This window comes from Siphateles boraxobius, unplaced genomic scaffold, assembly GCF_051911475.1.
Source record: "Siphateles boraxobius isolate OS27281-9 unplaced genomic scaffold, OSU_SipBor_1 39, whole genome shotgun sequence".
Classification (NCBI taxonomy): Eukaryota; Metazoa; Chordata; class Actinopteri; order Cypriniformes; family Leuciscidae; genus Siphateles; species Siphateles boraxobius.
The window spans coordinates 3,936,049-4,075,000 of NW_027509019.1; the positions used below are offsets into that span (position 1 = coordinate 3,936,049).

The following is a 138,952-nucleotide window of genomic DNA, read 5'->3' on the forward strand; positions in this document are numbered from 1 at the left end:
TAACTAAGTGTTACTAAAATATCTGTCAACTCTCATTTACTGAAGCCAATGATGTTTACTTCCTAATACAATCTTATTGGAACTATTTTAAGATTTTAAAATAGTTTTACCATACCAAAATGTAGTCGAATAGTCTTCTCTGATTATTAGTGTTGATTATTATTCTGTATAGATTATAATGAGGTATATTCTTATCTTTGCACTATATTTGAATGTTAAAGTGTAAATTGCAGGTTAACCACCACAACCAATTAATGTGTAAATTAAAGTGCTCAATATATATATATATATATATATATATATATATATATATATATATATATATATATATTAAAAATTTCTGTCTTAAAATGACATTAATTGGGCTTTCTTCAAAGGAAGGATGTTTTTTACAGTAACTGGGTGATGACAGTCGTTCAACAGTCTGTGGTCATCGTTGCCTGATTCTCCTTTTCATGATGGGTCATACATAAGATCATATCTGGACTGCAGTGATTATCACAATACTTGACCTATAAAAATAAATCTTAATGTTTCTCGATTCTTGTTTGGTTGTCATGGTGCTGACGAAATGCCCGCGCAGCGTATTTTGCAGTCAGATTGCGAACAGCCCGTCCCCCCTTCACAACGACGAGCACATTTCACAGAGGGACACTCAAGTTTAGCTAAGTTATGTTAAACTAAAATGAAACAGAGCAACGTACTAAAGTTCGTGTCAAAAAGACCACGACCGCCCCAGGAGGAAGATAATGCAGATGTTCAGGAGCCTCAGCCATCAGTCTCGAGTAGTAAGGAGCTGAACAGCTCTGCTAGTGATTATGTTAATTCTGCCATTTCTCCGTTCTCTAACGTCTACCTCACCTACACGCCAGTGTACAGGTACATACAGTCATGTCTTAGGCTAATTAATAGGCATATATACACAAGTGTGCAATAATGAACACGAATTAATCATGATTTACTATCGCAGCGTTATGTGCGTTTGTTTCAGACTCGACTAAGTCTAAGGCGTTTTCACACCTGAAAGTCCGCACCAAGGTCCGAACCAAAGTTCACGTTTTTATACATTTTTATACTTTCAGAAAGTTTTGGTTTGGTTTCACACTGCAGTTATGCGAGCGCACTAAAGAACTTTACGTGAAATACTTGCGTCCTGTCGTCATCATCTATGTGGGCTGCATCTCGACATTGATTGGTTTGTAAATGGACCTGCGTCTGACGTCGGCGTGTTGTCAATTCGGCGGGTAACTTTGACAACATGAATGAACAGACGCATATCGTTGCAACTGTATTGTTATTTTTATGGCATAATTACCTGCAGCTCCAACTATACACAAGGCTAACGTTAGTTCAAATTCCCCAACTGAACGTCCTCGTCGTGCGCACATTTTTATCGTCGCCGGCAGGAAAGGAGGAGGAATGGACACTCTCCGTCTCTGTAGCGGATGTAACCCGATCTTTCCGTCGGGTGAACATCCGTAAAGCCGCGGGTCCAGACGGTATTCCGGGCCGCGTCTTCAGAAAGTGCGCGAACCAACTAGCTGGTGTTTTTACGGACATTTTCAATTGGTCCCTCTCCTTGTCTGTAGTCCCCACATGCTTCAAAACGTCCATCATCGTACCTGTACCGAAGCAAACCAACATCACCTGCTTAAATGACTGTCGCCCTGTTGCTCTGACCCCCATCATCAGTAAATGCTTTGAGAGACTAGTCAGAGATTACATCTGCTCTGTTCTACCTTCCTCACTGGACCCACTGCAGTTTGCATACCGCAATAACCGCTCCACTGATGATGCTATTGCATCTACAATACACACTGCTCTCTCCCACCTGGAAAAGAGGAACACATATGTGAGAATGCTATTTGTAGACTACAGCTCAGCATTCAATACCATAGTGCCCTCCTTGCTTGATGTGAAACTCCGGGCTCTGGGCTTAAACAGCTTGCTGTGCAGCTGGATCCTGGACTTCCTGTCAAACAGACGCCAGGTGGTTAGAATAGGCAGCAACATCTCCTCATCACTGACCCTCAACACTGGAGCCCCTCAGGGCTGTGTTCTCAGCCCACTCTTGTACTCCTTGTACACATATGACTGCGTGGCAACTCACAGCTCTAATTCCATCATCAAGTTTGCTGATGATACTACGGTCGTAGGTCTGATCACCGACAACGATGAAACGGCCTACAGAGAGGAGGTGCTCACTCTGACGCACTGGTGTCAGAGGAACAACCTCTCCCTCAACATCAGCAAAACCAAGGAGCTAGTGGTCGACTTCAGGAAGAACGACAGAGAACACAGCCCCATCACCATCAATGGAGCACCGGTGGAGAGAGTCAGCAGCTTCAAGTTCCTCGGTGTCCACATCACAGAGGAACTCACATGGTCCGTCCACACTGAGGCCGTCGTGAAGAAGGCTCATCAGCGCCTCTTCTTCCTGAGACGGCTGAGGAAGTTTGGAATGAACCGCCACATCCTCACACAGTTCTACACCAGCACCGTCGAGAGCATCCTGACTGGCTGCATCACTGCCTGGTATGGCAATACTACCAGCCGTAACCGCAAAGCCTTGCGAAGGGTGGTGCGCACTGCCAGCCGTATCATCGGAGGTGAGCTTCCCTCCCTCCAGGATATTTATGCCAGGCGGTGTGTGAAGAAAGCTCGGAGGATCATCAGAGACTCTAGCCACCCGAGCCATGGGCTGCTCTCACTGCTACCCTCAGGCCGGCGGTACCGCAGCATCAGGACACACACCAGCCGACTCCATGACAGCTTCTTCCCACAAGCAATTAGATTTCTAAACTCTTGATCCCTCATGATCAATAACCATAAACATTCTAACTGTCAACACAGCACAACATAACCTACTGCATTTACATAATATATATATATATATATATATATATATTTGCACCTTACGAGTATCTACTCTATGTATAATTACCTCTTTTTGTATTTTTGTATACTGTTGTATATGTAAATTGTTGTATATTGTATATTGTTGTATATTGTAAACTGTTGTATATTGTACATTGTATATTATTATTGTTCTGTTAGTGTATATGGTACTGTAAATCTGATGTTTGCTGTAATTGTTTTCGTCACATCGTGTCATACTGCTATGTTGCTCGGAACTGCACCTAAGAATTTCACCCACTGTTGCACTTGTGTATATGGTTGTGTGACAATAAAAGGATTTGATTTGATTTGATTGATTTGAATGGTCATCAGACCATGATACTTTAATTAAAAACCTCGTCTCCTCCTCTCCCCATGTGCGTACGGCTCATTTTTCCTGCCACCTTCTGTTTTTTCGGCTATGCGGGAACCACCGGAACTTCCTGTAAAAGGTCTGAAAGTCCGAACCATACAGAAATGCTTTCACACTAGAAACGAAACAAACCTTTTTTTCAGTTTGATCCGGACTGAGACTACCTCTTTTCGTCGGACCAAATTTCCTCTGTTTGGTCCGGACTGTGATCCGGGGTAGGTTTCACACCTGTAATTTTGATTCGGAACAAACTGAAAAGTCCGAAAGTCCGGACTAAACAAGGTAGGTGTGAAAGGGCCCTAAGGCCAGCACTCAGGACGTAACAGCCCCATCCGACTTATCCACCATTGATGACCCTGTTACCCAGCCCAAACTCAGTTCATTTCCAGTCACCACTATAGCAGGCAAAGAAAGAAGTTTTAATGTCCGGTGGTACGAAAAGTTCCCATGGCTAGAGTACAGTATTTCGAGAGACGCTGTGTTTTGTAAGCCATGTCGCCATTTCCCTGAAGCAGCCACTGAGAGCCGATTTATAAAAACTGGCTTTAGAGACTGGAAGCATCTCTCCCAGTGTTGTGTTTAAACACGAGGCTAGCAGGGACACATGCTACAGCGCTGGGCAGGTCTGAAGGATACCGACAAAGCCATAAACCAGGACGGGGAAATATAATTAACCAGCTGCACAAAGATGCTGTCAACAGTTCGTTTCTGGAAAGGAATAGAGAACACTTTAAAGTTGTAATAGACCTCGTTTTTTTTTGTGCAAAACAAGACATTCCCTTGTGTGGGTATCGTGAAACTGAAGAGGCACTGAACAAAGGTAACTTCTTAGAATTATTTCTACTGATCTCCAATTATCATCCAGAAATAAAAAGACGACTGGACGAATTGCCTAGAAACGCGAAACTCACTAGCCCTGATATTCAAAATGAAATCCTGGAAATAGCCGCATCAATAATTATCCGCAAAATAAAGGCGGATTTGCACGATGAGACAGACACGCATTATGCAATTTTAGCAGACGAATGTAAAGACTTATGAAAAAAAGAGCTTGTGGCAGTCTGTATCCGATACATACATAAAGGCCTGCTGAAGGAAAGGGCTGTGGGGTTTGTAGAGACAGGGAACATGAGCGCAAGTGCTATATCAGCAAAACTCCTGCAAGTATTGGCGCCATTACAGCTGGATCCAGGTTTGTGCGTTGGATTTGGGTTCGATGGGGCATCGGGTATGTCCGGCAATAAAGGAGGAGTGCATGTAATTTTAAAGAAAACCTTTCCTCATGCAGTACATGTGCATTGTAATTCCCACCGCCTTAACCTCGTCCTGTGCACAGCATCAAAGGTGTCCCCTAGCATATCAACATTTTTTGACATCATTAACAACCAGTATAGTTTAATGACGGGGTCACATAGGCATGCTAGATTTATGGAAATGCAGCAACAGCTGCGGCCAGGGAAAACGAATTTGGAGCTAGAGAGGTCCTGTGACGTCAGACGGAGCTCGCGGTCAAGTGCAGTGAGTAAAGTGCTGACACTTTTGGGTCCTATATTGGAGACTCTTGCTGAATTTTCTGAAAGCTCAGGCAAGACAGAACTTGAGGCAGACTCAATACTGCAACAAATGCAAACTAAAAAAATTCTGTTTCTACTTGTAACGTTCAACAAGTTGTTTGAAACGAGTGACTTTGCCACTAAGGGCTTGCAGTCTGCCACTATATCAGTAGCAGATTGCATTGATCTAATCGAAAGGCTTAAGGAGAGCTACACTACATTCAGAAATGAAGAAAATGACATTGATAAAGTTATAGCACTGATGGATGATTTGATGAAAATGCATGAGATTGTGAATTTGGACGTCACTGGGGCGCGAAAGAGGAAGTTGCCAGCTAAGTTGGGCGATATGTTGATCGAGTCTACCGTGGGCAAAGCATCACGATCAAGGACAACTCTGACCTGAAACAATTGTGGAATGATATACTAGACAGGCAGATCATGGAACTGAACACCCGTTTTAAGGCTGACACGTACGGGTTACTGAGAGCAGCCGCTGCTTGCTTGCCTCAGGTCAAACACCTTCGGCAACAAGACTTTGTTACAGCCTGCCCGTGCACACTTTAACATCAGTGTTGATGATTCTGAACATGAGGTGTTTGTTCAGCAGCTAGAAAGAAAAGTATCAAATGGCAGGGCATTTCCATCACTTGTGGAGGTGCTCGATGCATGCCCATGCGATATCTTTCCAAGAATGAACCGTCTCCTACGAGTCCTCATCACACTACCAATAACAAGCTGTACTGTCGAACGATTCTTTTCCACTGTAAATGGGATAAAAACTAGTATCAGAGCAACAATGTTGACACATAGACTGAACTGTTTGTCCCTGCTCTCATTTGAAAGAGAATTGACTGAATTGTTGGACTATAACGAAATCATTGCAGTGTTCAACTGTAAGCCCCGTCGTCTCCTGCTATAAGCTATCCAACAAAAGTAAGCCAATCTACGTTTACTATGTAGTTGCCTAGTCAATGTTGTTTATTTAACGTGGTATATGTGGCCGCTGAGCCAGACTATGACCAAGCATTGTTTTTACACACTGTCCACTACTGTCCTGCTGATTTGCATCTGTCAGATGCGCGTGTGTGTGTGTAGTGTGGCCGTGCGCAGTGGAAATGCTGTTCTTATCGTTATGTTCTTAACACTGCTTATGATGACATACATGCTTGTGCTCTGATTAAACTGTGGTGTATTCAAGCAGGTGTAAGTTGCGTCGGCCTATTTTGATCACAGATGCATTTTAGGCTGTGCCCACCTGATTTTGTCTGGGCCCACCTACATTGTGATTCCTGGCTACGCTAGTGACTACTAGTATATCCCATTATCCTAAAACTGGGTTATTTTAGTGATAAATGTTAAGTGGTACGTGTTCTTTTACTGAATCATGTTTGCTGTAACCTGTAATGGTAAATGGAAAGTTAGAACCATGACGTCATTAGGACAGATAAGCGAATGCCTGTGTGATTTAGCTGAAGTTCTTAAAGTTACATCCACATAACGTTACATTTCCAGAACCCTGGCAAAGTAGGTATGTTTGTAGCCAGGTGGCTAGTGAGCTAGCATACAAACAGTTGTTCCTATACTACAGGATACGTATGTTTTGTAGTTAACGTTAGGGGGATAGCGTTAGTGAGATAAGTTACCCTGTACTGTCTGAACGATATATATTTGCACATACACACATTCAACAAATATGTGCAAACAAATGCGAGATATTGCATTACTTTCAATGTAGATATATAATTTATTCATTTAGCTGACACTTTTATCCAAAGCAACTTACAATTGCTGTATATGTCAGAGGTCGCACGCCTCTGCAGCAACTAGGGGTTAAGTGTCTTGCTCAGGGACACATTGGTGTCTCACAGTGGATTCGAACCCGGGTCTCTCACACCAAAGGCATGTGTCTTATCCACTGCGCCATCACCACCCCATATAAGCTTAATCTGCATCTATATCTTAAGAACTACAGATCATGAAACTGTCGACCAATTAAGTTTGTGTTGCCAGAATCACAAACGTTTATTTTTAATGCACAACATGGTGTTATTATTATTTTTTGTACAGTAAGAAACTATATTTCCGTGTAGCCAATTGCCTTATATCACCAAACAATTTTACATGTGCTTGCAGGTACCAGCCACATCAGTTAGCCTATCAAGGAACAGCAGGTTAGTCTTTCCATGTAGCACCAACTTGAGCCATAGCCATGATTGCATATGACTCATGAGTGTGTATTACTACATTTATTTATGTATTGTACATGCAGTTTAATGTAGCAGCTTTAATGTAGTTAGGCTTGATGTTTCTGCTTTCCAAGCAACTAGCCTACTTTCTATGGAGAGTTTCTATGGTTTATATAGCAATATGGTTACAGTTCCCTTGCTAAAATATGCTGTGTTGATTTGGTTTAAGATTGTAAACTGCATTTTCTTATAAATGTATTGTTTTTATAAATTAATTATAAACTTTCTTTTAACAGATTTGAAGAACCTCTGTAATCTCTCTGCCTTTTGCAGTATAACGCAGACAAGTGAGTTAATTAAACTTCGGACCTTAAACACTCGCATCACCAACGAATCACTGGCACCCAATTACCCAGCATTGAAAACATTTATCTGAGCACTGCCTTCTTGGGTAGGAAAAGAAACCTTATCAGTGATGTTTCCCACCTTAACCATGGACGTTAAACCTTTCAGGAAGTTGTATGCAAACCACTACCCAAATATTTTAATTTGTTTTTATGTGTACTTTGCTTTGTATCGCCCTCAGGTGTAAAAAATTAAATGACTGAGAAAGTCATCTGATCGGCCTACTGCACACCATTGAAAAATATGGAGGAGGAATTACACCGTGATCTTGAAGAAATCTTAGTCAAAATCAAAATCTTTAGGTGTACAGAAAGCATAAATCAAATATTATTTTCCGTTTACTTTACTCTAGACCGATCTGGAAGACCAGTGGCCTCAACCATTGCCTTTGCAAGTAACTCAAGAAGTTGAGCTCCGTAAGCAATTGTTTTTTGTTGATTTCATGTACACTGAGTGTGTTCAACAAAATACTGTATTTCTATTACATATCTTTGACTTATTAGTCTCTTTGACTATACTAACAGACAGGTAATTTTGTAAAAAACATTTTCAGATGAGCTCCTGAACAGTTGAAAAGAGTTCCCCTCCATTCCTTACAAGTAATCCCATTTCATGTTGATTTGCATCTGTTCTGTTGTCTGAATGCAATTGTCTAATTCTAGGAACTGCAAGCACACCTGAAGTCTCAACTACCAAACAACAGTTTGGAGTTATAGATGCACAATGGATTATTGGTAAGTTTACCTCAAATGTTTTTACCCACCGGAACTGTATCACTGACTGTCTTCATAAAGTCCCTCTGAATTAATAAAAGTGCATTTTTAAAAAGAAAACTTTTTGTGTTAAATGTACAAATTTCCGAGAGATTACTTTTTTTCATGTCTTTTTAAACAATATAAACTTTGTGTGCAACATGAAGAGTTTGTGCTCTTGGTTTACACGCTTCTAACATGTAAGAATTGTAATGTAATTACATTTTTTTATTGCAAGATTTACAACTACAGCTACTCCAAAATGCAATGGACTGTGATGAACCCAGATCAGCAGCATCTCATGATTGGGCATTGAGGCGAACGCTGGCAGGAAGCAAGGCCAAAACTCCTTAACAGTTTGCTTGCCTCAGACTGTGTGCATTATGGTCCTTGTGATCACTGCAGCTCGAAAGAAGCAGTCAAGGACTGTTTCCCGAAACCCCGTTACTGTGGGCAGTGTGACGTTTCTATGCATCAACATCTAGTTTTGCACAACAGAGAGACTCAAATAGATGGGTTTTATAAACCTCTCCCACCATCAACTGCTGTGCAAGACCTTAGTGGCCAAAATGTCATATATGAGCGAGGTAAAAAGTACTTGAAAGCTTCAAAATGTTGTTATTTATTTCCTTTTTTATAGTTAATATGTGTTTCCTTTCATCTAGTGTGTTTGCTGCCCATTACACAACCTGACAAAATTTGTGATTGTGACCATCAAAACCTGTCTGTTGTAGCTGGACGATCAGGTGTACTTATCTGTATTTAAATGGTTGACTGCAATGTTTTGTATTGTATTTGTCTATTGGTCTGAAGAGTATCAATGTGTGTTTACTATTTATATATATTCTTTTTAAATCTTTGCAGGTCGCTATGACCTCTTCCTGCCAGTTATTAATTGCAGAACATGTCTTGCATCATGGACACCTGAGGTGGTGGACCTGTTGTTTAGTGGTTACTGGCCAGGCACTGTCGGGTTTCAAACCATATTGAGAGTGAGGAGTCACGTGCCGATTTGGGCGGGGTCTGAGCCTGTCGGCCATGATGGTAGGAGATGCTATCGGTTGCCAGGGGCAACGCCTTCAGAACTTCACAGAGGCGCTACTAAACGTTCCAGAGCTCTTTAATTTTTGCGCATTTATTATTTTCACGCATTTATTATTTTGGCGGGACAGAGACGGATCTACGAATATGAGGGGAAAAAAGGAAGGAAGTAAAGCAATGCAAAAAGATAAGGCGAAAGAAAAGGGACCTTACAGGAACAAGCTCACACCAAGCGCAAAACAGCGGTATTTGGAGAAGTAGCATCAAGATATTTGTTCTTTTGCACTAATAACAGTAGGCCTATTATTATTATTACTTATGTTGTCCAAAAAATATATATTCAGTTCTCAATAAATATTGTTAAGCCATATCAAGTTGTTTCAAGCGTTTATTTCAAAGAAATAAAAAAGTAATGAACAAGGCACTCAAACAACACTTTTGCACATGTTCGTTAAGCCACAGCAGACAATCTTATCAAAGGCATCAGCCAACCAAGCAATCCAGCGTCTCGTCAGGTCAGAGACTTGCTTTCCCTGATGCTGTGTCCATTTCGGTAACCTAAAAAACTGTATTCCATTGTTCCTATGTTTTCCGTATGTATCGTGTGAGGTACTGGAGCAGTTTTTAACGCAGCAGTGACGTCCAGGCATGGTAAAAGAGTGCGGAATTGCGAGAATCTCCTCTACTACCGAGTTAACAACACACAGAAACAATCATGTTTTCATTGTTTTGCCGCGGTAATCCTGCCAACATGGCGGAGAGGGGAGCGGCTCTGTACAATGACGACAACTCCTCACTCTCAATACCAGGTAGACCTTTACACATCTTTTGAGGAGCTGAAGATCACTGCACCTGGGCTTTCAAGACAAGCATTTGTGAATATGTTACAACAGCGCTCACAACAATTTGGAAGGGTAAGACTTGGAAATCCATTCGTTTTTTGCATTTACGCAAGTCTTACTGGCATGTCACTGTATTCAAATTTTCATAATTCCAGAGTGGTAACATTTGTGGCAACGTCTTCCAAAAAGCTTTCCTTGAATGGACATATTGTCATCATGAAAGAGAAAAACTCTGCGGCATTGATCACTTCTCTTGCCCAGCTTGCACCCCAGATACAGTTGCTGTTTCTGCAGATGGAAACAGAAAATTATATCGATTCAACAAAACAAAGAGGTATATTATTACATCTATATTAATCATTTAGCAGACGCCTTTATCCAAAGCGACTTACAAATGAGGAGAACAATGGAAGCAATCAGACCAACAATAGGGCATTATTATACAAGTGCTGTAACAAGTCTCAGTTAGTCTAGCACAGTACACATAGCAAGGTATTATTTTATTTATTTTAATCAGGAAAAAAATATATAATAATGTAGAATAGATAAAAGGTAAGTGCTAGTATTAATTGGTCTGGTGTTGACATAAAAGATGTCTAGATTTTTTTTTAATCAATATATTATTAATAACATTACTCTGTCAACATTTCTTGTGAATATTTTTAGTCATTAACATATTTTCTTTATGTAGGGCAGAGGGACAACGATTTTTAGATGGAGTTTTTCTGGCCAATGACAAAGATGTAGCAACATTTGTTAATTGTGAGTTTGCAGACACTGCATATTGCTTAGAGGTCTGAACATGTTTGGAGGGGAGATATTTGCATACCCTCTGTTTCTTGAACTTGATATTTTTATTTTGGACATCTGGTGTGTATGCTGTAGGTGCAGTGGGGTGGCAAAAACCAAACAGGGGCAGGCTCAACGATTGGTGAAGAAGTTGAACAAGTAAACAGCTTTTTGTCCCGTGTGGCCCTAACTACAAAATACATGAGTAAGGCTGGTAAGTGGTCATTTTTTACAGTTCTCACGTGTTGTGCTTTGGTAGCGTTATGATTGTTAAAACAGCTTGCTTTTTGATTGTTTTCTTTCATTCATCTTACTTGGTGACTAACCACTAGTTGAAGAATCAGGATTTAGTTTGTATATATTTGATATGGCACTGTGTTACAGGTACATGGAAAAGGCATCTGTGGAACATCAACATGGGCTCTAAAAAGACGAACACCAAATGTGATGAAGAGGGCCTAGAGCTGGCAGTTTGCAGACACTGCATATTGCTTAGAGGTCTGAACATGTTTGGAGGGGAGATATTTGCATACCCTCTGTTTCTGCAAAATGAACTGGCCACAAAAACAAACTGCAAGTTCTTCTGCACTGACATAATGTGTCGATATTGGCCCTATCTGCAAAAGGTGGCTCTAGCATTCCCAGAAATGCAAAACTTAACTCAGATGTTTCTTTCATTCATCTTACTTGGTGACTAACCACTAGTTGAAAAGCACATTTAATCATTTCATCATTACAGCACGAGTAGATATGACCACATTGCATGCCAGAGGATGGAATGAGCGAAAAAAAAGAAACCTGCACAAGTATTTGTCTACACGGTACTTGAAGGTAAGTAAAAATAAAGATTTCATCAATCGAGGTTAAATTTCATCTCACTTAAGTCCACTGATAAGTTGTAAATACTTAGTACCTAATACTTTCAGTATTGCAGAAGGTTTGTGTGACTTTCCGTTAATTATATTTTTGAGACTATCCAAAAGACAAAGGACGTCAAAGAGGACATTGAGGCTATAAAGAAGTGCACTCAAAGGTCTGATGAGGAACTGCAACAGTGGGTCACTGATGTGAGACAGTGGGCAGTTGACAGTAAGTATTTACTTGTTGCTTGAAATAAAATCTGGTAAGTGAACGGTTTGTTTTCTACAAACTTGAAAAACATTAACGTTAATTGTAAGACAATTATATGCTATGACTGAGGGCGGCTATTTTGCCGTGGACTGGGTTTCATGTTCAACGCACAACTCTTTCAGATTGTTTCTTTCATGCTGAGTAATTAGGATAAAAAAGCGCGATTTTGTTAGTTTGCTTAAAAACTATTAACGTTTCCTGTCGTTTCAACAGCAAGGCAGATTTCTGATTATCACGGGATCAGCCATTTTGACGAACTTCACAAGTGAGAGCGCCCGTCAATTCCGCAGTGAGCTAACTTAACGTTAACGTTAGTGGAGTTTTTGCATGACATGTAAAATTGCGATCTCTTGCACTGGTAAGTGACAAAACAGTTTGTTTTATTCAAAAAACAGTAACTGTACAAGTATATGTTTTGACTGGGGTTATTTTGTCAATAATGATGCTAAAGAATTGGGAGTTAATCAGGGTTTCAGTTTCTTTCCTGCTCAGCAAGTAACGTTAGGATTTTTTTTTTAAATCGATTTTAAAAAAAAGATATTTTTGATGAAGTCTGAGAGCTCTCTGACCCCTCCATAGACAGCAATTTAATGAACACTTTCAAGGCCCAGAAAGGTAGTCAAAAACATCGTTAAAATCGTCTGTGTGACTCCAGTAGTTCATCCCTTAATTTTATGAAGCGACAAGAATACTTTTTGTGCGCAAAAACTAGCCTGTGTCAGACTCTTACGCTGTTGACGTAACATAAACCGTGCAACGCTTCCAGAATGCCGGCTTACCGCTGGCCGACGCTATTCGGGTGACCACCACGATGCATGCGCGCGATTCGTTCCTTATCTGGTTGTTAAGTCGTGACGTAACCACTAATACTGTTTCCGGGTCCAAAGGCCGGGTCCTCTCTACCTACCTTCGGCTTTCGCTTGTGTTTTTAAGACTTGGACTGTTTATGTTACGTCAACAGCGTAAGAGTCTGACACAGGCTAGAAGAAATTGTTGAATTAAGTCGTCATTTTTGTTTGTTTTTGCGCACCAAAGTATTCTCGTCGCTTCATAAAATTAAAGGACAAGTCTGGCGCAAAATGAACTTATGGTGTAATATCACATTGGTACCGAGTCGACCGTTCTCTGGGATTTGTTTCATTGATAATCGAATGTAAAGAGTTTTATCTCTAAAAACTGTTTAGCTTAAAACGCTAGTATATGGGGCAGCGACTAAGTAACAATAAATCGCTAGTTAAAGGATTAGTTCACTTCAAAATGAAAATTTCCTAAATAATTTACTCACCCCAATGCCAACCAAGATATCCATGTCTTTCTTTCCTCAGTGGAAGAGAAATTAAGTTTTTTGAGGAAAACATTTCTGGATTTTTCTTCGAATAATGGACTTCAATTACAACCAACGTTTTGAAGTCCAAATCAATGCTGTTTCAAAGGTCTTTGAAGTGCTTCAACAGACTGTGCACAATCGCAGCTGAGGAGGAGGGGCTTATCTCGCGCGACGATAGGTCATTTTCAAAAATAAAAAAAATATACACTACAATTGTTCGGATTGAGCTGATCTGCAACGCGCCGGGAACTACGTCATCACGTTGAAAGGTCAGGCTCGATGTCGCCGGCGTCAGCGGAAGTGCCGCCCACTCGACCGTGCGAAGGAGGATAGTTCAAATTGTATCGGTCGCTTTGTAAACAGTGATGACGTAGTTCCCGGCGCGTTGCGTTGTTCTCTTCTTTAGCATTGTCCATTTCGGCTGGAGACAACCAACAAAAACAAATCCACTTCACGCCAGCATCCTTTTTAACCCATCCTAACTTACTTGCGTCCCAATTCACCCTAAGGCGTGAGTAAATTATCAGTTCTTACATTGAGCTTAAAACCCCAAGGTTTCTCAATGAGTCACTTTTTTGAGGTAGCCATCAAGAAACATAAGCTCCCACTACCCAAACTGACTTACTTCTTGATGTCAGCTTTTTCCTTATGCCAAACAGGTGAGTCTATATAGCGCCCTCTAATGGCTTGTAGTGTTTCTACACCATTCCATTCTTACACTACAGAATAACTGTTACAGATATTTCATTCTGTTACAAGCTGTATAATGCCATATCCCAATACAATGATCTTCCAACCACCACAGAATCTGTAGATTCAATTGAAGACCTTCTGGCAACAGAAAGCCCGATCTGGCCTTGGGATTATGGTATGTGAAGTTTTGACATTATTCATTTTAGTCAATCCTCATTTAAACACTTCCTTAAATACTTCATTAAACTCCGACTTTCAAAGGAAAGAGACCCATGTGCTTTTCATTCGTTTCAGAACATCGGAGACCGACAATACATTTTTTTAAACCTTTTTGTTTTTGCCCACTCAAACTACACTCTAGAGTAGGGGTCACCAACCCTGCTCCTGGAGAGCTACTGTCCTGCAGATTTTAGCTCCAACCCCAATCAAACACACCTGGACCAGCTAATCGAGCTGTTCAGGGTTACTTGATAATTACATGCATGTGTGTTGGAACTGAAGTCTGCAGGACAGTAGCTCTCCAGGAGCAGGGTTGGTGACCCTTACTCTATAGGAAGTGAGTAAAGGTCTGATTCCTCAAAGTAAAGGAATAGATCACCCAAAAATTAAAACTCTGTCAGTATTTACTCTCCCTCATCTTGTTCAACCCCGTAAGACCTTCGTTCATCTTCGGGACACAAATTAAGATTATTGATTAAATCTGAGAGCTGGATCACTCCTCCATAGGCTTCTAAGGGATTGGAACTTGTTCCCTGAAAAGTTATTAAAGACATCGTTAAAATACAACCCCAAATCAGAAAAAGTTGGAACATGTTGTAAAATGCAATAAAATCAAGAATCTGTGATTTGTTAATTCTATTTAAACTTTTTTTAACTGACAAAAGTACAAAGAAAAGTTTTCCAATGTTTTCACTGACCAACATAATTATATTTCGTAAATATGAACAAATTTTGATTTTGATGGCTGCAACACACCCGAAAAAGTTGGGACAGAGACATGTTTACCACTGTGTCACTTCACCTTTCCCTTTAATTACACTTTTTAATCATTTGGGAGTTGAGGATACTAATTGTTGGAGTTCTGCTAGTGGAATATTTGCCCAATCATGTCTGATACGAGACAGCCGCTCAACAGTCTGTGGTCATCGTTGCCTGATTCTGCTTTTCATGATGGGTCATACATTTTCCATAAGATCATATCTGGACTGCAGTAAACAGGAGGAACATCCCTTCTGTGGTGCAGAGTGTCTAGAAACCACTCAGTTTTAGCACTTGCAGAATGAGGCCTGGCATTGTCTTGCTTCCCAGGAAAGATGTCATCTTGATGGCAGTTTATGTCTCTGTACAATCCAAATATATGCCTCCATGTCAATGGTACCTTCACAATAATGCAAGTGACCCATACCGTTTGCAATGATGCACCTCAATACCAGCACAGATGTTTGCTTCTGCACCTGTCACTGGTGAAAGTCTGGTTGGTCCCTTTCGTCTTTGGGACTGAGAACTCGATGTCCATTTTCTCCCCAAAAACAAGCTGAAACATGGACTCATCTGACCACAGCACACATTCCCACTGTCTTCTAGACCGTCTGAGATGAGCTCAGGCCCAGAGAACTCGCCGGCATCTCCACATAGAACTGATGTAAAGCTTTCTCCTTGCGTAACAGAGATTCAAGTGGCATTTCTTGATGCAGAGTCAGACTGAGTTCAGTGAAAATGGTTTTCCAAATTACTCCTGAGCACATGTGTCTGTATTTAACGGATTAGCATAATGGTATCTCGTGCAATGCCATCTGAGGGTTCAAAGGTCACGCACATTCAACAGAGGTCTCCTGCCTTACCCAACACAGACTGAGATTTCTCTGGATTCCCTGAATCTTGTGACAATATTATGTATGGAAGATGATGAAAGACATAAATACTTTGCAATCTTGCATTGAGAAATGGGATTTTTTATTTGTTTGACAATTCTCTCATGATATTTGGCACAAAGTGATGAGCCATGACCCATCTATGCTTAAAAAGACTGAGAAGCACTTTTACACCCAAACACGATACCCTCAACTATTACCAGTTCACCTGCTCATTGTGGACTGTTTCAAAAGACTGTTTGAAATTGTGGACTGTTTCAAAAAAGTTGGATAATCTAATTTGGATAATCTTTTCACTTTTATTTGGTCTCTGTCCCAACTTTTTTGGGGTGTGTTGCAGCCATCAAAATTTGTTCATATTTACAAAAAACAATTATGTTGATCAGTGAAAACATTGGAAAACTTTTCTTTGTACTTTTGTCAATTAAAAAAAGTTTAAAAAGAATTTACAAATCACAGATTCTTGATTTAATTGCATTTTACAAAATGTCCCAACTTTTCTTGATTTGGGGTTGTGTATATATATATATATATATATATATATATATATATATATATATATATATATATATATATATATATATATACACACGTAACATATAACTAATTACAATATGTTGCACGTTTATGAAAATAATGAAAGATAATGGCTTGTCTACAAAGAATATTTCACACAGTGATATTACTGATTATTAGATGTCACATGTCAATTATGACAACACTCAGAAGTCCATTTAAAAACTTTTATTAAAATTGAATTCATTATACAGTGAAAACAGTCTCCAGACTTGACAGGGTCAATGCAGATCCAGATTTGTGCTGCCTATAGAGAACAAAACACAAAAATTGAGTTGCACGACAGCTTCACAGACATCAATGTGATAAACAGCTTTCATTTATTTTACAGTTTATGGAACCACAATACATTCAACCAGGAGATGTGCCGAAACTAAATACCTTTAAATGAGATTGAAACTATGTGAGGGTGAGTACATTTTTGGACTATCTTTAAACACAATTCTAAGATCCTGATCTCCTCGATCCATGTTACAAAGCTAAAACCGCTCTCATTTGAACGTGCTCTTCAGTAGTTGTAGGGGATAGCGGGGTAAGTTGTCACATGGGTAAGTTGTCACACTGTTCATAACTCCAACACTAGAGGCTCTATCTCAAAAATCAAATAGCCACTTTGTGTGACTACTTCTTCTATAGTCAACTTCCTGTTCACATGTGGTCAAGATCACTCTAATCTGAGGTTAGCACAATTTTCTTATTTTTCTGCTTAAAAAGTAAAAAATGTGCACTTTACATTTTATGCAATACAACTTTGTTAGGTATGAATGTTAAAAATATTTTTTTTGCACAAAATAGAGGAGACAGTAACGAGTCTTTTGATACTTTAGCTAAAGTGCTATGTTGAGCTAACCTTGAAATTTAGCCAACATTAACACACATGTCGGTTTGAGGCAAGTTGTCTCACTGACTTTGGGGCAAGTCGTCACGTGTGACAACTTGCCCCTGTACAAAAAACACTTGGAACATGCTCAAAAAACATTGTAATATTGTAGGCTAATTTATTTGTAATTGCAATAAGGTTTTCGAAGGAAAGGCAGGAATTAAGTAAGGAAGGAAGAAAGGAAGGAAGATGGTTTGAAATTATCAACGAAAGACAGAGCATGGCAGTACACCACCTGACATAATGTTAAAGGCAGTCAGGCAGGTAAAGTTGCAGAACAAATCAATCAGAAGTACAGCGAAGGATTTTGACATAAATTACCGTACTCTAACTCGGTATTGTCAAAAGATTACCAGAGAAGACATTGAAAGTCAGACAGCCATGCCAACAACAACGGTTGGTTATACAAAGCCACGGAAGATTTTTTCACCTGTTTTGGAAAAGCAGCTTGTTGAGTACATTACTAGGTCAGCTGACATTTATTTTGGTCTGTCGCCAAGTGAGGTCAGAAAGCTTGCCTACCAGTTTGCTGTGGCACACCAGCTGAAATTTGCGCCTTTGTGGGCAGAAAAGGAAAAGGCCAGCAAAGAGTGGTTTACAGGCTTCTTAAAGCGACATACAACGGTGTCAATGATACCCCTTTTTCACCAAAAAAGAACTGGTTCGGAACTGGTGCTGGTTCAAAGTTGGTTCGGAGTTGGTTCAACTTGCGAACCTTCTCAGAACCTGTTTGTTTTTCCACTGACTAGAGCGCCCAGCGAACGACGTCGTTACGTCACTGCGTACGTCGCCATACGACTTAGCTATAAACGCTTGCAAGTACAACATTACTTTGGGATTATCTCTAACTCGTGTATCAAGAAGGCTTTAAAAACAATTGAAATATGTAAGTCTTTTCGTTTGATATGTAATCTTTTCTGATAAGTTATGTACCCCTGTCTTGTCTTTTTTTCTTCCCATTTATTTGTTCTATATTGTGACTTTTTTCTTCTTTGCTTACATAATGTTTTCAATAAAAAAAAAAAAATAAAAAAAAACTAGAAACGCTTGCGCCAACTTCAAGCATATCAATTACAATGGCGGACTACATCGTGTTTCTGCAAATGTTTCTCCTGGCTTTGCGATCCTATATTATGGTCAGAAAAGATGTTTTGAACACATCTAAACCCGCCCCCAGCCCCCGACGTAAAAGAACGGTTCTAGTCCAGCAAAGAGTTGGTGCCACTTTGGAACCAGTTTTCCTGGCCGAGAACCGGTTCTTTGGCTGTCGAAACACAAAGAACTGGTTCGCGCGCAGGCACCGGCTCCGAACCGGCTCTTAAAATGCTTTGGTGGAAAAGGGGTAAGAGAAAGCCAGAGGCTACTAGCCTTGCCACGGCAAGTAGCTTCAACAGAGAGAATGTTAATGCTTTCTTTGACAACTTAGAGAATGTGTTACACAGATATGAGTTTGGACCAGGAGATATTTGGAATGTTGATGAAACTGGGATCACCACTGTACATAAACCAGACAAAGTGTTGGCCAGACGTGGATTCAAACAAGTAGGGTCACTGACCTCTGCTGAAAGGGGAACCCTTGTCACACTGGCCTGTGCCATCTCAGCCACAGGGAATAGTATACCTCCATACTTTATTTTCCCCCGTGTCAACTTCCGCGATCATTTCCTGATCAATGGGCCACCTGGCAGCAAAGGAGGGGCAAATTCCTCTGGATGGATGAAAGACACGCACTTTGTTGACTTCCTGAGACATTTCAGTGAACATACAAAGTGCTCAAAGGAGAAGCCCTGTTTACTCCTTTTGGACAACCACGAGTCTCATCTGTCCATTGATGGACTCAATTATGCCAAAGAAAATGGCATAACCATGCTGTCATTCCCACCCCACTGCTCACATCGGCTCCAACCATTAGACAGGGCTGTCTACGGACCACTAAAGAGGCACATCAACAGTGCATGTGATGCCTGGATGAGGAACAACCCCGGGAAACCAATGTCAATTTATGACATTCCTGGGATTGTGGCAATTGCCTATCCCCTGGCTGCAACCCCCTTGAACATTCAAGCTGGCTTTAGGGTGGCTGGGGTTCAACCTTACAACAGAGATATATTTTTGGAAACCGAGTTTGCACCATCCTACGTCACAGATCGCCCTATTCAGAACCCTGCCATGCCAGGCCCCAGCACCAACTCTGCTCTGCTAGGCCCCAGCACCAACTCTGCTCTGCCAGGCCCCAGCACTAACTCTGCTCTGCCAGGCCCCAGCACCAACTCTGCTCTGCCAGGCCCCAGCACCAACTCTGCTCTGCCAGGCCCCAGCACCAACTCTTCTCTGCCAGGCCCACCACCAACTCTGCTCTGCCAGGCCCCACCACCAACTCTGTTCTGCCAGGCCCCAGCACCAACTCTGTTCTGCCAGGGCCCACCACCAACTCTGCTCTGCCAGGCCCCACCACCAACTCTGCTCTGCCAGGCCCCAGCACCAACTCTGTTCTGCCAGGGCCCACCACCAACTCTGCTCTGCCAGGCCCCACCACCAACTCTGCTCTGCCAGGCCCCAGCAACAACACTGCTCTGCCAAGCCCCACCACCAACTCTGCTCTGCCAGGCCCCACCACCAACTCTGCTCTGCCAGGCCCCAGCAACAACTCTGCTCTGCCAGGCCCCACCACCAACTCTGCTCTGCCAGGCCCCACCACCAACTCTGCTCTGCCAGGCCCCAGCAATAACTCTGCTCTGCCAGGCCCTAGCACTAACTCTGCTCTGCCAGGCCCCACCACCAACTCTGCTCTGCCAGGCCCCACCACCAACTCTGCTCTGCCAGGCCCCAGCATCAACTCTGCTCTGCAAGGCTCCAGCACTATCTCTGTTCTGCCAGGCCCCAGCACTAACTCTGCTCTGTCAGGCCCCAACACCAACTCTGCTCTGCCAGGCCCCAGTAATAACTCTACTCTGCCAGGCCCCAGCACCAACCCTGGCCTGCCTAGCAGGCCCAGTTATGCTTCTGCTATCACCAGCTCACCCTTACCCAGCAATGCTATTGCTGACAGCGGCCTACCTTCTCCAGAAGACATCCGGCCATATCCAAAAGCTGGCCCCAGAAAACCAGCCAGCAAAGGAAGAAAACGACGCAAATCAGAAATTCTTACTGACACGCCAGTGAAGCAGCAACTAGAAATAGAAAAGAATAAGGCTAAATCTAGCAAAAAGCTGTTCCAAAAGAAACGGAAGCAAGGGCCAAAATCTGGACCAACAAAGAACAAGGCAGCTAAAAGAAGAAAAATCATACAAGAGTCATCATCAGATGATGAAGAGTGCTTCTGCCTCGTCTGTGTAGAGCCATTTTCAAACAGTCGTCCAAAGGAGACCTGGGTAAAATGTGTAAAATGCAACAATTGGGCCCATGATGCTTGCACCTCCGGCCAGGCAATTTATGTGTGCCAGAATTGTGACTCTGGAGATGAGTCTGATTAGTCAGATACAGGGCATCTGTTTTGTTCAGAGGTTAAACATGTTAAATTAAACAAGTTATCTGCAGCATTCCATTCAGTTATCATGGATGTGCAAGCCAGACAACGTTTGAGTTTAAAGCTCAAAGTAAAGTGGTCTTGCCACTTAATGTGTTTTGATTGAAATGTGCATTGTTTGGATTTAAATAATTGTTTTTCCAGGTTCTCCAGGCACAATTGTTTATATTTCCAGTTCTGGTTGAAAAAAAAAAAATCATAAATAAAAAAAATTAAAAAATCAATATTCATATTGAAGTAGTTGTGTTCTTATTTTTAGATAATCTAGTGTGACAACTTACCCGCCGAAGGGGCAAATTGTCTCAAGTGCACACTCTCTATTCTACAGTCTACAACTCTATAATGAGATAAGATATGAAAATGTTATGAATAGAACATATGTGCCCAAGACTTCCTTCTTTCATTTGGTATGACATTCATACCATTGTGATGTATGGTGCTCAGTAAATGTTATACAGTGTGAAAAGTATGACAACATACCCCGCTCTCCCCTACATTAGCATTAACCGAAGGAGCGATACTCATCAGCACGCTGCAGTGTCGAACAACTGTACATACACACTGAAAAACATATTCATCAGTGCTTGTTGAATATCAGAGATAATCGTCTCACAATTCATACGCTTCTGAATTTCCTGCTCGATACAATTACTGTAAAAATGCTCCTGATTACATTTAAATGTAATGTTTGTATGTAAATGAGACTTGTCTATACTTTTTTTAACTTCACTGACTAATCTTTCCTCTTTCCTGAATCAGGACGTAAAAGTCTTTCCTAAGTTTAATAACTGGTGAATTCGTGGATTCAGGCGCTGGTTTACGCTGCACTCCTGATACTGTTATGGCTCTGCGTTTTGTGTTTTCTGGATTTATCCTCACCAAAAATCTGTAAATAGAAATATACTGAATAAGTAATTTGTAAAAAACACTGTTGTGTTATACTTTGCTTTTTTAGCATTCTACATGTATTTTCCCAGGTTGGGGAAGTAAAAATAAACTTCTAATGTCCGCATGGGTTTGAATGAACATAGTACTTTCACTGTAGATAATATGGACAAGCAATAATAGTTGTAATTACAATATCTTGCATGCAAATCAGTCCTAAGTGGCCACACTGGATAAAGTGTTCACTCTCACTGATCTGCTCATGCCAAACTGTATCCCATGAATTTTTATGGATTCATCAATAGTTGCTGGATGAATTCCAGGGCTGATGCGCCTCCACTTGATACTCCAGGCTGGAAATATAGAAACAAGCGAAGAAGACAGCAGATTTGAAGTCCTCCTGAGGGTTAAATGACATCTTAAATGACAGCATATTAAATAGCATCTGGGCACTGGTGACCTGCACGCAGAAAGGGCGACACAAGGAGTGCTTATGAGGGAGACATCATCAAATCGTTATACATCTAAAAATATATATTCATTGGCCATTAAATCCAGTAAAATAATTAAATCGGCAAGAAGGAAAATTACGTTATCTTTCTCTCTAAAGAAGGCCATCATTAGCAGTATGACAGCGATTGTTGAGTCCATGTTTTCGCCTTAGAGACGTTCAATGTCAGCAAGAGCAATTTTCACTTCTTTTGTCCAGCGATGAAGCTGAGTTTTGAAGAACTGGATTACCTCCTTCCTTTTCCAGCAACACATTCTCCCAGCATTTCTTCAAGCTCGATCAGAGACAGTGAAGTGCTGCATTAAAGACTTCTTCATAAACAGGAAAGGCCATCCTCTTTTCACTTCATGCACACTAAGCGAAGGAGTGGAGTTTATTGCACTGCGCTGACTTGCATAAGTTATAACCATCAAATCCTTCACTTTTACACGGTCTGCTTCTGAGAGAAAATTTATTTAAGTTCTTCTTTTTTATGATGTAGGGAGTCTATTGTCTCTCCTTCTGGTAGTTGAGATGGCTGCCAGTTTATGCAGCTTTTTCAGGCTGTGCTGGGTGGACATCATTTGTATCAGCAGGTCTTTCTGGCTTTCTGAGACGGGTGCTGTTTCTGTTAAGGTTATCCACTCTATTTTTCAGGTGTGAGGACAATGTGAAGTACGCATTGCCCATTCTGTCTCCTTCATCTGTTCTCTGTTCAAAGCTGTCAGGGTATTTGTCAACTACACTTTTAACAATCACTGTACACTGACTCCATGCTGGGTTTAAGCATTTGTCTCTCATGTTATCTACAATGATTCTAACCATGTGCCGTCTGTCTGCGTCTTCTGGGATGGTTTTCTGAGTAAGACATCTTTGTCGAGAGGGCCTAGTCTTCTCCAATGGAATTTCAAATGTCGAAGTCCATGTATTATTCTGCAAAGAAACATCGCACTGTGGTGAAGTCATTATTGAGGAGACTTCCAATTCAGTTACTGGAGTTATTGTCAGTGTAATTGTGTTGGTTATCTGACAAGGACCTCAGATGACTTCAGATTTCTAACAATGTTAGAGAGATGTTGAAGAAGACATGTCAGCGTCTCCTCACTCAAGTGGGCAAGAGTGCCCTTGATGATTGACTCCATGTCTTGCGACCTAAACAGAAAGAATGGAGAAGCCCAACAAGTTGGAGATCCAAATGTCTATAAACAGACACTGGGTGATAGTCTGCAAGCCCGTCGACACAAACACACACATAACGAGTCTCACTGACATGCTGTACACAGTGCACACCAAGATCCAACAGTGGCACTGACTCTCTGAAACAAAATGCACCTTTTCCTGGCAGACTATTATCAGAGCAATCTTCCCCAGCATCATCACTAACATCAAGAACAACACCCATTCCCTTCTTATGTGTTATACCTTTGTATTTGACCATGGCTGTCTCCATGATGCTACCAGTCAAATTACTGAGTCGTACAGCTTCCTGAATGGCGAAATTATATACAGTATGTGGGTATTAAATTCATTAGCCTGACCTATACTTGAAGAAAAGGAGGAAGGACATGAACATATGCCTGAAGCAACTGGTGCCTTTCTCCCAGAGTACTGGAGAGGTTTTTGAAGTGACTGCGTAACAAACTGCGTAAAATATGTGTGCTTACTCTCAAACCACATTGTCCAAAGACGATTGAGAGGAACAAATTTAAGAATTAGGTCTGGATAGTGGGGAAGGCAGTGGTGTTTTGGTTTGACCGGGTATCTAAGTGGAAAATATCCACTTCTATCTGGAGATACTCCCCGACGAGAACCTTGAGATAGGCTACATGATTGGTGTGAATCTTGGGTGAACAAACAAGCTCTTCAATTTCCCTGAGCCTCTAAACACAACTGCCACACTTGGTCATCAGGGGCATTTTTGATCTGATCACCAATAAAAAGGAGAGTGTACAACAAACACCAATTCTGGGCTGCTGATAGGCTTCTTGAGTCTTCAGAGGACCAGTTTTTGTAGGATCATTTCAAAGTCATTTCTACATCATACAGTACCGACAGAAGTTCTTCCTTTTGCTGAAGTTTTCAGAAAATCCTCCCACAAAGCGGGATCCCAAGTTGTCACCTACAATTGCTATGACAGCCCCTTGCAGTTTCTCACCATCATTCAAAATTATTCCAGATTCCTTAATGTCCCTTAACTTGATAACCCGCACCGGCCCGTGGACGGGCCGTCGAGGGCGTGGCTATACTTTTATTACCCTTTTTAAGCTTTGTTTTATAACAAATATTCATCTGACTATCATAAACTATACATCATTTGAAAGCTAAAACACTCAAGAATCATGTTCTAAACTTGTTTTTGCAATCAATACACCAGAGAGGAAAGGGTTAAATTAAATGCAAAAGGACTGCTCATTTGAAAATGAGCAAAATGAACCGCTATACTCATCTTTCATCTCGTATGGTTCAGATCAGTTCGGAAGAATCCAAGAAACAACAGCATACATTTCAATGTAAGGGTCCACTCTTCAAAATGCATCCCACTTTTTAATCCAAAACAACGAAAAATAGGGGAAAAAATGAAATATCCTCCTTTGTTTACATGCGCGTTTCGAGAAAGAGTTCGCATCATGTTCATTTTCAAAGAAATATCGATTCTAATCCATATTCCAACACTCAAAAGCCATCTCACCCCTGTAGTTTAGACTCTTCCGGATGAAATGAGTCATCCCCCTTCTCTCTCCTTCAATCACAGTCTCTGTAATCGATCAAAATGCCAAGGGACCGCCTGACAGGCTTAGAAACCTGTCAATCTCGCATCTCGGTTTTTGACTGGATAAAGTCTGGATATAGCCAGCCAATGTGTAATCGGCAATGTTTTGATGGATGTGAGTATTAACCAATTAAAACACGATTGCAGTGATTGACAGTTCTCAAGCAGATTTGTCAAATACAAGTGCGCAATGTTGTCGTTCGCTCGTCCGCTTCTGCCATTTTACGCACAGAGCGCATAGGCTAGGTATTGGTTTGCAACACGGAGCTCGTATCAACTCATAGATTTACTCCAAAGTTATATTTGACAATCTCCATCATGGATCGTCCTCTACAGAAGGGTTTTTGTGGTGTTGAGAGTATTTTTGGAGGAAGTGATGAGAAGCAGCGACGAAGAGCAGCAGAAAGACGCAGAGAGATGCATCTCAGACAGAGAGAGCACGGTGTCGAGCGTCGTCGATTCGGCAGAAGAGGAGATGTTTGTTCATGGACTCGATCCCGTTTTAGATCGGTAAGTTTCAACACATTTTCATTAATTGTTATGTTTATTATTGGCAGTTTTTCTGTTCATGTAATGTTTTTGATTATAAAATGACGATGGACATTAGCTACTAGCAAAGACAGAGGCTACACGAGCAGGTGATAGAGATGTATATTATAACGTTACATAAAGAGAAAATATTTATATCCCACACATTATATTTATGATGCATTAAATATAACAATAATGGAAGGAAAGGATTATAAGAAGTCAGGAGAAGATGTGTTGATTATAAAATAACAGTGGAGATGACTAGCAAGATATGAGATTACAGTGATACGTTTATATGAATGAATGGTGCATTGAATATAAATATAATGGAAGGAAAGGAGTACAAGATGTCAGGTGAAGATACAATAAATATATATATATATATATAGAAAAAAAATAATAATTACTAAGCATTTTTAATATTGAGCATTATAATGATGATAAGGTATGTGACATTTGATATTGTAATAAGATGGAATATTGATGCTGCTAATAGATGAATGTGACTCAAACTGAAATCCTCTTTTGTGTGTTTGTGAGTGTGTTTTCCTGTGCTGTAAAATAGGCCTTCAACTGAATCAGATGAGGAATGGAATCCGGAGTCCAGTCATGAGCGACAAAGGAGACGCCGGCAGTCATCGTCATCTTCTGCATCTCCATCTGAATCTGCTTCAGCTACCAGAGGCAGAGGTACAGGTACAGGTACAGGTAAAGGTAAGGGGGAGGCACAGGTAAAGGTAAGGGGGAGGCACAGGTACAGGTAAAGGTAAGGGGAGAGGAAGAGGAAGCGGTTGCTTTTTGTTTTAGTAATTGGATATTCATTGTAATTGTTTATTGTAATTTATTTGAGTAAAAAACACTGTTGCAATAACAAATGTAATTTTTTTTTCTTTTTATATATTTTATTCATTAGTAAAACAATCACTTTTGGAATGTATAAATGAAGTGAGGTTTTTTTCCCCACTATTTTTGCTATTATAAATGTTCAAAATAAAGAGTATTTTGTTAAAATGTTAAAATGTTGTGCTGAAATCATTTTTTCTTGTGTAGTTTGATGGGCAGAATAGTTCTGAATGGATAAACATGTATGTATTATGTAGTGTTTACTCCTTGTGTCATTTGGTAACCAGGTGTCCATTTGGAGTCTCCAAGTGGCCTTTTGGATAGGACGCCTAGACTTTTCTTGAATAAAAGCTTACAGGAACTAAATTTTTGGGAGTATCATCCTCAAATTTGAATCAAAACATGGTCAGACATTCAGTTTTATATTTATGGTGTTTTCAGGCCCTTAACATAAAATTCTGATACATTTTCCCCTAAATGAAGTTTATTCAAAGAAATCGTGAGTCAATTTCATGTATATTTTACCTTGTTTTACTCTGTTCCTATGCTACTTTGAGTTATAATGACTCTTGGGTAACAAAGTTTCAAGTGTCTAGTTTAAAAAAATATCAGAGTTATGAAGGTGGACCATAGGGTTCAAGAGCTACAGAGATTTGTATTTGGGTATGTCGTTTTCAGAAAATTCTCAAAAATAGGGGCGCTGGTTAAGAGGTTAAATCATTAACAAGGCAAGAGAATACCAAGTCTTGGCCAAAAGCAACTGTAAATCCTGTTCAATCCAAAGCATCACTAACTGCATCGGATCTATAGAGGACCTATTATATGGAAGAATTTCACCCAAGGTAAGGTATACAGCCAGAAGTTTATGATCCAAGGGGATTTGCAACCTCAAAGGCATCCTGGTACAGAATTATGGAGAAAGAAGATGGAACTGCTGAACAAGAGTGTTTTTCTCCAATTCTTAGCATTCTGGACATCTTCAAGAAACACTGTAAACCCAGATTTTGTTTCTAATTAAACTTACGATCGATCATTACTTATTCTTTTATGTTTTAACCCAAATTAGTTGACTTTTCTCGCAAATCACGTGGAAAACCTTTGCCCTATACCACTTTAGTTTTTTCACAAGCTGAAACTAAACATGTTGAGTTGTATTAACATGGAACCCTAACTTTTTACACAAGCTGAAACTAAACATGTTGAGTTGTATTAACATGGAACCCTAACTTTTAACAAGCAGAATCACCGAAGGAAAGAGAAACGCAATAACTACAACTGACTTCAGCCACAGCTGAGATTAAATCAACTGAAGATAAAATAAGACATTAAATCTCTGAAGATCTCAGCAGAGGAGGATTAAACAACTCAAACAGCATTACCAGCTTCACATATTACTAACCAGATTTACTTTATTTAATTTCCGTTTGAATGAAATCAAGTTGTATTTTAAGTCACCATGATGGTGGTTAGTGTTTGCTTTTGTTGGGCTCTTTACCCTTGACTCTTTAATATTAGATTTTCTCTGGCTGCTGTAACTGTGTGTTTATAATGCACATTAGTTGTAGCAAAAAAGCCAAGAGAAAATGAGATCTAGTGATGAGATTGTAATCATTGTAATCAATTGTGACCTGAATCCCTGATCTGAATCAGTGTCAATTATTTTGGCGGAATTGTTTTAATTAAATATAGTAGCATTGTGACTTGACAGCGTGAGATCCAACAGTGTTAATCAAATAATATAAAGGATTAAAAAAAAAATAGAAATAATGTAAAGAAAAAGTTTAATGCACTTAGACATCAAGACTCAGCGTATGACTCTCGACAATGGTGACAATTAAATTAAATTAAATTAAATGCTTCTTGCTGCAGTGCATGCTGGGTGCCACCAATCAAAACTCAACCACATCCCCCAGCATGCATTGCGGCATTAAAAAAATTATGCAGCTGGATTTTTTGTAGCTTGTTTTATGCTCAGAGTTGTTCTGGTTATCATGATATTTTGTTTGATTGTCACCATTGTTGAGATTCATATCCTGTTACTTGATGTCAGTGTGCATCAGGTTTTTGTGCACTAAATATTTTTTTTTAAACAAAGTATATTATTTGATAAACAACACTGATAGATCTCATAGTGTGAAATCTAATGGATTATATTCTGAATAAAATAATATTAGAAACACAACAACTAAAAAAACAAAGCATAAGATACTGATTAAGATAGGGATTCAGGCTTTTATTGCGTGATTATGTCATTGTTATCATCATTAAACAGCTAACATCTCCTGATCTCATTTTCTCTTGGCTTTTTTGCTACAACTACAGTGCATTATAAAGACACAGTTACAGCAGCCAGAGAAAATCTAATATTAAAGAGTCAAGGGTCAAGAGCCCAACTAAAGCAAACACTAACCACCATCATGGTGACTTAAAATACTACTCTTGATTTCATTCAATTGGAAATTAAATAAAGTAAATCTGGTTAGTAATAAGTGAAGCTGGTAATGCTGTTTGATGAGCCCTGATGCCCAGAGGGCACTGCACACCTTTTGAAACGTAAGCGGCCGCTACAGCGTCTACTATCCATCTGGACAGGCTCTGTTTCGAGGAGGCGAGACCCTTGGTGCACCAAACGAAACAAAAAGCTGTTCCGAACGCCTGAAGGAGGCGGAGCGCGTAATGTAAACCCTCAGCGCTCTGACAGGGCAGAGGAGATTCACATGACCTTCGCATAGCCATGTCTAGGTCTGAGGATGACTTTAGAGTCATTCGGTCCGAACTCAAGACACGACGCGCTGACAGACAGCGCATGCAGGCCCCCTACACGTTTTACTGACGACAGTGCAGTCAGAAAGACGGTTTTCAGTGATAGATATTTCAACCCCACGGAGTCTAGTGGTTCAAATGGAAAAGCTTTCAGGGCCTCGAGGACAAATGAAAGATCGCACATGGGAACCGACGGGGGGCGCGGCGGGTTCATCCTTCTAGCTCCTCTAAGGAAGCGGATGACCAACTCATGTCTTCCCAATGACTGGCCGTGCGTCGATTCTGCGAACGCTGCCACGGCCGCCACGTATACTTTGAGCGTTGATGGGGACCTTCCCTTATCCAACAGCTCTTGTAGGAAGGTGAGCAGATGCGCCACCCCGCATGTCCGCGGGTCCAGACCTCTGTCGGTGCACCATCCAGAGAACACCGACCATTTAGACACGTAGAGCCTTCTCGTGGAAGGGGCTTTAGACTGTGTGATCGTGTTCATCACTCCTTCTGGCAGGGCAACGAGTACCCGTTGATCAACCATGCATGCAGAGACCAGCGCTCTGGATGGGGATGCCAGATCGTGCCGCGAGCCTGAGAGAGGAGATCTGCCCTCACCGGAATCGGCCACGGAGCTGTATGTGACAGCCGTGCTAGTTCCGGGAACCAAATCTGATTCTCCCAACGCGGAGCACCGAGGAGCACCGAGTGGCGCGTTTCCCTGATTCTCTTGATCACCTGTGGCAACAGAGAGACCGGAGGGAAAGCATATAGCGGGAGGCTGGGCCAAACCTGGGCCAGCGCGTCCTCGTCCTCCGAGAAAAACGTTGGGCATTGAGCGTTTTCTTTTGACGCAAATAGGTCGACTTCCGCTCTGCCGAATAGGCGCCACAGTTTCTGGACCGTTTGGGGGTGCAGGGACCATTCCCCTGGGGGAACATTGTCCCAGGACAGTTTGTCTGGGCCGTCGTTCAAATGGCCAGGCACATGCGCCGCCCTCAGCGAGCGCAGGTGCATCTGAGACCAAATAAGGAGGCGTTCCGTCAGATTGCAGAGATTTCTGGATCTGACACCGCCCTGACGGTTTACATAGGATACCACAGACATGTTGTCCGAGCGGACAAGAACATGCTGGTCCTGTATGAACGGGAGGAAGCACTTCAGCGCATTTTCGACCGCTATCATTTCCAGACAGTTTATGTGAAAACCCTTCTCCTGGTCTGACCACTGGCCAAAGGCCGGTCTGCCCTCGAACAGCGCGCCCCAACCCGAGTTGGACGCGTCTGTCGAGATGACTTTCCGATAAGAGATGGTTCCCATCATTACTCCCTGCTGGTACCAGTCGGCCACTAACCAGGGCTGCAGAGCTGCTATGCAGGCCTGAGTCAGTCTGATTTTCTGGCCGCCAGACACCCAGGCTCGGCGGGACACGCGAGCATTCACCCGCGTGGGAGCGGGCGCATGCGCATGCGCAGTAGGCCCAGCTGGAGCACCGCTGCAGCTGATGCCATACAGCCCAACATCCTTTGAAATGTTTTCAAAGGGAGAAAGCTGCCCTTCTGGAAAGATGCGGCTAGGTGGCGAACACGGTGCGAGCTGTGTCGATAAACGAGCCGTGATGGTTACCGAGTCCAGTTCTATTCCTAGAAAGCAAATTGACTGGCTGGGCAGTTATGACCTCTTGGTCCAGTTGACCGTGAGACCCAAGCTTTCCAGATGACTGAGAAGCACTGTTCTGTGAGATAGCAGTTCTGTCTCTGACTGTGCCAATATCAGCCAATCGTCCAGATAGTTCATTATTCGCAGCCCCTGACTTCTCAGGGTGGCGAGCGCCACGTCCATGCACTTTGTAAATGTACGGGGTGCCAGGGACAGGCCGAATGGCAGGACGGTGTATTGATATACCTGACCGTCGAAGGCGAATCTCAAAAATTGCCTGTGACGGGGTACTATCTGAATCTGAAAATAGGCATCTTTCAGATATAGAGAAATAAACCAGTCCCTCGGGCAAACGTGCGCGAGGATTTTCCTGGTCGTAAGCATTTTGAACGGTTCTTTTCACAAGCACTTTGTTCAGATGTCTCAGATCTAGGATAGGTCAGAAGGCTCCGTCCTTCTTGGGTACGAGAAAATATCGGCTGTAAAAGCCTGACTCGCTCAGAGAAGGAGGTACCTTTTCTATAGCCCCTTTGCACAGCAGCTTTGCCATTTCTGCGTGAAGTAGGTGTGCTACTTCCGCATTCACTATCGTCGCGGTCCGAGCTTGAACCGGGAACCTGACAGGGCGATACATTTCGACGGCGGCGGGTCATGCAGAGTTAGGGTTAGGGTCATGCAGAGTGCCCGAGAGGGCTCTGCATGACGCGCGAACGGGGACACGAGGGCGGGGTAGCTCTCTTGTAACGTAAAGAGAGCTAGCCGCGTGCTCGGTGGTCGAGCAGAACTGGAACAGTGTTTGTACGAGGGCGCGCGCACGAGTAGTGGGCACGGGGCCTACATGTAACACAGATGATGCCCGTCCGGGTCATGCAGACAGCTCGAGAGTAGTGATCGACCGATGTATCGGTTTACCGATATTTTCCCCGATATTTAAGCATTTTCCCATTATCGGGAATCGGTTTTGTAATATCGGATTTTCCGATAAACGGCGCCATCTTGTGGCCGTTTTGAGAATTCCGCCATTGCAGCCCGCGTCTGAGGAGATCGGTCAATAAGTAAAGTATATGTTCTACTTGCTTTGCTTTAATTATTCAACTTTATTTAACATAACAGACATGCATGCAGAAATGAGATTTGAGACATAAATGCCTGATATAGTTTATTTATGCAGCTTGGTTCTAAAAAATTGAGACGAACTCATTGAGCCACGTAGCGTAATCCGTCATGTCCTTCCCCAATAAAGACGTAACTTTACATGAATTAAATAAAACAGACATGAATGAGTGCATGTTGAAAATAAAAGCGCTGAATTTAATTCTCTATCTGTTGTATTTGCTCACCATTAGTCTCGAAAAAAAAGTTCGTTCATATTGCTGAGCACTCACTGGGTTGATGATCAGGAATGCTCAAGCACGGCCACTGAATGAAACTTTTGACAAGATTATCTTGTTTAAACACCCTAGATTATATTATCATTTACTACATAGCAATTATTTCGCTAATACACATCTAAATATACCGCTTTGTGGAAATTATTTATTTATTATCTGCACGCGAGATCGCGGTTGAGTAACGTATAGCCTAATGTTATAGTTATGTGTAAATGCATAGATAAACAGCACTTTGTCATAAAGCATTTCATGATCTAAACCGACAAAAATATTAATAATAATTAATAACATACTAGTTGGAAAATGCAATGATGTATATGCTGTTTTGTTTGTTACTTTCCTGATGTTATAGGCTAATATTACCCAGTGAATTATTCCTCACTCTTAGTTTAAACCTATTAAACGGCACATAAACCTTCTAAAACTGTTTAAAATGAATTACATTTCTGCAAAGGTGATATGACTCCCCTGTCAATTATTTTTTCCATATGAAAACATTAGACTTTTAACATTTATTTTGCCTATTGTTAACATTGTTGCTGCTGATGCTTATAAATGATATGTATAATTTAGATATAAATTATATAATGTAATAATATAAATGTTTTTATTGTAATTTGATTAGTTTACCATTTATGAAAACAAATAAACATATCCAAATATGTTAGAATAGTTTTTGTGCTTTATTTTTTACCTCATCAAAGCTTTTATTTTTAAACAAAGACATTTAGGGGGCTTTTACACTGGGCTCGTTTGCTGCGGTCCGAGCCCAGGCACGATTGTTCCCGGCGCCCGCCGCAGCGTTGGTCTGGTTTCACACTCAACTTGATTCTGTCGAACTCTGGTGCGTTTGCGTGCATCTTACGTCATTGCAAACGTGCACGTGATAGAAAACACGACGCAGGTCAATATATTGTGTTTTTTTATTAATTTGGTGCTATTATGCATAGCTGTACAACGCAGGTTAACTGTGTGTGTGTGTGTGTGTGTGTGTGTGTGTCTGTGTGTGTGTGTGTGTGTTTGTGTGTGTGTGTGTGTGTGTGTGTCGCATAAACTTTCTTTCCGCTGCTTGCAAATGGACTCTTTTGAGGAGACAGTGGATTTCCATTAATTTGTTGCCCTGATTGCACGCACTATGCGCGAAAACAATGCAGACTCACTCTTGCTCGTATTCAAGGTAAATCTTCATCCCTTACGTGTGTTTTATTTAACTAAATACATCATAATCGGCTAAAACGCATGCGCAGGACACTTTACTTCCTGAAGAAGTGCGCACCTGAGTCCGTGTTGCTTTCACATACACGCGAACCGCAGCACGGTTCGGGAGCAACCGAACTCAGACCACCTCCTCCAGGTAGTCTCGGGTTCGGGACCCAGTGCGCACCCGGGTCCACATGACATCGTTCACATTAGCGATTTTTCATGCGAACCGTGCCCCGTTCCGAACTAAACTGCCAGTGTGAAAGCCCCCTTAGTAACAGTGCACTTTATTTTTTGGACTCAGACCCCTCTATTTATTTGTGTATAAATACAAAGGGTTTTTTTTTGTATGCAAGGAGGGAGTGATTGTTATAAATAAAATGGTTTGTTCAGTTCATTTGTGTTGTAATAATTGTGCCAAAAACAGAAGTATAACAGTAAATAAATATTGGTTCTGCATATCAGTTATCGGGCACATACACATGCAAATAATCTGTATCGGTATCGGTTATAAAAAATCAATATCGGTCGATCACTACTCGAGAGTGCTCTGCATGACGCGCGAACGGGGACACGAGGGCGGGGTAGTTCTCTTGTAACGTAAAGAGAGCTAGCCGCGTGCTCGTACGTGTCCCTCGGCCTCATTCTCAGATGCGACGGCAGTGAGGCTCGTGAGCGGCAGCTGCGCGTCGGTGAGGAGAGGCGGGGGGTGTTGAAGGCTTCAAGTCGAGCCCGCAGGGTCGACAGCGGAAGCGCTTCACAGAGCTCGCAGCCCCAGAAGTGCGAGGCGTCTTAAAAAAGACACTCGCTGCTCTTTTAGAATAGGTTTTAGCAAGGTAAAGGATAAGTCGCCGGATAGCGTAGCTCGCACGGATGGCTAAAGGTGGCGAAGACGGCCGGCCTCCTCAGCGCTGTCCTAAGCTGGCTGTCCGCTGTTCGACGGCGGCGGTGGCTTCTCTCAGATCCAGCGATGCGAAGAGCTCGCTGAAGAGACGAAAAATCAGGGAAGTCAGCCTACAGCCCCTAGTGTTATACGCTAAGCCACGCCCATTCTGGCGGGCTGTGACGCTATGAAGGCGCGGGCGCCCTTCATTGGGCGTGACGTCACGCCGGGCTCACTGGTAGGCTGCAGCAGTTACCCGCAGGGCAGCCAATGAGCACGCTAGATGGGCTGCTCTAGGTCTGCTAGCTGCTGCACTGCGTTGACAAGGAATACAAAATTAAGGATAATTTTTTGGCTTCAGTATCTCGAGAAGATGAATCTTCCCGTAGCGTAAGCTAAACTTACGCAATACAAGAGAACCTCTCGTAAGAGAACGTCTCAGGTTACGACTGTAACCTATGTTCCCTGAGAACAGGGAACGAGACAATACGTCAACGACGCTATGGGGAACGCCTCAGGCGTGACAGGTGTCTGAAATCACTATCAAATCACGTCAATCATATTGACCGGCGACAGCCCGTGAATCATTAGCGTGAATGATTAACGTGCGACCTGGAAGTATAAAAGGGCGCCTTGCAAACATGACAAATCACCTTATCGTTTGAAGGGACTGTACGGTAGGCAAGCACCGTGGCATGGCAGGGAGACGTATTGTCTCGTTCCCTGTTCTCAGGGAACATAGGTTACAGTCGTAACCTGAGACGTTCCCTTTCGAAGGGAACTCAACAATACGTCAACGACGCTATGGGGAACGATATACCAACGCCGCCATGCTAAGGGGAGTTCATGCCAAGTGGCAGTGACAACTGTCAGAACCAGCAACTTCAAATGAAACGCTAGAACCACTCACCCTCAGGTCACACTGGGCTGTCAGTGACAGCATTCCCTACGGTCATAGCCCAAGCTACAGCCTCACAGAAAAACCTTCATAAACATGGTTAAATGAAAGGTCTACCTGGGCCGGCTCCGGGCCTGGAACCTCAGCTTCCAATTAGAAGGGGTCCCTTCTAGGGAATGTGGCTAGGGAACCCAAGGGAACCCCAGCCAGTCACTATTCAGGGGAACGTACTCACCCCGAAATGCCACCAGGACGGCCTGACCTGGCGCCAGTACATAGACACTTCGTCAGGCCAAATCCTGTCTGTCTGAAGACAGAGCCTCTGGACAAATGCCTTAAGTAAGGCATCCAACCCGAGGGACTGCGAAGCTGGCAGTGAACCACTCGGCCCGGATCTCAGAGACGGGATATCCCGGAGAGTATGACTCAGCATAGTGCTTTCCGACCCTTGCTAGCGAGGGGAGTTTCTCTACTCGATCCACGGATCAACCCAGTGTCTGTGTTTCAAAACACTGAGGAGGCCTGTGAAGGCCTAAGGGCTGATCTAACTGGGAGGCCTCACGAGAGGCCTACGACCGTCTGACCAGACTCAGGAAGCCGCATGCTCATAGAGACCCTCGTGAGGGGAGCACAAGGTCTGCCTGGTAGGCAAACCAGGCTGTAGGCAGAAAAGGTTCCGGGAGGGAACCTTTAGCAGAGAATGAACACTTTAGCGAGCCAGGGCGCAAGCTCGCCTACAGCAGCTGCCTATTAAGGCTAGCTGAAACTGATAGCAAGAGACCACTAGCTTCATAAACCCAGCACCACTAGGGAGCGTTACAGGGAGGCCCGGAGAGGCCTACTACCTGATCCTTTAGGGAGGCACGTGAGGCCTACTACCTGATAACCACAGTACGTGGGAACTCACCTTCAGGGAGGCCCGGTGAGGCCTGCTACCCTACGACCACAGTATGTGGGGAGCTCACCTTCAGGGAGGCCTGGAGAGGCCTACTACCTGGTAACCACAAACTGTGGGAACTCACCTTCAGGGAGGCCTGGTGAGGCCTACTACCTGACCGTTCTCAATCAAGGAGGCCTGGAGGAGCCTACTACCTGATAACCCCAGTATGTGAGATGCTCACCTTCAGAGAGGCCAAGAGAGGCCTACTACCTGATAACCACAGTACGTGGGAACTCCTCCTTCAGGGAGGCCCGGTGAGGCCTGCTACCTTACAACCACAGTATGTGGGGAGCTCACCTTCAGGGAGGCCTGGTGAGGCCTACTACCTGGTCACCACTATCTGTGGGAACTCACCTTCAGGGAGGCCTGGTGAGGCCTACTACCTGACCGTTCTCATTCAAGGAGGGCTGGAGGAGCCTACTACCTGATAATCACAGCATGTGGGGAACTCACCTTCAGGGAGGCCTGGTGAGGCCTACTACCTGACAGCCAAAATATTTGGGAGCCCACATCCAGGGAGGCCCAGAGCGGCCTACTACCTGACAGCCACAATATTTGGGAGCTCACATTCAGGGAGGCCCAGAGAGGCCTACTACCTGATAGCCAACGTAAGTGGGAATTCGCCTTCAGGGCGGCCGGGTGAGGCCTACTACCTGATAACCATCTTAAGTGGGAATTCACCTTCAGGGAGGCCTGAGTGGCCTACTACCTGATAACCACTGGTAGCTTTGAGCCCTGAGTCCGGGTGAAAGTATAAGGTGGCCTGCTAAGGCCAGCCAGCTGGGGACTCGCATATCAGGGAGGCCTGGTCGGGCCTACTAGCTAATAGCAAGTCATATTCTGCCATAAAGTACACTGTTGGAAACCATACTACACAGCATAATTCACTAATGGGCTTCCAGTAGCGCTATAAGGTATGTCCCACAATGTTGGGACTCACCTCCGAGGAGGCCTGTTTAAGGCCTACTACCCATCAGTGAGTCAACTGCCCGAACCACCAAGGCCAACCACGTAAAGTGAGCTGGCCTACAGTGCCCTCTGGGGGGCTGTCCAATCAAGGAGGCCTGCTGAGGCCTACTACCTAATGGCGCAGCCTTCGTTGGCAGAAAAACTGTTTACACAGCGCCTACAGCATCCTGGTGCCTAATCACATTGCCCATGGCAGTGTACTCCGCAAGAAAGCTAGCACCCTTAAAACAAGGGGAGTACAACATACGCCACTCTGCCTCAACGGAGGCCCCAATTAGCCAGGGGCCTACCATCTATGCATGGGCGTCAGCTCAGGGCAATGCTCTGGCTTCAGGGGAGCGTACTTCGACCAAAGAAGAAGTGAAGCTTACTTCATACTCGACCCGAGCCATAGTGGTGCGAGGTGGGATAAAACAGAACTGGGAGTGAAGTGCTCAGACCTACCCTGTATCACAGGGGAATACTCACACCTCACCCTGAGGTTACCAGGGTGCGGGCCTGCCAGCGGCTCTAGGGGTGACAGAAATGTATCTGTGCCCAACCTAGGGGAGTGGGACTTGAATGAAAGCCAACCACCTACAACCTAGCGCTCGAGCAGTAGCTCAGCGAGGTGAGTGAAGCCTAAACTGGCGGCCTAAATCCGTAGGCCAGTTCTGCATGGCAGGGTCGGGCAGGAAACCCAGTCTTCTTCGTGAAGCGAAAGACGGCCTAACCCTGCTCAATAAAGACATATATACCACGGAGGCCTGTTTGAGGCCTACCATGTCCTTACAAACCATCCTCAGCACCACGCTGCATTACTCTAGTCACCCCAGAATGCAGAGAAGGGGGCGGGCCTTGGCCTAACGACTCCCACGGGAGGAGGCTGTTTATACAGGGATGCTAGAAACCAACATTCACACAGTGAAGGGTCAGAGGAAGAAATGCTAAAATTTTTAGCATGGTAAGGGCCTGCCTGCAAGCATAGATCTATCTGAGGGCTCGGAGGAGCCACAGCCTTACTAAAGAATATAGTCTGTATTATTCCATACAAAGGGCTGCAGAATCGCTCAGCCTAATGAAAACCCAAACAGAGCTCAAGGGGCGACATACTCAGGAAGAAGTCAAACGGACCTGTGGGCCGGACATAAGATCTATCTGAAGCTCTAGCGTCAGTCAACACTCTAAGTAAAACAATTTAAAGAGAGAGACCAACCACTCTACCCTGAGGTGGCTAGCAGCCCGAAGGCTAACACAGTTACCGTTCTGGCCACCTAACGGGGAACTTCAGGGCCCTGATAATCCAATAAAGTTCTCTTACCTTATTACCTTGACATGACCCCATGACTCTATACAGGGAACGAGGTCTGTAGAGAGATACATTTCGGAATTTTTATTCACAAAAATTTACTCTTGAAAAGACCAGACAGCTCACCTGCGGCGTGCGGAGTGAAGACTCGCCAGATAGTTCTTTATGAACCTGGGGTCCCCCACTTTACATGCCTGAAAGAGGCGTTTCTACTAACCAAGCCTAGGCGGGCCATTGGAACATCGTTCTTATCATAGGCCCAGCGCCAGGCCTGATGTAATGAACGTCTGGGGAGTCAGAAGAGAGGAGAGGGCTGGATTCTCTTTTTAATGAAGCCCTCCGGGGAGATTATCCATCAGCGACGCTGTATGCGCTTGTGCTGGATAACCTCCCTCAGATCCCTCTTCTAGCGGGAGTCACGCCTTTCCTGCGCCCTGTTCCTCCACAGAGGGGGCGCACGAGAGGCGACACTGGCTCTCTGGCCCTGTCTACGGTCCTCAGATCGTGAAGGGCCAGGCCCTCCCGCCTGCCTGGGCGTGGAACCGGATCTCAGCGGTATGTAGGTTTTTTCCTAAAAGCAGCTGAGCGCGCCTTCGCCTCCCTGAACTTCCCAAGCCCCGCCTCCACGGCGGGGCCAAAGAGTTCAGAGGGCGAAACCGACGAATCGAGGAGAAAGGCCTTCTCTTTCTCCTCAACGTCGGCCAGGTTTAACCAAAGCTGTCTCTCCGTGGCCACCATCGCCGCCATCGACCGACTGATCGTGGCAGCGGTTTGTTTGGTGGCCCGGAGCGCAAGAGCCGTGGTTCGGCGCGGCTCAGTAACTGCCTTAGGGGACAACCCTGCCCCCTGGTCGAGATCCTGCAGCAGGTCGGCCCGGTATGCCTGCAGCACCGCCATGGTGTGCAGGGAAGCACCAGCCTGCTGTACATTTAATTTTCTTACCGTTTCATTGAATAGCGTTTTCAAACAGACAGTCCCTGAAGACGATGAGATGATTTGTCATGTTTGCAAGGCGCCCTTTTATACTTCCAGGTCGCACGTTAATCATTCACGCTAATGATTCACGGGCTGTTTATTAATAATAATAAAGCAAGATACCCTCCTGAAATATGTGAGATGTGTGGTTTATATAAACTGCAAAGGTAAAGTATAAATTCAAATTATTATGACCGATGTCAAGGGGGAGGAGAATGTATACGTGCGTCACGTTTAGTCAATAAAACACTTCCGCATAGGATACACCTGTGTATCCTTGCTCATAACTCCTCTGAAAGCCTCCTCACTCCTCGATCCTCGACTCCTCGCGGTGCAATTAGAGAATTGAGATGTCCTTCCAGATGGCTGTGCTTGATTGGTTTCCGGGTCATACGATGGAGGACGGAGGAGCGAGGAGACGAGGAAGGATATTGAGAAGTACCCACAGATTTTCTGAACGAACAAGCAGGATGTGGAAGTTGCTCTTTGTTTGGGATAAAACATATACATAAGTGAAGCAGTCTTAGCAGAGGATGGTTTCGATCCATCGACCTCTGGGTTATGGGCCCAGCACGCTTCCGCTGCGCCACTCTGCTGTAATCCACATCAGATCGGAAACGAACCCACAATTCCTGTCTTAGGAGGCCAGTGCCTTATCCATTGGCATTTAAACAAGGCCAGCACACAAAGTAATCCGGATGAACGACTACTTCGACAGGCCATTGGGACAAGATTCGCTTGCCCTACTAATTGTCCTTCAGGTAGCTTAGTCAATGACGCATTTGAACAGGGTATACACACACAAACTCACAGATTTTCTGAAACGAACAAGCAGGATGTGGAAGTTGCTCTTTGTTTGGGATAAAACATGTACATAAGTGACAAAAACATCATTGGCATTTAAACAAGGCCAGCACACAAAGTAATCCGTATGAACAACTACTTCGACAGGCCACTGGGACACGATTCGCTTGCCCTACTAATTGTCCTTCAGGTAGCTTAGTCAGTGATGCATTTGAACAGGGTATACACGCACAAACTCACAGATTTTCTGAAACGAACAAGCAGGATGTGGAAGTTGCTCTTTGTTTGGGATAAAACATATACATATGTGAAGCAGTCTTAGCAGAGGATGGTTTCGATCCATCGACCTCTGGGTTATGGGCCCAGCACGCTTCCGCTGCGCCACTCTGCTTTAATCCACATCAGATCGGAAACGGACCCACAATTCCTGTCTTAGGAGGCCAGTGCCTTATCCATTAGGCCACCAGGGCTGTGAAAGACCTTGGCTTTAGTGATGAACAACTACCTGACAGGCCACTGGGACACGATTCGCTTGCCCTACTAATTGTCCATCTCATTCAGGTGCCTTAGTCAATGAGGAGTTTGAACAGGGCATGCAAACACAAACACACAGATTTACTGAACGAACAAGCAGGATGTGGAAGTTGGTCTTTGATTGGGATAAAACATGTACATAAGTAAAGCAGTCTTAGCAGAGGATGGTTACGATCCATCGACCTCTGGGTTATGGGCCCAGCACGCTTCCGCTGCGCCACTCTGCTGTAAACCACCCCAGATGGGACTCAAACCCACAATCCCTGGCTTAGGAGGCCAGTGCCTTATCCATTAGGCCACCAGGGCTGTGAAAGACCTTCGCTTTAGTGACAACAACATCATTGGCATTTAAACAAGGCCAGCACACAAAGTAATCCGGATGAACGACTACTTCGACAGGCCATTGGGACAAGATTCGCTTGCCCTACTAATTGTCCTTCAGGTAGCTTAGTCAATGACGCATTTGAACAGGGTATACACACACAAACTCACAGATTTTCTGAAACGAACAAGCAGGATGTGGAAGTTGCTCTTTGTTTAGGATAAAACATGTACATAAGTGACAAAAACATCATTGGCATTTAAACAAGGCCAGCACACAAAGTAATCCGTATGAACAACTACTTCGACAGGCCACTGGGACACGATTCGCTTGCCCTACTAATTGTCCTTCAGGTAGCTTAGTCAGTGACGCATTTGAACAGGGTATACACGCACAAACTCACAGATTTTCTGAAACGAACAAGCAGGATGTGGAAGTTGCTCTTTGTTTGGGATAAAACATATACATATGTGAAGCAGTCTTAGCAGAGGATGGTTTCGATCCATCGACCTCTGGGTTATGGGCCCAGCACGCTTCCGCTGCGCCACTCTGCTTTAATCCACATCAGATCGGAAACGGACCCACAATTCCTGTCTTAGGAGGCCAGTGCCTTATCCATTAGGCCACCAGGGCTGTGAAAGACCTTGGCTTTAGTGATGAACAACTACCTGACAGGCCACTGGGACACGATTCGCTTGCCCTACTAATTGTCCATCTCATTCAGGTGCCTTAGTCAATGAGGAGTTTGAACAGGGCATGCAAACAAAAACACACAGATTTACTGAACGAACAAGCAGGATGTGGAAGTTGGTCTTTGTTTGGGATAAAACATGTACATAAGTAAAGCAGTCTTAGCAGAGGATGGTTACGATCCATCGACCTCTGGGTTATGGGCCCAGCACGCTTCCGCTGCGCCACTCTGCTGTAAACCACCCCAGATGGGACTCGAACCCACAATCCCTGGCTTAGGAGGCCAGTGCGTTATCCATTAGGCCACCAGGGCTGTGAAAGACCTTGGCTTTAGTGACAACAACATCATTGGCATTTAAACAAGGCCAGCACACAAAGTAATCCGGATGAACGACTACTTCGACAGGCCATTGGGACAAGATTCGCTTGCCCTACTAATTGTCCTTCAGGTAGCTTAGTCAATGACGCATTTGAACAGGGTATACACACACAAACTCACAGATTTTCTGAAACGAACAAGCAGGATGTGGAAGTTGCTCTTTGTTTGGGATAAAACATGTACATAAGTGACAAAAACATCATTGGCATTTAAACAAGGCCAGCACACAAATTAATCCGGATGAACAATTACTTAGACAGGCCACTGGGACACGATTCGCTTGCCCTACTAATTGTCCATCTCATTCACGTGACTTAGTCAATGAGGAGTTTGAACAGGGCATGCACACACAAACAGACAGATTTTCTGAACGAACAAGGAGGATGTTGAAGTTGCTCTTTGTTTGGGATAAAACATGTACATAAGTAAAGCAGTCTTAGCAGAGGATGGTTTCGATCCATCGACCTCTGGGTTGTCTTAGGCAATTTCTGTCTTAGGAGGCCAGTGCCTTATCCATTAGGCCACCGGGGCTCTGAAAGACCTGTGTTCATGTGCCCCCATTACTTTGGCTTTAGTGACAACAACATCATTGGCATTTAAACAAGGCCAGCACACAAAGTAATCCGGATGAACGACTACTTCGACAGGCCACTGGGACAAGATTCGCTTGCCCTACTAATTGTCCATCTCATTCAGGTGGCTTAGACAATGAGGAGTTTGAACAGGGCAAACACACAGATTTTCTGAACAAACAAGCAGGATGTGGAAGTTGCTCTTGTTGAAGATTTTATTATTTAGAAAACAAGTAATTTAGCTATATATTTGGACACAATTATTTCTTCTGTCTGTGACTTTGGATTTCCTCTGTGTATGTGAAAGACCTTGAATGGAATGTTGTTTGCTGCAGAAAATTCTATTCCGAGAAGTCACATGGTAAAAGACCTTTACCCAAAACTATCTATAGGGTGTGCTACCTTCTTCGGAAGAAGATTTATGTATATAACTCTGAACCAAAATATACTCGGGAGCGCGCTGGAAGGCCAGAGGGCCAGTGGGCTGGAGAGCCAGAGCGTTAGAGCGCCGTTCTATGGAACGGAACGGCGTTCGAAAATAAAGTCTAATTATTTCTGGCATCAAAGATCTCTGCGAAGTTATTTTTCGGAAAGATTGAAAACCACTTCACTCTTTGTTTGGGATAAAACATGTACATAAGTAAAGCAGTCTTAGCAGAGGATGGTTTCGATCCATCGACCTCTGGGTTATGGGCCCAGCACGCCTCCGCTGCGGCACTCTGCTGTAAACCAACCCAGATTGTTCTGAACGAACTAGCAGGATGTGGAAGTTGCTCTTTTTTTGGGATAAAACTGTGAAAGACCTTGGCTTTAGTGACAACAACATCATTGGCATTTAAACAAGGCCAGCACACAAAGTAATCTGGATGAACGACTACTTCGACTGGCCACTGGGACACGATTCGCTTGCCCTACTAATTGTCCTTCAGGTAGCTTAGTCAATGACGCATTTGAACAGGGTATACACACACAAACTCACAGATTTTCTGAAACGAACAAGCAGGATGTGGAAGTTGCTCTTTGTTTGGGATAAAACATGTACATAAGTGACAAAAACATCATTGGCATTTAAACAAGGCCAGCACACAAATTAATCCGGATGAACAATTACTTAGACAGGCCACTGGGACACGATTCGCTTGCCCTACTAATTGTCCATCTCATTCACGTGACTTAGTCAATGAGGAGTTTGAACAGGGCATGCACACACAAACAGACAGATTTTCTGAACGAATAAAAAGGATGTGGAAGTTGCTCTTTGTTTGGGATAAAACATGTACATAAGAAAAGCAGTCTTAGCAGAGGATGGTTTCGATCCATTGACCTCTGGGTTATGGGCCCAGCACGCTTCCGCTGCGCCACTCTGCTGTAAACCACCCCAGATGGGACTCGAACCCACAATTTCTGTTTTAGGAGGCCAGTGCCTTATCCATTAGGCCACCGGGGCTGTGAAAGACCTTGGCTTTAGTGACAACAACATCATTGGCATTTAAACAAGGCTAGCACACAAGGTAATCCGGTTTAGTGACAGATTTTCTGAAACGAACAAGCAGGATGTGGAAGTTGCTCTTTGTTTGGGGTAAAACATATACATAAGTGAAGCAGTCTTATCAGAGGATGGTTTCGATCCATCGACCTCTGGGTTATGGGCCCAGCACGCTTCCGCTGCGCCACTCTGCTGTAATCCACATCCGATCGGAAACGGACCCACAATTCCTGTCTTAGGAGGCCAGTGCCTTATCCATTAGGCCACCGGGGCTGTGAAAGACCTTGGCTTTAGTGACAACAACATCATTGGCATTTAAACAAGGCCAGCACACAAAGTAATCCGGATGAACGACTACTTCGACAGGCCATTGGGACAAGATTCGCTTGCCCTACTAATTGTCCTTCAGGTAGCTTAGTCAATGACGCATTTGAACAGGGTATACACACACAAACTCACAGATTTTCTGAAACGAACAAGCAGGATGTGGAAGTTGCTCTTTGTTTGGGATAAAACATGTACATAAGTGACAAAAACATCATTGGCATTTAAACAAGGCCAGCACACAAATTAATCCGGATGAACAATTACTTAGACAGGCCACTGGGACACGATTCGCTTGCCCTACTAATTGTCCATCTCATTCACGTGACTTAGTCAATGAGGAGTTTGAACAGGGCATGCACACACAAACAGACAGATTTTCTGAACGAACAAGCAGGATGTGGAAGTTGCTCTTTGTTTGGGATAAAACATGTACATAAGTAAAGCAGTCTTAGCAGAGGATGGTTTCGATCCATCGACCTCTGGGTTGTCTTAGGCAATTTCTGTCTTAGGAGGCCAGTGCCTTATCCATTAGGCCACCGGGGCTCTGAAAGACCTGTGTTCATGTGGCCCCATTACTTTGGCTTTAGTGACAACAACATCATTGGCATTTAAACAAGGCCAGCACACAAAGTAATCCGGATGAACGACTACTTCGACAGGCCACTGGGACAAGATTCGCTTGCCCTACTAATTGTCCATCTCATTCAGGTGGCTTAGACAATGAGTAGTTTGAACAGGGCAAACACACAGATTTTCTGAACAAACAAGCAGGATGTGGAAGTTGCTCTTGTTGAAGATTTTATTATTTAGAAAACAAGTAATTTAGCTATATATTTGGACACAATTATTTCTTCTGTCTGTGACTTTGTATTTCCTCTGTGTATGTGAAAGACCTTGAATGGAATGTTGTTTGCTGCAGAAAATTCTATTCCGAGAAGTCACATGGTAAAAGACCTTTACCCAAAACTATCTATAGGGTGTGCTACCTTCTTTGGAAGAAGATTTATGTATATAACTCTGAACCAAAATATACTCGGGAGCGCGCTGGAAGGCCAGAGGGCCAGTGGGCCGGAGAGCCAGAGCGTTAGAGCGCCGTTCTATGGAACGGAACGGCGTTCGAAAATAAAGTCTAATTATTTCTGGCATCAAAGATCTCTGCGAAGTTATTTTTCGGAAAGATGGAAAACCACTTCACTCTTTGTTTGGGATAAAACATGTACATAAGTAAAGCAGTCTTAGCAGAGGATGGTTTCGATCCATCGACCTCTGGGTCATGGGCCCAGCACGCCTCCGCTGCGGCACTCTGCTGTAAACCAACCCAGATTGTTCTGAACGAACTAGCAGGATGTGGAAGTTGCTCTTTTTTTGGGATAAAACTGTGAAAGACCTTGGCTTTAGTGACAACAACATCATTGGCATTTAAACAAGGCCAGCACACAAAGTAATCTGGATGAACGACTACTTCGACAGGCCACTGGGACACGATTCGCTTGCCCTACTAATTGTCCTTCAGGTAGCTTAGTCAAAGACGCATTTGAACAGGGCACACACACACAAACTCACAGATTTTCTGAACGAACAAGCAGGATGTGGAAGTTGCTCTTTGTTTGGGATAAAACATATACATAAGTGAAGCAGTCTTAGCAGAGGATGGTTTCGATCCATCGACCTCTGGGTTATGGGCCCAGCACGCTTCCGCTGCGCCACTCTGCTGTAATCCACATCAGATCGGAAACAAACCCACAATTCCTGTCTTAGGAGGCCAGTGCCTTATCCATTAGGCCACCGGGGCTGTGAAAGACCTTGGCTTTAGTGACAACAACATCATTGGCATTTAAACAAGGCCAGCACACAAAGTAATCCGGATGAACAACTACTTCGACAGGCCACTGGGACACGATTTGCTTGCCCTACTATTTGTCTATCTCATTCACGTGGCTTAGTCAATGAGGAGTTTGAACAGGGCATGCACACACAAACACACAGATTTTCTGAAAGAACAAGCAGGATGTGGAAGTTGGTCTTTGATTGGGATAAAACATGTACATAAGTAAAGCAGTCTTAGCAGAGGATGGTTACGATCCATCGACCTCTGGGTTATGGGCCCAGCACTCTTCCGCTGCGCCACTCTGCAGTAAACCACCCCAGATGGGACTCGAACCCACAATTCCTGGCTTAGGAGGCCAGTGCCTTATCCATTAGGCCACCGGGGCTGTGAAAGACCTCGGCTTTAGTGACAACAACATCATTGGCATTTAAACAAGGCCAGCACACAAAGTAATCCGGATGAACGACTACTTCGACAGGCCATTGGGACAAGATTCGCTTGCCCTACTAATTGTCCTTCAGGTAGCTTAGTCAATGACGCATTTGAACAGGGTATACACACACAAACTCACAGATTTTCTGAAACGAACAAGCAGGATGTGGAAGTTGCTCTTTGTTTGGGATAAAACATATACATAAGTGAAGCAGTCTTAGCAGAGGATGGTTTCGATCCATCGACCTCTGGGTTATGGGCCCAGCACGCTTCCGCTGCGCCACTCTGCTGTAATCCACATCAGATCGGAAACGGACCCACAATTCCTGTCTTAGGAGGCCAGTGCCTTATCCATTAGGCCACCGGGGCTGTGAAAGACCTTGGCTTTAGTGACAACCACATCATTGGCATTTAAACAAGGCCAGCACACAAAGTAATCCGGATGAACAACTACCTGACAGGCCACTGGGACACGATTCGCTTGCCCTACTAATTGTCCATCTCATTCAGGTGCCTTAGTCAATGAGGAGTTTGAACAGGGCATGCACACACAAACACACAGATTTTCTGAACGAACAAGCAGGATGTGGAAGTTGGTCTTTGATTGGGATAAAACATGTACATAAGTAAAGCAGTCTTAGCAGAGGATGGTTTCGATCCATCGACCTCTGGGTTATGGTCCCAGCACGCTTCCGCTGCGCCACTCTGCTGTAATCAACACCAGATGGGAAACGAACCCACAATTCCTGTCTTAGGAGGCCAGTGCCTTATCCATTAGGCCACTGGGGCTGTGAAAGACCTTGGCTTTAGTGACAACAACATCATTGGCATTTAAACAAGGCCAGCACACAAAGTAATCCGGATGAACGACTACTTCGACAGGCCATTGGGACAAGATTCGCTTGCCCTACTAATTGTCCTTCAGGTAGCTTAGTCAATGACGCATTTGAACAGGGTATACACACACAAACTCACAGATTTTCTGAAACGAACAAGCAGGATGTGGAAGTTGCTCTTTGTTTGGGATAAAACATGTACATAAGTGACAAAAACATCATTGGCATTGGAATACTTGCTCACTCGAATGTCACTTCACAGCGTCATCAGTAGCGCTCAAAGGATCTTCCCTTATGTTGTTGAAGCTTGTTTATTTAAGAAATTCATAATGAATAATAATAAAGCAAGATACCCTCCTGAAATATGTGAGATGTGTGGTTTATATAAACTGCAAAGGTAAAGTATAAATTCAAATTATTATGACCGATGTCAAGGGGGAGGAGAATGTATACGTGCGTCACGTTTAGTCAATAAAACACTTCCGCATAGGATACACCTGTGTATCCTTGCTCATAACTCCTCTGAAAGCCTCCTCACTCCTCGATCCTCGACTCCTCGCGGTGCAATTAGAGAATTGAGATGTCCTTCAAGATGGCTGTGCTTGATTGGTTTCCGGGTCATAGGATGGAGGACGGAGGAGCGAGGAGACGAGGAAGGATATTGAGAAGTACCCACAGATTTTCTGAACGAACAAGCAGGATGTGGAAGTTGCTCTTTGTTTGGGATAAAACATATACATAAGTGAAGCAGTCTTAGCAGAGGATGGTTTCGATCCATCGACCTCTGGGTTATGGGCCCAGCACGCTTCCGGTGCGCCACTCTGCTGTATACCACCCCAGATGGGACTCGAACCCACAATCCCTGGCTTAGGAGGCCAGTGCCTTATCCATTAGGCCACCGGGACTGTGAAAGACCTTGGCTTTAGTGACAACAACATCATTGGCATTTAAACAAGGCCAGCACACAAAGTAATCCGGATGAACGACTACTTCGACAGGCCATTGGGACAAGATTCGCTTGCCCTACTAATTGTCCTTCAGGTAGCTTAGTCAATGACGCATTTGAACAGGGTAAACACACACAAACTCACAGATTTTCTGAAACGAACAAGCAGGATGTGGAAGTTGCTCTTTGTTTGGGATAAAACATGTACATAAGTGACAAAAACATCATTGGCATTTAAACAAGGCCAGCACACAAAGTAATCTGGATGAACGACTACTTCGACAGGCCACTGGGACACGATTCGCTTGCCCTACTAATTGTCCTTCAGGTAGCTTAGTCAATGACGCATTTGAACAGGGCACACACACACAAACTCACAGATTTTCTGAACGAAAAAGCAGGATGTGGAAGTTGCTCTGTATTTGGGATAAAACATGTACATAAGTAAAGCAGTCTTAGCAGAGGATGGTTTCGATCCATCGACCTCTGGGTTATGGGCCCAGCACGCTTCCGGTGCGCCACTCTGCTGTAAGCCACATCAGATCGGAAACGAACCCACAATTCCTGTCTTAGGAGGCCAGTGCCTTATCCATTAGGCCACCGGGGCTGTGAAAGACCTTGGCTTTAGTGACAACAATATCATTGGCATTTAAACAAGGCCAGCACACAAAGTAATCCGGATGAACAACTACTTCGACAGGCCACTGGGACACGATTTGCTTGCCCTACTATTTGTCTATCTCATTCACGTGGCTTAGTCTATGAGGAGTTTGAACAGGGCATGCACACACAAACACACAGATTTTCTGAACGAACAAGCAGGAACTGGAAGTTGCTCTTTGTTTGGGATGAAACATGTCAATAAGTAAAGCATTCTTAGCAGAGGATGGTTTCGATCCATCGACCTCTGGGTTATTGGCCCAGCACGCTTCCGCTGCGCCACTCTGCTGTTATCCACATCAGATCGGAAACGAACCCACAATTCCTGTCTTAGGAGGCCATTGCCTTATCCATTAGGCCACCGGGGCTATGAAAGACCTTGGCGTAAGTGACAACAACAACATTGGCATTTAAACAAGGCCAGCACACAAAGTAATCCGGATGAACAACTACTTCGACAGGCCACTGGGACACGAGTCGCTTGCCCTACTAATTGTCCATCTCATTCAGGTGGCTTAGTCAATGAGGAGTTTGAACAGGGCATGCACACACAAACACACAGATTTTCTGAACGAACAAGCAGGATGTGGAAGTTGGTCTTTGATTGGGATATAACATGTACATAAATAAAGCAGTCTTAGCAGAGGATGGTTTCGATCTATCAACCTCTGGGTTATGGGCCCAGCACGCTTCCGCTGCGCCACTCTGCTGTAAACCACCCCAGATGGGACTTGGACCCACAATCCCTGGCTTAGGAGGCCAGTGCCTTATCCATTAGGCCACTAGGGCTGTGAAAGACCTTGGCTTTAGTGACAACAACATCATTGGCATTTAAACAAGGCCAGCACACAAAGTAATCCGGATGAACGACTACTTCGACAGGCCATTGGGACAAGATTCGCTTGCCCTACTAATTGTCCTTCAGGTAGCTTAGTCAGTGACGCATTTGAACAGGGTATACACGCACAAACTCACAGATTTTCTGAAACGAACAAGCAGGATGTGGAAGTTGCTCTATGTTTGGGAAAAAACATATAGATAAGTGAAGCAGTCTTAGGAGAGGATGGTTTCGATCCATCGACCTCTGGGTTATGGGCCCAGCACGCTTCCGCTGCGCCACTCTGCTGTAAACCACCCCAGATGGGACTCGAACCCACAATCCCTGGCTTAGGAGGCCAGTGCCTTATCCATTAGGCCACCAGGGCTGTGAAAGACCTTGGCTTTAGTGACAACAATATCATTGGCATTTAAACAAGGCCAGCACACAAAGTAATCCGGATGAACGACTACTTCGACAGGCCATTGGGACAAGATTCGCTTGCCCTACTAATTGTCCTTCAGGTAGCTTAGTCAATGACGCATTTGAACAGGGTATACACACACAAACTCACAGATTTTCTGAAACGAACAAGCAGGATGTGGAAGTTGCTCTTTGTTTGGGATAAAACATGTACATAAGTGACAAAAACATCATTGGCATTTAAACAAGGCCAGCACACAAATTAATCCGGATGAACAATTACTTAGACAGGCCACTGGGACACGATTCGCTTGCCCTACTAATTGTCCATCTCATTCACGTGACTTAGTCAATGAGGAGTTTGAACAGGGCATGCACACACAAACAGACAGATTTTCTGAACGAACAAGCAGGATGTGGAAGTTGCTCTTTGTTTGGGATAAAACATGTACATAATTAAAGCAGTCTTAGCAGAGGATGGTTTCGATCCATCGACCTCTGGGTTGTCTTAGGCAATTTCTGTCTTAGGAGGCCAGTGCCTTATCCATTAGGCCACCGGGGCTCTGAAAGACCTGTGTTCATGTGCCCCCATTACTTTGGCTTTAGTGACAACAACATCATTGGCATTTAAACAAGGCCAGCACACAAAGTAATCCGGATGAACGACTACTTCGACCGGCCACTGGGACAAGATTCGCTTGCCCTACTAATTGTCCATCTCATTCAGGTGGCTTAGACAATGAGGAGTTTGAACAGGGCAAACACACAGATTTTCTGAACAAACAAGCAGGATGTGGAAGTTGCTCTTGTTGAAGATTTTATTATTTAGAAAACAAGTAATTTAGCTATATATTTGGACACAATTATTTCTTCTGTCTGTGACTTTAGATTTCCTCTGTGTATGTGAAAGACCTTGAATGGAATGTTGTTTGCTGCAGAAAATTCTATTCCGAGAAGTCACATGGTAAAAGACCTTTACCCAAAACTATCTATAGGGTGTGCTACCTTCTTTGGAAGAAGATTTATGTATATAACTCTGAACCAAAATATACTCGGGAGCGCGCTGGAAGGCCAGAGGGCCAGTGGGCCGGAGAGCCAGAGCGTTAGAGCGCCGTTCTATGGAACGGAACGGCGTTCGAAAATAAAGTCTAATTATTTCTGGCATCAAAGATCTCTGCAAAGTTATTTTTCGGAAAGATTGAAAACCACTTCACTCTTTGTTTGGGATAAAACATGTACATAAGTAAAGCAGTCTTAGCAGAGGATGGTTTCGATCCATCGACCTCTGGGTCATGGACCCAGCACGCCTCCGCTGCGGCACTCTGCTGTAAACCAACCCAGATTGTTCTGAACGAACTAGCAGGATGTGGAAGTTGCTCTTTTTTTGGGATAAAACTGTGAAAGACCTTGGCTTTAGTGACAACAACATCATTGGCATTTAAACAAGGCCAGCACACAAAGTAATCTGGATGAACGACTACTTCGACAGGCCACTGGGACACGATTCGCTTGCCCTACTAATTGTCCTTCAGGTAGCTTAGTCAATGACGCATTTGAACAGGGCACACACACACAAACTCACAGATTTTCTGAACGAAAAAGCAGGATGTGGAAGTTGCTCTTTATTTGGGATAAAACATATACATAAGTGAAGCAGTCTTAGCAGAGGATGGATTCGATCCATCGACCTCTGGTTTATGGGCCCAGCACACTTCCGCTGCGCCACTCTGCTGTAATCCACATCAGATCGGAAACGAACCCACAATTCCTGTCTTAGGAGGCCAGTGCCTTATCCATTAGGCCACCGGGGCTGTGAAAGACCTTGGCTTTAGTGACAACAACATCATTGGCATTTAAACAAGGCCAGCACACAAAGTAATCCGGATGAACAACTACTTCGAAAGGCCACTGGGACACGATTTGCTTGCCCTACTATTTGTCTATCTCATTCACGTGGCTTAGTCTATGAGGAGTTTGAACAGGGCATGCACACACAAACACACAGATTTTCTGAACGAACAAGCAGGATGTGGAAGTTGCTCTTTGTTTGGGATGAAACATGTCCATAAGTGAAGCATTCTTAGCAGAGGATGGTTTCGATCCATCGACCTCTGGGTTATGGGCCCAGCGCGCTTCTGCTGCGCCACTCTGCTGTTATCCACATCAGATCGGAAACGAACCCACAATTCCTGTCTTAGGAGGCCAGTGCCTTATCCATTAGGCCACCGGGGCTATGAAAGACCTTGGCTTAAGTGACAACAACAACATTGGCATTTAAACAAGGCCAGCACACAAAGTAATCCGGATGAACAACTACTTCGACAGGCCACTGGGACACGATTCGCTTGCCCTACTAATTGTCCTTCAGGTAGCTTAGTCAGTGACGCATTTGAACAGGGTATACACGCACAAACTCACAGATTTTCTGAAACGAACAAGCAGGATGTGGAAGTTGCTCTTTGTTTGGGATAAAACATATACATATGTGAAGCAGTCTTAGCAGAGGATGGTTTCGATCCATCGACCTCTGGGTTATGGGCCCAGCACGCTTCCGCTGCGCCACTCTGCTTTAATCCACATCAGATCGGAAACGGACCCACAATTCCTGTCTTAGGAGGCCAGTGCCTTATCCATTAGGCCACCGGGGCTGTGAAAGACCTTGGCTTTAGTGACAACAACATCATTGGCATTTAAACAAGGCCAGCACACAAAGTAATCCGGATGAACAACTACCTGACAGGCCACTGGGACACGATTCTCTTGCCCTACTAATTGTCCATCTCATTCAGGTGCCTTAGTCAATGAGGAGTTTGAACAGGGCATGCAAACACAAACACACAGATTTACTGAACGAACAAGCAGGATGTGGAAGTTGGTCTTTGATTGGGATAAAACATGTACATAAGGAAAGCAGTCTTAGCAGAGGATGGTTACGATCCATCAACCTCTGGGTTATGGGCCCAGCACGCTTCCGCTGCGCCACTCTGCTGTAAACCACCCCAGATGGGACTCGAACCCACAAAACCTGGCTTAGGAGGCCAGTGCCTTATCCATTAGGCCACCAGGGCTGTGAAAGACCTTGGCTTTAGTGACAACAACATCATTGGCATTTAAACAAGGCCAGCACACAAAGTAATCCGGATGAACGACTACTTCGACAGGCCATTGGGACAAGATTCGCTTGCCCTACTAATTGTCCTTCAGGTAGCTTAGTCAATGACGCATTTGAACAGGGTATACACACACAAACTCACAGATTTTCTGAAACGAACAAGCAGGATGTGGAAGTTGCTCTTTGTTTGGGATAAAACATGTACATAAGTGACAAAAACATCATTGGCATTTAAACAAGGCCAGCACACAAATTAATCCGGATGAACAATTACTTAGACAGGCCACTGGGACACGATTCGCTTGCCCTACTAATTGTCCATCTCATTCACGTGACTTAGTCAATGAGGAGTTTGAACAGGGCATGCACACACAAACAGACAGATTTTCTGAACGAACAAGCAGGATGTTGAAGTTGCTCTTTGTTTGGGATAAAACATGTACATAAGTAAAGCAGTCTTAGCAGAGGATGGTTTCGATCCATCGACCTCTGGGTTGTCTTAGGCAATTTCTGTCTTAGGAGGCCAGTGCCTTATCCATTAGGCCACCGGGGCTCTGAAAGACCTGTGTTCATGTGGCCCCATTACTTTGGCTTTAGTGACAACAACCTCATTGGCATTTAAACAAGGCCAGCACACAAAGTAATCCGGATGAACGACTACTTCGACAGGCCACTGGGACAAGATTCGCTTGCCATACTAATTGTCCATCTCATTCAGGTGGCTTAGACAATGAGGAGTTTGAACAGGGCAAACACACAGATTTTCTGAACAAACAAGCAGGATGTGGAAGTTGCTCTTGTTGAAGATTTTATTATTTAGAAAACAAGTAATTTAGCTATATATTTGGACACAATTATTTCTTCTGTCTGTGACTTTGGATTTCCTCTGTGTATGTGAAAGACCTTGAATGGAATGTTGTTTGCTGCAGAGAATTCTATTCCGGGAAGTCACATGATAAAAGACCTTTACTCAAAACTATCTATAGGGTGTGCTACCTTCTTTGGAAGAAGATTTATGTATATAACTCTGAACCAAAATATACTCGGGAGCGCGCTGGAAGGCCAGAGGGCCAGTGGGCCGGAGAGCCAGAGCGTTAGAGCGCCGTTCTATGGAACGGAACGGCGTTCGAAAATAAAGTCTAATTATTTCTGGCATCAAAGATCTCTGCGAAGTTATTTTTCGGAAAGATTGAAAACCACTTCACTCTTTGTTTGGGATAAAACATGTACATAAGTAAAGCAGTCTTAGCAGAGGATGGTTTCGATCCATCGACCTCTGGGTCATGGGCCCAGCACGCCTCCGCTGCGGCACTCTGCTGTAAACCAACCCAGATTGTTCTGAACGAACTAGCAGGATGTGGAAGTTGCTCTTTTTTTGGGATAAAACTGTGAAAGACCTTGGCTTTAGTGACAACAACATCATTGGCATTTAAACAAGGCCAGCACACAAAGTAATCTGGATGAACGACTACTTCGACAGTTTATATAAACTGCAAAGGTAAAGTATAAATTCAAATTATTATGACCCATGTAAAGGGGGAGGAGAATGTATACGTGCGTCACGTTTAGTCAATAAAACACTTCCGTATAGGATACACCTGTGTATCCTTGCTCATAACTCCTCTGAAAGCCTCCTCACTCCTCGATCCTCGACTCCTCGCGGTGCAATTAGAGAATTGAGATGTCCTTCAAGATGGCTGTGCTTGATTGGTTTCCGGGTCATAGGATGGAGGACGGAGGAGCGAGGAGACGAGGAAGGATATTGAGAAGTACCCACAGATTTTCTGAACGAACAAGCAGGATGTGGAAGTTGCTCTTTGTTTGGGATAAAACATATACATAAGTGAAGCAGTCTTAGCAGAGGATGGTTTCGATCCATCGACCTCTGGGTTATGGGCCCAGCACGCTTCCGCTGCGCCACTCTGCTGTAATACACATCAGATCGGAAACGAACCCACAATTCCTGTCTTAGGAGGCCAGTGCCTTATCCATTAGGCCACCGGGGCTGTGAAAGACCTTGGCTTTAGTGACAACAACATCATTGGCATTTAAACAAGGCCAGCACACAAAGTAATCTGGATGAACGACTACTTCGACAGGCCACTGGGACACGATTCGCTTGCCCTACTAATTGTCCTTCAGGTAGCTTAGTCAATGACGCATTTGAACAGGGCACACACACACAAACTCACAGATTTTCTGAACGAACAAGCAGGATGTGGAAGTTGCTCTTTGTTTGGGATAAAACATATACATAAGTGAAGCAGTCTTAGCAGAGGATGGTTTCGATCCATCGACCTCTGGGTTATGGGCCCAGCACGCTTCCGCTGCGCCACTCTGCTGTAATCCACATCAGATCGGAAACAAACCCACAATTCCTGTCTTAGGAGGCCAGTGCCTTATCCATTAGGCCACCGGGGCTGTGAAAGACCTTGGCTTTAGTGACAACAACATCATTGGCATTTAAACAAGGCCAGCACACAAAGTAATCCGGATGAACAACTACTTCGACAGGCCACTGGGACACGATTTGCTTGCACTACTATTTGTCTATCTCATTCACGTGGCTTAGTCAATGAGGAGTTTGAACAGGGCATGCACACACAAACACACAGATTTTCTGAAAGAACAAGCAGGATGTGGAAGTTGGTCTTTGATTGGGATAAAACATGTACATAAGTAAAGCAGTCTTAGCAGAGGATGGTTACGATCCATCGACCTCTGGGTTATGGGCCCAGCACGCTTCCGCTGCCCCACTCTGCTGTAAACCACCCCAGATGGGACTCGAACCCACAATCCCTGGCTTAGGAGGCCAGTGCCTTATCCATTAGGCCACCGGGGCTGTGAAAGACCTTGGCTTTAGTGACAACAACATCATTGGCATTTAAACAAGGCCAGCACACAAAGTAATCCGGATGAACGACTACTTCGACAGGCCATTGGGACAAGATTCGCTTGCCCTACTAATTGTCCTTCAGGTAGCTTAGTCAATGACGCATTTGAACGGGGTATAAACACACAAACTCACAGATTTTCTGAAACGAACAAGCAGGATGTGGAAGTTGCTCTTTGTTTGGGATAAAACATGTACATAAGTGACAAAAACATCATTGGCATTGGAATACTTGCTCACTCGAATGTCACTTCACAGCGTCATCAGTAGCGCTCAAAGGATCTTCCCTTATGTTGTTGAAGCTTGTTTATTTAAGAAATTCATAATGAATAATAATAAAGCAAGATACCCTCCTGAAATATGTGAGATGTGTGGTTTATATAAACTGCAAAGGTAAAGTATAAATTCAAATTATTATGACCCATGTCAAGGGGGAGGAGAATGTATACGTGCGTCACGTTTAGTCAATAAAACACTTCCGTATAGGATACACCTGTGTATCCTTGCTCATAACTCCTCTGAAAGCCTCCTCACTCCTCGATCCTCGACTCCTCGCGGTGCAATTAGAGAATTGAGATGTCCTTCAAGATGGCTGTGCTTGATTGGTTTCCGGGTCATAGGATGGAGGACGGAGGAGCGAGGAGACGAGGAAGGATATTGAGAAGTACCCACAGATTTTCTGAACGAACAAGCAGGATGTGGAAGTTGCTCTTTGTTTGGGATAAAACATATACATAAGTGAAGCAGTCTTAGCAGAGGATGGTTTCGATCCATCGACCTCTGGGTTATGGGCCCAGCACGCTTCCGCTGCGCCACTCTGCTGTAATACACATCAGATCGGAAACGAACCCACAATTCCTGTCTTAGGAGGCCAGTGCCTTATCCATTAGGCCACCGGGGCTGTGAAAGACCTTGGCTTTAGTGACAACAACATCATTGGCATTTAAACAAGGCCAGCACACAAAGTAATCCGGATGAAAAACTACTTCGAAAGGCCACTGGGACACGATTCGCTTGCCCTACTAATTGTCCATCTCATTCAGGTGGCTTAGTCAATGAGGAGTTTGAACAGGGCATGCACACACAAACACACAGATTTTCTGAACGAACAAGCAGGATGTGGAAGTTGGTCTTTGATTGGGATAAAACATGTACATAAGTAAAGCAGTGGATGGTTTCGATCCATCGACCTCTGGGTTAGGGGCCCAGCACGCTTCCGCTGCGCCACTCTGCTGTAAACCACCCCAGATGGGACTCGAACCCACAATCCCTGGCTTAGGAGGCCAGTGCCTTATCCATTAGGCCACCGGGGCAGTGAAAGACCTTGGCTTTAGTGACAACAACATCATTGGCATTTAAACAAGGCCAGCACACAAAGTAATCTGGATGAACGACTACTTCGACAGGCCACTGGGACACGATTCGCTTGCCCTACTAATTGTCCTTCAGGTAGCTTAGTCAATGACGCATTTGAACAGGGCACACACACACAAACTCACAGATTTTCTGAACGAACAAGCAGGATGTGGAAGTTGCTCTGTGTTTGGGATAAAACATGTACATAAGTAAAGCAGTCTTAGCAGAGGATGGTTTCGATCCATCGACCTCTGGGTTATGGGCCCAGCAAACTTCCACTGCGCCACTCTGCTGTAATCCACATCAGATCGGAAACGAACCCACAATTCCTGTCTTAGGAGGCCATTGCCTTATCCATTAGGCCACCGGGGCTGTGAAAGACCTTGGCTTTAGTGACAACAACATCATTGGCATTTAAACAAGGCCAGCACACAAAGTAATCCGGATGAACAACTACTTCGACAGGCCACTGGGACACGATTTGCTTGCCCTACTATTTGTCTATCTCATTCAGGTGCCTTAGTCAATGAGGAGTTTGAACAGGGCATAAACACACAAACACACAGATTTTCTGAACGAACAAGCAGGATGTGGAAGTTGCTCTTTGTTTGGGATGAAACATGTCCATAAGTAAAGCAGTCTTAGCAGAGGATGGTTTCGATCCATCGACCTCTGGGTTATGGGCCCAGCACGCTTCCGCTGCGCCACTCTGCTGTAATCCACATCAGATCGGAAACGAACCCACAATTCCTGTCTTAGGAGGCCAGTGCCTTATCCATTAGGCCACCGGGGCTGTGAAAGACCTTGGCTTTAGTGACAACAACATCATTGGCATTTAAACAAGGCCAGCACACAAAGTAATCCGGATGAACGACTACTTCGACAGGCCATTGGGACAAGATTCGCTTGCCCTACTAATTGTCCTTCAGGTAGCTTAGTCAATGACGCATTTGAACAGGGTATACACACACAAACTCACAGATTTTCTGAAACGAACAAGCAGGATGTGGAAGTTGCTCTTTGTTTCGGATAAAACATGTACATAAGTGACAAAAACATCATTGGCATTTCAACAAGGCCAGCACACAAATTAATCCGGATGAACAATTACTTAGACAGGCCACTGGGACACGATTCGCTTGCCCTACTAATTGTCCATCTCATTCACGTGACTTAGTCAATGAGGAGTTTGAACAGGGCATGCACACACAAACAGACAGATTTTCTGAACGAACAAGCAGGATGTGGAAGTTGCTCTTTGTTTGGGATAAAACATGTACGTAAGTAAAGCAGTCTTAGCAGAGGATGGTTTCGATCCATCAACCTCTGGGTTATGGGCCCAGGACGCTTCCGCTGCGCCACTCTGCTGTAAACCACCCCAGATGGGACTCGAACCCACAATTTCTGTCTTAGGAGGCCAGTGCCTTATCCATTAGGCCACCGGGGCTGTGAAAGACCTTGGCTTTAGTGACAACAACATCATTGGCATTTAAACAAGGCCAGCACACAAGGTAATCCGGTTTAGTGACAGATTTTCTGAAACGAACAAGCAGGATGTGGAAGTTGCTCTTTGTTTGGGACAAAACATATACGTAAGTACAGCAGTCTTAGCAGAGGATGGTTTCGATCCATCGACCTCTGGGTTATGGGCCCAGCACGCTTCCGCTGCGCCACTCTGCTGTAATCCACATCAGATCGGAAACGGACCCACAATTCCTGTCTTAGGAGGCCAGTGCCTTATCCATTAGGCCACCGGGGCTGTGAAAGACCTTGGCTTTAGTGACAACAACATCATTGGCATTTAAACAAGGCCAGCACACAAAGTAATCTGGATGAACGACTACTTCGACAGGCCACTGGGACACGATTCGCTTGCCCTACTAATTGTCCTTCAGGTAGCTTAGTCAATGACGCATTTGAACAGGGCACACACACACAAACTCACAGATTTTCTGAACGAACAAGCAGGATGTGGAAGTTGCTCTTTGTTTGGGATAAAACATATACATAAGTGAAGCAGTCTTAGCAGAGGATGGTTTCGATCCATCGACCTCTGGGTTATGGGCCCAGCACGCTTCCGCTGCGCCACTCTGCTGTAATCCACATCAGATCGGAAACAAACCGACAATTCCTGTCTTAGGAGGCCAGTGCCTTATCCATTAGGCCACCGGGGCTGTGAAAGACCTTGGCTTTAGTGACAACAACATCATTGGCATTTAAACAAGGCCAGCACACAAAGTAATCCGGATGAACAACTACTTCGACAGGCCACTGGGACACGATTTGCTTGCACTACTATTTGTCTATCTCATTCACGTGGCTTAGTCAATGAGGAGTTTGAACAGGGCATGCACACACAAACACACAGATTTTCTGAAAGAACAAGCAGGATGTGGAAGTTGGTCTTTGATTGGGATAAAACATGTACATAAGTAAAGCAGTCTTAGCAGAGGATGGTTACGATCCATCGACCTCTGGGTTATGGGCCCAGCACGCTTCCGCTGCGCCACTCTGCTGTAAACCAGCCCAGATGGGACTCGAACCCACAATCCCTGGCTTAGGAGGCCAGTGCCTTATCCATTAGGCCACCGGGGCTGTGAAAGACCTTGGCTTTAGTGACAAAAACATCATTGGCATTTAAACAAGGCCAGCACACAAAGTAATCCGGATGAACGACTACTTCGACAGGCCATTGGGACAAGATTCGCTTGCCCTACTAATTGTCCTTCAGGTAGCTTAGTCAATGACGCATTTGAACAGGGTATACACACACAAACTCACAGATTTTCTGAAACGAACAAGCAGGATGTGGAAGTTGCTCTTTGTTTGGGATAAAACATGTACATAAGTGACAAAAACATCATTGGCATTGGAATACTTGCTCACTCGAATGTCACTTCACAGCGTCATCAGTAGCGCTCAAAGGATCTTCCCTTATGTTGTTGAAGCTTGTTTATTTAAGAAATTCATAATGAATAATAATAAAGCAAGATACCCTCCTGAAATATGTGAGATGTGTGGTTTATATAAACTGCAAAGGTAAAGTATAAATTCAAATTATTATGACCGATGTCAAGGGGGAGGAGAATGTATACGTGCGTCACGTTTAGTCAATAAAACACTTCCGCATAGGATACACCTGTGTATCCTTGCTCATAACTCCTCTGAAAGCCTCCTCACTCCTCGATCCTCGACTCCTCGCGGTGCAATTAGAGAATTGAGATGTCCTTCAAGATGGCTGTGCTTGATTGGTTTCCAGGTCATAGGATGGAGGACGGAGGAGCGAGGAGACGAGGAAGGATATTGAGAAGTACCCACAGATTTTCTGAACGAACAAGCAGGATGTGGAAGTTGCTCTTTGTTTGGGATAAAACATATACATAAGTGAAGCAGTCTTAGCAGAGGATGGTTTCGATCCATCGACCTCTGGGTTATGGGCTCAGCACGCTTCCGCTGCGCCACTCTGCTGCAAACCACCCCAGATGGGACTCGAACCCACAATCCCTGGCTTAGGAGGCCAGTGCCTTATCCATTAGGCCACCGGGGCTGTGAAATACCTTGGCTTTAGTGACAACAACATCATTGGCATTTAAACAAGGCCAGCACACAAAGTAATCCGGATGAACGACTACTTCGACAGGCCATTGGGACAAGATTCGCTTGCCCTACTAATTGTCCTTCAGGTAGCTTAGTCAATGAGGAGTTTGAACAGGGCATGCACACACAAACACACAGATTTTCTGAACGAACAAGCAGGATGTGGAAGTTGCTCTTTGTTTGGGATAAAACATGTACATAAGTGACAAAAACATCATTGGCATTGGAATACTTGCTCACTCGAATGTCACTTCACAGCGTCATCAGTAGCGCTCAAAGGATCTTCCCTTATGTTGTTGAAGCTTGTTTATCTAAGAAATTCATAATGAATAATAATAAAGCAAGATACCCTCCTGAAATATGTGAGATGTGTGGTTTATATAAACTGCAAAGGTAAAGTATAAACTCAAATTATTATGACCGATGTCAAGGGGGAGGAGAATGTATACGTGCGTCACGTTTAGTCAATAAAACACTTCCGCATAGGATACACCTGTGTATCCTTGCTCATAACTCCTCTGAAAGCCTCCTCACTCTTCGATCCTCGACTCCTCGCGGTGCAATTAGAGAATTGAGATGTCCTTCAAGATGGCTGTGCTTGATTGGTTTCCGGGTCATAGGATGGAGGACGGAGGAGCGAGGAGACGAGGAAGGATATTGAGAAGTACCCACAGATTTTCTGAACGAACAAGCAGGATGTGGAAGTTGCTCTTTGTTTGGGATAAAACATGTCCATAAGTAAAGCATTCTTAGCAAAGGATGGTTTCGATCCATCGACCTCTGGGTTATGGGCCCAGCACGCTTCCGCTGCGCCACTCTGCTGTAATCCACACCAGATGGGAAACAAACCCAGAATTCCTGGCTTAGGAGAAGAGTGCCTTATCCATTAGGCCACCGGGGCTGTGAAAGACCTTGGCTTTAGTGACAACAACATCATTGGCATTTAAACAAGGCCAGCACACAAAGTAATCCGGATGAAAAACTACTTCGAAAGGCCACTGGGACACGATTCGCTTGCCCTACTAATTGTCCATCTCATTCAGGTGGCTTAGTCAATGAGGAGTTTGAACAGGGCATGCACACACAAACACACAGATTTTCTGAACGTACAAGCAGGATGTGGAAGTTGGTCTTTGATTGGGATAAAACATGTACATAAGTAAAGCAGTGGATGGTTTCGATCCATCGACCTCTGGGTTAGGGGCCCAGCACGCTTCCGCTGCGCCACTCTGCTGTAAACCACCCCAGATGGGACTCGAACCCACAATCCCTGGCTTAGGAGGCCAGTGCCTTATCCATTAGGCCACCGGGGCTGTGAAAGACCTTGGCTTTAGTGACAACAACATCATTGGCATTTAAACAAGGCCAGCACACAAAGTAATCTGGATGAACGACTACTTCGACAGGCCACTGGGACACGATTCGCTTGCCCTACTAATTGTCCTTCAGGTAGCTTAGTCAATGACGCATTTGAACAGGGCACACACACACAAACTCACAGATTTTCTGAACGAACAAGCAGGATGTGGAAGTTGCTCTGTGTTTGGGATAAAACATGTACATAAGTAAAGCAGTCTTAGCAGAGGATGGTTTCGATCCATCGACCTCTGGGTTATGGGCCCAGCAAACTTCCACTGCGCCACTCTGCTGTAATCCACATCAGATCGGAAACGAACCCACAATTCCTGTCTTAGGAGGCCATTGCCTTATCCATTAGGCCACCGGGGCTGTGAAAGACCTTGGCTTTAGTGACAACAACATCATTGGCATTTAAACAAGGCCAGCACACAAAGTAATCCGGATGAACAACTACTTCGACAGGCCACTGGGACACGATTTGCTTGCCCTACTATTTGTCTATCTCATTCAGGTGCCTTAGTCAATGAGGAGTTTGAACAGGGCATGCACACACAAACACACAGATTTTCTGAACGAACAAGCAGGATGTGGAAGTTGCTCTTTGTTTGGGATGAAACATGTCCATAAGTAAAGCAGTCTTAGCAGAGGATGGTTTCGATCCATCGACCTCTGGGTTATGGGCCCAGCACGCTTCCGCTGCGCCACTCTGCTGTAATCCACATCAGATCGGAAACGAACCCACAATTCCTGTCTTAGGAGGCCAGTGCCTTATCCATTAGGCCACCGGGGCTGTGAAAGACCTTGGCTTTAGTGACAACAACATCATTGGCATTTAAACAAGGCCAGCACACAAAGTAATCCGGATGAACGACTACTTCGACAGGCCATTGGGACAAGATTCGCTTGCCCTACTAATTGTCCTTCAGGTAGCTTAGTCAATGACGCATTTGAACAGGGTATACACACACAAACTCACAGATTTTCTGAAACGAACAAGCAGGATGTGGAAGTTGCTCTTTGTTTCGGATAAAACATGTACATAAGTGACAAAAACATCATTGGCATTTAAACAAGGCCAGCACACAAATTAATCCGGATGAACAATTACTTAGACAGGCCACTGGGACACGATTCGCTTGCCCTACTAATTGTCCATCTCATTCACGTGACTTAGTCAATGAGGAGTTTGAACAGGGCATGCACACACAAACAGACAGATTTTCTGAACGACCAAGCAGGATGTGGAAGTTGCTCTTTGTTTGGGATAAAACATGTACGTAAGTAAAGCAGTCTTAGCAGAGGATGGTTTCGATCCATCAACCTCTGGGTTATGGGCCCAGGACGCTTCCGCTGCGCCACTCTGCTGTAAACCACCCCAGATGGGACTCGAACCCACAATTTCTGTCTTAGGAGGCCAGTGCCTTATCCATTAGGCCACCGGGGCTGTGAAAGACCTTGGCTTTAGTGACAACAACATCATTGGCATTTAAACAAGGCCAGCACACAAGGTAATCCGGTTTAGTGACAGATTTTCTGAAACGAACAAGCAGGATGTGGAAGTTGCTCTTTGTTTGGGACAAAACATATACATAAGTACAGCAGTCTTAGCAGAGGATGGTTTCGATCCATCGACCTCTGGGTTATGGGCCCAGCACGCTTCCGCTGCGCCACTCTGCTGTAATCCACATCAGATCGGAAACGGACCCACAATTCCTGTCTTAGGAGGCCAGTGCCTTATCCATTAGGCCACCGGGGCTGTGAAAGACCTTGGCTTTAGTGACAACAACATCATTGGCATTTAAACAAGGCCAGCACACAAAGTAATCTGGATGAACGACTACTTCGACAGGCCACTGGGACACGATTCGCTTGCCCTACTAATTGTCCTTCAGGTAGCTTAGTCAATGACGCATTTGAACAGGGCACACACACACAAACTCACAGATTTTCTGAACGAACAAGCAGGATGTGGAAGTTGCTCTTTGTTTGGGATAAAACATATACATAAATGAAGCAGTCTTAGCAGAGGATGGTTTCGATCCATCGACCTCTGGGTTATGGGCCCAGCACGCTTCCGCTGCGCCACTCTGCTGTAATCCACATCAGATCGGAAACAAACCGACAATTCCTGTCTTAGGAGGCCAGTGCCTTATCCATTAGGCCACCGGGGCTGTGAAAGACCTTGGCTTTAGTGACAACAACATCATTGGCATTTAAACAAGGCCAGCACACAAAGTAATCCGGATGAACAACTACTTCGACAGGCCACTGGGACACGATTTGCTTGCACTACTATTTGTCTATCTCATTCACGTGGCTTAGTCAATGAGGAGTTTGAACAGGGCATGCACACACAAACACACAGATTTTCTGAAAGAACAAGCAGGATGTGGAAGTTGGTCTTTGATTGGGATAAAACATGTACATAAGTAAAGCAGTCTTAGCAGAGGATGGTTACGATCCATCGACCTCTGGGTTATGGGCCCAGCACGCTTCCGCTGCGCCACTCTGCTGTAAACCAGCCCAGATGGGACTCGAACCCACAATCCCTGGCTTAGGAGGCCAGTGCCTTATCCATTAGGCCACCGGGGCTGTGAAAGACCTTGGCTTTAGTGACAAAAACATCATTGGCATTTAAACAAGGCCAGCACACAAAGTAATCCGGATGAACGACTACTTCGACAGGCCATTGGGACAAGATTCGCTTGCCCTACTAATTGTCCTTCAGGTAGCTTAGTCAATGACGCATTTGAACAGGGTATACACACACAAACTCACAGATTTTCTGAAACGAACAAGCAGGATGTGGAAGTTGCTCTTTGTTTGGGATAAAACATGTACATAAGTGACAAAAACATCATTGGCATTGGAATACTTGCTCACTCGAATGTCACTTCACAGCGTCATCAGTAGCGCTCAAAGGATCTTCCCTTATGTTGTTGAAGCTTGTTTATTTAAGAAATTCATAATGAATAATAATAAAGCAAGATACCCTCCTGAAATATGTGAGATGTGTGGTTTATATAAACTGCAAAGGTAAAGTATAAATTCAAATTATTATGACCGATGTCAAGGGGGAGGAGAATGTATACGTGCGTCACGTTTAGTCAATAAAACACTTCCGCATAGGATACACCTGTGTATCCTTGCTCATAACTCCTCTGAAAGCCTCCTCACTCCTCGATCCTCGACTCCTCGCGGTGCAATTAGAGAATTGAGATGTCCTTCAAGATGGCTGTGCTTGATTGGTTTCCAGGTCATAGGATGGAGGACGGAGGAGCGAGGAGACGAGGAAGGATATTGAGAAGTACCCACAGATTTTCTGAACGAACAAGCAGGATGTGGAAGTTGCTCTTTGTTTGGGATAAAACATATACATAAGTGAAGCAGTCTTAGCAGAGGATGGTTTCGATCCATCGACCTCTGGGTTATGGGCTCAGCACGCTTCCGCTGCGCCACTCTGCTGCAAACCACCCCAGATGGGACTCGAACCCACAATCCCTGGCTTAGGAGGCCAGTGCCTTATCCATTAGGCCACCGGGGCTGTGAAATACCTTGGCTTTAGTGACAACAACATCATTGGCATTTAAACAAGGCCAGCACACAAAGTAATCCGGATGAACGACTACTTCGACAGGCCATTGGGACAAGATTCGCTTGCCCTACTAATTGTCCTTCAGGTAGCTTAGTCAATGACGCATTTGAACAGGGTATACACACACAAACTCACAGATTTTCTGAAACGAACAAGCAGGATGTGGAAGTTGCTCTTTGTTTGGGATAAAACATGTACATAAGTGACAAAAACATCATTGGCATTGGAATACTTGCTCACTCGAATGTCACTTCACAGCGTCATCAGTAGCGCTCAAAGGATCTTCCCTTATGTTGTTGAAGCTTGTTTATCTAAGAAATTCATAATGAATAATAATAAAGCAAGATACCCTCCTGAAATATGTGAGATGTGTGGTTTATATAAACTGCAAAGGTAAAGTATAAATTCAAATTATTATGACCGATGTCAAGGGGGAGGAGAATGTATACGTGCGTCACGTTTAGTCAATAAAACACTTCCGCATAGGATACACCTGTGTATCCTTGCTCATAACTCCTCTGAAAGCCTCCTCACTCCTCGATCCTCGACTCCTCGCGGTGCAATTAGAGAATTGAGATGTCCTTCAAGATGGCTGTGCTTGATTGGTTTCCGGGTCATAGGATGGAGGACGGAGGAGCGAGGAGACGAGGAAGGATATTGAGAAGTACCCACAGATTTTCTGAACGAACAAGCAGGATGTGGAAGTTGCTCTTTGTTTGGGATAAAACATGTCCATAAGTAAAGCATTCTTAGCAAAGGATGGTTTCGATCCATCGACCTCTGGGTTATGGGCCCAGCACGCTTCCGCTGCGCCACTCTGCTGTAATCCACACCAGATGGGAAACAAACCCAGAATTCCTGGCTTAGGAGAAGAGTGCCTTATCCATTAGGCCACCGGGGCTGTGAAAGACCTTGGCTTTAGTGACAACAACATCATTGGCATTTAAACAAGGCCAGCACACAAAGTAATCCGGATGAAAAACTACTTCGAAAGGCCACTGGGACACGATTCGCTTGCCCTACTAATTGTCCATCTCATTCAGGTGGCTTAGTCAATGAGGAGTTTGAACAGGGCATGCACACACAAACACACAGATTTTCTGAACGTACAAGCAGGATGTGGAAGTTGGTCTTTGATTGGGATAAAACATGTACATAAGTAAAGCAGTGGATGGTTTCGATCCATCGACCTCTGGGTTAGGGGCCCAGCACGCTTCCGCTGCGCCACTCTGCTGTAAACCACCCCAGATGGGACTCGAACCCACAATCCCTGGCTTAGGAGGCCAGTGCCTTATCCATTAGGCCACCGGGGCTGTGAAAGACCTTGGCTTTAGTGACAACAACATCATTGGCATTTAAACAAGGCCAGCACACAAAGTAATCTGGATGAACGACTACTTCGACAGGCCACTGGGACACGATTCGCTTGCCCTACTAATTGTCCTTCAGGTAGCTTAGTCAATGACGCATTTGAACAGGGCACACACACACAAACTCACAGATTTTCTGAACGAACAAGCAGGATGTGGAAGTTGCTCTGTGTTTGGGATAAAACATGTACATAAGTAAAGCAGTCTTAGCAGAGGATGGTTTCGATCCATCGACCTCTGGGTTATGGGCCCAGCAAACTTCCACTGCGCCACTCTGCTGTAATCCACATCAGATCGGAAACGAACCCACAATTCCTGTCTTAGGAGGCCATTGCCTTATCCATTAGGCCACCGGGGCTGTGAAAGACCTTGGCTTTAGTGACAACAACATCATTGGCATTTAAACAAGGCCAGCACACAAAGTAATCCGGATGAACAACTACTTCGACAGGCCACTGGGACACGATTTGCTTGCCCTACTATTTGTCTATCTCATTCAGGTGCCTTAGTCAATGAGGAGTTTGAACAGGGCATGCACACACAAACACACAGATTTTCTGAACGAACAAGCAGGATGTGGAAGTTGCTCTTTGTTTGGGATGAAACATGTCCATAAGTAAAGCAGTCTTAGCAGAGGATGGTTTCGATCCATCGACCTCTGGGTTATGGGCCCAGCACGCTTCCGCTGCGCCACTCTGCTGTAATCCACATCAGATCGGAAACAAACCCACAATTCCTGTCTTAGGAGGCCAGTGCCTTATCCATTAGGCCACCGGGGCTGTGAAAGACCTTGGCTTTAGTGACAACAACATCATTGGCATTTAAACAAGGCCAGCACACAAAGTAATCCGGATGAACGACTACTTCGACAGGCCATTGGGACAAGATTCGCTTGCCCTACTAATTGTCCTTCAGGTAGCTTAGTCAATGACGCATTTGAACAGGGTATACACACACAAACTCACAGATTTTCTGAAACGAACAAGCAGGATGTGGAAGTTGCTCTTTGTTTCGGATAAAACATGTACATAAGTGACAAAAACATCATTGGCATTTAAACAAGGCCAGCACACAAATTAATCCGGATGAACAATTATTTAGACAGGCCACTGGGACACGATTCGCTTGCCCTACTAATTGTCCATCTCATTCACGTGACTTAGTCAATGAGGAGTTTGAACAGGGCATGCACACACAAACAGACAGATTTTCTGAACGACCAAGCAGGATGTGTAAGTTGCTCTTTGTTTGGGATAAAACATGTACGTAAGTAAAGCAGTCTTAGCAGAGGATGGTTTCGATCCATCAACCTCTGGGTTATGGGCCCAGGACGCTTCCGCTGCGCCACTCTGCTGTAAACCACCCCAGATGGGACTCGAACCCACAATTTCTGTCTTAGGAGGCCAGTGCCTTATCCATTAGGCCACCGGGGCTGTGAAAGACCTTGGCTTTAGTGACAACAACATCATTGGCATTTAAACAAGGCCAGCACACAAGGTAATCCGGTTTAGTGACAGATTTTCTGAAACGAACAAGCAGGATGTGGAAGTTGCTCTTTGTTTGGGACAAAACATATACATAAGTACAGCAGTCTTAGCAGAGGATGGTTTCGATCCATCGACCTCTGGGTTATGGGCCCAGCACGCTTCCGCTGCGCCACTCTGCTGTAATCCACATCAGATCGGAAACGGACCCACGATTCCTGTCTTAGGAGGCCAGTGCCTTATCCATTAGGCCACCGGGGCTGTGAAAGACCTTGGCTTTAGTGACAACAACATCATTGGCATTTAAACAAGGCCAGCACACAAAGTAATCTGGATGAACGACTACTTCGACAGGCCACTGGGACACGATTCGCTTGCCCTACTAATTGTCCTTCAGGTAGCTTAGTCAATGACGCATTTGAACAGGGCACACACACACAAACTCACAGATTTTCTGAACGAACAAGCAGGATGTGGAAGTTGCTCTTTGTTTGGGATAAAACATATACATAAGTGAAGCAGTCTTAGCAGAGGATGGTTTCGATCCATCGACCTCTGGGTTATGGGCCCAGCACGCTTCCGCTGCGCCACTCTGCTGTAATCCACATCAGATCGGAAACAAACCGACAATTCCTGTCTTAGGAGGCCAGTGCCTTATCCATTAGGCCACCGGGGCTGTGAAAGACCTTGGCTTTAGTGACAACAACATCATTGGCATTTAAACAAGGCCAGCACACAAAGTAATCCGGATGAACAACTACTTCGACAGGCCACTGGGACACGATTTGCTTGCCCTACTATTTGTCTATCTCATTCAGGTGCCTTAGTCAATGAGGAGTTTGAACAGGGCATGCACACACAAACACACAGATTTTCTGAACGAACAAGCAGGATGTGGAAGTTGCTCTTTGTTTGGGATGAAACATGTCCATAAGTAAAGCAGTCTTAGCAGAGGATGGTTTCGATCCATCGACCTCTGGGTTATGGGCCCAGCACGCTTCCGCTGCGCCACTCTGCTGTAATCCACATCAGATCGGAAACAAACCCACAATTCCTGTCTTAGGAGGCCAGTGCCTTATCCATTAGGCCACCGGGGCTGTGAAAGACCTTGGCTTTAGTGACAACAACATCATTGGCATTTAAACAAGGCCAGCACACAAAGTAATCCGGATGAACGACTACTTCGACAGGCCATTGGGACAAGATTCGCTTGCCCTACTAATTGTCCTTCAGGTAGCTTAGTCAATGACGCATTTGAACAGGGTATACACACACAAACTCACAGATTTTCTGAAACGAACAAGCAGGATGTGGAAGTTGCTCTTTGTTTCGGATAAAACATGTACATAAGTGACAAAAACATCATTGGCATTTAAACAAGGCCAGCACACAAATTAATCCGGATGAACAATTATTTAGACAGGCCACTGGGACACGATTCGCTTGCCCTACTAATTGTCCATCTCATTCACGTGACTTAGTCAATGAGGAGTTTGAACAGGGCATGCACACACAAACAGACAGATTTTCTGAACGACCAAGCAGGATGTGTAAGTTGCTCTTTGTTTGGGATAAAACATGTACGTAAGTAAAGCAGTCTTAGCAGAGGATGGTTTCGATCCATCAACCTCTGGGTTATGGGCCCAGGACGCTTCCGCTGCGCCACTCTGCTGTAAACCACCCCAGATGGGACTCGAACCCACAATTTCTGTCTTAGGAGGCCAGTGCCTTATCCATTAGGCCACCGGGGCTGTGAAAGACCTTGGCTTTAGTGACAACAACATCATTGGCATTTAAACAAGGCCAGCACACAAGGTAATCCGGTTTAGTGACAGATTTTCTGAAACGAACAAGCAGGATGTGGAAGTTGCTCTTTGTTTGGGACAAAACATATACATAAGTACAGCAGTCTTAGCAGAGGATGGTTTCGATCCATCGACCTCTGGGTTATGGGCCCAGCACGCTTCCGCTGCGCCACTCTGCTGTAATCCACATCAGATCGGAAACGGACCCACGATTCCTGTCTTAGGAGGCCAGTGCCTTATCCATTAGGCCACCGGGGCTGTGAAAGACCTTGGCTTTAGTGACAACAACATCATTGGCATTTAAACAAGGCCAGCACACAAAGTAATCTGGATGAACGACTACTTCGACAGGCCACTGGGACACGATTCGCTTGCCCTACTAATTGTCCTTCAGGTAGCTTAGTCAATGACGCATTTGAACAGGGCACACACACACAAACTCACAGATTTTCTGAACGAACAAGCAGGATGTGGAAGTTGCTCTTTGTTTGGGATAAAACATATACATAAGTGAAGCAGTCTTAGCAGAGGATGGTTTCGATCCATCGACCTCTGGGTTATGGGCCCAGCACGCTTCCGCTGCGCCACTCTGCTGTAATCCACATCAGATCGGAAACAAACCGACAATTCCTGTCTTAGGAGGCCAGTGCCTTATCCATTAGGCCACCGGGGCTGTGAAAGACCTTGGCTTTAGTGACAACAACATCATTGGCATTTAAACAAGGCCAGCACACAAAGTAATCCGGATGAACAACTACTTCGACAGGCCACTGGGACACGATTTGCTTGCACTACTATTTGTCTATCTCATTCACGTGGCTTAGTCAATGAGGAGTTTGAACAGGGCATGCACACACAAACACACAGATTTTCTGAAAGAACAAGCAGGATGTGGAAGTTGGTCTTTGATTGGGATAAAACATGTACATAAGTAAAGCAGTCTTAGCAGAGGATGGTTACGATCCATCGACCTCTGGGTTATGGGCCCAGCACGCTTCCGCTGCGCCACTCTGCTGTAAACCACCCCAGATGGGACTCGAACCCACAATCCCTGGCTTAGGAGGCCAGTGCCTTATCCATTAGGCCACCGGGGCTGTGAAAGACCTTGGCTTTAGTGACAACAACATCATTGGCATTTAAACAAGGCCAGCACACAAAGTAATCCGGATGAACGACTACTTCGACAGGCCATTGGGACAAGATTCGCTTGCCCTACTAATTGTCCTTCAGGTAGCTTAGTCAATGACGCATTTGAACGGGTTATAAACACACAAACTCACAGATTTTCTGAAACGAACAAGCAGGATGTGGAAGTTGCTCTTTGTTTGGGATAAAACATGTACATAAGTGACAAAAACATCATTGGCATTGGAATACTTGCTCACTCGAATGTCACTTCACAGCGTCATCAGTAGCGCTCAAAGGATCTTCCCTTATGTTGTTGAAGCTTGTTTATTTAAGAAATTCATAATGAATAATAATAAAGCAAGATACCCTCCTGAAATATGTGAGATGTGTGGTTTATATAAACTGCAAAGGTAAAGTATAAATTCAAATTATTATGACCCATGTCAAGGGGGAGGAGAATGTATACGTGCGTCACGTTTAGTCAATAAAACACTTCCGTATAGGATACACCTGTGTATCCTTGCTCATAACTCCTCTGAAAGCCTCCTCACTCCTCGATCCTCGACTCCTCGCGGTGCAATTAGAGAATTGAGATGTCCTTCAAGATGGCTGTGCTTGATTGGTTTCCGGGTCATAGGATGGAGGACGGAGGAGCGAGGAGACGAGGAAGGATATTGAGAAGTACCCACAGATTTTCTGAACGAACAAGCAGGATGTGGAAGTTGCTCTTTGTTTGGGATAAAACATATACATAAGTGAAGCAGTCTTAGCAGAGGATGGTTTCGATCCATCGACCTCTGGGTTATGGGCCCAGCACGCTTCCGCTGCGCCACTCTGCTGTAATACACATCAGATCGGAAACGAACCCACAATTCCTGTCTTAGGAGGCCAGTGCCTTATCCATTAGGCCACCGGGGCTGTGAAAGACCTTGGCTTTAGTGACAACAACATCATTGGCATTTAAACAAGGCCAGCACACAAAGTAATCTGGATGAACGACTACTTCGACAGGCCACTGGGACACGATTCGCTTGCCCTACTAATTGTCCTTCAGGTAGCTTAGTCAATGACGCATTTGAACAGGGCACACACACACAAACTCACAGATTTTCTGAACGAACAAGCAGGATGTGAAAGTTGCTCTGTGTTTGGGATAAAACATGTACATAAGTACAGCAGTCTTAGCAGAGGATGGTTTCGATCCATCGACCTCTGGGTTATGGGCCCAGCACGCTTCCGCTGCGCCACTCTGCTGTAATCCACATCAGATCGGAAACGAACCCACAATTCCTGTCTTAGGAGAAGAGTGCCTTATCCATTAGGCCACCGGGGCTGTGAAAGACCTTGGCTTTAGTGACAACAACATCATTGGCATTTAAACAAGGCCAGCACACAAAGTAATCCGGATGAACAACTACTTCGACAGGCCACTGGGACATGATTTGCTTGCCCTACTATTTGTCTATCTCATTCACGTGGCTTAGTCTATGAGGAGTTTGAACAGGGCATGCACACACAAACACACAGATTTTCTGAAAGAACAAGCAGGATGTGGAAGTTGGTCTTTGATTGGGATAAAACATGTACATAAGTAAAGCAGTCTTAGCAGAGGATGGTTACGATCCATCGACCTCTGGGTTATGGGCCCAGCACGCTTCCGCTGCACCACTCTGCTGTAAACCACCCCAGATGGGACTCGAACCCACAATCCCTGGCTTAGGAGGCCAGTGCCTTATCCATTAGGCCACCGGGGCTGTGAAAGACCTTGGCTTTAGTGACAAAAACATCATTGGCATTTAAACAAGGCCAGCACACAAAGTAATCCGGATGAACGACTACTTCGACAGGCCATTGGGACAAGATTCGCTTGCCCTACTAATTGTCCTTCAGGTAGCTTAGTCAATGACGCATTTGAACAGGGTATACACACACAAACTCACAGATTTTCTGAAACGAACAAGCAGGATGTGGAAGTTGCTCTTTGTTTGGGATAAAACATGTACATAAGTGACAAAAACATCATTGGCATTGGAATACTTGCTCACTCGAATGTCACTTCACAGCGTCATCAGTAGCGCTCAAAGGATCTTCCCTTATGTTGTTGAAGCTTGTTTATTTAAGAAATTCATAATGAATAATAATAAAGCAAGATACCCTCCTGAAATATGTGAGATGTGTGGTTTATATAAACTGCAAAGGTAAAGTATAAATTCAAATTATTATGACCGATGTCAAGGGGGAGGGGAATGTATACGTGCGTCACGTTTAGTCAATAAAACACTTCCGCATAGGATACACCTGTGTATCCTTGCTCATAACTCCTCTGAAAGCCTCCTCACTCCTCGATCCTCGACTCCTCGCGGTGCAATTAGAGAATTGAGATGTCCTTCAAGATGGCTGTGCTTGATTGGTTTCCAGGTCATAGGATGGAGGACGGAGGAGCGAGGAGACGAGGAAGGATATTGAGAAGTACCCACAGATTTTCTGAACGAACAAGCAGGATGTGGAAGTTGCTCTTTGTTTGGGATAAAACATATACATAAGTGAAGCAGTCTTAGCAGAGGATGGTTTCGATCCATCGACCTCTGGGTTATGGGCTCAGCACGCTTCCGCTGCGCCACTCTGCTGCAAACCACCCCAGATGGGACTCGAACCCACAATCCCTGGCTTAGGAGGCCAGTGCCTTATCCATTAGGCCACCGGGGCTGTGAAATACCTTGGCTTTAGTGACAACAACATCATTGGCATTTAAACAAGGCCAGCACACAAAGTAATCCGGATGAACGACTACTTCGACAGGCCATTGGGACAAGATTCGCTTGCCCTACTAATTGTCCTTCAGGTAGCTTAGTCAATGACGCATTTGAACAGGGTATACACACACAAACTCACAGATTTTCTGAAACGAACAAGCAGGATGTGGAAGTTGCTCTTTGTTTGGGATAAAACATGTACATAAGTGACAAAAACATCATTGGCATTGGAATACTTGCTCACTCGAATGTCACTCCACAGCGTCATCAGTAGCGCTCAAAGGATCTTCCCTTATGTTGTTGAAGCTTGTTTATTTAAGAAATTCATAATGAATAATAATAAAGCAAGATACCCTCCTGAAATATGTGAGATGTGTGGTTTATATAAACTGCAAAGGTAAAGTATAAATTCAAATTATTATGACCGATGTCAAGGGGGAGGAGAATGTATACGTGCGTCACGTTTAGTCAATAAAACACTTCCGCATAGGATACACCTGTGTATCCTTGCTCATAACTCCTCTGAAAGCCTCCTCACTCCTCGATCCTCGACTCCTCGCGGTGCAATTAGAGAATTGAGATGTCCTTCAAGATGGCTGTGCTTGATTGGTTTCCGGGTCATAGGATGGAGGACGGAGGAGCGAGGAGACGAGGAAGGATATTGAGAAGTACCCACAGATTTTCTGAACGAACAAGCAGGATGTGGAAGTTGCTCTTTGTTTGGGATAAAACATGTCCATAAGTAAAGCATTTTTAGCAGAGGATGGTTTCGATCCATCGACCTCTGGGTTATGGGCCCAGCACGCTTCCGCTGCGCCACTCTGCTGTAATACACATCAGATCGGAAACGAACCCACAATTCCTGTCTTAGGAGGCCAGTGCCTTATCCATTAGGCCACCGGGGCTGTGAAAGACCTTGGCTTTAGTGACAACAACATCATTGGCATTTAAACAAGGCCAGCACACAAAGTAATCCGGATGAACAACTACTTCGACAGGCCACTGGGACACGATTCGCTTGCCCTACTAATTGTCCATCTCATTCAGGTGCCTTAGTCAATGAGGAGTTTGAACAGGGCATGCAGACACAAACACACAGATTTTCTGAACGAACCAGCAGGATGTGGAAGTTGGTCTTTGATTGGGATAAAACATGTACATAAGTAAAGCAGTCTTAGCAGAGGATGGTTTCGATCCATCGACCTCTGGGTAATGGGCCCAGCACGCTTCCGCTGCACCACTCTGCTGTAAACCACCCCAGATGGGACTCGAACCCACAATCCCTGGCTTAGGAGGCCAGTGCCTTATCCATTAGGCCACCGGGGCTGTGAAAGACCTTGGCTTTAGTGACAACAACATCATTGGCATTTAAACAAGGCCAGCACACAAAGTAATCTGGATGAACGACTACTTCGACAGGCCACTGGGACACGATTCGCTTGCCCTACTAATTGTCCTTCAGGTAGCTTAGTCAAACAAGGCCAGCACACAAAGTAATAGGATGAACGACTACTTCGACAGGCCATTGGGATAAGATTCGCTTGCCTTACTAATTGTCCTTCAGGTAGCTTAGTCAATGACGCATTTGAACAGGGTATACACACACAAACTCACAGATTTTCTGAAACGAACAAGCAGGATGTGGAAGTTGCTCTTTGTTTGGGATAAAACATGTACATAAGTGACAAAAACATCATTGGCATTTAAACAAGGCCAGCACACAAATTAATCCGGATGAACAATTACTTAGACAGGCCACTGGGACACGATTCGCTTGCCCTACTAATTGTCCATCTCATTCACGTGACTTAGTCAATGAGGAGTTTGAACAGGGCATGCACACACAAACAGAGAGATTTTCTGAACGAACAAGCAGGATGTGGAAGTTGCTCTTTGTTTGGGATAAAACATGTACATAAGTAAAGCAGTCTTAGCAGAGGATGGTTTCGATCCATCGACCTCTGGGTTGTCTTAGGCAATTTCTGTCTTAGGAGGCCAGTGCCTTATCCATTAGGCCACCGGGGCTCTGAAAGACCTGTGTTCATGTGCCCCCATTACTTTGGCTTTAGTGACAACAACATCATTGGCATTTAAACAAGGCCAGCACACAAAGTAATCCGGATGAACGACTACTTTGACAGGCCACTGGGACAAGATTCGCTTGCCCTACTAATTGTCCATCTCATTCAGGTGGCTTAGACAATGAGGAGTTTGAACAGGGCAAACACACAGATTTTCTGAACAAAAAAGCAGGATGTGGAAGTTGCTCTTGTTGAAGATTTTATTATTTAGAAAACAAGTAATTTAGCTATATATTTGGACACAATTATTTCTTCTGTCTGTGACTTTGTATTTCCTCTGTGTATGTGAAAGACCTTGAATGGAATGTTGTTTGCTGCAGAAAATTCTATTCCTAGAAGTCACATGGTAAAAGACCTTTACCCAAAACTATCTATAGGGTGTGCTACCTTCTTTGGAAGAAGATTTATGTATATAACTCTGAACCAAAATATACTCGGGAGCGCGCTGGAAGGCCAGAGGGCCAGTGGGCCGGAGAGCCAGAGCGTTAGAGCGCCGTTCTATGGAACGGAACGGCGTTCGAAAATAAAGTCTAATTATTTCTGGCATCAAAGATCTCTGCGAAGTTATTTTTCGGAAAGATTGAAAACCACTTCACTCTTTGTTTGGGATAAAACATGTACATAAGTAAAGCAGTCTTAGCAGAGGATGGTTTCGATCCATCGACCTCTGGGTCATGGGCCCAGCACGCCTCCGCTGCGGCACTCTGCTGTATACCAACCCAGATTGTTCTGAACGAACTAGCAGGATGTGGAAGTTGCTCTTTTTTTGGGATAAAACTGTGAAAGACCTTGGCTTTAGTGACAACAACATCATTGGCATTTAAACAAGGCCAGCACACAAAGTAATCTGGATGAACGACTACTTCGACAGGCCACTGGGACACGATTCGCTTGCCCTACTAATTGTCCTTCAGGTAGCTTAGTCAATGACGCATTTGAACAGGGCACACACACACAAACTCACAGATTTTCTGAACGAACAAGCAGGATGTGGAAGTTGCTCTTTATTTGGGATAAAACATATACATAAGTGAAGCCGTCTTAGCAGAGGATGGATTCGATCCATCGACCTCTGTGTTATGGGCCCAGCACGCTTCCGCTGCGCCACTCTGCTGTAATCCACATCAGATCGGAAACGAACCCACAATTCCTGTCTTAGGAGGCCAGTGCCTTATCCATTAGGCCACCGGGGCTGTGAAAGACCTTGGCTTTAGTGACAACAACATCATTGGCATTTAAACAAGGCCAGCACACAAAGTAATCCGGATGAACAACTACTTCGACAGGCCACTGGGACATGATTTGCTTGCCCTACTATTTGTCTATCTCATTCACGTGGCTTAGTCTATGAGGAGTTTGAACAGGGCATGCACACACAAACACACAGATTTTCTGAACGAACAAGCAGGATGTGGAAGTTGCTCTTTGTTTGGGATGAAACATGTCCATAAGTGAAGCATTCTTAGCAGAGGATGGTTTCGATCCATCGTCCTCTGGGTTATGGGCCCAGCACGCTTCCGCTGCGCCACTCTGCTGTTATCCACATCAGATCGGAAACGAACCCACAATTCCTGTCTTAGGAGGCCAGTGCCTTATCCATTAGGCCACCGGGGCTATGAAAGACCTTGGCTTAAGTGACAACAACAACATTGGCATTTAAACAAGGCCAGCACACAAAGTAATCCGGATGAACAACTACTTCGACAGGCCACTGGGACACGATTCGCTTGCCCTACTAATTGTCCTTCAGGTAGCTTAGTCAGTGACGCATTTGAACAGGGTATACACGCACAAACTCACAGATTTTCTGAAACGAACAAGCAGGATGTGGAAGTTGCTCTTTGTTTGGGATAAAACATATACATATGTGAAGCAGTCTTAGCAGAGGATGGTTTCGATCCATCGACCCCTGGGTTATGGGCCCAGCACGCTTCCGCTGCGCCACTCTGCTTTAATCCACATCAGATCGGAAACGGACCCACAATTCCTGTCTTAGGAGGCCAGTGCCTTATCCATTAGGCTACCGGGGCTGTGAAAGACCTTGGCTTTAGTGACAACAACATCATTGGCATTTAAACAAGGCCAGCACACAAAGTAATCCGGATGAACAACTACCTGACAGGCCACTGGGACACGATTCGCTTGCCCTACTAATTGTCCATCTCATTCAGGTGCCTTAGTCAATGAGGAGTTTGAACAGGGCATGCAAACACAAACACACAGATTTACTGAACGAACAAGCAGGATGTGGAAGTTGCTCTTTATTTGAGATAAAACATATACATAAGTGAAGCAGTCTTAGCAGAGGATGGATTCGATCCATTGACCTCTGGGTTATGGGCCCAGCACGCTTCCGCTGCGCCACTCTGCTGTAATCCACATCAGATAGGAAACGAACCCACAATTCCTGTCTTAGGAGGCCAGTGCCTTATCCATTAGGCCACCAAGGCTGTGAAAGACCTTGGCTTTAGTGACAACAACATCATTGGCATTTAAACAAGGCCAGCACACAAAGTAATCCGGATGAACAACTACTTGCTGCTCAGCTACTGTTCGGACGCTCTCGCTTACTGCTCCGCGCTTTGCTCTATCGCTTTTATATTTCTATATTTTATCTCCTTTTATCACCTAATTTTAACTTCAGCAAATCAGCACAGTGCTCAAACGTTTGGATTACTACAAAAAAAAAGCAGAATTATTTTATTCAACCAGCCTCCCACTGAAAGCTTACATTCCGGGGAAGAGAAAACAAAACTGCCTACATTCATACGGATAAGAAAATGCCTCCTCTGGAATCTACTTGCTGCTCCAACTGCCACAGACTTTTACAAAGGATTGCAATTCTTGAAACAAAGTTAATTGCGGGACCACCAAACCAGACGGAACACACAACAGAGCTTCGTCATGGACGTCCTCAGCATACAGCCGGTGAGTCCCATGAATCTAGTGCTTCTCGACAGGCCATACTGAGTGTAGAGAAACAAGCCGATCGTTTTACTAATCGATGGCACAAACAGGGTGCGAGACCCAAAGGCACTCGAGACATCAGATTGTCACGAGCATCACATATTACTGCAGTAGCATCCTCTACCCCAAATACGGCTCTGACAAGGACTGCAAAAACTGGTCTCCTACCACCGCCTATACATCTTGAGAACAGATTTGAAGTATTAATGAATGAGGAATCCCCAAATTTGATGAATGTGATCACACACAGACAGAATCAGCCAGTAGCTAACACTGATGCTAACTGGGGCTCAAGGTCGAGCAGACAGCGGCACTCAGCTCACAGTGCAGCCGAGCCCAGGACTCTGATAGTGGGCGACTCCGTAATCAGAAACATTAATAGCAGGGATACAACAACGTGCTGCCTTCCACAAGCAACAACATCTGATGTAAACAGGGAACTTCAGAACATTCTGATGAAACATAAGACTGCAAATCGACTCATCATTCATGTGGGGAAGAATGATATTCATAAAGAGCAGTCGGAACTTCTTAAAAAGGATTTCAATGAACTTTTTGAAACACTTAAAAGACTGAAAGTGCAGACATTCATCAGTGGACCACTCCCAGCAAGAGGAACAAACAGGTTTTCACGGTTGCTTGGGCTTAATACATGGCTGCAAAAAACCTGCAATATAAAAGGAGTGGACTTTATTGACAACTTCAATCTTTTCTGGAGTCAGAGGCAACTGTTTCAACAGGATGGCCACCAGTGTTGGGAGTAACGCGTTTCAAAAGTAATGCATTACAGTAACATATTACTTTTTGCTGTAACGCAGTAGTGTAAGGCATTACTTATCAATTTTCAGTAATATTTTACTCGGTACATGTTCAGTAAGGCTTGCGTTACAACAGACTTTTAGTTTTAATTGTAAAACAAACAACAACAAAAAACAGCAAGACCGCGAGACATTAACGAATGAAAAATGCAAGTAGGCTAAATTACCTGTTCGTGGTCAGTCAATAGCCGCGTGTGGTGTCCAAGTCTGTAAATAAAGACTAAATGGCAGCGTCTGATATATTTGTATAGCGATTTTTTTTTTTTACAGGAGTGCCGTGAGGTATGATTTCGGCCTCTGTGCTCGCGCTGGCCAGTGCAAAAAGCGGCTAATGGTAAAGATGGCATGAAGAAGACTATACATTCGCGAGATGGACGTATGCGCATTAGGCTATTCGTTCTGTGTTTTCTTTCTAAACAGTTAGGCTATGTTTATTTGGTATTTTTCATGTTTTCATCACGCAATATTTTTGATGCGGTGGTGACGCGTTCATGTAAGGGCGGCGGTGCTGCCGATAAAGCACCTAAAAGCTGTCACAAAGAACCGGCAAAAGCAATGATTATGAATATGTCAAATATAGCAAGGAGACATTTTAATTGTCTATTAATAAAGTCAAGATGAAGTTGACGATGCCGACTCGCGATCTTCGCAGTAGCCTACTAGTGAATGCACCAGAGAGAAATGCACATTTCATTTCATAAGCAGAGAGCATGTTTTCTTTCGTTCTGTTTACAAGTAGACATTTCAATATAGATATATTTTTCAAGTCCGTGAATAGGCTATACTTATACGCTGAGTTTCGGTTCATTTATGAGACGCGCTCCAGTTCACGCGCTTAAATCCAGGCAATTGGTTGAGGAAACATTGGTTAAAATTAAGATACAATTAATACAAAACGAAATTCACTTTAAAGAAAGGCTTTGTGTGTGTAAGGTCTCTGTGAAAGTTTTAAAGCAGTCTTTTAGTGCCGCTTCAGAGCGGTCGCGTCCATAACTGTCACGTCTGTAAAATTGTTTTTTCCTCATAAATGGGAACACGAAAAATAAAATAAAATGAATATTTTATGTTCTGTGGAGAGCCAACCCTTCTTCATCCGATTTGCGCAGTGTAATTCACAGAATTAAAAAAAATAATAATAATAATCGTTGCCTCCTAGTTAAACATTTTTATGTCACGCATGACTGTCTATTTCCCTAATATTAAATATAAAACGCATGTGTAGACTGATATTTTTTTAATGTCTGGACTTCTTTCAGGGAGGAGCCTATGGATAAACAGACGTTTCAATATTTTGGTATTAATGCATTTTCTGAGAATTTATATTTCAAGTTTTGACTGCAAATGTCATGTCCATAACGCTGGAATTCCCAAATTTTAAATAATTTATCCTCAACTAGTTTTGTGGTGTAGGTCTACGTATTTTATAATGTTAAGTTAACTTCAGATAATACTAATAGTAATTTAAAGATGTGGTAGCATTGGATCTGGACAGGAAGGATAACGGTGGGAGTTGGAAGGGGTGTGTCGCGATTCTGCAGGTTCGTGGATCTGAGTGTCGCGATTTCGGTTTCATATGATATGGCATTTCCTTACAGCCTTATTTTAGAATGTTAAGTTCTACTCCTGTATAGTTATTTTGGTGAAAGTAACTCAAAAGTAATACAGGAGTAATGTAAGGCATTACAATTCTGAGACAGTAATATTGTAAGGTAATGAATTACTTTTAAATAACAGTAACAAGTAATATATAATGTATTACAGTTTGGAAGTAACTTGCACAACACTGATGGCCACCACCCAAACAAACTTGGTTCAAGAGTGCTAAAGGACAATATCTACTTCTCCCTCCGTCATCCTTCTGCAATGTGTGCCAATCCACTCAACCGGAATGGCACACACACACCTGGATACAGTATGAATGACCACAGGATTTCACTTCAGCCCCTGAATGGACATGCGGTTGACACATCACACAAGGACAGTGATAACACCACTCAGCCACAACAACCTCTGCTCACGGACACAATCTCAGCTGAGCCCTGCCCACAGAGCTCACCACAGACAGACTGTGACATACCAGCACTGCTCCAACATACAGCACCCAAGGACGACTTTCTGGAAAACAGCCAGGGAAACCAGGACAGCATATTACAGCCTCCAATAACACCAGAGCAAAAATCACTCTCACCGGAAACATTATCACTCTCTCCAGCATCTCCACTTCTGTGCTTCTCAGAGAAAATGGAACAACTGGTGCATGCTGGAACTAGACTATCCCACTCTTTTGCTGCGAGCCCCCAGATACCAACCAAAAAACGCCAGGCCCCACAACCACCAAAGCCTACGGGCCCAGCTCGCCCTCCCCCTCCTCCTGTGAGAGCTCTTCGGCCTCTGCCACAGCGCCAGGGCCCACACCCTCCTCCGGCGGCTCGAGGTGAACCAAAAACAACTGATACCAGCTCTCAGTGATATGTGTCGGGTCCCCGCTATGATAACAATAACTTTCTCAAATGTTTACAGAACAAGCGGGAACCCAGTGTGCCTGTATCTTTTTCTATTGCTGTTCGATTACATGATAGAAAGTCTAAGGCCTTCAAAAGCCGTACAGCAAACCCATCTAATCTGGTGCCTATTACACGACATACCAAGATTGCTGTGGGGACAAAAAGTAAGACTGTTAAGTTAGCACTTTTAAACATCCGCTCACTTAAAAATAAATCACTTTTAGTCAACGACTTAATAACCACATACAACCTGGATTTTATGTTGCTAAATGAAACTTGGCTAGAAGAAAGTTGCAGTGCAACAGTCCTCAATGAAACAGCCCCTCCTAACTTTACTTTTATGAGTGTCTGCAGAGCTGTCAGAAGAGGCGGAGGTTTAGCTGCTCTTTATAAAGATGTCTATCAATGTAAGCAAATGTCATTTGGGAATTACCCGTCTTTCGAATATCTGGGTATTGTGTTAAAAGGTGCTCCACGCATTTTACTTATCATTGTTTACAGGCCTCCAAAATACTCTCCAGCTTTTGCTGAGAACTTAACAGAACTGTTATCAACAATTTCCTCAGAGTTTGACTGCTTTGCCATTGCTGGAGATTTTAACATCCACATAGATAATGCAGAAAACAATATGGCAAAAGAAATCAAAACTGTTTTAAAAACTTTTGATCTGACTCAGCATGTACATGGAGCCACACATAATCGTGGACACACTCTAGATTTACTTAACAGTAAGGGTCTAAACATTTCATCAATTGTTATTAAGGATGTAGCACTGTCTGATCATTTTTGTATTTTCTTTGATATATTGATCTCTCTTGCCATTGAAGCTAGATCTGTGTCTGTCAAGAAGAGATGCTTAAATGAGAACACTAGTGTACTATTTATGAAGGCTATATCTTTAACACCAAGCATATCTGCTGACTCTGTTGATTTTCTCCTTGATTCTTTTAACTCAAAAGTTAAGAGTGTAATTGATGATATTGCTCCTGTGAAAGTCAGGAAGAAGAGTGGCAGACAAAAAGCACCTTGGAGAAACTCAACAGCAGTGCAAAATATGAAAAGACAATGCAGAAAAGCAGAGCGCATGTGGCGGAAGACAAAACTTGTAGTCCATTATAACATCTACAAAGACAGCATCCATGCTTTCAATAAGGAACTAAGCAAAGCTAGACAGACTTTTTTCTCGAATATTATAAACAGCAATATAAACAACACGCGCACTCTTTTTGCTACTGTAGAGAGACTGACAAACCCCCCAAGCCAGATTCCCAGTGAAATGCTCTCAGTGAGAAAGTGCAGTGAGTTTGCTTCTTTCTTCTCTGAGAAAATCAATAATATCAGAAAGGTGATCAGCTCATCCTTGAGTTGCGCTGGTGTCAGGCAGATCAGACAACAGCACGAGAAAGTAGCCACTATGTCTGATTTCGAAGAAATTGATGGCAAAATTTTGGAAGAAACCGTACAGCAACTAAAAACATCAACCTGCGCCCTTGATGCACTTCCCACATCTTTTTTCAAAAATGTGTTACACAGCTTAGAAGCAGATCTCCTAGAAGTGGTAAATGCCTCACTTCTCTCTGGGAGTTTTCCGACCTCCCTGAAAACTGCTGTTGTCAAGCCCCTCCTGAAAAAGAGCAATCTGGATAAGACCATATTAAACAACTATAGACCAATCTCAAATCTTCCTTTCATAGGCAAGATCATTGAAAAAGTTGTCTTCAATCAGCTGAACAAATTCTTAAGCTCGAATGGATACTTTGACCATTTTCAATCTGGTTTCCGACCGCACCACAGTACAGAGACCGCGCTCATAAAGATAATAAATGATATTCGCTTAAATACTGATACAGGCAAATTATCAGTGCTGGTACTACTCGACCTCAGTGCTGCATTTGACACTGTCGATCACAAAATACTTCTTGACAGGCTGGAAAACTGGGTCGGGCTTTCTGGGATAGTCCTAAAATGGTTCAGGTCATACTTAGGAGGCAGAGGTTATTATGTGAGTATAGGAGACCATAAGTCTGAGTGGACATCCATGACATGCGGAGTCCCTCAAGGCTCAATTCTTGCGCCACTCCTATTCAACCTGTACATGCTCCCAATGAGCCAAATAATGAGAAAGAACCAAATCGCTTACCATAGCTATGCAGACGAAACACACAGCTCTACTTATCCCTATCGCCTAACGATTACAGCCCCATTGACTCCCTTTGCCAATGCATTGATGAAGTAAACAATTGGATGTGCCAAAACTTTCTTCAGTTAAACAAAGACAAAACTGAAGTCATTGCGTTTGGAAACAAAGATGAAGTTCTCAAGGTGAACGCATACCTTCAGTCTAGGGGTCAAACAACTAAAAATTGTCAGGAATCTGGGTGTGTCTCTGGAGTCAGACCTTAGTTTCAGTAGTCATGTCAAAGCAATAACTAAATCAGCATATTATCACCTGAAAAATATTGCAAGAATTAGATGCTTTGTTTCAAGTCAAGACTTAGAAAAACTTGTGCATGCTTTCATCACCAGTAGGGTGGATTATTGTAATGGACTTCTCACTGGCCTTCCCAAAAAGACCATAAGACAGTTGCAGCTCATACAGAACGCTGCTGCTAGGATTCTGAGCAGAACCAGAAAATATGAACACATCACACCAGTCCTCAGGTCTTTACACTGGCTGCCAGTTACATTTAGGATTGATTTTAAAGTATTATTACTGGTATATAAATCATTCAATGGCCTAGGACCTCAATACATTGCAGATATGCTCAGTGAATATAAACCCAACAGATCACTCAGATCATTAGGATCACATCGGCTAGAAATACCAAGGGTTCACTCGAAGCACGGCGAGTCTGCTTTTAGCTACTATGCCAGCCGCAGCTGGAACCAGCTTCCAGAAGAGATCAGATGTGCTCCTACAGTAGTCACATTCAAATCCAGACTCAAAACACATCTGTTTAACTGTGCATTTACTGAATGAGCACTGTGCCACTGTTCGTCCGACTGTTTGCACTGTATTTTATTTTATGTTTTAATTATTCTGATTTCTGTATTTTATCTTTTATTCTAAACTGTTTTAATTATTCTGATTTCTTTTGATTATTTTAATTTCTTCTATGTAAAGCACTTTGAATTACCATTGTGTATGAAATGTGCTATATAAATAAACTTGCCTTGCCTACTTCGACAGGCCACTGGGACACGATTTACTTGCCCTACTATTTGTCTATCTCATTCACGTGGCTTAGTCTATGAGGAGTTTGAACAGGGCATGCACACACAAACACACAGATTTTCTGAACGAACAAGCAGGATGTGGAAGTTGCTCTTTGTTTGGGATGAAACATGTCCATAAGTGAAGCATTCTTAGCAGAGGATGGTTTCGATCCATCGACCTCTGGGTTATGGGCCCAGCACGCTTCCGCTGCGCCACTCTGCTGTTATCCACATCAGATCGGAAACGAACCCACAATTCCTGTCTTAGGAGGCCAGTGCCTTATCCATTAGGCCACCGGGGCTAAGAAAGACCTTGGCTTAAGTGACAACAACAACATTGGCATTTAAACAAGGCCAGCACACAAAGTAATCCGGATGAACAACTACTTCGACAGGCCACTGGGACACGATTCGCTTGCCCTACTAATTGTCCTTCAGGTAGCTTAGTCAGTGACGCATTTGAACAGGGTATACACGCACAAACTCACAGATTTTCTGAAACGAACAAGCAGGATGTGGAAGTTGCTCTTTGTTTGGGATAAAACATATACATATGTGAAGCAGTCTTAGCAGAGGATGGTTTCGATCCATCGACCTCTGGGTTATGGGCCCAGCACGCTTCCGCTGCGCCACTCTGCTTTAATCCACATCAGATCGGAAACGGACCCACAATTCCTGTCTTAGGAGGCCAGTGCCTTATCCATTAGGCCACCAGGGCTGTGAAAGACCTTGGCTTTAGTGATGAACAACTACCTGACAGGCCACTGGGACACGATTCGCTTGCCCTACTAATTGTCCATCTCATTCAGGTGCCTTAGTCAATGAAGAGTTTGAAGAGGGCATGCACACACAAACACACAGATTTACTGAACGAATAAGCAGGATGTGGAAGTTGGTCTTTGATTGGGATAAAACATGTACATAAGTAAAGCAGTCTTAGCAGAGGATGGTTACGATCCATCGACCGCTGGGTTATGGGCCCAGCACGCTTCCGCTGCGCCACTCTGCTGTAAACCACCCCAGATGGGACTCAAACCCACAATCCCTGGCTTAGGAGGCCAGTGCCTTATCCATTAGGCCACCAGGGCTGTGAAAGACCTTGGCTTTAGTGACAACAACATCATTGGCATTTAAACAAGGCCAGCACACAAAGTAATCCGGATGAACGACTACTTCGACAGGCCATTGGGACAAGATTCGCTTGCCCTACTAATTGTCCTTCAGGTAGCTTAGTCAATGACGCATTTGAACAGGGTATACACACACAAACTCACAGATTTTCTGAAACGAACAAGCAGGATGTGGAAGTTGCTCTTTGTTTGGGATAAAACATGTACATAAGTGACAAAAACATCATTGGCATTTAAACAAGGCCAGCACACAAATTAATCCGGATGAACAATTACTTAGACAGGCCACTGGGACACGATTCGCTTGCCCTACTAATTATCCATCTCATTCACGTGACTTAGTCAATGAGGAGTTTGAACAGGGCATGCACACACAAACAGACAGATTTTCTGAACGAACAAGCAGGATGTGGAAGTTGCTCTTTGTTTGGGATAAAACATGTACATAAGTAAAGCAGTCTTAGCAGAGGATGGTTTCGATCTATCGACCTCTGGGTTGTCTTAGGCAATTTCTGTCTTAGGAGGCCAGTGCCTTATCCATTAGGCCACCGGGGCTCTGAAAGACCTGTGTTCATGTGCCCCCATTACTTTGGCTTTAGTGACAACAACATCATTGGCATTTAAACAAGGCCAGCACACAAAGTAATCCGGATGAACGACTACTTCGACAGGCCACTGGGACAAGATTCGCTTGCCCTACTAATTGTCCATCTCATTCAGGTGGCTTAGACAATGAGGAGTTTGAACAGGGCAAACACAGATTGTCTGAACAAACAAGCAGGATGTGGAAGTTGCTCTTGTTGAAGATTTTATTATTTAGAAAACAAGTAATTTAGCTATATATTTGGACACAATTATTTCTTCTGTCTGTGACTTTGTATTTCCTCTGTGTATGTGAAAGACCTTGAATGGAATGTTGTTTGCTGCAGAAAATTCTATTCCGAGAAGTCACATGGTAAAAGACCTTTACCCAAAACTATCTATAGGGTGTGCTACCTTCTTTGGAAGAAGATTTATGTATATAACTCTGAACCAAAATATACTCGGGAGCGCGCTGGAAGGCCAGAGGGCCAGTGGGCCGGAGAGCCAGAGCGTTAGAGCGCCGTTCTATGGAACGGAACGGCGTTCGAAAATAAAGTCTAATTATTTCTGGCATCAAAGATCTCTGCGAAGTTATTTTTCGGAAAGATTGAAAACCACTTCACTCTTTGTTTGGGATAAAACATGTACATAAGTAAAGCAGTCTTAGCAGAGGATGGTTTCAATCCATCGACCTCTGGGTCATGGGCCCAGCACGCCTCCGCTGCGGCACTCTGCTGTAAACCAACCCAGATTGTTCTGAACGAACTAGCAGGATGTGGAAGTTGCTCTTTTTTTGGGATAAAACTGTGAAACACCTTGGCTTTAGTGACAACAACATCATTGGCATTTAAACAAGGCCAGCACACAAAGTAATCTGGATGAACGACTACTTCAACAGGCCACTGGGACACGATTCGCTTGCCCTACTAATTGTCCTTCAGGTAGCTTAGTCAATGACGCATTTGAACAGGGCACACACACACAAACTCACAGATTTTCTGAACGAACAAGCAGGATGTGGAAGATGCTCTTTGTTTGGGATAAAACATATACATAAGTGAAGCAGTCTTAGCAGAGGATGGTTTCGATCCATCGACCTCTGGGTTATGGGCCCAGCACGCTTCCGCTTCGCCACTCTGCTGTAAACCACCCCAGATGGGACTAGAACCCACAATCCCTGGCTTAGGAGGCCAGTGCCTTATCCATTAGGCCACCGGGGCTGTGAAAGACCTTGGCTTTAGTGACAACAACATCATTGGCATTTAAACAAGGCCAGCACACAAAGTAATCCGGATGAACAACTACTTCGACAGGCCACTGGGACACGATTTGCTTGCCCTACTATTTGTCTATCTCATTCACGTGGCTTAGTCAATGAGGAGTTTGAACAGGGCATGCACACACAAACACACAGATTTTCTGAAAGAACAAGCAGGATGTGGAAGTTGGTCTTTGATTGGGATAAAACATGTACATAAGTAAAGCAGTCTTAGGAGAGGATGGTTACGATCCATCGACCTCTGGGTTATGGGCCCAGCACGCTTCCGCTGCGCCACTCTGCTGTAAACCACCCCAGATGGGACTCGAACCCACAATCCCTGGCTTAGGAGGCCAGTGCCTTATCCATTAGGCCACCGGGGCTGTGAAAGACCTTGGCTTTAGTGACAACAACATCATTGGCATTTAAACAAGGCCAGCACACAAAGTAATCCGGATGAACGACTACTTCGACAGGCCATTGGGACAAGATTCGCTTGCCCTACTAATTGTCCTTCAGGTAGCTTAGTCAATGACGCATTTGAACAGGGTATACACACACAAACTCACAGATTTTCTGAAACGAACAAGCAGGATGTGGAAGTTGCTCTTTGTTTGGGATAAAACATGTACATAAGTGACAAAAACATCATTGGCATTGGAATACTTGCTCACTCGAATGTCACTTCACAGCGTCATCAGTAGCGCTCAAAGGATCTTCCCTTATGTTGTTGAAGCTTGTTTATTTAAGAAATTCATAATGAATAATAATAAAGCAAGATACCCTCCTGAAATATGTGAGATATGTGGTTTATATAAACTGCAAAGGTAAAGTATAAATTCAAATTATTATGACCCATGTCAAGGGGGAGGAGAATGTATACGTGCGTCACGTTTAGTCAATAAAACACTTCCGCATAGGATACACCTGTGTATCCTTGCTCATAACTCCTCTGAAAGCCTCCTCACTCCTCGATCCTCGACTCCTCGCGGTGCAATTAGAGAATTGAGATGTCCTTCAAGATGGCTGTGCTTGATTGGTTTCCGGGTCATAGGATGGAGGACGGAGGAGCGAGGAGACGAGGAAGGATATTGAGAAGTACCCACAGATTTTCTGAACGAACAAGCAGGATGTGGAAGTTGCTCTTTGTTTGGGATGAAACATGTCCATAAGTAAAGCATTCTTAGCAGAGGATGGTTTCAATCCATCGACCTCTGGGTTATGGGCCCAGCACGCTTCCGCTGCGCCACTCTGCTGTAATACACATCAGATCGGAAACGAACCCACAATTCCTGTCTTAGGAGGCCAGTGCCTTATCCATTAGGCCACCGGGGCTGTGAAAGACCTTGGCTTTAGTGACAACAACATCATTGGCATTTAAACAAGGCCAGCACACAAAGTAATCTGGATGAACGACTACTTCGACAGGCCACTGGGACACAATTCGCTTGCCCTACTAATTGTCCTTCAGGTAGCTTAGTCAATGACGCATTTGAACAGGGCACACACACACAAACTCACAGATTTTCTGAACGAACAAGCAGGATGTGGAAGTTGCTCTGTGTTTGGGATAAAACATGTACATAAGTACAGCAGTCTTAGCAGAGGATGGTTTCGATCCATCGACCTCTGGGTTTTGGGCCCAGCACGCTTCCGCTGCGCCACTCTGCTGTAATCCACATCAGATCGGAAACGAACCCACAATTCCTGTCTTAGGAGGCTAGTGCCTTATCCATTAGGCCACCGGGGCTGTGAAAGACCTTGGCTTTAGTGACAACAACGTCATTGGCATTTAAACAAGGCCAGCACACAAAGTAATCCGGATGAACAACTACTTCGACAGGCCACTGGGACACGATTTGCTTGCCCTACTATTTGTCTATCTCATTCACGTGGCTTAGTCAATGAGGAGTTTGAACAGGGCATGCACACACAAACACACAGATTTTCTGAAAGAACAAGCAGGATGTGGAAGTTGGTCTTTGATTGGGATAAAACATGTACATAAGTAAAGCAGTCTTAGCAGAGGATGGTTACGATCCATCGACCTCTGGGTTATGGGCCCAGCACGCTTCCGCTGCGCCACTCTGCTGTAAACCACCCCAGATGGGACTCGAACCCCAATCCCTGGCTTAGGAGGCCAGTGCCTTATCCATTAGGCCACCAGGGCTGTGAAAGACCTTGGCTTTAGTGACAACAACATCATTGGCATTTAAACAAGGCCAGCACACAAAGTAATCCGGATGAACGACTACTTCGACAGGCCATTGGGACAAGATTCGCTTGCCCTACTAATTGTCCTTCAGGTAGCTTAGTCAATGACGCATTTGAACAGGGTATACACACACAAACTCACAGATTTTCTGAAACGAACAAGCAGGATGTGGAAGTTGCTCTTTGTTTGGGATAAAACATGTACATAAGTGACAAAAACATCATTGGCATTTAAACAAGGCCAGCACACAAATTAATCCGGATGAACAATTACTTAGACAGGCCACTGGGACACGATTCGCTTGCCCTACTAATTATCCATCTCATTCACGTGACTTAGTCAATGAGGAGTTTGAACAGGGCATGCACACACAAACAGACAGATTTTCTGAACGAACAAGCAGGATGTGGAAGTTGCTCTTTGTTTGGGATAAAACATGTACATAAGTAAAGCAGTCTTAGCAGAGGATGGTTTCGATCTATCGACCTCTGGGTTGTCTTAGGCAATTTCTGTCTTAGGAGGCCAGTGCCTTATCCATTAGGCCACCGGGGCTCTGAAAGACCTGTGTTCATGTGCCCCCATTACTTTGGCTTTAGTGACAACAACATCATTGGCATTTAAACAAGGCCAGCACACAAAGTAATCCGGATGAACGACTACTTCGACAGGCCACTGGGACAAGATTCGCTTGCCCTACTAATTGTCCATCTCATTCAGGTGGCTTAGACAATGAGGAGTTTGAACAGGGCAAACACAGATTGTCTGAACAAACAAGCAGGATGTGGAAGTTGCTCTTGTTGAAGATTTTATTATTTAGAAAACAAGTAATTTAGCTATATATTTGGACACAATTATTTCTTCTGTCTGTGACTTTGTATTTCCTCTGTGTATGTGAAAGACCTTGAATGGAATGTTGTTTGCTGCAGAAAATTCTATTCCGAGAAGTCACATGGTAAAAGACCTTTACCCAAAACTATCTATAGGGTGTGCTACCTTCTTTGGAAGAAGATTTATGTATATAACTCTGAACCAAAATATACTCGGGAGCGCGCTGGAAGGCCAGAGGGCCAGTGGGCCGGAGAGCCAGAGCGTTAGAGCGCCGTTCTATGGAACGGAACGGCGTTCGAAAATAAAGTCTAATTATTTCTGGCATCAAAGATCTCTGCGAAGTTATTTTTCGGAAAGATTGAAAACCACTTCACTCTTTGTTTGGGATAAAACATGTACATAAGTAAAGCAGTCTTAGCAGAGGATGGTTTCAATCCATCGACCTCTGGGTCATGGGCCCAGCACGCCTCCGCTGCGGCACTCTGCTGTAAACCAACCCAGATTGTTCTGAACGAACTAGCAGGATGTGGAAGTTGCTCTTTTTTTGGGATAAAACTGTGAAACACCTTGGCTTTAGTGACAACAACATCATTGGCATTTAAACAAGGCCAGCACACAAAGTAATCTGGATGAACGACTACTTCAACAGGCCACTGGGACACGATTCGCTTGCCCTACTAATTGTCCTTCAGGTAGCTTAGTCAATGACGCATTTGAACAGGGCACACACACACAAACTCACAGATTTTCTGAACGAACAAGCAGGATGTGGAAGATGCTCTTTGTTTGGGATAAAACATATACATAAGTGAAGCAGTCTTAGCAGAGGATGGTTTCGATCCATCGACCTCTGGGTTATGGGCCCAGCACGCTTCCGCTTCGCCACTCTGCTGTAAACCACCCCAGATGGGACTAGAACCCACAATCCCTGGCTTAGGAGGCCAGTGCCTTATCCATTAGGCCACCGGTGCTGTGAAAGACCTTGGCTTTAGTGACAACAACATCATTGGCATTTAAACAAGGCCAGCACACAAAGTAATCCGGATGAACAACTACTTCGACAGGCCACTGGGACACGATTTGCTTGCCCTACTATTTGTCTATCTCATTCACGTGGCTTAGTCAATGAGGAGTTTGAACAGGGCATGCACACACAAACACACAGATTTTCTGAAAGAACAAGCAGGATGTGGAAGTTGGTCTTTGATTGGGATAAAACATGTACATAAGTAAAGCAGTCTTAGGAGAGGATGGTTACGATCCATCGACCTCTGGGTTATGGGCCCAGCACGCTTCCGCTGCGCCACTCTGCTGTAAACCACCCCAGATGGGACTCGAACCCACAATCCCTGGCTTAGGAGGCCAGTGCCTTATCCATTAGGCCACCGGGGCTGTGAAAGACCTTGGCTTTAGTGACAACAACATCATTGGCATTTAAACAAGGCCAGCACACAAAGTAATCCGGATGAACGACTACTTCGACAGGCCATTGGGACAAGATTCGCTTGCCCTACTAATTGTCCTTCAGGTAGCTTAGTCAATGACGCATTTGAACAGGGTATACACACACAAACTCACAGATTTTCTGAAACGAACAAGCAGGATGTGGAAGTTGCTCTTTGTTTGGGATAAAACATGTACATAAGTGACAAAAACATCATTGGCATTGGAATACTTGCTCACTCGAATGTCACTTCACAGCGTCATCAGTAGCGCTCAAAGGATCTTCCCTTATGTTGTTGAAGCTTGTTTATTTAAGAAATTCATAATGAATAATAATAAAGCAAGATACCCTCCTGAAATATGTGAGATATGTGGTTTATATAAACTGCAAAGGTAAAGTATAAATTCAAATTATTATGACCCATGTCAAGGGGGAGGAGAATGTATACGTGCGTCACGTTTAGTCAATAAAACACTTCCGCATAGGATACACCTGTGTATCCTTGCTCATAACTCCTCTGAAAGCCTCCTCACTCCTCGATCCTCGACTCCTCGCGGTGCAATTAGAGAATTGAGATGTCCTTCAAGATGGCTGTGCTTGATTGGTTTCCGGGTCATAGGATGGAGGACGGAGGAGCGAGGAGACGAGGAAGGATATTGAGAAGTACCCACAGATTTTCTGAACGAACAAGCAGGATGTGGAAGTTGCTCTTTGTTTGGGATGAAACATGTCCATAAGTAAAGCATTCTTAGCAGAGGATGGTTTCAATCCATCCACCTCTGGGTTATGGGCCCAGCACGCTTCCGCTGCGCCACTCTGCTGTAATACACATCAGATCGGAAACGAACCCACAATTCCTGTCTTAGGAGGCCAGTGCCTTATCCATTAGGCCACCGGGGCTGTGAAAGACCTTGGCTTTAGTGACAACAACATCATTGGCATTTAAACAAGGCCAGCACACAAAGTAATCTGGATGAACGACTACTTCGACAGGCCACTGGGACACAATTCGCTTGCCCTACTAATTGTCCTTCAGGTAGCTTAGTCAATGACGCATTTGAACAGGGCACACACACACAAACTCACAGATTTTCTGAACGAACAAGCAGGATGTGGAAGTTGCTCTGTGTTTGGGATAAAACATGTACATAAGTACAGCAGTCTTAGCAGAGGATGGTTTCGATCCATCGACCTCTGGGTTTTGGGCCCAGCACGCTTCCGCTGCGCCACTCTGCTGTAATCCACATCAGATCGGAAACGAACCCACAATTCCTGTCTTAGGAGGCTAGTGCCTTATCCATTAGGCCACCGGGGCTGTGAAAGACCTTGGCTTTAGTGACAACAACGTCATTGGCATTTAAACAAGGCCAGCACACAAAGTAATCCGGATGAACAACTACTTCGACAGGCCACTGGGACACGATTTGCTTGCCCTACTATTTGTCTATCTCATTCACGTGGCTTAGTCAATGAGGAGTTTGAACAGGGCATGCACACACAAACACACAGATTTTCTGAAAGAACAAGCAGGATGTGGAAGTTGGTCTTTGATTGGGATAAAACATGTACATAAGTAAAGCAGTCTTAGCAGAGGATGGTTACGATCCATCGACCTCTGGGTTATGGGCCCAGCACGCTTCCGCTGCGCCACTCTGCTGTAAACCACCCCAGATGGGACTCGAACCCCAATCCCTGGCTTAGGAGGCCAGTGCCTTATCCATTAGGCCACCAGGGCTGTGAAAGACCTTGGCTTTAGTGACAACAACATCATTGGCATTTAAACAAGGCCAGCACACAAAGTAATCCGGATGAACGACTACTTCGACAGGCCATTAGGACAAGATTCGCTTGCCCTACTAATTGTCCTTCAGGTAGCTTAGTCAATGACGCATTTGAACAGGGTATACACACACAAACTCACAGATTTTCTGAAACGAACAAGCAGGATGTGGAAGTTGCTCTTTGTTTGGGATAAAACATGTACATAAGTGACAAAAACATCATTGGCATTGGAATACTTGCTCACTCGAATGTCACTTCACAGCGTCATCAGTAGCGCTCAAAGGATCTTCCCTTATGTTGTTGAAGCTTGTTTATTTAAGAAATTCATAATGAATAATAATAAAGCAAGATACCCTCCTGAAATATGTGAGATGTGTGGTTTATATAAACTGCAAAGGTAAAGTATAAATTCAAATTATTATGACCGATGTCAAGGGGGAGGAGAATGTATACGTGCGTCACGTTTAGTCAATAAAACACTTCCGCATAGGATACACCTGTGTATCCTTGCTCATAACTCCTCTGAAAGCCTCCTCACTCCTCGATCCTCGACTCCTCGCGGTGCAATTAGAGAATTGAGATGTCCTTCAAGATGGCTGTGCTTGATTGGTTTCCGGGTCATAGGATGGAGGACGGAGGAGCGAGGAGACGAGGAAGGATATTGAGAAGTACCCACAGATTTTCTGAACGAACAAGCAGGATGTGGAAGTTGCTCTTTGTTTGGGATGAAACATGTCCATAAGTAAAGCATTCTTATTAGAGGATGGTTTCGATCCATCGACCTCTGGGTTATGGGCCCAGCACGCTTCCGCTGCGCCACTCTGCTGTAATACACATCAGATCGGAAACGAACCCACAATTCCTGTCTTAGGAGGCCAGTGCCTTATCCATTAGGCCACCGGGGCTGTGAAAGACCTTGGCTTTAGTGACAACAACATCATTGGCATTTAAACAAGGCCAGCACACAAAGTAATCCGGATGAACAACTACTTCGACAGGCCACTGGGACACGATTCGCTTGCCCTACTAATTGTCCATCTCATTCAGGTGCCTTATTCAATGAGGAGTTTGAACAGGGCATGCAGACACAAACACACAGATTTTCTGAACGAACCAGCAGGATGTGGAAGTTGGTCTTTGATTGGGATAAAACATGTACATAAGTAAAGCAGTCTTAGCAGAGGATGGTTTCGATCCATCGACCTCTGGGTAATGGGCCCAGCACGCTTCCGCTGCACCACTCTGCTGTAAACCACCCCAGATGGGACTCGAACCCACAATCCCTGGCTTAGGAGGCCAGTGCCTTATTTATTTTTTTTTTTTTATTTTTTTTTTTTTTTATACATTTACAACCAATCATCTACAAGCAATAAGTAGGAAAATCAGCAGAGAAGAAATTTGCACACCTCTAGTAATGTCACAATGAAAGAGCAAAAGGTGTGGACCAATAAAAACAGACAGAATGCGGAGACCACAACCACAGCCTACAGAATCTGCCTGAACCGATCCTCGAAATCCAGAGAGAGAATGTCACGTGAACCTTGTCCTTGTGAAAAATATCATGATGCCATTTAAAATATACAAAATAAAAGTAAAAATTAAAATTAAAAATCCAAATCACTTTCAGGTACATTCCATGCTAGATCTTTTAAAACTTTAGAAACCCTTGGAGTAAAAACAACATAAAAGCTTTGCAACATTTTTTCATACTTAAAATACCAATACAATCCTTCAATATATCTTTCTGTTCTCCTTTTAAGAACATTCCAAACATCAAGCACGATTTGCTTGCCCTACTATTTGTCTATCTCATTCACGTGGCTTAGTCAATGAGGAGTTTGAACAGGGCATGCACACACAAACACACAGATTTTCTGAACGAACAAGCAGGATGTGGAAGTTGCTCTTTGTTTGGGACAACACATTGGCATTTAAACAAGGCCAGCACACAAAGTAATTCGGATGAACAACTACTTCGACAGGCCACTGGACAACGATTCGCTTGCCCTACTAATGGTCCATCTCATTCATGTGGCTTAGTCAATGAGGAGTTTGAACAGGGCAAACACACAGATTTTCTGAACGAAGAAGCAGGATGTGGAAGTTGCTCTTTGTTTGGGATAAAACATGTACATAAGTAAAGCAGTCTTAACAGAGGACGGTTACTCTTCAGCATTAGTCGGTGAACTGGAAGGGGTTTGTCCTAGGATTTCTTGAGCAGTGGCATCTATGAGCTCCTGCCTGGTGTGGTACACCTTGTCATCCCTGCTGATCAACATTGGTGAGGTAACCGTTATTCCACAGAAGGTGGCCTTCCGGAATTCTTGTCTGTCCTCAAATGGCTCGGTGCTGGGTCTTTCTGGCCAGGTGGCTGGGTTCTGGAGAAGGAAGGGAGGTCCTTGAGACCATCGGTTGGGATCTATTAGGGCCTCCAGGGTCTTCCCTCTCGTCAAATAATCAGCAGGATTGTTCGCCGAGTCCACGTAGCGCCAAGTGCACTTCTCTGTTAACTCCTGTATCTCCGCTATTCTGGCGCCCACGAAGACCTTGTAGCGGCAAGACTGGGAGTGTAGTCAGGTTAGTACTGTAGTGGAGTCTGACCACAACACAGTTCGAGCCATTGCAAGGTAAGTTCCCTCTCAAGGACACGAGCCAGCTGCGCTGCAACCAGTGCTCCACAAAGCTCCAGGCGTGGTATGGAATGCAGACGTCTTGGAGCTACTCGTGAACAAGCAAGGATAAAAGACAGGTAGATCTGGCCTTCCTTGTTCTCAGTTCTCATGTAGGCTACAGCTCCATAAGCTTGCTCAGAGGCATCTGCGAAGATGTGCACCTCACGGATGGCACCCTCAAGGTTGGCGTCTGCAGGAACATATCTACGTGGAAAGGTAAGGAAAGGTAAGTCAAGTCAAGTCAAGTCACCTTTATTTATATAGCGCTTTTTACAATACAGATTGTATCAAAGCAGCTTCACAGTGATAACATGAAAATAGTATAACAGAGTTTGTTTCTAAAAGAAAATTGAGTCAACGTCCACCTTAAGTAAGGCAGATCAATAATATTATTGAATATTAAATGTCCCCAACTAAGCAAGCCAAAAGCCAAGGCAACAGTGGCAAGGAACCAAAACTCCATCAGGTGACAGAATGGAGAAAAAAACCTTGGGAGAAACCAGACTCAGTCGGAGGGCCAGTTCTCCTCTGGCCAACGAAGGAACAGTGCATGATTTATGATTCGGGCAGCATTACAAGGCAGATTGGATCGGAACATTTAGAATATTTATCCATTTCCATCTTTTGGAAGTCCAAGTAATCACGCCGGTGTTGAGACGAGCTGTTGAGGATCAGTGCCGTCCACCATAGAGGGTCCATATCGCCGGTGTTGAGTCTTCTCTTCACAGGCTTTGTGATTGGGGTATCTGAAGTCTCCGTGAAAGGCTGGATACAAACTGGAGCTGACGAACGCCGTTTTTCTCGGGACTCGCATCCCGAGATAACAGCAGAAAAGCAAAAAGGGAAAATAATTAGCGTAGCTGCTGTTCATAATGATTTCCATAACACGGGCGTAAATGATAGAAAACATGAAGACAGTGATTCTTGCGTCCCAGAGTCACCCCCCTCCGTCCCCCACTCAACTCAGCCCTGCTTACTGACCTCTACATCCCTCCTGCTGCTGAGACCCAACCACAATCTCACAATCTCTCCGCAGCCCAACCATACGCGCCGACCCGTTTGACTAAGGCTGTCGAGCCCCACTGTCGTCGTTAAAGCAGGTTCAGTGGCAACGGTTCCGTATGGCATACCACCTACCGCAAAACACAATATCTACCCAACCACCCGTCATTCACGCAATAAAGCTCTTTCTGATTCTGATTCTGATTCTGATATACACAGGAACGTAATGACTGTAAATACTATGCAACCTATACAAATAACCTACAGACTCTTCAAGTTTTATAATATTAAATGCATTTGATCTGATTCACTTTTAGCTGATTCACTTTTAGCTTCGGACCAAGGCTGTATCTCAGTACTAGTTTTACTTGATCTTAGTGCTGCGTTCGATACTATAGATCACACAATACTCTTAGATCGACTACAAAATTACACTGGTGTTCAAGGACAAGCATTAAGCTGGTTCAGGTCATACTTATCTGACCGCTACCATTTCGTCTACTTAAATGGAGAAAAATCGATTATAACTTCGGCAAACTATGGAGTGCCGCAGGGATCTGTGTTAGGCCCTTTATTATTCTCAATATATATGCTGCCACTTGGTAATATTCTAAGGAAACATGGAATTAGTTTCCATTGTTATGCTGATGACACTCAAATATATATTTCCTCACGGCCAGATGAATACGCTAAATTATCCAAATTGACAGACTGTGTTAAAGATATAAAAGATTGGATGACGCATAATTTTCTTTTATTAAATCCAGACAAGACAGAGGTAATACTTATCGGTTCTAAAAACCGTCCACAAAACCTTTCACAGCACGACTTTAACATAGTAGGATGCCCTGTTACTCTATCCGCTACAGTAAAAGACCTGGGTGTTACATTAGACTGCAACCTGTCTTTTGAAAAGCATATTTCATATGTTACAAAAACAGCCTTTTTCCACCTTAGAAACATTGCTAAGCTACGTAATATGCTATCAGTCTCTGATGCAGAAAAGTTAGTTCATGCATTCATGACCTCGAGACTAGATTACTGTAATGCTTTATTAGCTGGTTGTCCTGCATCTTCAATAAACAAGCTACAGTTAGTCCAAAATGCAGCCGCTAGAGTTCTTACTAGATTAAGAAAATATGATCATATAACACCGATTTTATCATCACTTCATTGGTTACCTATAAAGTTCCGTATTAATTACAAGGTATTGCTTTTGACTTATAAAGCTCTAAATGGTTTAGCTCCAGTCTATTTAACGGATCTTCTATCGCCTTACAATCCATCGCGCTCTTTAAGATCACTAGATTCGAGGTTTCTGGTCATTCCTAGGATATCCAGATCCACCAAAGGAGGCAGAGCATTTTCACATTTAGCTCCGAAGCTCTGGAATAGCCTTCCTGATATTGTTCGTTGCTCAGACTCGCTCTCCCAGTTTAAAACTAGACTGAAGACGCATCTATTTAGCCAGGCATTCATATAAATTTTTTATCTTACAGTTACTGTAAATTCGGCCTCTAGTTCATAAACGCCAGAGGAGAACTGGCCCCCGACTGAGCCTGGGTTCTCCCAAGGTTTTTTTTCTCCATTGGGTCACCTGATGGGGTGTTAGGACACCATTAGGTCACTGGATGGAGTTTTTCGGTTCCTTGCCACTGTTGCCTTTGGCTTGCTCAGTTGGGGATATTCAAATTAATTAACCAATCATACCATTGATCAGCTCTACCAAACTTGGATGTCTTTTTTCCAGTAATAAACAAACATTAAGTTGTTTTGATTGATACTGTGAAGCAGCTTTGATACAATCTGTATTGTGAAAAGCGCTATATAAATATATTTGACTTGACTTGACTTGACTTGATTCAGCAGTGGTATAAAAGGTAAGCATTATGTAAATGCTTGGCTAAAGAGATGCGTCTTTAATCTAGTTTTAAACTGGGACAGCGAGTCAGAGCCTCGAACAATATCAGGAAGGCTATTCCAGAGTTTAGGAGCTAAATGTGAGAACGCCCTCCCTCCTCTAGTGGACTTAGATATCCTAGGAATGACCAGAAGCCTCGAATTTAGTGATCTTAAAGAACGCGATGGATTGTAGGGCGATAGAAGGTCCATTAAATACACAGGAGCTAAACCATTTAGGGCTTTATAGGTCAGTAATAGTACTTTGTAATTGATACGGAATTTGATAGGTAACCAGTGTAGAGATGATAAAATTGGTGTTATATGATCATATTTTCTTGACCTAGTAAGAACTCTAGCAGCTGCATTTTTCACTAACTGTAGCTTGTTTATTGAGGATGCAGGACAGCCAGCTAATAAAGCATTACAATAATCTAGTCTCGAGGTCATGAATGCATGAACTAACTTTTCTACATCAGAAACAGATAGCATGTTACGTAGCTTTGTAATGTTTCTAAGGTGGAAAAAGGCTGTTCTTGTAACATATGAAATATGATTTTCGAAAGACAAGTTGCGGTCTAGTATAACACCCAGGTCTTTTACTGTAGTGGATAAAGTAACAGGACATCCTTCTATATTAAAGTTGTATTGTAAGTGAGTTTGTGGGTAGTTTTTTGGACCAATAAGTAATACCTCTGAATTTGTTGTTTTATCTGAATTTAGTAGCAGGAAATTACGCGTCATCCAGCATTTTATATCTTTGAGACACTCTGTCAAATTTGATAAGTTAGTGTTTTCATCTGGCCGTGATGAAATATATAATTGAGTGTCATCAGCATAACAGTGGAAATTAATTCCATGTTTTCTTATAATATTACCAAGTGGGAGCATATATATTGAGAATAGCAGAGGGCCTAACACCGATCCTTGCGGCACTCCATAGTCTACTGACGTTATCTTCGATTTTTCCCCATTTAAACAGACAAAATGGTAACGGTCTGATAAGTACGATCTAAACCAGCTTAATGCCTGTCCCTGAACACCAGTGTAGTTTTGTAGTCGATCCAGGAGTATTTTATGATCGATAGTGTCGAACGCAGCGCTAAGATCGAGTAGAACTAGTATTGAGATACAGCCTTGGTCAGAAGCTAAAAGTAAATCATTTGTAATTTTAACTAGCGCAGTTTCTGTGCTATGATGCGGTCTGAATCCTGACTGGAATTTTTCATATATCTCATTTTCTTGCAAGAAAGAGCACAATTGAGCGGACACAATTTTTTCTAGTATTTTAGACATAAATGGAAGATTTGAAATGGGTCTGTAATTTGCTAAGTTATTTGGGTCTAATTGCGGTTTCTTAATGAGAGGTTGTATTAATGCCAGCTTGAATATTCTTGGAACATGACCTAAAAATAAAGACGAGTTAATTATATTGAGAAGAGGCTCTTCCACTACAGGTAACACTTCTTTCAGTAGTTTAGTGGGTATTGGATCTAATAAACATGTTGTTGGTTTCGATGCAATGATAAGTTTATTTAGCTCTTCCTGTCCTATAGTTGTAAAGCAGTGTAGTTGTTCCAGAGGGGCGATAATTGAGGCTGAATCATAAGACACCATAAAAGAGTGTACATTTACAATTGTGTTACGGATTCTTTCTATTTTCTCATTAAAGTAGTTCATAAAATCATTACTACTATACTGTAACGGAATATTTTGCTCTGGTGATGTGTGTATATTTGTTAGTCTAGCCACGGTGTTGAATAAAAACCTTGGATTATTTTGGTTATTTTCTATTAGTTTGTGGAGATGCTCAGCCCTGGCTGCTTTTAGAGCCTTTTTATAACGTGACATACTGTCTTTCCACGCGATTCTAAAGACCTCTCAATTAGTTTGTTTCCATTTACGCTCTAAATTACGAGTTTCTCTCCTGATAACATGCGTAGCACTATTGTACCAAGGTGCTTTAGTTTTCTCTCTAACCTTTTTTGATCTAATTGGTGCAACAATATCTAATGTACTAGAGAAAATGGTGCTCAAACTGCTAGTCATTTCCTCTAGTTCATCTGTTTGTTTGGGTTCACTGAGCAGCTGAGATAGATCAGGTAAGCTATTTGAGAATCTATCTATAGTGGTTGGAAGGATTGTTCTGCCTGGTCTATAACGTGGCGCAACATGACAAATTTCAGCAGTATGTATTATACAAGATACCATGTAATGATCAGTGAGATTGTCACTTTGCGGTATAATATCTATATCAGTTGGATTGGTTCCATATGATATAATTAAGTCTAGTGTATGATTTAGACGATGAGTGGGACCACTGACGTTTTGCTTGACCCCAAAAGAGTTTAATAAATCTGTAAACGCAGTCCCTAACGCATCATTTGTGTTATCTACGTGTATGTTAAAATCTCCAACAATTATTGCTTTATCGGTAATGACCAATAGATCTGAGAGAAACTCTGCAAACTCTTTTAGGAAATCAGCATAGGGCCCTGGAGGTCTATATACAGTAGCCAAGGCTAGAGATAATAGGGATTTCTTCCTTACATCTAAGAGCGTAATATTTAGTACAAGTACTTCAAACGAATTAAACCTGTGACCTGTTTCCTGAGTAACATTAAAGGTAAAGCGGAGGATTTTCTTTTTCCGGGTGGGTAGTCTAAACTATTGGTCCACCTAAGTGTCAATCATTCTGGTTATATGTTTACGTAAGGCCGTCGTACGTGCTCGTCCCTATGTATTTTTAGCTTTCTGCGCATGCACACTTTCAGGTGTATTATGTGTGAGTTACGGTTTCAGCTATTCCTTTGAAAATGGCTGAGGGTCGAAAAAGAAAAAGTGTACACGAAGTGTATGAAAAGAAGAGACAGGCCGCTGAACATCGAAACAAGACCAGAGTGATTTTGGGTGAACATTTCACACGCTGGCGTGCACTAAAAACACAGGTTGGGCTTCCCACTGATGCCGCATTGGCGAAGATTCTACTAGACAGGTAAAGTTTGTCATGCTATTTGCAGAAATCCATTTAAAATCACTGCTAGTAAAAGGTAAGCTATGATTAGCGATGCTAGCCCTGGCACAAGTCATGCACCGCGTAGACACGGTAAACATCTCAATTTGTCTAAAGTAGCCTTATGACCAAATGGTAAATGGTATCATGCTGAAATATTCTAAAACCTTGTGTGTTCATTTTCGATAATTCCACCATAGTATTTATTACACAAATGCAACAAGCTACTTCTCCATTGCATATCATGTCTTGAGTCCTCGGTCACTCAATCGATCAGTATAATAAGTAAATAAAACACGGAAGGGCATTTGACATTTTGTCTTGCATGAATGTTTTTGAGTTAGTTTATAATTTGCAACATAATTGTGCCACCAAACGTGACTACCCAAATTTGGATGCCCTTCCAAACAATCTACTTTGATGCATATCTGTGCATTAAAATATAAAATATGTTTTATGCTTGTACTTTGTTAGAACAAACAACTAACGTGTGTATAATTCAATATTTGTTAAAGCTATGATAAAATAACATCCACTCCGCTGACACACACTCAATGGGCCCGACCCCAGCCACCAGCTGTGTCCACAATTGAGGAGTCACTGTCTGATCGGTAAGTTATTATCATATTTATCATCAAGGTAAATTATTTACAGTAGAAACTAAGTCTTGTATTTGTGACTGTTCCAACAAGGATTAGCAACAGATTCTATCTTCTATATGTGTGTAATTTATAGAGAAGCAGATTTCTCTGTGAAGGGAATTGAGAAAATGGCCAGCAGTAGTAGCAGTGAGGAAGAAAGAAGAACTGTTTCACAAGAGAAAGCAAGGTAAATACAATTGTAGATTTCTGAGAAGATACCTTTTTCTTTTTAAACTTTAGTTGTTTTTGCTTTATATTGGGTAATTTACTGAATATTTTTTCTAGGTCCTCAACTAGTGTAAATGCAGTTGAGATTGATGAATATGCCTTCAACAATCTACAAAATTCAATGTAAGTTTTACTGTTTTAGGGTCTTTATTTGTGATGGTACTGAAAGGGGCACTAAAATAACTTCATTCAAAAGGATTGACTGGGATGATGACACATGGGATGAAACTTGGACTCCGGATACAGAGACACAATCACAGTCATCCACAGAAGAAGATGAGACCGAGGAGGTTGAGCTCTCAGAAGAACACGAGACCTGGGAAACCTCCGCTGACGTGGATGAAGCAGAAAATCTGGATCCGCAAATTGTCATTAGGTATGTGTATTATTATTATTATTATTATAATTATTATTTATCATTTTGTAAATGGAAAGACTGTGATGCTTGTACATTTTGTTCAATATAGTGTATGATTTTCATTGCGGCTAAACCTTTGTTGCATGTCCAAAAGACCTTCTTCCTGCAATCAGTCTCCGAAAGCAATACAGATGCGAAAACCACGGAACTGCTAGGGTTATCAACTATATGTAAAAACCCATTGTAGGTGTTGGTGTGGAAAGCTACCAGACTAATGTTAATTCGGACCAGAGTGGCTGGCAGAAGCTTTTGTTTACCGGGTGATGTGTGAAATATATTTTTCTTTACATTTGCAGGTCTGGTGTTGCTCTCCCAAATGGAATGTCGCTAGAGGATTATCCTGTCTTTGGCCTTGATGAGACTGTGCACGATGATCCGGAAGATAAGGAAGATGAAAGCCATGAATTTACTACTCCACCTGACGCACCTATGGTCCTCACAGAGGAAGACGTCATCGGTCGTCCCGCATCCATAGTCTATCATGACGTTATAAAGATGCTGCTAGACTTCCTTATTCTTCCAATTGAAAAATGCACAGTGAAGGATTCCATCACAAAGGCACTTTATTACTTCAATAAAAAAAAGTGTGCTGTTCAATGAATAATAATACTACTTTGATGTTTTACAGACAGTGGCCAATACAAAGACTGCGGTGTGAAACACAGCCTGGATATCTGGCATGGTGCAAAGAACCTTAGTAAAAAGATTCTGGCTGCATGTATACTGTTATTGATATGTGTTTATCCTCTGGTATTATTTTATTATTTAATTATTTTATACCTATACAATTTTTTTTAGGCCGGACATTAGAAGGACTGTTCCCTGCTTCTGAGTTGGAACAGAGACATTTGCAACCACTTTTGGTACAGCTGTAAGGAAGCAGAAACGTTTGAAGCTTTCAACGTAAGTTTTTATTTACTGTATATTTTACTAAGCAATTAGAGTAAACTAATGTGTAAAGGAGGTTTGTCAAATGTTTTTTGTATTACACATGATTTACAATTCATAAATGTTTTATTACAGGATCTGTGGACAGGTGTTCTGCATCATGTGACTGGCGTACATGAGTGGTACTTTGGGGCCTGTCGACATGGGTCTTTGGAGGAAGACAGGAATAAAGACTGGATTCCAAAGGGCTCTGCAGCACACGAAAGACTCCAAAAGATCGTTTATGACGCACGCTGGTTGAAAAACATACCCAAGTATCTCACTTTCAGGTAGACATTTTAGGAATGCAATTATGTTATAAACCACCAAAATGCTGCTTTATCAAATTTTCATAAATGCCGGTTTCAAATATTGTCTTATTTGTTCCTTTATTGTTTGTTTATAGATCGACCTCAGACCTGGAGTCATTCCATAACCATATTCTTATGTATGCCTCAAAGCGCTTCTGCTTCAAACCACCAGTGTACTATGCTCGGACCCTGTTGGCAGGGCTTGATTATAACTACCACCTAAACCGAGGAGCACGAACAAATGCTGATGGCTCACATCAGTAAGTTTCTTATAACTGTTTACCTACACTAGATAATTGATTCTATGCATGCAATGGCAATATTGACATGTTTTTGTTTACACCTCTGAGGTACGGCAAAATTTTTAACAAAAAATCTAAGATGTGGCGGCTGTACATCATCAAGAATCCAAAAACCTACAAGTACATCCCAGATCTACAGAGTGCCATTCTCCATTCAAGACTGTTGGCTCCTAAGAGGATGACAGGAAAGCAGCCTCTTACACTTGATGATCCACGAAGGCTGGGGCTGTTGTCTGGTGGGCCTGCCCCAACAGTACAACAATTGAAGGAAAAGAAAGACCGCCGAGGACTAGGTGAGTTGTATTCAAGTCAAGTGCCTTATTTTGTTTAATTAAAACCTCTACAGTGTACACTGCTGTTACATAGGATAGAATTATTTTAAAAAGGTATATCTTTTTATACCTATAAAGTCCTAATGATATGTAAACCTATGTTTTTTTTACAGGTCAACCATCTCACACATATAAAGGGGGCCGTATCTATACTTTTTACATTTCCCCTGTTCACATTGTGCCATATCTGACATTTTCTGGTGAATGTATGCCATGTATAAAAGAACGGTATATAATTTATACATTAGAGCTAATAAAATACAAAATGTGCAAAACATTTATTCGTATTTATGGTTTTCTAAGGGGTAAATTTTATTTATAATGGCACATGTAAGTTATAAACAGTTATCACATACAATCTACATAAACTATTGTACTTTGTGAACTTTCTAAAGCCACTTACAAATATTTTATAGAAGTATGGGAAACTCATATGAAGTACATGAAGAGACTTTATTATCAGCATATCAACAAAGGTAAATGGTGCAAAATTTTTGTGTCAAATACACACATGTATTGATCCAGCTAATTTTACTGTGCAAGTATAGCTCCTGAGATATCTTAGAATAAACAGCAATTAAGAAGATTTATTGTGAGTACACAATAGGTTTAGACTCTGGCCGGAATAAAGCCTACGTAATTGCCATGAGGATCCGGGAAACGATCTCTAATTTTCCACACACAGCATGAAGCTATAACAATTCTATATCCTGGTCCCAGAACACCGTATTGCCAGACAACAAAGTTCCTATATGCAGCATAGCGGAACTGTCTGTGACTTTCTCCCGTATCCTGGATGTCCACCTCTGCCCTAAGGTCATTCCAGATTCGCCTGGCCAGTCTCAGTACAACCTCTTGCAAGATGTACAGCTCCATGTGTGGCAACAGTGATGTGCAGTTTTGTGGTTGTTGTTGACAGCATTTCTGTTCCAGCAGTGTTGCCATATTTCTGCAGTTTCTACAGACACACCAGCTGGGTGCCTGTGGATGAGGAGGTCCTGGTTGAGGGGGATCAGGGGTGAGACTCATGAGGTCAAAGATGAGACTAGGTTCACGAGTGAGGCATCTTTGTAGAAGTTGTTGGCACTCATCTATTGTCAGACTCTTTATCCTATCCTGTTAAAACAAAATCACACTTAGACGATGTTCTTATTAGCCCTTTGACACATACAACTTTCGCATAAACCATCTAACAGGCAAAATGAATTCATGTGTGCAAGCTTTATTCTAATAAAATGAATAAGGCAGTACTTTCATTAAACTTTTTAGTGTTTTCACTGTTGCACACTGTCTGTCTCGCAATGTATGAGGGAGCATTACAATAACAAAAGGAAAGATCACGTCTCACACTGTCTGTCTGACCCCTTGAACCAGAAATGTTACAATGACAATAGTAGTGCTTGAACTAAAAGAGTTTGTAAGTTAGCGTTAGACGTATTCTGCAAAAAAAATGACAAGTTAGCTGTCATGTATGTACACATACCTGCTCAATTGCCATCCTCTTTTTATGAAGCTCTTCAACCCTTTTGAAGTCCTCCCGTGACAGGTCAGCGAGCAGACTGCCACGGCCTCTAGCCCGACCGCTGCCTCCCCCTCTCCCACGGCCGCCTTCTCCACGCTCTCGGCTGGTGCTGGCTCTTGCGCCCCTGCCCCGACCTTGTCTCCCTCGGCCTCTAGCCCGACCGCTGCCTCCCCCTCTCCCACGGCCGCCTTCTCCACGCTCTCGGCTGGTGCTGGCTCTTGCGCCCCTGCCCCGACCTTGTCTCCCTCGGCCTCTAGCCCGACCGCTGCCTCCCCCTCTCCCACGGCCGCCTTCTCCACGCTCTCGGCTGGTGCTGGCTCTTGCGCCCCTGCCCCGACCTTGTCTCCCTCGGCCTCTAGGCGCACCCTCCCTCCTGCATCTTGGTCGGGATGAACAGGGCACGGGCTCGTTGTCAATATCAGATCCCACAAGATTCTCTTCTTGAAAGCTCTAAACGCAACAGCAATAAAATTTAAAAAAAAAATGATGATAGACAATATAGTACTATATTGCAATTAAGTCCCCCAGACTTTCTAAAATGGTGGTTCACCAAAACTGCTTTTCATAGTAATTTGGTATGTCCTATTACAATAAATATAATATTCATAAAATGTCTAATTTCTAAATATTGAACAATTTTTTTCAGGCAATATTGTAAATTTAATTGTTACTTTCTTGTGAAAATATATTTCTCAAATTAAATATATTTAATAAAAACTGACTATAAAGTGATGTCCCTCAGTCTGAACATCAGGCCAACTATTCTCCATAATAATTTAGACTAAATCATTAATTAATAAGATGCCCATTTGTGATTTAATGGAAATGACATCATTCAGGCTCCTTTAGCAGTGCAGAAGATGGTAAGTAAAGTATCATAGTTTCTATTCATACTTTTAGGTGTATTATAGTCAGGGAATATACTGTCAAGCTTAACAACTCATATCTATAAAATTAAGATGGAAAATTATCATTTTTTAAAATGTTATTTTAATCCATAAGTTTACCCAATGTATTTATTTCTATACTTCCATATATTGTCTTTTACAAGAGCTTCGACCCAGACACACATCTGCAGATTTAGCATTGTTTCAGGGGTTCAGCTTTAGTTTCTCACTTCATTTATGAATCATTTGAATAAAATAGTCATGGTTTAAGTAACGATATAATCATGCCAACTCATACTTTAGTTGTGAATATAATATTTGATGTAATGTGTCACTGAAACACTGAGGAGCGTCTGATCACTTCAGCAGAAAGACTTTATTGTTCATGAAGAAAAGATGAACAGAGAGAAGGGCAATATATGAGAGAGAGACTAAATTAAAAATATCATATTAAGGCAATGTCTCCCTTCAAACCGGTTACAGTCTTTAACCCGACACACTCATCTCAACTCTTCTTATGGGGAAAATATGGAAGATGATTAAAAATTAAGGCCTTTATTGCTGATCACTGATATGTTAAAGACTAACACAATAAAATAGTGTTTTTAGTTAAACATCTTAATTGAAAACAGTTTTTATAAAGATAAAAAAAGAGACCACAGACAAACAATTAGTCTATTTTTAATATCCGCCCCATAAAGATGTGAGAATTATCATAAATATTACAGTTGTAGTTATTAAATTGTTATAAGGGACACATGAGCATTAGATGTTTGTTGTATACACTGTAAATAATGTTTTGTGATATTTACTTTAAAATATCATGTGTAATATTGTTACCATATTTCTTTATGAAGTTTTTATGGAATCCTGAATAAATCATGTAAAATTCCCTAAATTATTTAATCTATGATTTTTTTTTTTTAATTAATTTAATGTTTTTAGTGAAATAAGCTTTTTATTTTATTTTAGGTTGAGTCTCAAAAGTATGTGAAGTAGTTATATTATATCATTAAAATATTTTTGCACAGAAACAAACTTGTACTGGACTATCAATTTAGCAAAGTTATTGCTCAATGAACAAAGCAACATGTTTCAGAGTATTAATATATGCAGTTATTCATAACCATAAACCCTAATCTTCTGCTCAATATAACGATCAAAACTTCAACATATCAAACTCTTTCAAATGTCAATCATAACTGAACATTAAACATTAACAGATGTTTCCCTTTACTCAAAAACACATCAAATATCTGGGAATTAAGGCCCGTGTTTCAGAACAAATAAATCCAGCAATGTGAGAATAAAGCCTATGGGTTTGTTACACTGATTGAAGAACAAAGTAGTAACTGAACAAAAGCGTGTTGAGCGGGAAACCGCTTGTTTGAAAAGAGGAAACGCGCAGTCATTGGTTAGCAGTCATAAGCATACGTCACACACTAGCCAATCACAAGCCTCTGCATCATCGTGACACTGTGAGCACGTGACGGTCCAATGCTATAAAAGCTGGCGTATAACAGAGATCAGCATTAGCGACTAGCGAGGGAAGAAACTGCAGCGATGGCAAGAACTAAGCAGACCGCTCGTAAATCCAGCGGCGGCAAAGCCCCGCGGAAGCAGCTCGCGACTAAAGCAGCGCGGAAGAGCGCGCCTGCCACCGGCGGTGTCAAGAAGCCTCATCGGTACAGTCAAGTCAAGTCAAGTCAAGTCAAATATATTTATATAGCGCTTTTCACAATACAGATTGTATCAAAGCTGCTTCACAGTATCAATCAAAACAACTTAATGTTTGTTTATTACTGGAAAAAAGACATCCAAGTTTGGTAGAGCTGATCAATGGTATGATTGGTTAATTAATTTGAATATCCCCAACTGAGCAAGCCAAAGGCAACAGTGGCAAGGAACCGAAAAACTCCATCCAGTGACCTAATGGTGTCCTAACACCCCATCAGGTGACCCAATGGAGAAAAAAAAACCTTGGGAGAACCCAGGCTCAGTCGGGGGCCAGTTCTCCTCTGGCGTTTATGAACTAGAGGCCGAATTTACAGTAACTGTAAGATAAAAAATTTATATGAATGCCTGGCTAAATAGATGCGTCTTCAGTCTAGTTTTAAACTGGGAGAGCGAGTCTGAGCAACGAACAATATCAGGAAGGCTATTCCAGAGCTTCGGAGCTAAATGTGAAAATGCTCTGCCTCCTTTGGTGGATCTGGATATCCTAGGAATGACCAGAAACCTCGAATCTAGTGATCTTAAAGAGCGCGATGGATTGTAAGGCGATAGAAGATCCGTTAAATAGACTGGAGCTAAACCATTTAGAGCTTTATAAGTCAAAAGCAATACCTTGTAATTAATACGGAACTTTATAGGTAACCAATGAAGTGATGATAAAATCGGTGTTATATGATCATATTTTCTTAATCTAGTAAGAACTCTAGCGGCTGCATTTTGGACTAACTGTAGCTTGTTTATTGAAGATGCAGGACAACCAGCTAATAAAGCATTACAGTAATCTAGTCTCGAGGTCATGAATGCATGAACTAACTTTTCTGCATCAGAGACTGATAGCATATTACGTAGCTTAGCAATGTTTCTAAGGTGGAAAAAGGCTGTTTTTGTAACATATGAAATATGCTTTTCAAAAGACAGGTTGCAGTCTAATGTAACACCCAGGTCTTTTACTGTAGCGGATAGAGTAACAGGGCATACTATGTTAAAGTCGTGCTGTGAAAGGTTTTGTGGACGGTTTTTAGAACCGATAAGTATTACCTCTGTCTTGTCTGGATTTAATAAAAGAAAATTATGCGTCATCCAATCTTTTATATCTTTAACACAGTCTGTCAATTTGGATAATTTAGCGTATTCATCTGGCCGTGAGGAAATATATATTTGAGTGTCATCAGCATAACAATGGAAACTAATTCCATGTTTCCTTAGAATATTACCAAGTGGCAGCATATATATTGAGAATAATAAAGGGCCTAACACAGATCCCTGCGGCACTCCATAGTTTGCCGAAGTTATAATCGATTTTTCTCCATTTAAGTAGACGAAATGGTAGCGGTCAGATAGGTATGACCTGAACCAGCTTAATGCTTGTCCTTGAACACCAGTGTAATTTTGTAGTCGATCTAAGAGTATTGTGTGATCTATAGTATCGAACGCAGCACTAAGATCAAGTAAAACTAGTACTGAGATACAGCCTTGGTCCGAAGCTAAAAGTAAATCATTTGTGATTCTAACAAGCGCAGTTTCAGTGCTATGATGTGGCCTGAATCCAGACTGAAACTTTTCATAGATGTCGTTTTCTTGCAAGAAAGAGCCGAGTTGAGCGGACACAACTTTTTCTAATATTTTTGACATAAATGGAAGATTCGAAATGGGTCTGTAATTTGCTAGGTTATTTGGATCTAATTGTGGTTTCTTAATAAGAGGTTTTATAACTGCCAGCTTGAACGTTCTTGGAACATGACCTAAAGATAAAGATGAGTTAATAATATTGAGAAGAGGCTCTTCCACTACAGGTAACACTTCTTTCAGTAGTTCAGTTGGTATAGGATCTAATAAACATGTTGTTGTTTTAGATGAAGTGATAAGTTTATTTAACTCTTTTTGTTCTATGGTTGTAAAGCATTGTAATTGTTCTTGCGGGGTGATAATTGCGGCCGAATTATAAGGCGCGAGCAAAGATCGAACGTTTACGATTTTGATTCTGATGCTTTCAATTTTCTCGGTGAAGAAGTTCATGAAATCATTACTACTAAACTGTAACGAGGTATTTTGTTCAGACGACGTCTGTTTATTTGTTAGTCTAGCCACGGTATTAAATAAAAACCTTGGATTATTTCGGTTGTTTTCTATTAATTTGCTGAGGTGCTCAGCCCTGGCCGTTTTAAGTGCCTTTTTATAAAGTGACATACTGTCTTTCCACGCGATTCTAAAGACCTCTAAATTAGTTTTTTTCCATTTACGCTCTAAATTACGGGTTTCTCTCTTTAAAACATACGTAGTATTATTGTACCATGGTGCTATACTTTTTTCTCTGACCTTTTTTAATCTAATGGGTGCAACAATATCCAATGTTCTAGAGAGAATGGAGCTCATAGTGCTAGTTAGTTTGTCTAGTTCATCTGTTTGTTTGGGTTCAGGCAGCAGCTGAGACAGATCAGATAAGCTATTTGAGAAATGATCTATGGTGGATGGACGAATTGTTCTACCTGGTCGATAACGTGGCGCAGCATGACATATTACAGCAGTGCGTAATATGCAAGTTACCAAGTAGTGGTCAGTGACATCATCACTTTGTGGAATGATATCTATATCGGTTGGATCGGTTCCATATGATATAATTAAATCGAGTGTATGATTAAGACGATGAGTTGGTCCGGTGACGTTTTGCTTGACCCCGAAGGAGTTTAATAAATCTGTAAACGCAGCCCCTAACGCATCATTTAAATTATCTACGTGTATGTTAAAATCTCCAACAATTAATGCTTTATCGACGTTGACCAAAAGATCTGATAGAAAGTCAGCAAACTCTTTTAGGAAATTGGCGTAAGGCCCTGGAGGTCTATATACGGTAGCCAATGCTAGAGATAATAGGGATTTTTTTCTTACATCTAAGAGCGTAACATTTAGCACAAGCACTTCAAACGAATTAAACCTATGACGAGTTTTCTGAGTAACATTAAGGATATCTCTGTAGATTGTTGCAACACCGCCGCCACGACCGATCAGACGGGGCTCATGCTTATAACAGTATCCTGGCGGAGTAGACTCATTTAGACCGAAATAATCATTTGGTTTAAGCCAGGTTTCAGTAAGGCACAGAACATCGAAATTATTATCTGTGACCATTTCATTTACAATAACCGCCTTAGGTGTGAGCGATCTAATGTTTAGAAGACCTAGCTTTAGAAATTGTTTTTGTTCACTAATAGCGAGTTCCCTTTCAAGGGAACTTCGAGCTGCGTCAAACGCTGCGGGAACGCCCCTGCGTTGTGCGTCATGAAGCACGTATGGAATCAGCCCAATGGAGAGATGAAACGTCATAGGCGGGTGACGTCATCGACCAGGAAACTATAAAGCACCCCAAAAACACAAGCGCATTAGCTTCTGTGCTTTCAGTCGCGCTACATGTGAATCTGTCCCTGTGTGATATTGTCTGTCTTACATACCCTGCACCACACAAACAATTTATCCCTATATATATATATATTGAGAGATTATGGCGGACGAACAGCAGTTTAGAAAGTGTGTTCCTCCCTGCTCGCGTTATTTAACGAGCGGGGATACACATGATCTTTGTGTTGTTTGTTTGGGAGTTCAGCATGCCCAGTTTGCTCTCGAGGGAGCAGACTGTGAGCATTGCGAGCGTTTGCCGTTAAGGACGCTCCGCTCCCGCCGATCGCTCTTTGAGGAGAGCGGTTCGGTGCGCGCTCCCCGCGGTTCGGGTCCCGCTTCTGCCGAGGCAGAGCGGCGGCGCTTATCGTGGGGATCGCAGATGGATCTCACAGCGGGGTTTGAGACGGGCTCTGCCTTATCTCTCCCTTCACCTGTGAGATCCAGTGCCTCAGTCCCGGGTTCGGAAGCACGCGCTGCGGTTTCTTCCGCTCGGGCTGAGGCACCAGTGCTGCAGCTATCCAGTTCTGAGGAACTTGATGTTGTTAGTGTTGAGGGAGATGTGGAGGATTCGCCACCCCACACTCCTGAGAGTGATGAGCTTATGGAGGTGTTAACAAGAGCTGTTGAAAAACTTAATATTGAATGGCCAGTGACTAGACAAGAGTCTGTTTCTAAATCAAAGTTGGATGAGAGATTTTTGCCATCACGTGTGCAGCCTCCACGCCGGTGCCTGCCGTTTTTCCATGATCTCCACACCGAGGTGTCGAAATCATGGAGAAAACCGGTGTCATATAGAGTGTTTAGTCCCCAGACTTCAACATACGCTAATATTATGGGAGCCAAGGCTCATGGTTATGGTGCTTTGCCTCGTGTGGAAGAGACGCTTGCGAGCCATCTCTCCCCCGAAGCAGCATCATCTTTTAAGGCACCGGCATTACCCACCAAGCCTTTAAGAAACACTTCGGCTTTGGTGGGTAAAGCATATTCGGCAGCAGGTCAGGCTGCGTCATGTCTGCATACTATGTCAATCTTGCAGGCATACCAGGCTGATCTGCTAAGGGACATGAGTGAGAGTGAGGAGGTCAGTACTGACGTAGTTCGCGAACTGCGTCAGGCTGCTGATTTATCCCTGCGTGCCACCAGAGAATCGGCCAAATTAATGGGTCGTTCTATGGCAGCTCTGGTGGCCGCAGAAAGACATTTGTGGTTAAATCAGACTAATATTAAAGAGAGAGAAAAAGCTTTTCTTTTAGATGCTCCTCTTTCTCCCATGGGGTTGTTTGGTGATGCTGTGAATTCAGTTATCGATAAATTCCAAGAAGAAAAGAAACAAACTGCAGCTTTTAAAAAGTTTCTTCCCCTTAAAGTTCATGTCCCTGGGGCTGCTGGGCGGGAGCAGCCCCGGCCGTCTTCGAGCTCATCACATAGAGCGCAGCAGAGGCAGAGTGTCGCGTCTCGTGCTCCCCCTGCTGGACAGTGGGCTCAGCCGCGACACTCTCAGCCGAAGCCTTCTCCCAGTAGAACTGATCTGAGGACAGTTATATTGGCTAAGAAGGCTTCGGCTAAGAAGAAGTCCTGACGCCAAGCCGTTCAGGATGCTGAGGGTGGTCCCCACCGAGGCGGAAAGGTGTTCACCTCTTTTTACGGTGCCCATTCCTCCTCGGTGCCCTCAGGGGCTCGTTCTGCCAACCCCGCCTTTATGCCGGGGCACAGACGATCCCAGCGAGCGCTTTCCCGAGGGACGCTCGCTCCCTCTGAGGAGGGTCTCAGAGCGGTCAGACCAGTTGTTCCCTGCCGGTGCGCCGTTACAGGGCGCTGCGTCTGCTGCTCAAGTTACACCAGAGGCCAGTCTCGAGAGGCTGGTACCCTTAGTAGAATTTCTGGCAGAGTGGAAAAGCCTTCCAAAAATATCTCATTGGGTCCTGCAGACAGTAGAAAAGGGTTATGCTATCCAGTTCAGGTGTCGTCCACCAAAATTCAGAGGGGTTCTGCACACAGTGGTGGGCCCCGAGCAGGCTCTGGTATTGGAACAAGAGGTGAAAACGCTCCTTCAAAAAGAGGCTATAGAACGGGTTCCTCCTCCCAGTTTGGAGTCAGGTTATTACAGCCGATATTTCATCGTTCCAAAGAAGGATGGGGGGTTGCGTCCAATTTTAGACCTGCGCATATTGAATCGCTCAGTAGGGAAGCTAAAATTCAAGATGCTCACTATCAAGCAGATCGTGTCTCAAATCAGGTCCGAGGACTGGTTTGTCACGATAGATCTGAAGGACGCATACTTCCATGTGTCCATCCTTCCACAACACAGGAAGTTCCTGAGGTTCGCCTTCGGGGGCGAGGCGTACCAGTACAGGGTTCTTCCGTTTGGCCTAGCTTTATCTCCCCGCACTTTCACGAAATGCATGGATGCAGCACTAGTGCCTCTGAGGCTTCAGGGCATTCGTATTCTCAATTACATCGACGATTGGTTGATTTTAGCTCAGACCGAGCAGATGGCGGTTCGGCATCGAGATGTCGTCCTCGCTCATATCAGAAAGTTGGGGTTGAGGCTGAACGCAAAGAAAAGTGTATTATCTCCTTCCCAGAAGACCACTTTTCTGGGTGTCGTTTGGGATTCGGTATCGATGCGGGCGCGACTCTCTCCGACCCGCATCGCTTCGATTCTCTCAGCTGTGAAACAAGTGAAGCTAGGCCAGCTACTCACTGTCAAGCAGTTTCAGAGACTGTTGGGTCTGATGGCAGCAGCGTCCAACGTTATACCTTGCGGCCTGTTGTACATGAGACCGCTACAGTGGTGGCTCAGGACCAAGGGATTCTCCCCGAGGGGAAATCCGCTCCGCACGTTCAAAGTCACGCGGCGCTGCCTTCGTGCTCTGGTCATGTGGAGAGAAACTTGGTTCCTATCCAAAGGTCCTGTGCTGGGGGCTCTTTGTCGTCGCATAATGCTAACGACGGATGCTTCCCTCACAGGGTGGGGGGCGGTCATGAGTGGTCGCCCAGCCCAAGGTCTGTGGCAGGATCATCATCTTTCGTGGCACATAAATTGTCTAGAGATGTTGGCTGTGTTTCAGGCTCTGAAACACTTCCTAACAGACCTGAGAGGCCATCATGTGTTAGTTCAATCAGACAACACGTCGGTGGTCTCTTATATAAATCATCAGGGGGGCCTGCGGTCTCGCCGGCTTTACAAGTTGGCCCGTCAGATCCTCCTGTGGTCCCAAGGGAAGCTACTATCTCTGAGAGCAATGTATCTCCCTGGGTATTTGAATGTGGTAGCAGACTCCCTGTCGAGGCAGGGGCCGAGGCCAGGGGAATGGAGACTCCACCCCGAGGTGGTGGAGCTCCTTTGGTTGAGTTTCGGTCGCGCCGAGGTGGACCTATTCGCTTCCAAGGAGACCACTCATTGTCATCGGTGGTTCTCCATCACTCTTCCAGCCCCCCTGGGGTTGGATGCTATGGTGCAGCCGTGGCCGAGGTCACGTCTGTACGCCTTTCCCCCGATTGCTCTGTTACCAGGAGTTCTGGAGAGGGTCCGCCGGGACGGGGTCAGTCTACTACTAGTAGCCCCGTTCTGGCCGGCCCGAGTATGGTTTGCGGACCTAATTTCTCTCCTGGACGGTTCTCCTTTGGAGCTCCCGGTCAGGAGGGATCTACTCTCCCAGGCGGGGGGCACGATACTTCACCCCCGCCCAGAATTGTGGAAACTGTGGGCTTGGCCTCTGAGGGGGCCCAGCTCATAGACTCCGGTCTCTCAACCGAGGTTGTTGAGACCATTCTTAACTCCAGAGCTCCATCCACGAGGAAGCTTTATGCCTTGAAGTGGAAACTTTTCACTTCTTGGTGTGGAGAACACCTGCAGGACCCAGTTAACTGCCCAGTGGGTGCAGTGCTGGAATTCCTGCAGGAGCGCTTCTCCACAGGGTTATCCCCCTCCACACTAAAGGTGTATGTGGCGGCACTGGCTGCTTACCACGTCCCTTTCAGTGGAGTTTCTCTTGGGAGACACCCGCTTATAACTCGTTTCCTCCGTGGCACTTTGAGGCTGAGGCCAGCAGTTCGTACGAGGGTGCCGACTTGGGATCTGGCCATTGTATTAGAAGGTCTTTCCCTAGCTCCTTTTGAACCTATCGAAGAAGTTCCCGAGAAGTTTCTCACTTTTAAGACTATCTTTTTGCTTGCTATCTCTTCACTAAAAAGAATCGGAGATTTGCAGGCTCTGTCGGTTTCACCCTCGTGCCTGGAATTTGCACCTGGCATGGTTAAAGCTTTTCTGCATCCTAGACCAGGTTACGTTCCTAAGGTTCCTACTAATATTGTTAGACCTACGGTTCTGCAGGCTTTCTGTCCTCCTCCATTTATGTCATCGGACCAGGAGAAACTTAATTCACTCTGCCCTGTTAGGGCATTAGACGCTTATGTCCACAGAGCTGCCCTGTGGAGGAAATCAGAACAACTTTTTGTATGTTTCGGGCCACCCAGGAAAGGGTGTCCGGCGTCTAAACAGAGAATGAGCAAGTGGGTGGTTGAGGCTATCTCACTTGCTTATGAGTCGGCTGGCCAGCCTTCACCTTTGGTTGTCCGAGCTCACTCTACCAGGAGTATGGCTGCTTCTAAAGCTCTTTTGTCGGGGGTTTCCCTGAGTGATGTTTGTGATGCGGCTGGATGGTCTTCACCGCATACTTTTATTAAGTTCTATGACCTAGACTTAAGCTCTACCCCTGGGGCACAGGTGCTCTCGTCCTCTGTGCGCTAGTCTCACATGACGGTCATTTGGTCCTATGGCGACGTGGGTATTCGCGTTCCCGCAGCGTTTGACGCAGCTCGAAGTTCCCTTGAAAGGGAACGTCTCGGTTACGTATGTAACCCTAGTTCCCTGATAGGGAACGAGACGCTGCGTCGCTCCGCCATACTCCCGGCACTCCCGTTAGCGCTTCCTTCAAGCCTATCAGAAGCTAATGCGCTTGTGTTTTTGGGGTGCTTTATAGTTTCCTGGTCGATGACGTCACCCGCCTATGACGTTTCATCTCTCCATTGGGCTGATTCCATACGTGCTTCATGACGCACAACGCAGGGGCGTTCCCGCAGCGTTTGACGCAGCGTCTCGTTCCCTATCAGGGAACTAGGGTTACATACGTAACCGAGACGATTTTTTGTTTTAATAACAATTAGATTTTTTCTAGATCCTGCAGTAGATTTATTATTTGATCTTAGTAAACGAGGAATAGACACAGTTTCTATGCAATGTTCTACACTAGTATTAATATCAATTAAATTGGTGCAGTAGAGACTATGATTTGGATTTTTGGTTACTAGTCAAATGGTATTTAACATCTTGGAGATGTTATCCGACAGAAGATCTGCCCCGATTCTACTTGGGTGTAAGCCATCAGCGCGGAAGAGCCTTGGTCGCTCCCAAAACAGATTCCAATTATTTACAAAAATCAATTTCTGCTCATTGCACCATGACAATAACCATTCATTTAGCGCGAATAATCTACTGAACTTTTCATGCCCTCGTCGGTACGTAGGAAGCGGTCCAGACACAATAATCGATGTTTCAGGCGATGTGCTGCGTACCGTATCGATAAGGCTCCTGAAGTCTTTCTTCAGAACCTCCGTCTGTCGCAGCCTAGTGTCGTTAGCTCCCGCATGCAGCACAACAGCTCCGACGCGCTCGTCACCGTTCAAGATCTCAGTTACCCGCGCAGTGATATCGAGAACACGAGCACCAGGAAAGCAGTGACTGTGCACCTTACTTTTACCTAACGTAGCGTGGACGTGTCGGACGGTGGAATCGCCGATGATCACAGCATCGCGTTCCGTTTCGCGAAGAGGGGAGAAGCGGTTCTGAGTGGAGATCTCGAAAACCGGGAGGGGCGAAAAGATTCTTGTCCTGGCTCGCGGCTTCCGCGGAACCACCCAGGCTTCGTGGTGGTGTGTTGGAGCCGGAGTGAATGAAATCATGGCTGATCGTGACCTGGACGCTCGGGACCAATGCTGAGAAACGCACGGAGTAGACGAGGTCAGCGTCAGCGGGTTACTAACGTTAATCACTGATCCGTGTGCATCAGCGCGTGATGCACACGGACCGTGCATACAGGCATACAGGCCCGGGACCGTGGCTCTGCGGGAGATCCGCCGCTATCAGAAGTCCACCGAGCTGCTGATCCGCAAACTGCCTTTCCAGCGGCTGGTGAGAGAAATCGCCCAGGACTTCAAGACGGACCTGCGCTTCCAGAGCTCCGCGGTCATGGCCCTGCAGGAGGCCAGCGAGGCTTATCTGGTGGGTCTGTTTGAGGACACCAACCTGTGCGCCATCCACGCCAAGAGAGTCACCATCATGCCCAAGGGCATCCAGCTGGCGCGCCGCATCCGCGGAGAGCGCGCTTAAACCCGCCGCTGCTGTGCACGCGCGTCTAAACCCAACGGCTCTTTTAAGAGCCACATCACTTCCTGTAAACGAGACAATTTCCATTTTAATGCTGAATATAAAGCAACAGGGTCCAATGCAGTGTGGGGTTCGATCTCAGTAAATGCCAGATCTGAGTAACTATGAGGGGAAACATCATATGCAAAATATACTATTTCCAGACTCTGGCCTTTTATACTGTTTCCTGAAATATACAAGAGCCATTCCACTGAATGAGTGACGTTTCTGTCCCCGGGACATTATATATGTATAAATGTATGAACTTTCAGTCGTGTTCGTCAAATGTAAAATAACAGGAGTGAGTAGAGTTCTTGGTTTTGATTCAATACTGTAAATATTAGTTGATAAAACTCATAATTCAGGTGAATAATATAGTAAGGTTGCAAATGCTTAAATTGTAGACATTAATATTATAGTTTTACAATGTGAACACCATACTTCCAGGGAGCCAGTCCACCATGAAGAGACTTAAACGTTTTGTCTTATATTTTGTAGTGATGGAGAACTACTACTATTGGGATCTCCCAGTCACGTGACCCCTAGCCGCGTGTCAGCCATTTTGATGGAATACATCCGTCAGCTACTCAGTGGGAATGGATCTATTATTAGGGGTGGGCAAGATCCATTGCCGTGGGTAATATATATTATTATACTAATAATATAATTACATAAAACGTTTTGACATTGGGCTACAGTGTGTTAGGTAAATGCCTTTACCAGTAACGTTACTGACTCTGAAGCTGAGCAGTTGCACGGCTCTCTTCTCTACTACTACTTTAATAATGTTTCTAGCTAATGTTGGTAGGTTTTCTTTTCACTCCTACAAGAAAAATGTAGTCAACCCATACACCGTTAGAACCGTGAAAAAAAATGCACAATAGTTCTATCATAAAGGGGCGACAGCTAAACGTTTGATTAACAAATGATTTTCTGTTTAAAGCAATATATATATATAGTGGTGAATAGTGCTGCTGGCAACAAGGGAAAGACCTTGTGACAGCCTGGAGAGACAGCTGACAGGAGGAAAGAGACCCCAATGGGGCTGGTAAGGGTTAGCTACCCTTGTCGGCAGTATCCAGCTCTGTGTTTACAGGATGCTGGAGACACCCGCCCAAGGCTTCTGAAAAATTAAAGAGGAAAATACCCCTAGAGTCTGCGAGAGCAGGGGCGGAAGATGACTCAATGGTGGACAACATGGTTAACGACTTTGGAATGGAAACGGATATGAGTATAGAGAGTACTTCACAAAAGACTAGTTCAGGTTTTGCAGTTAGCAAAGCCATTGAACTCCAAGCTTGTGTCTGTGGCTGGAGCAAGGCGACAACGGTCAGGGGTTTGAAGATTCATCAAGGGAAAATGAAATGCTTGAGGGAGAAGGGACAAGGGCCTCGCATTGATCAGTACTTCTTACGAAGTCAGTCAAGTCAGTCGAATGAAATCCAGCGACAGGAAGCAAACCACAGTTCGCAGGATATCAGCACCCCTGTCATAGAGGAGAGGAGGGTTTGCACAGTTAGTGATGAACACATTGATTCTTGTGAACCCGGTCAGACTAACCATTATAAGAGAGAAAAGAACCTCAACGGGCATAGGCCTGGAGTTAGATGGCCAAGAGCTTGTGAGAAAACTGCATGGGACACGGTAAACACAGATCTATGCTTTGCATTAGAAAGATTAACTGGTACAGTTGAAAAGAAGCTGGATAAATTTGGGGACATCATTTATGCATATGGAAGTGAGAGGTTTGGTGTGGAAAAAAGGATGGAAAAAGTACAAACTACTCCTGGATTGTCTAGACGGCAGCAGAAAATTGAAGGGTTAGTTAGAGAAAGGAGACAGCTGAGGAAGCAATGGAAAAGAGCGGAACAAAGTCAGAAGGAGGGACTCAATCTCTTACAAAGGGCCATAAAAGATAAGCTTGCAACATTACGCAGAGCTGAGCGCCTACGGAAACGCTACAAAAAGAAGGAGCGTGCGAGGGCTAATTTCTATAAAGATCCATTCAAATTCGCAAAGAAGTTATTCACCAGTGAGAAGAATGGCACTTTAAAAGCATCTAGGGTTGAGCTAGAGAGATATTTGGAGGAAACACATACAGATGCAAAAAGGCATAAGCCTATGTCTATTCCGTCAGACATCCCACCTGTCAATCCACCAGAATACCAAATGGAGGTCTGTGCACCTAAGTGGAAAGAGATAGAGCAGGTTGTGAGAAAGGCAAGGGCTTCATCATCTCCAGGGCCTAATGGAGTTCCGTACAGAGTGTACAAGAGTGCTTCAGGAGTTCTACGAATTCTGTGGAAATTGATAAAAGTGGCTTGGGAAAAGCAGGTTGTACCTAGAGCATGGCGCAGAGCAGGGGGAGTCTTTATACCCAAAGAAAAAGATGCTACAAGCATCAGTCAGTTTCGCCCTATTTCACTATTAAACGTCGAAGGAAAGATTTTCTTCAGCATTATTGCTCAGAGATTGTCAACCTACCTATTAAAGAATGGCTTCATTGACACTTCAGTTCAAAAAGCGGGCATTCCAGGATTCTCAGGATGTTTAGAACACATCAGTGTTATCTGGCAACGAATTCAATCAGCTAAAAAGGAGAGGAAGGAGCTCCACGTGACATTCCTGGATTTGGCTAATGCATATGGTTCAGTGCCACATGAGCTTCTTTGGGCATCATTTGGTTTTTTCAGGGTACCGATGTCGATAACAAATTTAGTGAAAGCCTATTTTGGAGATTTGCAATTTAGTTTCTCAACTCCAGAATTCACCACTACATGGCAATGCTTAGAGGTTGGAATAATGGCAGGATGCACCATTTCTCCACTGGCTTTTACCATGGCAATGGAAGTAATCATTAGGGCATCAAAATGGGTAGTAGGAGGAGAGCGCTTGGCTTCTGGGATGCGACTACCACCAATCAGAGCATACATGGATGACATGACAACCATGACTACAACGGTAGCCTGCACTAATCGGTTATTGGGGAAGTTAACAGATAATATTGAATGGGCACGAATGCAATTTAAGCCCTCTAAATCAAGGAGCATCTCCATAATTAAAGGCAAGGTAATTGATAAAACATTCTTCATTAAAGGTGAGGCAATACCAACAGTTTCTCAGAAGCCAGTAAAGAGTCTAGGGAGATGGTACGATGGGGATCTAAAGGACACAGTTCGAGTGGGAGAAGTTAGACGACAAGCAGTGGAAGGGTTGAAGAGCATAAACAGCTGTGCTCTACCAGGCAAACTGAAACTCTGGTGCTTTCAGTTTGGTCTACTGCCAAGGTTGCTGTGGCCGCTGACTGTGTATGAGGTTTCTTTGACAACAGTGGATAAGCTGGAAGCGTTAATAAGTTCATACATCAGGAAATGGTTGGGAGTTCCACGCTGCCTCAGCAGAGTGGGACTTTATAGTAAAGGAGTATTGCAGCTGCCAGTCTCTGCTTTAACCGAGGAGTTTAAGTGTGCCAAGGTCAGACTGGAAATGACTTTAGCAGAGTCACGTGACAAATGTGTAAGGGAGACAGCCCCTGTGGTAAAAACTGGTAGAAAGTGGTCAGCAAAGAAATCTGTAGTAGAGGCAAAGGCTGACCTTCAAATTGGGGATATCGTGGGACAGGTACAGCATGAAAGAGGGGTTTTTGGGCTCAGTTTAGCTCCTCCTAAATGGCACAAGGCAGGCCCAGCCCAAAGGAGGAAGCTGGTAGTCAACGAGGTGCGAAAGCAGGAGGAGAGGATGAGATGTATAAAGGCCATTTCCCAGGCCAAGCAGGGAGAGTGGATGAGATGGGAGAGTGTGGAACAACGCAAAATGGGCTGGCAAGACCTTTGGTCAATGGAAGAGAGTAGGATCAGTTTCCTTATTAGGTCAACATATGATGTTCTCCCATCACCGCAGAACCTAAACCTCTGGGTAGGAGAGGATCCATCTTGTCCTTTGTGTTCATCACCTGCCACATTAAGGCACATTTTGACAGGATGTAAGGTGGCTCTTAGCCAGGGTCGGTTTACTTGGCGCCATGACCCAGTATTGCAATGTTTGGCTTTAGCATTGGAAGGCAAGCGTAGTATGACCAATAAATTGCCGTCTGTTCTAGCAAAACATTACACGCAGAAGACAATATTCCTCCGCCCAGGCGAGCAACCACCAAGAAAAGGTGCTAACACCAATTCTCGCCCAGGACAACTGGAAGCTGCTAGGGACTGGAAGATGCTGGTTGATCTTGATCAACGGCTTATTTTTCCACCTGAGATTGCCACCACTAACCTACGACCAGATATTGTTTTGTGGTCTGGATCAGCACGCATTGTTCAACTGATAGAGTTAACAGTGCCATGGGAGGATGCGGTAGATGAGGCATATTCAATTCAATTCAAATTTATTTGTATAGCGCTTTTCACAATACACATTGTCTCAAAGCAGCTTTACAGAAATTGCATTTCGGAAATGTACATAGAAAAATACAATTAGTTAATCAAGTATTAATTTATGGCATAACATATCGCCGGCTTTGAGTCGTCTCTTCACAGGCGTCGAGTCGTCTCTTCACAGGCGTTGGGGCATCTGAAGTCTCCGTGAGAGGCTGGATACAAACTGGAGCTGACGAACGCTATTTACCTCGGGACTAGCGTCCCGAGATAACAGCAGAAAGGCAGATGGGAAATAATTAGCATAGCTGATGTTCATAATGTTAATGCATTCGAACTGATTCAGCAGTATCAAAGGTTAAGCATTAAGTGAATGCTTGGTTAAAGAGATGCGTCTTTAATCTAGTTTTAAACTGGGACAGCGAGTCTGAGTCTCGTACAATATCAGGAAGGCTATTCCAGAGTTTAGGAGCTAAATGCGAGAACGCCCTCCCTCCTTTAGTGGACTTAGATATCCTAGGAATGACCAGAAGCCTCGAATTTAGTGATCTTAAAGAGCGCGATGGATTGTATGGCGATAGAAGGTCTGTTAAATACACAGGAGCTAAACCATTTAGGGCTTTATAGGTCAGTAGGAATACTTTGTAATTGATACGTAACTTAATAGGTAACCAGTGTAGAGATGATAAAATAGGTGTTATATGATCATATTTCCTTGATCTAGTAAGAACTCTAGCAGCTGCATTTTGCACTAACTGTAGCTTGTTGATTGAGGATGCAGGACAGCCAGCTAATAAAGCATTACAGTAATCTAGTCTCGAGGTCATGAATGCATGAACTAACTTTTCTGCATCAGAAACAGATAGCATGTTGCGTAGCTTAGCAATGTTTCTAAGGTGGAAAAAGGCTGTTCTTGTAATATATGAAATATGATTTTCGAAAGTCAAGTTGCGGTCTAGTATAACACCCAGGTCTTTTACTGTAGTGGATAAAGTAACAGGACATCCTTCTAAATTAAAGTTGTATTGTAAGGGATTTTGTGGGTAGTTTTTTGGACCAATAAGTAATACCTCCGTTTTATCTGAATTTAATAGCAGGAAATTACACGTCATCCAGCATTTTATATCATTTAGACACTCTGTCAATTTAGATAAGTTAGTGTTTTCATCTGGTCGTGATGAGATATATAATTGAGTGTCATCAGCATAACAGTGGAAATTAATTCCATGTTTTCTTATAATATTACCAAGTGGCAGCATATATATTGAGAATAGCAGAGGGCCTAACACCGATCCTTGCGGCATATGAGAGGAAGAAACTGTGGTATGCTCATCTGGCCACTGAAGCAGAACAGCGAGGATGGAGAGTCCAGGTTTATCCAGTGGAAGTGGGTTGTCGTGGTTTTGTGGCACACTCTACAACCCGGTTCCTCAGAGACGTCGGATTCAGTGGCCAAGAGTTGCGTCGCACAGTAAAGAACTTATCTGAAGCAGCAGAAAGGAGCAGCAACTGGCTGTGGTTGAGACGGAAAGATTCTAGCTGGCTGTGTACAGGCCGCCATGCTACGGTTTCGTAGAATCCTTGAAAACTTGAAAGGTCTGTTGGTTTATTTGTATAGGTTGTATAGTATTTACAGTTATTACGTTCCTGTGTATATTGCGTGAATGACGGGTGGTTGGGCAGATATTGTGTTTTGCGGTAGGTGGTATGCCATACGCAACCGTTGCCACTGAAACTGCATATTAACGCACCAGTGGGGCTCGACAGCCTTAGTCAAACGGGTTGGCGCGTATGGTTGGGTTGCGGAGAGATTGTGAGATTGTGGTTAGGTCTCAGCAGCAACTGTTGGTTTATTTGTATATGTTGTATAGTATTTACAGTCATTACGTTCCTGTATATATTGCGTGAATGACGGGTGGTTGGGCAGATATTGTGTTTTGTGGTAGGTGGTATGCCATACGGAACCGTTGCCACTGAAACTGCATATTAACGCACCAGTGGGGCTCGACAGCCTTAGTCAAACGGGTTGGCGCGTATGGTTGGGTTGCGGTGAGATTGTGGTTAGGTCTCAGCAGCAACTGTTGGTTTATTTGTATAGGTTGTATAGTATTTACAGTCATTACGTTCCTGTGTATATTGCGTGAATGACGGGTGGTTGGGCAGATATTGTGTTTTGTGGTAGGTGGTATGCCATACGGAACCGTTGCCACTGAAACTGCATATTAACGCACCAGTGGGGCTCGACAGCCTTAGTCAAACGGGTTGGCGCGTATGGTTGGGTTGCGGAGAGATTGTGAGATTGTGGTTAGGTCTCAGCAGCAAGAGGGAAGTAGAGGTCAGTAAGCTGGGCTGAGTTGAGTGGGGGACGGAGGGGGGTGACTCTGGGACGCCAGAGTCACTGTCGAGCCCTCTTGAGGTGTCGTGGGCTAGTCGACGAAACACTGAGGACGGAAGGTGCCCACTTGAAGACCCTAGAGATGTTCCCTACTCCGCTCAATCCAGAGGGTTGTTATGGGGGACCGCACTGTGGTTGCAGCCGTTGTGTGTGCTGACGCGCAATACACTGTATTAACACCAGACAGAAGATTCACGTCACCAGATGGAAAGAAGCGTAAATGGATGGAGAAGCATAGGTTACTGTAAAGCTACGTCTTAGTTGGTGATTATCTTGGCGAAAGCCGAGTACAAATCAGCATGAAGTTTTAACATCTACTCTCGTGTAATGGAAATCATTTATATATATATCGTAAAATTGGGAATCTGATGTGTCCGGCTAAGACAAGCTTATGTCATGCTGAATGCTTGTTAGTCCACACACACACACACACACACACACACACTGCGGATTTCTATGGCAACAGTGGATTTATAACATTTGATCCCGAAAATCATTCATTAGCCTTCGAGGGGAAAACTTACCTGATCCAAAATGAAAACTGCAAAGGAAACGAAAACTCCACTATAGGAGCCAGAAACACACACCTATGGCACATTACAAGAGAAGGAGCGAAACACACACACACACATACACACACACACACACACACACACACACACACACACACACACACACACACACACACACACACACACACACACACACACCTCTTTCCATCTTAACTTCCCTCTCTCTCTCTCTCTCTCTCTCTCTCTCTCTCTCTCTCTCTCTCTCTGTCTCTCTCTCTCACTTCCGGTGTGACGTGTGACTGTTTGAGTGTGAGCGGAGCGTTTGTGAGTGAATCGGAGCCGATCGGAGCTCGTGAGTGAATCTTTCTTTCTCTTTCTCTCTTTTCTTTTTTGCATGGGTTATTGCTGAAAGAGTGGTGATTTGTCTGTTTGTTTGGGCCGCGTGCTACCGTTCTCTTTATCGGGCAGCATGACGGACCCACGTATGCAAGGTTTGAGTAAACTCACGCGGCGCCATGGAGTTAAAGTGGTGTCTGCGGTGAGCGTGGAAGACTGTTGCCTGGCTGCAGGAGAGGTTGTTGGGCATGAGAATATCATGTCGGCCTCTAGAATGAACAGTGCCACTGTGATCTTTCTTAGCTCTGTTGAAAAGGCAAATGAGTTAGTTGAGACTGGTATAGTTATTGAGAATCTTTTTACTCATGTTCTCCCACTTTCTATGCCATCAAAAAAAGTTTTGTTGTCGAACGTTCCGCCTTTCATAAGTGACGAAACTTTGGTGAGAATTTTATCACGATATGGTAAATTGGTGTCACCTATTAAAAAGATACCAATTGGAAGTGGATCTCCTCTTTTGAAACATGTGGTTTCATTTAGGAGATTTGTTTACATGATCCTAAGGGATGATGAAGATCTAGATCTGTCATTGCATCTCAAAGTTGACGAGTTCGATTACGTTATTTATGCTACTACGGACAAAATGAAATGTTTCAAGTGTGGTGAAGTGGGCCATTTAATTCGTGCTTGCCCTGGTAAAAATCAGGAAAATGTTTCAGCGACGGTTGACATCGTTAATGTTAGTGAGCCGGTCAAGGCTGGACCGTCTAACGAGGCTCGGCCGGCGGCGGTGACGGCTGAAGAGAATCCGCCCGCGGCCGAGAGTGCGGCGATACAGTTAAATGACACCACAAATGTGGTTGAGGAAAATAGACTGGGTGATGCTGAAACATTGATTATTCGTTCTCGCAAATTGAACGTGAAAGAAAGTGGTGGTGCACCTAATGTTTTACTGCCTGATTCGTTTGGTGATGGCATTGAAATGGAGACAGAACAGAGTGATTTCAAAGTTCCAACAAAAAGGAAAACATCTGACGAGTTTCAGAAATTTAGAGCTAAGAAAGCTGACGTGGAGGATTTTTATGGTGAAACTGACAGTGAGTCTTCTGACTCCAGTGTCAGTCTCTCTCAGTGTGACTTCTCTAGTCGAGGAGTTGAAGTAGATGACGTTAAACTTTTTTTAAAAGCTACTAAGAACAAGAGAGGGGTCTGTGTAAATAATTATTTTTCAGACACAAAGCAGTTTGTTGAGAAAACCAGGTTTTTTATGTCGGAAGGTTTGTTTACAAATAAGGAGATATATCGACTAAAAAAGATCGTCAGAAAACTCACTTCTGATAGTGCCAATGAAGGTAGTGGGAAAGTATAGCCTGGCTAGTAATGCGGTGTGTGTCTGTGGAGTGCTGATTTTCTTCTTAGTTTTTTTCATTTATCCAAATATGAGTGAAGTGAATATTGCGACTTTGAATGTAAATGGAGCAAGGGAATTGAGGAAAAGAGCAGGAATTTTTGAAATGGTTAAACAAAAAAGAATAGATGTTGTTATGTTGCAAGAAACGCATAGTGATTTGAGGAATGCTGCTGATTGGGCCGAGGAGTGGGATGGGGTCTCTGTGTTGAGTCATAACACCTCACTTAGCGGAGGGGTTGCTATTCTTTTTGCTAAGAGTTTTAGCCCAACTTCTTATCAGGTTGACGAAGTAGTTAAAGGTAGACTATTAAAAGTGAGAGCTATTTTTGAGAATTATATATTTGTTTTTATTTGTGTGTACATTCCAACTGCACAAATAGAAAGAATGTTGTTTTTAAATACTTTGTGTTCAGTTTTACAAAAATGTTGTGTCGAAGAATATTTATTTTTGGGTGGTGACTTTAACTGTACATTGTCAAACTTAGACAGGAATCATATTGAACCTCACTTGCCCTCTCGTAATCGTTTGGTTCAGATTGTTAAAATGCATGAGCTTTGTGATGTTTGGAGGCAGCTTCACGAGACACAAAAACAATATACTTGGACTCATGTTCGTGACAGTGTGATTTCACTGGCAAGATTGGACCGTTTCTATGTTTTAAAGCATCACTTTAACATTGTAAGAAAATGTTTAATTACTCCACTGTGTTTTTCTGATCACAGTATGGTGCAGTGTTCTGTGTTTTTAAACTCCATTAAGCCAAAGAGTGCATACTGGCAGATAAATACCACTTTGTTAAGTGACAGGTACTTTAAAAGTACGTTTAAGCTGTTTTGGGATGAGTTCAGAACCGAAAAGGGGTCTTTTAATTCTCTACGGCAGTGGTGGGATTTTGGGAAAGCCCAAATAAAGCAGTTCTGTTTGCAGTATACTCGAAACGTCACTAGAGAGATAAATGTGAGTATGAACACCTTGGAGACCGACATTTTAAAACTTCAAGATTTAGTTGAGTCGACTGGTGGTCAGGGTTATCTAGATTCTTTGTCAAACAAGAGGACACAGTTGGCTGATTTACTGGGCATTAAAACACAGGGGGCTCTGGTCAGGTCGAGGTTCCAGAGTGTGGACCAAATGGATGCTCCATCCAGGTTCTTTTTTAACTTGGAGAAAAAGAACGGTCAGAGCAGAGTCATTCATGCTCTGCGCTCCGAGTCTGGAGGACTATTGACAAACCCTGCAGACATTCGAAAGAGAGCGTTTGGTTTCTATGAAAACCTGTATAAAAATGAGATTGGGGTGGAATACAGGAGTGACAGTGATTTTTTTAACGACTTACCCCAGGTGTCTGAGGAAGTCAATACTGAAATCTCTGGTGCTTTGAGCGTGGGCGAACTGTACAAGGCCCTCCAAGGAATGGAGTCTGGAAAGGCGCCGGGCATTGACGGCCTACCAGTAGATTTTTACAAATCTTTCTGGTCAGAACTAGGAGAGGACCTTCTGGAGGTTTTGAATGAAAGCTTGGCTGAAGGCCAGCTGCCTCTGAGCTGCCGTAGAGCAGTACTAACCCTCCTGCCCAAGAAAGGCGACCTTGCAGATATAAAGTGCTGGAGGCCCGTATCACTACTTTGCAGCGACTATAAACTGCTCTCGAAAACGCTGGCTAACAGGTTAGCAGGAGTGATGGATGGAGTCATTCATCCTGACCAGACCTACTGTGTTCCTGGTAGGTCAATATTTGACAATGTTTCATTGATTCGTGATGTTATAGAGGTCTCCAAGATGTTAAATTTAGATTGTGGGTTAATCTCATTGGACCAGGAGAAGGCATTTGATCGTGTTGAGTTTTGCTATTTGTGGAGAGTTTTAGAGGCTTTTGGGTTTTGTCAAAATTTTATAAATAATATTAAAGTTCTTTACAGTGGCGTTGAGAGTATTCTTAAGGTGAACGGTGGTTTATGTGCTCCTTTTAAAGCTCTTAGAGGTGTAAGGCAGGGGTGCTCAGTGTCTGGTATGCTCTACTCTTTGGCAATAGAGCCACTTTTACAACAGATACGAGTTAAACTTCATGGTTTATGTTTGCCAAACTGTAAAAATAACATGATACTGTCGGCTTATGCCGATGATGTCATAGTAATGGTTAATAGGCAAAGTGACATACAGGTTTTGTTAGGTTTACTTAATGTTTTTAAAGGTTTATCTTCTGCAAGTGTAAACTGGAGTAAGAGTGAAACTTTATTATTAGGTAAATGGGCAGGTGGGAGACCAGATCTTCCTGAAGGTTTAGGTTGGGGAAAATCAGGGTTTAAATACTTAGGAGTGTATCTTGGTGATGATGTTACAGCGAAAAAAAATTGGGAAGGAGTTATTGAAAAGGTTAAAGGTCGTCTGGATAAATGGAGATGGTTAATTCCAAAGATGTCATATAGAGGGCGTATTTTAATTATAAATAATTTAGTTGCTTCTTCATTGTGGCATAAGTTTGCATGTATTGATCCTCCCTCACATCTTTTAGCGAAAATCCAGACTATTTTAGTAGATTTCTTCTGGGATAAAATGCATTGGGTCTCACAGAGTGTGTTATTCTTGCCTAAGGAGGAGGGTGGGCAGGGTCTAATACATCTTCACAGCAGAATCGCAACTTTTCGGTTGCAACTCATACAAAGACTACTAGTTGGTTCAGCTGAATATAAATGGTGTTCTGTCGCATATGTTATTTTACGTAATCTTGAGGATCTGGGTTTGGACAAAACAATTTTTTTTCTGGACCCTACAAAATTGAACACTTCTGGTTTACCAGTGTTTTATAAGAACCTTTTTAAGGTTTGGAGTCTTTTTGTTTTTAAAAAAGCAGAGGTTTCACAGTCACTTCATTGGCTATTGGAAGAGCCTCTAGTTCGTGGAGCACGTCTGGATGTGTCTGCCGGTGGCCTTTTCCCAGGACTTAACAAGACACTCATTGACAGTAAAATCACCACTTTGAGGCAATTACTGGAAATAGCAGGTCTTGATTTTAAGAATGAAGAAGCGACGGCTCAACATCTGGGAATTCGATCAACCCGTCTAGTTGCGCAGCTATTGGTGAAATGGCAGACGCTTCTTAATACAACAGAAAGAACTTTGTTGACTGAGTGTCGTGACGGTCTCTGTAAACCAAATCCTGAAGATTCGTTTCCTTGTTTGTTTCTTTCTTTGTACCTAGGAGAGGTTTCTGGAGTGTTTTTAAAAAGTTTTGATTCCTTGTTTGTAGACTTTTTTTCTTGTACTGGGAAAACTTTGTATAAGTATTGTGTCATTATGTTTAAAAAAAAAATGCTAGATAGGAAAACAGATACTCCATGGCGTGATTTTTTTACATTGAATGTGGATAGAAAACCTGAGTGGAGAGCACTTTATAAACCACCGTTGACGAAAAAGACAGGTGACTTACAGTGGAGAATTCTTCATGGCGCTGTCGCCGTCAATGCTTTTATTTCCATTTTAAATCCTGAGGTTGATGCACAATGTCCTTTTTGCACTGAGAGAGAAACCATTTTTCATACATTTGTGAACTGTGCAAGATTAAAGCCTTTATTTTTGTTTTTAGAAAGTATTTTTCAGAGGTGTAATGAAACTTTTTCGACAGTGTTATTTATTTTTGGTTTTAAATATGTGTTAAAAAACAGATTTGTATGTCAGTTGTTGAATTTTGTGTTGGGCCAAGCAAAGTTGGCTATTTATATTAGTAGAAAAAAGAAAATCGAGCAAAACTCTGAGCAGAATGTAGTTGCTATGTTTTCAAACATGTTGAAAGCTAGGATATTAATTGATTTTGCTTTTTACAAGCATATGGATGATCTCATTACCTTTGAAGGTATTTGGTGTTGCAATGAGGCATTGTGCTCTGTATTTGAAGGTGACTTGTTTTTTTTTTTTGCACATTGATTGTGAGTTGGGGCTGCTCTTAATATTTATGCATATTGTATTGTAAATATAATGTGAAACGATTTTGTAATAAAAGTTTGTTAAAAATCTCTCCCCCTCTCTCTCTCTCTCTCTCTCTCTCTCTCTCCCTTTCTCTCTCTCTCCCTCTCTCTCTCTCTCTCCCTTTCTCTCTCTCTCTCTCTCTCTCTCTCCCTTTCTCTCTCTCTCTCTCCTTCTCTCTCTCTCTCTCTCTCTCTCTCTCTCTCTCTCCTTCTCTCTCTCTCCCTTTCTCTCTCTCTCTTTCCTTCTCTCTCTCTCTCTCTCTCTCTCTCTCTCTCTCTCTCTCTCTCTCTCTCTCTCTCTCTCTCTCTCCCTCTCTCTCTCTCTCCCTCTCTCTCTCTCTCTCTCCCTCTCTCTCTCTCCTCTCAGACAGATTCAGATTCAAATAGCTTTATTGGCATGGTGAAAGAAATCTTTACATTGCCAAAGCATTCATAACACTACACAATAAAATACATAAATAATGATAAAAATATTTATAATAATATTTATAAACCCCGAAAGCGGGGCCTCTTTACCTGGCGAACCGCAGAGAACTGCGCAGGAAGAAAACCGAGATGTTAGCGATCAGGAGAATGAGCAGACAGAAAATGTAGCGAGTGATCAAAACGTACAAGATGGTTTAAACGAGGATCTAAATGTTGGTCAAACTGCGACTAGAGTAGCTGAGTCAGTGTTGTTTAATGAGGAAGATGTTTTGTTGGATGCTGAAATCTCCAAACTGTCAACCAAGAAGAAAAATCCAGAAATTAAATCAATCACTGAACAAACTGCAAAAGTGACAAAAACAAATCCTATGAACTGTTCTTCTCAGTCAGATGATGTGTTGATGAACACTCAAGAGTCTGAAAGTGATGTTAGTGGGGACACACAGATGGATGTGGAAAGTGCTTACTCTTTCACAAAAATTCAGTCCTTTTTACAAAGAACCAAAGGTTTGAGATTGGTTAAAATTGATGAGTTTTTCCCAGATTTAAAGTTGTTCATTGGTTCAGTCAAATTGTTCATGAAAAATACAGAAAACCCTGGCCAACTGACCTTTACAGATCAAGAAATTTTTCGTTTAAAAAAATTTCTTATAAAAGCGAGAGCACAATTAGTTAATGATGGTTAAGTGTCTTTTGTTTTTCTTTTTCTTTGTTTGCGTTAACCTCTCTGTTCTGTTTAAATGCAACTTAACATTTACTATGTGTGACATAAAGTTGGGTTCTTTAAACGTTAATGGTGCCAGAGAGGATGTGAAGAGAGTTTCCCTCATCAGTTTGTTTAAAGTCAAAAAACTAAATGTAATTTTTTTACAAGAAACACATAGCACAGCTGAAAATGAAACTGCATGGAAGAAAGATTGGGATGGGGAAGTTTTTCTCAGTCATAAGTGTAGCAACAGTGGTGGAGTGGGTATCTTGTTTTCTAGAGATTTTTTACCTATCTCTTGTGTTACTGAGGAAATCATTGCAGGTCGCTTGTTAAAAATACAAGCTGTATTTGAAAGTGTAAAAATGACTTTCATCAATGTTTATGCTCCTACTGTAGGCCCAGAAAGGGTGGTCTTTTTAAACATTCTAAACGATGTAATAAGCAACTGTGGCACTGATGGATACATGTTCCTGGGAGGGGATTTTAACTGCACTGAGAATGCAGCTCTAGACAGAAACCACCCAGAACCACATGGGGCCAGTAAGAATTGTCTTGTAAAAGTAATTGAGATGAATGATTTATGTGATGTTTGGAGGTTTTTTCATATCACTCAGCGTCAGTATACTTGGACTTCTGTTAAAGATAATTCTTTGTCTTTGGCTAGGCTTGATAGAGTTTACTGTTTCAAACATCAGAGTAATGTTCTTAAAGGTTGTTCAATACACCCGATTGGTATTTCAGATCATTGCCTCGTACAAGTTGCTATCTTTGTTAAGGATGTGAAATGTAAAAGTGCCTATTGGCATTTTAATGTATCCTTGCTCTCTGATAACGCTTTTAAAGATGCTTTTAAGTATTTCTGGAGTGGTTACACAAAAGAAAAATCTGAGTACAATTCATTACAACAGTGGTGGGACATAGGGAAGGTCAATATAAAACAGCTGTGCCTACAGTATACTCTCAATGTCACAAAGGACATGACTAGATCTATGAAAACTTTGGAGAGTGAAATAGAGAAGCTGCAAGATTTGGCAGACTCAACAAGAGAAGGAGAACATTTTAAAGTTCTGAAAAGGAAAAAGTCAGCTCTATCTAACCTGTTGGGTTTCTCTGCTCAAGGTGCTCTGGTTCGCTCACGTTATCAAAATATTGCCAAAATGGATGCACCTTCTCATTTCTTTTTTGGCCTTGAACGAAAAAATGGACAAAGGAGGCTTATGCACTCTCTGCGGTCCAGCACTGGACAATTGCTGCAAGAGTCTGTGGACATTCGTAAATCTGCAGTTGATTTTTATGAGAATCTCTTCAAGAGTGAGTTCCAAGAGAGACCAGAGGTGGCGCAGTCTTTCTATGAGGGCTTACCCAAGGTTTCCGAGGAGGCTAACATGGAGTTGGATGCACCGATCTCCGCTGACGAACTATATTCTGCGTTGCAGAGTCTAGAAAGCGGTAAATCTCCAGGCATTGATGGACTTCCTGTGGATTTTTATAAAGTTTTCTGGCCTGTGATTGGCAGAGACTTGTTGCTTGTTCTCAGAGACAGTTTAAGAAAAGGACATTTACCTTTGAGTTGTGGGAGAGCAATCCTCACTCTTCTCCCCAAAAAAGGGGATTTACAAGAGATAAAGAACTGGAGGCCGGTTGCTCTGCTCTGCACGGATTACAAACTTTTGTCAAAGGTGTTGGCAATGAGACTGAAAAACGTTATGGAGAATGTCATTCATGTTGACCAGACTTATTGTATACCCAATAGGTTGATATCTGATAATATTATTTTAATTCGTGATGTTTTAGACCTCTCCGATTCATTGGGTTGCGAAATTTGTCTGATTTCAATTGACCAAGAAAAGGCATTTGACAGAGTCGAACACCAGTATTTGTGGCAAACGTTAGATGCGTTTGGGTTCAGCTCTGGCCTAGTAAACATGATTCGAGTCTTGTATAGTGACATTGAGAGTATTTTAAAGATCAACGGTGGTTTGAGTGCTCCTTTTAAAGTTCATAGGGGGGTCAGACAAGGATGTTCATTATCTGGCATGTTGTACTCCTTAGCCATAGAGCCTCTTTTGCACAAATTAAGAAAATCTCTTGTCGGTGTAAACCTTCCTGGATGTGAAACCATTTTTAAATTATCTGCTTATGCCGATGATGTTGTTGTCATTGTAAAAAAACAGGAAGATATAGAAACCCTTGTAGAAAATATTAATGGTTTTGGCGTATTGTCATCTGCCAAAATTAACTGGGGAAAAAGTGAAGCTGTGACAATCAGTAACGAGTTAAGCAGAAAACTTGTTTTACCTGCCGGGTTAATTTGGAACAAGGGTGGTTTTAAATATCTTGGTGTTTATCTTGGAGATGATACTGTTCTGTGTAAAAATTGGGACAATGTTTTAGAAAAAGTTGAAGGACGTCTCAAGAAATGGAAATGGATCTTGCCACACATGTCTTTTAGGGGTCGAACACTTGTGATCAACAATTTAGTGTCATCAATGCTGTGGCACCGTCTATCATGTGTAGACCCTCCTGCACAACTGCTGGCCAAGATACAGGCAGTATTGGTGGACTTTTTCTGGGACCGGCTGCACTGGGTCCCACAGAGTGTACTGTTTTTGCCAAAGGAGGAAGGAGGGCAGGGACTCATTCATCTCGCCAGTAGGGGCGCTGCGTTCCAACTCCAGTTCATCCAGAGACTCCTCGTTGGGCCTGCAAACCTTGTCTGGAGACCCTTAGCCAGAACCATATTGATCCGAGGTGGGAATTTGGGTCTTGCTGAGCCTTTGTTTTTAATGGACCTGAGTGCTAAAAAACTGTGTAACCTTCCAAAGTTTTACCATGGACTGTTCACTGTGTGGGGGATGTTCCATAAAAAGAGAGTGGCAAGCTGCGAGTCTCTGTCATGGCTGCTGAAGGAGCCAGTGGTGAATGGCATTCGTTTCAACGTGGAACACATAACAGGACCCTTCGTGATGCAGTTGTTCTGTTCAGCTGGGGTTGTTACACTGGGACATGTGGTTGATCTGTGTGGACCAAATTTGATCGACACTGCAAGTCTAGCCTCTCATGTTGGAGTCAGATCGATAAGGATCATAGATCAAATGCTCAGCACTTGGAAGCGTGAACTCACAAAGACTGAATTATCGTTGATAAAAGACTACTGTAATGGACAATGTCAACCAGTTGTTGATGATTCTTTTCCAGCATTGACTCTTTTTCCTGATTTTAAAGACTGCACTGGTCTACTGTTAGAGTCCAGAGAGACTCACACAAATGAATTTGATGACATGGGAGGAAAAATGATGTATAAAATGTTTGTAAAAATTGTGAATAAAGGTAAACTAAGTGGGCGGGCTGACACTCCTTGGAGAGCTCATCTGGGACTTGACAATGAGGTCAGACCAGTATGGAGAGTGATTTACAAACCACCGTTGACCAAAAGGCTAGGGGACCTACAGTGGAGAATCCTCCAT

At 43.7% G+C, this 138,952-nt stretch overlaps 2 protein-coding genes, 4 long non-coding RNA genes and 29 other non-coding genes across 35 annotated transcripts; 6 read left to right on the plus strand and 29 right to left on the minus strand.

The window, feature by feature from the left end:
* Positions 1-8,076: 8,076 nt before the first annotated feature.
* Positions 8,077-8,932, plus strand: LOC143703951 (uncharacterized). Its single transcript, XR_013191498.1, has 3 exons — positions 8,077-8,152; positions 8,409-8,757; positions 8,836-8,932. It is a non-coding gene; the product is annotated as an uncharacterized LOC143703951 (long non-coding RNA).
* Positions 8,933-9,039: 107 nt separating this feature from the next.
* LOC143703954 (uncharacterized) lies at positions 9,040-10,818 on the plus strand. Its single transcript, XR_013191500.1, has 4 exons — positions 9,040-9,162; positions 10,021-10,125; positions 10,209-10,387; positions 10,745-10,818. It is a non-coding gene; the product is annotated as an uncharacterized LOC143703954 (long non-coding RNA).
* A 118-nt stretch (positions 10,819-10,936) lies between these two features.
* LOC143703953 (uncharacterized) lies at positions 10,937-11,926 on the plus strand. The gene is made up of 3 exons (XR_013191499.1): positions 10,937-11,056; positions 11,582-11,673; positions 11,814-11,926. It is a non-coding gene; the product is annotated as an uncharacterized LOC143703953 (long non-coding RNA).
* Positions 11,927-40,893: 28,967 nt separating this feature from the next.
* trnar-ccu (transfer RNA arginine (anticodon CCU)) lies at positions 40,894-40,966 on the minus strand. Its single transcript has one exon. It is a non-coding gene; the product is annotated as a tRNA-Arg (tRNA).
* Positions 40,967-46,576: 5,610 nt separating this feature from the next.
* Positions 46,577-46,649, minus strand: trnar-ccu (transfer RNA arginine (anticodon CCU)). The gene has a single exon. It is a non-coding gene; the product is annotated as a tRNA-Arg (tRNA).
* A 1,715-nt stretch (positions 46,650-48,364) lies between these two features.
* trnar-ccu (transfer RNA arginine (anticodon CCU)) lies at positions 48,365-48,437 on the minus strand. The gene has a single exon. It is a non-coding gene; the product is annotated as a tRNA-Arg (tRNA).
* Positions 48,438-49,355: 918 nt separating this feature from the next.
* On the minus strand, positions 49,356-49,427 carry trnai-aau (transfer RNA isoleucine (anticodon AAU)). The gene has a single exon. It is a non-coding gene; the product is annotated as a tRNA-Ile (tRNA).
* A 427-nt stretch (positions 49,428-49,854) lies between these two features.
* trnar-ccu (transfer RNA arginine (anticodon CCU)) lies at positions 49,855-49,927 on the minus strand. The gene has a single exon. It is a non-coding gene; the product is annotated as a tRNA-Arg (tRNA).
* A 343-nt stretch (positions 49,928-50,270) lies between these two features.
* Positions 50,271-50,343, minus strand: trnar-ccu (transfer RNA arginine (anticodon CCU)). The gene has a single exon. It is a non-coding gene; the product is annotated as a tRNA-Arg (tRNA).
* Positions 50,344-53,373: 3,030 nt separating this feature from the next.
* On the minus strand, positions 53,374-53,446 carry trnar-ccu (transfer RNA arginine (anticodon CCU)). Its single transcript has one exon. It is a non-coding gene; the product is annotated as a tRNA-Arg (tRNA).
* A 2,813-nt stretch (positions 53,447-56,259) lies between these two features.
* On the minus strand, positions 56,260-56,332 carry trnar-ccu (transfer RNA arginine (anticodon CCU)). Its single transcript has one exon. It is a non-coding gene; the product is annotated as a tRNA-Arg (tRNA).
* A 1,291-nt stretch (positions 56,333-57,623) lies between these two features.
* trnar-ccu (transfer RNA arginine (anticodon CCU)) lies at positions 57,624-57,696 on the minus strand. Its single transcript has one exon. It is a non-coding gene; the product is annotated as a tRNA-Arg (tRNA).
* A 1,417-nt stretch (positions 57,697-59,113) lies between these two features.
* trnar-ccu (transfer RNA arginine (anticodon CCU)) lies at positions 59,114-59,186 on the minus strand. The gene has a single exon. It is a non-coding gene; the product is annotated as a tRNA-Arg (tRNA).
* Positions 59,187-60,261: 1,075 nt separating this feature from the next.
* Positions 60,262-60,335, minus strand: trnar-ccu (transfer RNA arginine (anticodon CCU)). The gene has a single exon. It is a non-coding gene; the product is annotated as a tRNA-Arg (tRNA).
* Positions 60,336-61,213: 878 nt separating this feature from the next.
* trnar-ccu (transfer RNA arginine (anticodon CCU)) lies at positions 61,214-61,286 on the minus strand. The gene has a single exon. It is a non-coding gene; the product is annotated as a tRNA-Arg (tRNA).
* A 1,290-nt stretch (positions 61,287-62,576) lies between these two features.
* Positions 62,577-62,649, minus strand: trnar-ccu (transfer RNA arginine (anticodon CCU)). Its single transcript has one exon. It is a non-coding gene; the product is annotated as a tRNA-Arg (tRNA).
* Positions 62,650-64,066: 1,417 nt separating this feature from the next.
* trnar-ccu (transfer RNA arginine (anticodon CCU)) lies at positions 64,067-64,139 on the minus strand. The gene has a single exon. It is a non-coding gene; the product is annotated as a tRNA-Arg (tRNA).
* Positions 64,140-65,214: 1,075 nt separating this feature from the next.
* On the minus strand, positions 65,215-65,288 carry trnar-ccu (transfer RNA arginine (anticodon CCU)). Its single transcript has one exon. It is a non-coding gene; the product is annotated as a tRNA-Arg (tRNA).
* An 878-nt stretch (positions 65,289-66,166) lies between these two features.
* On the minus strand, positions 66,167-66,239 carry trnar-ccu (transfer RNA arginine (anticodon CCU)). The gene has a single exon. It is a non-coding gene; the product is annotated as a tRNA-Arg (tRNA).
* Positions 66,240-67,530: 1,291 nt separating this feature from the next.
* On the minus strand, positions 67,531-67,603 carry trnar-ccu (transfer RNA arginine (anticodon CCU)). Its single transcript has one exon. It is a non-coding gene; the product is annotated as a tRNA-Arg (tRNA).
* A 1,417-nt stretch (positions 67,604-69,020) lies between these two features.
* trnar-ccu (transfer RNA arginine (anticodon CCU)) lies at positions 69,021-69,093 on the minus strand. The gene has a single exon. It is a non-coding gene; the product is annotated as a tRNA-Arg (tRNA).
* A 1,729-nt stretch (positions 69,094-70,822) lies between these two features.
* On the minus strand, positions 70,823-70,895 carry trnar-ccu (transfer RNA arginine (anticodon CCU)). The gene has a single exon. It is a non-coding gene; the product is annotated as a tRNA-Arg (tRNA).
* A 1,075-nt stretch (positions 70,896-71,970) lies between these two features.
* Positions 71,971-72,043, minus strand: trnar-ccu (transfer RNA arginine (anticodon CCU)). The gene has a single exon. It is a non-coding gene; the product is annotated as a tRNA-Arg (tRNA).
* Positions 72,044-73,758: 1,715 nt separating this feature from the next.
* trnar-ccu (transfer RNA arginine (anticodon CCU)) lies at positions 73,759-73,831 on the minus strand. The gene has a single exon. It is a non-coding gene; the product is annotated as a tRNA-Arg (tRNA).
* Positions 73,832-74,710: 879 nt separating this feature from the next.
* trnar-ccu (transfer RNA arginine (anticodon CCU)) lies at positions 74,711-74,783 on the minus strand. The gene has a single exon. It is a non-coding gene; the product is annotated as a tRNA-Arg (tRNA).
* A 1,300-nt stretch (positions 74,784-76,083) lies between these two features.
* On the minus strand, positions 76,084-76,156 carry trnar-ccu (transfer RNA arginine (anticodon CCU)). Its single transcript has one exon. It is a non-coding gene; the product is annotated as a tRNA-Arg (tRNA).
* An 11,275-nt stretch (positions 76,157-87,431) lies between these two features.
* On the minus strand, positions 87,432-87,504 carry trnar-ccu (transfer RNA arginine (anticodon CCU)). The gene has a single exon. It is a non-coding gene; the product is annotated as a tRNA-Arg (tRNA).
* A 1,771-nt stretch (positions 87,505-89,275) lies between these two features.
* trnar-ccu (transfer RNA arginine (anticodon CCU)) lies at positions 89,276-89,348 on the minus strand. The gene has a single exon. It is a non-coding gene; the product is annotated as a tRNA-Arg (tRNA).
* A 348-nt stretch (positions 89,349-89,696) lies between these two features.
* On the minus strand, positions 89,697-89,769 carry trnar-ccu (transfer RNA arginine (anticodon CCU)). The gene has a single exon. It is a non-coding gene; the product is annotated as a tRNA-Arg (tRNA).
* Positions 89,770-90,985: 1,216 nt separating this feature from the next.
* Positions 90,986-91,057, minus strand: trnal-caa (transfer RNA leucine (anticodon CAA)). The gene has a single exon. It is a non-coding gene; the product is annotated as a tRNA-Leu (tRNA).
* Positions 91,058-93,748: 2,691 nt separating this feature from the next.
* On the minus strand, positions 93,749-93,821 carry trnar-ccu (transfer RNA arginine (anticodon CCU)). The gene has a single exon. It is a non-coding gene; the product is annotated as a tRNA-Arg (tRNA).
* Positions 93,822-95,037: 1,216 nt separating this feature from the next.
* Positions 95,038-95,109, minus strand: trnal-caa (transfer RNA leucine (anticodon CAA)). Its single transcript has one exon. It is a non-coding gene; the product is annotated as a tRNA-Leu (tRNA).
* An 8,935-nt stretch (positions 95,110-104,044) lies between these two features.
* On the plus strand, positions 104,045-106,128 carry LOC143703903 (uncharacterized). The gene is made up of 6 exons (XM_077197379.1): positions 104,045-104,223; positions 104,757-104,852; positions 104,977-105,069; positions 105,168-105,233; positions 105,307-105,486; positions 105,825-106,128. The coding sequence occupies exons 1-6, from the start codon at positions 104,045-104,047 to the stop codon at positions 106,126-106,128; spliced, it is 918 nt and encodes a 305-aa protein (XP_077053494.1).
* Positions 106,129-106,332: 204 nt separating this feature from the next.
* LOC143703955 (uncharacterized) lies at positions 106,333-107,162 on the plus strand. Its single transcript, XR_013191501.1, has 4 exons — positions 106,333-106,431; positions 106,552-106,745; positions 106,862-107,026; positions 107,117-107,162. It is a non-coding gene; the product is annotated as an uncharacterized LOC143703955 (long non-coding RNA).
* A 4,210-nt stretch (positions 107,163-111,372) lies between these two features.
* Positions 111,373-121,382, plus strand: LOC143703956 (histone H3-like). The gene is made up of 2 exons (XM_077197400.1): positions 111,373-111,504; positions 121,037-121,382. Exons 1-2 carry the CDS (start codon positions 111,373-111,375, stop codon positions 121,325-121,327), a joined length of 423 nt encoding a protein of 140 aa, XP_077053515.1. The 3' UTR covers positions 121,328-121,382.
* The last annotated feature ends 17,570 nt before the right edge of the window (positions 121,383-138,952 follow it).

Bases quoted from the DNA above. Each gene is read 5' to 3' on its own strand.
- LOC143703903 (XM_077197379.1), top strand. From the start codon at position 104,045: ATGGCTGAGGGTCGAAAAAGAAAAAGTGTACACGAAGTGTATGAAAAG. The intron at 105,070-105,167 runs GTAAATACAATT...TATTTTTTCTAG, and splicing joins GTTTCACAAGAGAAAGCAAG to GTCCTCAACTAGTGTAAATG. The intron at 105,234-105,306 runs GTAAGTTTTACT...TTCATTCAAAAG, and splicing joins AACAATCTACAAAATTCAAT to GATTGACTGGGATGATGACA.
- LOC143703956 (XM_077197400.1), top strand. From the start codon at position 111,373: ATGGCAAGAACTAAGCAGACCGCTCGTAAATCCAGCGGCGGCAAAGCC. The intron at 111,505-121,036 runs GTCAAGTCAAGT...CCGTGCATACAG, and splicing joins AGCCTCATCGGTACAGTCAA to GCATACAGGCCCGGGACCGT.